This window comes from Scyliorhinus canicula, chromosome 28, assembly GCF_902713615.1.
Source record: "Scyliorhinus canicula chromosome 28, sScyCan1.1, whole genome shotgun sequence".
NCBI lineage: Eukaryota > Metazoa > Chordata > Chondrichthyes > Carcharhiniformes > Scyliorhinidae > Scyliorhinus > Scyliorhinus canicula.
The window spans coordinates 12,646,225-12,790,403 of NC_052173.1; the positions used below are offsets into that span (position 1 = coordinate 12,646,225).

The window sequence follows — 144,179 nt, forward strand, 5'->3', positions numbered from 1 at the left end:
CCTTACAATAATGCCATTGCTAAAGTGATCCAGGATGAATTTGTGAACTCTTGGCATCACATGCTGAAGATGATGAATTTAACAGTTTTTAAAAAATGTTTTGATTGTGGTTCGAACTATCCTTGTAGAATTAATTCATTCAACAAAATGTGACACTGATTTAATTTGAATTACTGTTTTTATTATTTTCTGCGTTTCAAAATGGCAACCACCTACACCAACACTGGAAGTTCACGTTTTAAACTCCGTGCATAAGCTGACCCCTGTTTTTGGAAGGATTTTTTGAAGCTTCAAAGAAAGACTTGTACTCTGTTATTTGCAGTATGCTGAAAAACACGGAGGAGGTTTCATAGAACACACAGTGCAGAAGGAGGCAATTCGGCCCATCGAGTCTGCACCGACCCACACTAAGCCTTCACTTCCACCCTATCCCCATAACCCAATAACCCCTCCTATCCTTTTTGGTCACTAAGGGCAATTTATCATGGCCAATCCACCTAACCTGCACGTCTTTAGACTGTGGGAGGAAACTGGAGCACCCAGAGGAAACCCACGCAGACACGGGGAGAACATGCAGACTCTGCACGGACAGTGACCCAGTGGGGAATCGAACCTGGGACCCTGGCGCTGTGAAGCCACAGTGCTATCCACCTGTGCTACCGTGCTGCCAGTTTCCTATTAGCAAATACAGATCTGAGCTGAATTGATCATGTTTAAGGAGAAGTCTATGGCTTGGAAATTCCTGCCCTTTCAGCTGAGGCATTATGCCAGATTGAAGGAATAAATATGGATAGTAAAATTACATACAAAGATTACTTGATTTGAAAGTGTGTTTTTACACCCTTGTGATGTGGCTTTGGAAACTTAGACTATTTTAAAAATCCAAGAAGTTGCCCAGGCCTAAGCTTTTTCCATTAGTTGCATCCTTCTCACATCGCTTGTGACATTGAATGGAAAGGAGCATAAACATAACCAATGATGCACTCTATGATAATGTCATCACAATGCTTTACTGTGGGGAGCGAACTGTGAGCTGAAGAATCATTGCCTAAAGCAGTTTCTGACTGGAAATGTAAACGGTATGCAGTGATATCCATTATGTTGAAACACATCACGTGCACTTGCCTTTATTGTGTTACAAACACAGCTCTGCTGGTGGTAATTTTGCCAAACACTTTTTTCATAAAGACATTGCTTCTTTAAACTTATACAGGCACTAAAAACCAGATATTTGAAACATAAATAAAGAAGACATACTCTAAAGAGCAAATTGGGGATACTGATAGAATTCTGCCCCATTACGTTTTGATAGGCTGGATAAGGAGCACCTGTATCCGCTGGCATGTAGTTTGGTAACCTGAGGATATCGATTTATGGGATTGGCTGAAGAGCTAGAGGGGCGATGAGGAGAATTGTTTTTCAGGCAGTGAGTTGTTATGATTTGGAAAACACTAACTCAAAGGATGATTGGTGCAGATGCAGTGGTAAAGGGAATGGGATCTATACTTGAAGTGGAAAGAATTTGCAGGGTTGTGGGAAAAGAGCAAAGGAGAGGGACTAATTGGATAGATCTTTCAAAGAGCCAGGACAGGCATGATGGGCCGAATGGCTTCCTTCTAAGGAACAATCAGACACCTTGCTCATTTCTTAATGTAAATTCCACTTGTTTGTCCAACTAGCAAAAATTGGTTGAGTTACCATGTTGCCATTATAAAGTGCATTGACCAGCTCCCCTCCTGTGGTTCGAGTAGATTTGCTGCAGTGAGAATTTACAATACTTTGTTTGCGTTGCGCTACTTGAGATACATTCCTCCTCAAGATGCTCTGCTTACTAATGACCATATCTGTTCACAGGGGACCTGGGTTGTGGCGATCCAAGCAGAACAACAAAATCCCACAAATCAATCATTTGCAGAAACTGTGGACTTTAATCAATGTGTGTGATTAATTTGCTGCTCCACTGTGGAATAATGAAGCTGGAAGTTTAGTAATACATCAGGTGCTGTGCAGGAGGAGCCAAGACCAATGACAAGAACTTTGGGCGCGATCTTCTGAAAAAGGAACAAAGTTCCTGAGCGAGCGCGTTTAGCCACGTGTTTCTTGGCACGTGCAGTGCCGAGAAACACATGGCTATTCAACGTGACTCGCTTTGAATAAGGGGCCTAAATAGGGAATGCGTGGCTGAAGCCGCATATAGCCCCGTTTTGTACAATGGGGAGCTCCGCTCGCCAGAACGCCCCGTTGTAGCAAGAGATCGGGACGCCAGTAAGGCTTACTGCTTTGCTCTAATATGCAGATTTGCCAAATACTTATCCTGCCCATAGTGGGTGGTATTATCCTTTAAACGTCTCGTGAGATTGTGTTGAATCTCACGAGGCATTGTGAGCCGGGTAGATCCCGCCGCGGCGAGCTGCTTTTCCGGCGCAGCGTGGGCCAGAAGATCACCCTTTTGTATCACCTGGCAACCAGTGAAGGTTTTATCTTGTTCATCAGACAAAAAAAGCCAGAATCCTCTGAGGTCCTACATCATATGGTGTGTTCCCAATATAATGCTAAAGTGATCACTGAAAAAAAAACATAACATTTTTAAAATTAAAGTCACAAACATCAAAGAAATTCTAGTTCCCAGACATTGGTGCAGTGAATGACAATGTTGTCCAACCTCTACCTCACTTTCATGGACAATGACATCCTTTTGCAAGACCTTGTAATGTGCTGTCTTGTGTCTTTATTCATTTGACTGATGAAATGAATGTGAGCCAATGTCACAATTTATAGTTACTGGTATTACTTGATGCTAAACATTGTCTTATTCAAGGGCTATTTTTAAATAATGTCTAACACACTGCTCTGCAGAACAATGGGAGATAGTTTCAATGCAACCCTTTTATTTTCCTGTGCTGGGATACCATACCATCTGATAGCGTCCATTTCCCTCCCTAACAGCACTGTGGGAGTACTTACACCACATAGACCACAGCAGTTCAGATGGCAGCTTACCACCACCTCCTCAAGGGCAATTAGGAACGGGCAATAAATACTGGTCTAGCTAGCGACACCCACATTGTGAGAGAATAAAAAACATTGCTTTCTTTTGCTTGGAGAGCAAGAAAGGGAGTGGGATTGACATTGTTGAAACACATTGAGAAGCAAGTCTGCTAGAGGCCTGAGAGATGGTGGGTGATAATTGGCCCTCAAGTCATATGAATACCACTGGATAATGCATAGCAGGTAAAATGTAAATACGCATGTTGTTTGGTTAGTGTAAGTCCACCGTTGACTTGTAAACATATCCATGTTGTGACTGCAGAGAAGCTGCTGTTCGAGAGAGAAAAATCAAAATTTCTTGCATTTATATGTTGCATTATCCCATCTCTCAGAAACAGTTCAAATTATTCACAGAAATGCATACGCAGCAGCCATTTTGTGCGCAGCAGGATTTCACGAGCAGTAATGAAATGCATGACCAGTTAATCTCAGGGTGTTAGTTGAAGAAGGTATATTGGCCGAGAAACTGGGGAACTCCCTGCACTTCCACCATGTCAAGGGAAACTTTAACCCATTGTCAAAATGTTAACCCATAATATAAAGGCAAGCTAAAGACCAGAACTGGGCTGGAGGAACCCATGTGAACAAATTCCCCTATCTAGCACCTGACAGCAAAGTTTTTTACTCCGATATCTATAGAATCCCTTATTTAGTTTACATATTAGAATGAAACCAGTAACAAGGCCTTGTAAACCTGACCTTGAGGACTGCTGGCAGCAATACTGTTCAGGTGAGCTATTCAAACAGTTTGATATGTAAGAAGGACATGGATTAAGTGTCTGATCACATTTCTCACAGATTTTAGCAACACCTTCCAACCCGGTGACGTCTACTAGCTAGAAGGACAAGGACAGCAGACATATAATAATAATAATAATCTTTGGGACACCAACACCTGCAAATTCCCCTCCAAATCATTCACCATCCTGACTTGGAAATATATTGCCGTTCCTTCACTGTCGCTGGGTGAAAATCCTAGAACTCCCTCCCTAACAGCACCATGGGTGCACCTACACTATATGGACTGCAGCAATTCAAGAAAGTGGCTCACCATCACCGTTTTAAGGACATTTAGGGATGGACAACAAATGCTGGTCTTGTCAACAAAACCCATAACCCATGAAAAAACACATCTCTCAGTGTTTAATATACATTGGGCAAAATTCTCCGTTTGAGAGACTATGGGCGCGATTTAACTGCCGCTTTGTGCCTGGCGGGAATCTGGGCACACCAGTTAAATAGCTGGAAAGGCCAAAATCGAGACTTGCGTCAGGCGCAAATCAATTTGTTATCTAACCAGCCGGCTCCCGGTGGTGGGATCCGGACCATGCCTAATATATGGTGTGCATATCATTAACCCCAATTAGCACCAACTTCTATCTCATCAGCGAGATTAAAGTCTAATGTAACGGCCTCCCGGGAATTAACCGGTTCCCCAGCGAGAAATCCCGCGGGCATTGTTTAGTATTCCTTTTTAAAAACATGAAGCTGGCGCAATGGCTGCTGAGCGCAACTGGTGAGGTGAATAGCCATTTCCATTTTCCAGCATTCAGCTCAAGGGCACTGGAGCTGCTGCCCCAGTGCTTGGGGTGGGGGGGGGGGGGGGGGGGGGTTGTTCCATAGAACTGCCCCTGGGCTGGGGGAGGAGTGCTTTCCACCTGTGAGGTCTTCAAGCCATGTCTAAATATTGTGGATACCCATAGCAGTGTCAACTACAGCTTCTTCCTGTCTATCATACCAAACCAAACACTTCCAGGACAGAGCCCAGTTCTTGGTTATATGCTGACGGTCATTTTAACTCTTTTTGATTGTAACCAGCCTCCTGCTTATTACTAATAAGGAATTGGCCTTGTTGGTTGCGAGAGCACTTTACAGCTGCAGGTTGTGTTTGCTGCTGCTCCTGCTGGTGGCTGCAAATGCCTGGAGGTGGCTGTTGCTGTTGCTGTTTCCTTCCTTTTCTGTAGCTGGAAAGGTGTCAGGAATGGGGGAATCGGAGGAACTGGAGACTACCGTCGTCTCCTTGGTGGCTGGCCCCGGGATGGCATCCAGCTCATCCTCCTCCCTGACGGTGCCCATGGGGCCCTGAGGGTCTCCATGGGATGGAGAGGAGCTGGAGTGAGCTCCAGAGGCCTCTGCGTTATCTGGCGCTGACAGTCCTGGCGTCTCCCCATTGTCTGCACCAGGATGCCAATGTCCCCGGCAATGCTCCTAAGTGACCCGGCTCTGCTATGCAGTGCCTCAGCAATGTCCATCTGCATCTGGGACACGTCCCTCAATGTCTGGGACACACTTTGGAGTGCCACGGCAATGTCAATCTGTGTCTGTGTCATGTCCCTCAACAACTGGGATATGCTCTGCAGTGCCTCGGTAAGGTCCACCTGCATCTGGGACAAGTCCCTCAGCAACTGGGACATAATGTCGTGGCCCTCAGCCATGGTAATTACAGACTGAGCTATGCTTTGGACACCAGCACTCAAGACGCTGACCTCGTACTCCATGCTTTTCATTGCGGTCACCACCCGAGCAGTGTTGGCCTCAGTGCCACACATTGCCGGAGCCATCTCCTGCACCCATAGCCTCCAATTGGCTATACACCCGCCAGAGTGACACTGACACCCCCTCCTGAATCTCCCAGCCGTGTTCTAGCATCTGCATTAGGCTCGGCTTGGACCCAGCTGAATCCTGGGGTCTTGCAGACCTCTGACTGCTGACTCCCCTGGATGTTCCGGCCTCCATCTGATGTGCAACAGCAACTGTGTGGTGCTCAGCAGATTGTGCCCCAGAAGCCTGTCCTCTGATGTCGCCCACCGAGGTATGTGTCTCTGCGCTGTGGGAGGTGGAGGTTATGGAGACCACCCTCGGAGCTCTCCTCCGAGGTGGTCTCTTAGGCGGCGGTGGAAACGATGCCGGATGGCCCGGCCTCATCAGATGGAGATTCTGCGAGAGAATGGACATGTGGTCACTGAGAGGGAAGGTTCATTTTGTCTGACCGTAACAACTCACTTGATACAGGTGACCTGGGTGAAGGGACAGTGGATCCTCACCTCTGCAGCACAGGCCAACCTCGCTGTCAGTGACTGCTCTCTCCTCGGTCAATCGTACGATCTCCAGGGTCCGTTCCTCATAGTGGGTGAGGACTCAGATCTCTGGTATTCCTCTGCCCATCCTGGCATTCTCACTCCAGTTATGGGTCAACTTCTCCTGCGGGGACAAAGAGAGGGCATTGTGAGCCGCACACTTGATGGATCGGTGGGGGGGTCTATAGCTGGTGGCATGTGTGGACACTGCAATTGGACATGGTGGGTGCCAGAGGGTGCTTAGGAACAAGCACAAAGGCCGGGGGGGGGGGGGTCAACCAGTGATTTGTGGGAGGGGACATCGCCAAAGCGAGAAGCAGGTCTGCACGCTGCCATGCTTTGTGTGTTGACTGGAGTGAGTGGTCAGGGAGCGTTTAAAACAGCTTCCTCTTGGTAGAGGCGAGGTGCTGAGTGTGGGTCTGGCAAATCAGACAGCAAGACAGCCAGTAAAGGCGAGAAGGTTGTGGGGTCTAATTTCTGGCACTAGGCGCGCTGAATAAGATTTCGCCAACGTGGCCGTCGGTAAACACCCCGCAAATCGTGACCAAAATGACACTTGGAATTTGTTCCGCGAAATCACGCCCGATGTTCTCCCACCAGAGCTGAATTGCACCTGATTTGTGATTCCCAAACCTTCGCCATACACATTTACGCATGGTGAGGATTGCGAACGATTCCCTTGGGAATCTTACTATCGGGCCACCATTTTGAGCATGTGGCCCAGTAGTGAGGTTGACCCGACCCCCCCCTCACCGAGACCCCCCTAAATACAGAGACCCCCTAAATAAAGAGCCCCCCCCCTCCCAGTGACCCCCTAAATAAAGGGACCCTCCCAGGGTCCCTCCAAATAAAGCGAACAGAGGGACCCATAAAGAGACTCTCTAAATAGACCCCCCCACAGACACTCCCTAAATAAAGAGACACCCCCCCACAGACCCCTTAGAAAAGTGAGCCCTGTCAGGAAGCCCCCTCACAGAAGAGAGACCTCTGTCTGGAAATGGAGAGCAGTCCCGACTGGGGCCTGGTGTACAATGTGTAATAAATAACCAGTTTCTTTAAGCCTCTCGTGTGGACTTCTCTGTGGATCCAATACTGACATTGCACCGCTCCCTCATTATTCCGATGGATTGACAGCCTATTTTAGGTACTTAACTGCTGGATTGGAACATGAATCCACAAATTTCTGACTCAAACTATTAGCTAAGCCAAACTGATACTTAAGAGAAGAGAGCATTGTTAATGGAGACTACGGTGTTTGGGAAGAGTTAGCTGATTTGGCAATAAGGGATCTGTAACACATTTTTCTAGTGTCGCAAATGCATATTGAACTACAGAAATCATGTACGCCTCCTGTACAAGTGCTGTACATCTTATATATATGGATATATTTCCCTATGGACACGCTGTGCCGCACCACGCTGTGCCCAAAAAGCAGCGTGGCCAATAGAAGCCTGGAGACCCCGCTCTCGGGATCTAACCAACTTTCAACGCCTCGCGAGATCTAACACGATCTTGCAAGAGGTTTCGATGGAAATCCCGCCCATTGTGGATGGTATAATTTTTTGGCAAATCAGCAAATTTAAGCGCGACAGCTGGTTCCACTTTAATGTGCAGATTCCCGAGGTACACGAGGCGTTGGAATCTATTCCCTTTCCTTCGGAGACCTCAGACAAGTGTGGTTCAGTGCTGGTCTCCACAAATGGGGACCAGACGGAACGGCATTCGTGGGGGTCTCGTAGGGGACTGGATGCCCCAGATGCATGTCCTCTGGGCAGGGTGGTACCCTGGCACTGCTGGTGCCACCCTGGCCCGGGGAGCCTCCTATTGGGGCTTTTGGGGAGGGGGGGGGTGCGCTTTGGGGGCTCCAGAGATCGGGATGCCATTTTCGCTAGACTGAGGAGTTTTGGCGAACGGGGCTCCTCAGTGTACAAAATGGGGTTATGTGCAGCCTTCCCCACTGAGCCCCTCAATCTAACCTGAGTGCCATTTTATAGCATTGTATTTCTCGGCACTGTGAGCATTGGGAAACACTTGGCTAAACGCGCTCCCTATGGGACTTCTATTTTAGGCTATGTACAATAGCCGTGCCCAATTTATTAAAATTGGCATCAACAGCCCTCCCTCCACATGATCATTCTTCGAACAGTAAATGCTAGCAAGATATTTGGCAATGAGGACCACAACGAATGAGTCAATTCTGACCTCATTCCAAGTCCGCATGCATACTCTCCTTCCAGCAAGTTAATTAGTCTTACATATTGTCTGATGTCTTTGGAAGCCAACGCAATGAGATTGACTTCAGGAATTAAAATCAATCATTCGTGCTGACTGGAACAGGGGAGGGTGGAGGTGTTAAAGAGGCCAAAGCAGGAATCACTTTCCTATCATAGGTGAGTGGCAGAACAAAACAAGGGATTCTGTGGGGTAGGGATCCTAAAGCTGTTTCTCTTTAGATTATTTCAGAACAACTTTGGGCAAAAAACAATTTTTTTTTGTTAGAAAGAATTACCTGCTGTGTTGAGACTGTCCAAACTCATTTCATTTAGGATACTTTCAGCCAGCAAAGAGAGTCACCATTCATCGTAGTTTTGAAGTGACTGACACCATCAGCCCACAATGGACTCAATAAAAGCTGACAGTTCATTCATACCAGGCATCGGTTCTGTACATCATCAACTCTTAAAATATGAACAAAGTAGGTAATATGACCAGCCACCATCAAAGAGGAGATGCTGTCTCAGAACAGGATAATCTTTTTCTTAATTTAGAGTACCCAATTCTTGGGCAGCACAGTGGCGCAGTGGTTAGCACTGTGCCTCACGGCACCGAGGTCCCAGGTTCGATCCCGGCTCTGGGTCACTGTCTATGTGGAGTTTGCACATTCTCCCCGTGTTTGCGTGGGTTTCACCCCCACAACCCAAAGATATGCAGGGTGGTGTAAGGCCACGTTAAATTGCCCCTTAATTGGAAAAAATGAACTGGGTACTCTAAATTTATAAAAAAAAGTACCCAATTCTTCTTTCCAATTAAGGGGCAATTTAGCGTGGCCAATTCACCTCCCTGCGCATCTTTGGGTTGTGGGGGATGAGACCCACTCAGACGCGGGGAGAATGTGCAAACTCCACACAGACAGTGACCCGGGGCTGGGATTGAACCTGGGACCTCGGCACCGTGAGGCAGCAGTGCTAACCACTGTGCCACCCAGAACAGGATAATCTGTGGTGGGAGAAACTTGATTCATTTGTAGAGTATTTCAAATGGATAGAGAAACCATATGAATCCTGTGTGTATACAAGATAACGTATAGTGCTTATGCTATTATGTGTGACATGCGCACGGTACAAATCAGTCTACTCAGCATGCATATCAAATTTGCTTCCTTTCAGTTCAATCACATAGGCCCTATTTACATGAAGGTATCATCTTGTGATTAATTTTTATGGTTAATAATTTGTCAAATGATTTTAGCATTTTGAATGGCTACCTGCACAGAATTTCTAAAATTCTAACTTAATTTGACATTGTGCTGAAACTAGGTGGTGCACTTGTTAACAGGATCAGCTAACACAAGTATTGGGTTTTTGTGGTTTGGCATTCTTGTAAAGACCAACAGATGCCATTCAAGGCCTCAAAAAGTGATGTTCCTGTCTGCTATATTTTTCACTTAATTAGTCACTAGTAACCTTTGCACTCCATGGGATGCAAGCCCAAATTAGAGGACATTTCTCCACAATTAATAACTCCCATCAACAAAGAATTTCAACTGCTAAACTCATAAATGTATGCAAATATAAGAAACAGGTGCAAGAACAATTTTGGGAACTAGAATGGTACTAGCCAGCTGAACGTTTTCATTTATAGAGTCCAATTCAGTAACATTGTAGTTCTGCGTAGCTTTCTGGGTAAGCCATACAGCCAAAAAATCTGGAAGTCAGTAAGAAAGACAGATCTGCTCATCTACAATCCTTCTGACAATAGTAATTAATAGTGTCCTTGCTGTCAGTGAATAAATGTACAGAAATTCTAGCGGAAAGAAACACTTCATAGAACAGTTCCTATTCTGCAGTTTGGTATCAGCAGATTCTGCTAAATTCTAACTTCAGCCAGAGATTAGCTTTCTCTCACTGAGTTATGTGTTTTCTCCTACAAATGTCTCAGTTTAAATGCTCGATGTGTTTGCATGAAATTTCTTTGTGCCCTTGGATTTAAAAAGCACACAGTAATTTAGTACAAGCATTTTAATTGTATGAGAGTAGCACTGGTCAAGAACATATACCCTGGCATTTCTTCTTTCTGTCAGAACTTCCCTCTATTTATTGGTTCACTGCCAATGTTGTCAATGATGTAAGCAAGTCATCTTGCTGATTAACAGAAACGGACTTCTGTAATGTGACTTCACAGCACATGGAAGCATGGAAGTGATGGTCTGGTGATGGGGCTCTGCTAGTGTGCGATAAACATAAGACCAGAACTGGTGGCCTACAGGAGGTGAATTCCCCAACCAACCTAAATAATACTGAAAGCCACCATTTTCACGATAACTAATGCCCCCTTTATTTTGCATATTAAAGTGATGTTAGCAACAGGGCGAAGTCAGTAATAAGAACAAACATTTCATAAATTTGATCTTAATGATTGCTGAGAGCGTAGATAGTTATACTTGGGGAAAACAGCATCATTTAAAATTGGCAAGAAAAAAAGCATTGCATTAATATAGCGCCTTATCATAATGAGCTTCTTTGAAGTGCAGTGATTGTTGTTACACAGGCAAATGCAGCAGCCATTTTGCGCAAGCAATAATCCCACAAACAGCAATGAGATGATTGACCTGTTAATCGTTTTTTGTAGTAGTTAGCAGAGGGAGAAAATAGTGCCACAGGATCTTTAACATCCACCTGCACCATTGGAACATGTTGATGGGTCCTTGAGATTTATTACAAAGTTTATGTTGCTGCCCCTATTCTCAGTAGATTATATCACTACTGATGATGTCACGGGTTGATTGGCAACCTGGCTGTTTCATTGCTGATACAAACATGACATCAGCCAGTGGGACATGGCACATAGAAAGCAAGAAGGAAAATTTAAGGAGCAGGATCAGGATTTGGGACTTTTTGTTCTTTAGGTTAAATAATGGAGCCGTTACCTGTCAAAATATATAAAGCACACTGCTGGGTTAAACATTTGATTGAAGTGAATGTCAAATATGCTTCTGGCACAGATACTTGCCTTGAAGTCAGATTGTACCATGTTAGTGATTTGGCGTTCATCGTTATTTAATCCTCTGGATTTTTATATACAGTTTTTTAGCGCCATTCATTGCCTTTGCTTTTCACAGTATTCTACTTACTTCTCTCACATTGCTAAAAGGTCAGATTGTGTCAATGGATCGATTGATACACTAAAATAAAAATAAAATACTTATTGTGAAGCAAGAAATAAAATTGCAAAATAATCTTTCATTTATCTATTGTACATTTAGAAGTTAGGGGGTTGCTAATATTCTGTGCTCCATTTGACCTGATCGATACTAAACACATTCCTCCCCGGTTGGTCTGCAAAAGGACACAAAGGTGCCTTTCATCAGTCTGGGTAGATGATGAAACCGGAAAAGGTGCTATACTTGTTGTTATTGCCGCCATGAACTTTCCCTCCATCAAGCTTCACGTAGACTTCATCTCCGACATCCAGATGCAAGATGACACTGTTGCTAGCGTAGTCATAGTTCTGATCAGCGTCTTGGGCAATGGCACTGGCACGTACCTGAACCAAGATAGAATACAACAGGTATCAGTGGGATTAAACAATCTCTCAGGCTATCCTCTTCACTTCTCATCTCCTCCTGTGCTATTCCCTGACTAAGAGAACGGAAAGATGACCAAGTTCAGGGCTTTGATTTTCCCTGTTCTCTTTGGAGAGGCACATCCATCAGATTCAATTTGTTTTGTCTGAAAATGTTTCAGAAATTATCGCATAGCACACCTTTCCTTGAGCAATACTAGAATTTGCTGAATGGAATTTTATTGAGAACTTGCCAATTACAGTGTGTTGTATCACACAGTTGAGGTCATCACTTGAGAACATAGAACATAGAAATTCCTCCCATGAACCACGTCCAATTTACCCTATTATCAAACTATTCTTCTGAGAGAACGTTCGTCCTAGTTTCTCCTTACTTTCTCACCTAAAGGTAACCAAGCAGGAATCAGGAATACAGGTCTGTGCCTGCTTGTTCTGTTTCGATTTCTAACATTTTTACACGTGAAATGCATCAAAACAGATCTCAAAACCAAATTGGTTCTCACTTGTTAAGGATTTCACTCAGTCTATGAAAGGGTTAAAAAATGGAATCAGTTAAAACACAGCTAAAAATCCTTTGAGAAACTCGCACACAATTTCACGCATACACAGATGCAAGAAATCAGGTAAACAAGCTGATGAAAGGCAGCACGGTAGCATTGTGGATAGCACAATTGCTTCACAGCTCCAGGGTCCCAGGTTCGATTCCCGGCTTGGGTCACTGTCTGTGTGGAGTCTGCACATCCTCCTCGTGTGTACGTGGGTTTCCTCCGGGTGCTCCGGTTTCCTCCCACAGTCCAAAGATGTGCAGGTTGGGTGGATTGGCCATGATAAATTGCCCTTAGTGTCCAAAATTGCCCTTAGTGTTCAAAATTGCCCTTAGTGTTGGGTGGGGTTACTGGGTTATGGGGATAGGGTGGAGGTGTTGACCTCTGGTAGGGTGCTCTCTCCAAGAGCCGGTGCAGACTCGATGGGCCGAGCGGCCTCCTTCTGCACTGTAAATTCTATGATAATCTATGACATTGCACCTGCTTTTTAGAAAAATGTTTTGTTTCTAAAGAATAGCTCATATCAAAGGGGTTTAACAGTAAGACAAACATTGGGTGGAATTTCCCCCAAATTTGTCAGCGTGTCAGGCTCTGACTGAAAACTGCCGTCATTCTCTTCAAAAACGCAGCTGCGGAGCAGCACTGTGACGCAGTGGGTTAGCCCTGTTGCCTCAAGGCGCTGAGGTTCCAGGTTCGATCCTGGCTCTGGGTCACTGTCCGTGTGGAGTTTGCACATTCTCCCCGTGTTTGGGTGGGCTTCGCCCCCACAACCCAAAGATGTGCAGGGTAGGTGGATTGGCCACGCTAAATTGCCCCTTAATTGGAAAAAAATGAATTGGGTACTCTAAATTTAAAAAAAAAGAAACGCAGCTGTGTTTTCAAACTAGATTTGTTGGCACTTGGTGCACAGAACGTCTGGGGTCATGGTTTATGCCGTCACTCTGGCGGGGTCTGATAGAGTCGGCATCTTTAAACGGCACCCCGAACTGCGTTCAAAATAAATTCCCCCAACCCCCACGGACAACTCCCATAAGCTTTGGTGTGAGCCCCCCACCCAGTATGGGGGGGCACTCTTTCTCCACGCCCCCAACCAGGGATTGGCATGTCGTGTGGTCCTGTTCCAGGTGCAAACCCAACCCCTGCCCCACCGACCACCCATAACTCCCACTGACTGCCGAGGCCTCTGGCCGTGTGGCTGAAAACCGTTGCTAACTGGGATTTGGCAATCTTAGTCATAAATAATAATAATAATCTTTATTATTGTCACAAGTAGGCTTACATTAACATTGCAATGAAGTTACTGTGAAAAGCCCCTAGTCGCCACATTCCGGTGCCTGTTCGGGTCACAGAGGGAGAATTCAGAATGTCCAATTCACCCAACAAGCACGTCTTTGGACTGTGGGAGGAAACCGGAGCACCCGGAGGAAACCCACGCAGACACAGAGAGAACATGCAGACTCCGCACAGACAGTGACCCAAGCTGGGAATCGAACCAGGGACCCTGTAGCTGTGAAGCAACATTGCTAACCACTGTGTTACCGTGCCACTTAAGTGAGCACTTCCACACATCCCGAGCGGATCCCTGTGGGTAGGCGTCCCATGGAGCATATTGGAGTTATTGCCTCGCATCCAAATCAGACCGTGATGCCTGGCCATTGCAGGAAGGGAAAACCATGGACGCAGCAGCCAACATCCAAACACCAAAGGGCTGGGCCAAAGCACCGGGGACATTTCAACGACCAGAGGGTGGGTGTGCGCACCGGAGAGGGGACCAGTGCCCGGTCCAGGTAACGTTACCTGTGGGTGTCTGTGGTACAGGGTGTGGGGACCGGTGAGCAGGGGACCCTGCTGCAGCCAGGGGTGTGTTGGCAGGGTGTGTTGCGGGGGGGGGGGGGGGGGGGGGAACAATGGAGGGACTGGATGGCCTGGAGAATCCCAGGGTGGAAGACACCACTGGTCGTCAGTCTCACACCCTCTCCCGATTCCTTACAGATATTACACGATATGGACAATATCTTCGATCTTGCAGAAGCTGCCCTCTTGGCAGCAGCAGCATCGACGGAGACTTGAGGTGGCTGCCCATGTGCAGGGCCCCGCGCCACACCCTGAGGACACGGCCACCCATCATCCCAAGGAGGGACCCAGAGGGGGAGGCCGACGGTCCAAGATGTACAGGCGCCACTGGTATTTTGAACAGATGACAGATAGCGAGCCCCACAGGTGTCATAATGGCCTAGGTCAGCGATTTTTATTAATCAACAACTGCCCCAATCCTTTGATGGTCCCTCCAATCCCTCCCAACAATGCCTCCCCTCTTCTCCACCCCCCCGCCATTGTGGTTGCCACCCTAGTAGTGTTGGCCTCGGCGCCACGCATTGCCGGCGCCATCTCCTGTGCCCGTAGTCTCTGGGACTCCTCCAATCGGCTATGGACCTGCTTGAGGGTCGCTGACATCCCCCTCTGAATCTCACAGCCGCATCCTGGCTTCTGCATCAGCTCCAGGGCAAACCTGGTCCAAGGGCTCAGCATCTGACTGGGACTTAGCTGGGTCCTAGGATCCAGCAGACCTCTAACTGCTGTCTCCCCTGTGGGTTCCTGCCTCCACCTGATATGCATTAGCAGCAGCTGTGTGGTGCTCACCAGAATGTGCCCCAGAAGCCTGTCCACTGCTGTTGTCCACTGAGTTGTCTATCTCTGCGCTGATGGATGGTGGGGATGACAGCTGTGACACTTCGACAATTACACCCTCGGAGCTCTCATCCGAGGTGTTGTTGTGGGAGGCAAAGCGGGGGGGACCACCCCAGATGGAGATCGAGCGGGAGAATGGACAAATGGTCAGTGGGAGGGATAAGTCAGCCTCTATGGCATTAACAACTCACGTGTGAAGGTCATCTGGGTGGGGGCCGGTGGATCCTCAGCTTTGCGCCGTACACTAACCTCTACGTCAGTAACATATCTGTCCTCGGCCACCCCCACTCCAGGGCCCATTCTTCGTAGGGGGTGAGGAGTCAGATGTCCGGCACCCTGCCGCCCGTCTGGGTCCTTTCCCGTCTGTTGTTGGCCAACTTCTCCTGCAGGGACACAGAGGGCGCATCATTGGCTGCATGCGTCGTTCATCGCGGGGGTGGGGTGGGCGCTCAGGGCAGAGAGGAATTCAGCAGGGGAGCGGGTTGGGGAAACAGCCCGTATTGGGGGAGGGGATGGCGTGGGGTGAGGTGGGTGGCACTGCTGACTGTCCAAGACCCTCGGGGAACAGGGCATACCGCCTGGTCTCGACCGCGTCCGGTAATCTGCCCAGGTTGGAATCTCTGAATCGTGGGGCTGGTCTTCTCAGTGGCATAGCTGAATGGAGTTAGCTGTGCCAGATCGGTTTATAACCCTGTATGGGACTCATCCAGCTGGGGATGATTGTTCCCTAGTGCTGATTGAGTTGTGAGTTAACCAGCACAAGTATAACAGGTCAGTTGCTGTAGTAGATGACAGAAAGGAATGAGGACCCTGCGATGTGTAACTGGGTCCTGTGTTAATACTGCTGTTATACTGAATAAACGTCTTTCCTGTGAAATCTTCCGACTCCCCTTTGCCGTTTACTTCAGTGCCGCTCTCCCTTGTTGACGGGGGGGCTGGCGAGTGCAGACCGGGTGAATCAGCTGGTGGGACCATCATTTGCGGCGTGAAGCCCATGGAGCCTCATTAAGTGGACAAATTAGAGGGCAGCACGGTGGCACAGTGGGTTAGCCCTGCTGCCTCACGGTGCCAAGGTCCCAGGTTCGACCCCGGCTCTGGGTCACTATCCGTGTGGAGTTTGCACATTCTCCCCATGTTTGCGTGAGTTTCACACCCACAACCCAAAGATGTGCAGGTTAGGTGGATTGGCCACGCTAAATTGCCCCTTAATTGGAAAAAAATTAATTGGGTACCCTAAATTAAAAATCAAAAGTGGCCAAATTAACATTTCATAGTGGTGACGATCTCGCCAGTCCGAGCGTCGGGAAGCTCGCAGCAGTTCCCGCTCGCTACCACACTTGGAATCCTTTTTGATTAAATCGTGCCCTACATCTGGAACACCAGCCGCAGAATAAAACTGGATGGAATATTAGAGGGATTGGGAATGCAATGAATTCACACACTACAGGTCGTTCTAATTGAGAGAAAGTTTCAGGCAGGTGTTAAGATGCACACAAGGATAATTACTGAACCAAACTGAAAAGAAAAAAATTGATCATACAGATTTAATCTAAGCTTTATTTTTTGGGGGTGTTTTCAAATTAAAGACAACCCCAGTGGGGACATCACAAATCTGTGACACAATGAGCTGCTGCGTGCAATGATGTTACATATCAGACATGTGAGTGTTCCATCCAGGTTCATGATTAAAAATGGATTTCTCTCAATTGATCTGTAATAAAATGCCCATCTTCCACCAAATTCTAAAACCAGTTATTGCTCATTCCAAAATGGCCACAGAGCTTTGAAACTGTCCTAGGGTTTAGTACAAATCCTTTGGAATTTACAGATGATCTAAGAGGGCCTCTTAAAACAGTTTCCAAAATCCTGTGAGATGCCTACAGAATCACAACAGCAAAACTGCAAATCCTCAGGGAACCACAGACGTTTACACACTGGAATGGAACAGATCTGTCCACAATGAACACTAGCGAATTTATATTCTAAGTTCCTCTATATAATTTAAAATAAAACTATTTTGACAAGAATGATCTCAGTGAGAAAGAAATTTTCCTTACACAAAATAAGTAAATAAAAATAAAACCAATGCTTAGTTTTGTAACATTTTCTGTTTTGTGCTCTTCAATCGAAAGCTCATGGCTATGACCCAGATTACATATGCCCAGCTCACTTCAGCTCTTTGAAACAGAAATCCAGACTCCAAACAACTTCTGTTCAGTTTGCCAAATTCTCTATCAATATCTTAATTTCTTCTGTTTTACTAATTTCAGCTGTACAGTGAAACCGATTTAAGCTTTATAGCCTGTTTTCGTCCCTGCTCTCCTAAAGGTGTTAATCTGTGTTGGGGCATTGTTCCATACAACAGGCACCTTGAGGCTTTTTTCCTACCTGGGAGGGCACATCGGTCAACAGCTGACATCCGTACACGTTCCAGCACTGGCACCAATTTCTACACAACAGTTAGACATCCTTTTACCTCACCCTGGCTGAAATCACCTAATGCAGCACAGCAGGAACAGAACCACTGGATCTTTCTGATCAGCTTGGCTCAGTACAATACCGGGTACAGCATGGGGAATTCTGCTTATATGAAATGAAATGAAATTAAAATCGCTTATTGTCACGAGTAGGCTTCAATGAAGCTACTGTGAAAAGCCCCTGTGGTGAATGTAATTCACACTGTAATATATATACCATATTATTGTAAGCGCAGTTGCGTTGCCCGACCACTAGGGGGAGTAGCACTGGGAATGCATAGGAGTTTGTACAGGGCTCCACCCTTGGCTCCTCCCCCTGGACTGCTGTATAAAGATCGATGCCCAGAGCCAGCCGACCAGTTCATCCAGGGTTCATCGTGTTACAGGCTGGCTCTGTTGTAAGTAGATTAAAACCACTGTTCATATCTTAAAGCACGTGTCTCGTGAATTGATGGTCTCATCAATTTAATCTACTTAAGAAACAGTCAGGATCAATCATGGAATCAGCCCTCAAGCCTGAGCGACTGGAACTCGACCCGCAGGATGCAGAGGCAAAAGAAATGTTTTTCTCATTGGCTGCGGTGTTTTAAAGCCTAACTGGCGGAAGCAAGCACAGCCGAAACAACGGAGGAGCAGAAACTGAGCCTACTGCACGCGAGGGTGAGCCACAGAATTTCTACTCAACTAAACTGTACCGGCTCCTATACTGAAGCCCTAGCGCTACTCGACAAAATGTATGTGAGGCCTGTTAATGAGGTCTATGCGCGACACGTGTTTACTACTCGCCGCCAGCGGCCTACGGAATCGCTCGCAGAATTCCTGAGAGAGCTAAAAACTTTATCTAGTGACTGTAATTACCAGGCGGTTACCGCGGCAGAACATAGAGAACTTGCTGTACGCGATGCCTTTGTTGCGGGCCTTAGATCGAATTACGTGCGCCAGCGACTGCTGGAAAAGGGGGCCCTAAATCTTGAAGCGACTGTTGAACTTGCTACAACTATGGAGGTCTCCTTCCGCAGCCTCACCTCATTCCCCGCGGACCCCGTTACCCCGTCATGGGCCCCCGATTAGTGACTCCCCCGGCCTGTGCCACACGGCTGCCCAGCCACAATGCTGCCTCAGCCTGCCACTTTTGTGGCCAGAATCAGCACTCGCGGTAGCACTGCCCGGCCCGCAAAGCGACCTGCAGCAGCTGCGGGCGAAAAGGACACTATGCCAGAGTGTGTCTGGCGAAGAAAGCCCCAGCCTCTAACCCTCCCACGGCTCAAAGTACTCGTTCTGCCCCAGCCTCTAACCCTCCCATGGCTCAAAGCACTCGTTCCCTGAATTCACAGGCCCGCAGGCCCCGAAATGCTGCAGCCTGTATGCCGACTCCGCCCCCATCCGACATGTGCGACTCATGGGGGCAGCCATCTTGGCAATCCTCCTCCATGCGGCCGGCCATGTGCGATTCATGGTGGCGGCCATCTCGGGATCCACCCCTTCAAACTCTGAAACTCACCTCGACGACTACGAACTCAGAGGGCAGTCATCACGGGGCCACTCCAGCACAGCTGATCGAGCCGCCGACTACCCGCAACTCAGCGCAGTCACACTGGGCCAATCGCGCCCGAAGCATCTCCGCAACTCGATGGCGACGGTCCAAATCAACGGGTACAGCACGCCGTGCCTTTTCGACTCCGGGAGCACTGAGAGCTTCGTACACCCAGATCTGGTAAGATGCTGTTCGCTCCCCGTTTTCCCTGCGCGGCAAACTATCTCTCTTTCTTCGGGCTCCCACTATGTCCAGATCCAAGGGCGCACCGTCACGACGCTCACAATCCAAGGCGCTAGCTATGCCAAATTCCAGCTCTACGTCCTGCCCGAACTCTGCGCCCCACTCTTATTAGGCCTTGATTTCCAGTGTAATCTCAAGAGTCTGACACTCAGATTCGGCGGACCCCTACCCCCACTCACTATCTGCAACCTAGCCACGTTGCGAATCTCCCCCCCTCCTCTCTTTGCCAACCTCACCCCGGACTGTAAACCCGTAGCCACTCGCAGCAGGCGGTACAGCCTGCAAGATAGGGTGTTCATCTGATTGGAGGTCCGAAGGCTCCTCAGTGAGGGGATCATAGAGGCCAGCAACAGCCCCTGGAGAGCTCAGGTGGTGGCCGTCAAGACCGGGGAAAAATTCTGCATGGTCGTAGACTATAGAACATAGAACATAGAACAGTACAGCACAGAACAGGCCCTTCGGCCCTCGATGTTGTGCCGAGCAATGATCACCCTACTGAAACCCACGTATCCACCCTATACCCGTAACCCAACAACCCCCCCTTAACCTTACTTTTTTTTAGGACACTACGGGCAATTTAGCATGGCCAATCCACCTAACCCGCACATCTTTGGACTGTGGGAGGAAACCGGAGCACCCGGAGGAAACCCACACACACACGGGGAGGACGTGCAGACTCCGCACAGACAGTGACCCAGCCGGGAATCGAACCTGGGACCCTGGAGCTGTGAAGCATTTATGCTAACCACCATGCTACCGTGCTGCCCCTAGTCAGACCATTAATAGGTTTACGCTCCTCGACGCGTACCCCCTCCCCAGGATTGCAGACATGGTTAACCAGATCGGCCAGTATTGGATTTTTTCCACGGTATACCACCAGCTCCCAATCCGCCCGGAGGACCGCCACTACACAGCATTCGAGGCCGATGGCCGCCTCTTCCATTTCCTCCGGGTTCCCTTCGGCGTCATAAATGGGGTTTCGGTGTTCCAACGAGCAATGTACCGAATGGTGGACCAGTACGGGCTGCGGGCCACGTTCCCATACTTGGATAACGTTACCATCTACGGCTATGACCACCAGGACCACAACGCCAACCTCCACCGTTTTCTCCAAACGGCTCAGAAACTAAATCTAACCTATAACAAGGAGAAATACGTTTTCCGCATGACCAGACTAGCCATCCTCGGCTATGTCGTGGAAAACGGAGTCCTGGGCCCAGACCCGGACCGTATGCGTCCCCTCTTAGAACTCCCTCTCCCTCATTGTCCCAAGGCCCTCAAACGGTGCTTGGGATTCTTTTCCTAGGGCCCAGGAAAGGCCCAGTGGGTCCCTCAATATGCGGACAAAGCCCGCCCACTCTTTAAGGCCACACTATTTCCCCTGTCAGCTGAGTCGCGCCAGGCCTTCAGCTGCATCAAGGAGGACATCACCAAAGCGGCCATGCGGGCGGTGGATGAATCCACCCCCTTTCAGGGAGAGAGCGATGCCTCAGAGGTAGCTCTTGCAGCCACATTAAATCAGGCAGGGAGACCAGTCACATTCTTCTCCCGAACCCTCTCTGCTTCGGAACTCCGACACTCAGCAGTCGAAAAGGAAGCACAAGCCATTGTGGAGGCTATTCGTCACTGGAGGCACTACCTCGCAGGTAGGAGGTTCACCCTCATCACCGACCAAAGATCGGTTGCCTTCATGTTTGACAATTCGCAAAGGGGCAAAATTAAAAATGATAAAATTCTGCGGTGGAGGATCGAACTCTCCACCTATAGCTACGATATCAAGTATCGACCGGGGAAGCTCAATGAGCCCCTAGATGCCCTATCCCACGGGACGTGCGCCAGTGCACAGAGCGACCGCTTAAAAGTCATCCACAACGACCTCTGCCACCCAGGGGTCACCCGGCTCGCCCATTACATCAAAGCCCGAAATCTGCCTTTCTCCACTCAGGAGGTAAAAGCTGTCACCAGAGACAGCCCGATCTGTGCGGAGTGCAAACCGCACTTCTATAGAACAGACAAGGCCCACCTGGTCAAGGCTTCTAGGCCCTTTGAACGCCTCGCGATCGATTTCAAAGGGCCACTCCCCTTAACTAACAAGAACGTTTACTTCCTAAACGTTATAGACGAGTTCTCCCGCTTCCCCTTTGCTATCCCGTGCCCCGATATGACCTCCCACACAGTCATTAGGGCCCTGCATAGTATCTTCACCCTGTTTGGTTTCCCCAGCTACGTACACAGCGACCGGGGTTCGTCCTTCATGAGCGACGAGCTGCGTCAGTACCTGCTCGACAAGGGCATCGCCTCGAGCAGGACTACCAGCTACAACCCCAGGGGGAACGGGCAGGTGGAGAGGGAGAATGCGACGGTCTGGAAGACTGTCCTACTGACCCTCCGGTCCAGCAATCCCCCAGTCTCCCATTGGCAGGATGTCTTCCCAGACGCACTTCACGCTATTAGGCCCCTCTTATGCACCGCGACCAACCAGACCCCTCACGAGCGGCTCTTTAGTTTTTCCAGGGGCACTACCACGGGGGTCTCTCTCCCGGAATGGCTGAAGACACCGGGCCCTGTACTCCTCAGGAAGCACGTCAGGGCACACAAAACTGACCCCCTTGTAGAGAAGGTGCGCCTGCTTCACTGAAACTCCCAGTACGCCTTCATAGAGTTCCCTGACGGCCGTCAGGACACCGTATCCCTCCGGGACCTAGCACCCGCAGGATCCAGCACCCCCACTATCACTGCAGAGGCACCCCTCACTCTACACCCCACCCAGCCGCCCCCTCGCGCTCCTGAGCCCACTAGCTCGCTACATTTGTTTCGCGCACCCACACCGGCTAGCTCCCAGCGCCCCCAGTCCCCAGTCAAGCCAGACGGGTATGGAGCTCGGACGCAATCACCCCCCGGAGTCCGCCATCGTACTCCAACCCACAACATCCATCCAGCCACCACAAGAGGCTGCAACCCCGGTGCTCCGCAGATCGTAGCGGACGACTCGACCACCGGACAGATTCAATTTGTGAACCACCACCCCCGCCGGACTTGATTTTTTTTGTAGGGGGTGAATGTGGTGAATGTAATTCACACTGTAATATATATGATACCATATTATTGTAAGCGCAGTTGCGTTGTCCGACCACTAGGGGGAGTAGCACTGGGAATGCATAGGAGTTTGTACAGGGCTCCACCCTTGGCTCCGCCCACAGCTCCTCCCCCTGGACTGCTGTATAAAGATCGATGCCCAGAGCCAGCCGACCAGTTCATCCAGGGTTCATCGTGTTACAGGCTGGCTTTGTTGTAAGTAGATTAAAACCACTGTTCATATCTTAAAGCACATGTCTCTCGAATTGATGGTTTCATCAGCCCCTAGTCGCCACATGTCCGGGGAGGCTGGTCTGTGCTGCTGGCCTGCTTGGTCTGCTTTAAAAGCCAGCGATTTAGCCAAGTGAGCTAAACCAGTCCCATTACCAAAATTCCTCTCCATCCTTTAGGATAAGGCTAATCATAAAGAATAGAAATGTACCAGAATGGACATCTAAATTGCATATGGGTTTAATAATACATTATATATGCTTTTTGGTAAAATATATATTTTTTAACACAATTGCATGGTCTTCTGCACTAATTAAAAAAAGTTTTCAACAGCACAGTGGTGCTGCTCAGTGCGTGACAGAAACATTCAGCACTGCCAAGGACTGCACTTTCTAATATGACGTGTCCCTGAGTCTACCCTTGATAGGTCCCAAGGTATCAACTGTCAGCACCAATTGTTGTTTCCCTTCTGCTTCTTCACATTCTCAACGCATGATCAATTGTGCAGCTTAAAAGAGGAATTATGCTATTCTTCAGTGCTATATATAAAGAAAACCAGCCTGCATGTTGCCTTGTTTGCTGTTGTTAAGGTGAAAGATGACCAGAAGATGCAGCAATTTTCTTTTTCTGCATCCAAGAGTTCATGCAGAGTAACCTAATGGCACATTAGGCTGCTTCTGACTACACTGCCTCAGTCAATTGTTTCAAACTGAGATATTAAATAATGCTCTCATATTAGGGAATGTTCTACTGGCACCTCTCTTACCATCCTACACCGAATATAAGAAGAAAATCAGTTTACAGGTTTCACCATCATGCCATTTCTTATCATTTTAAAAAATCTATGCTACTCGCACTGGGGACTCAAAACCTTCAATTGTTTCCTCTGAATTGTCCCAGATTCTCTTTATCTTCCCTGTATCCTCGCGTTACAGCTATCAGGACTCATTATTTTCAGATATTCAAAATATGCAACTCCTCATCTTCTTCAATCTTCTCTTCCTCTTTCAATTTTCAGGTTTTTAAAACCTAGCCTGGCATCACATAAATTTCTCAGTCCATCTTGTCTTGCAAACCTTGGTGGTCTTCTGTATTGAAGACCTTTTCCCTTTGTCCACATTTATTCAGTTTATAAATGATGCTACAACAATGGCATGACATGTTTCTCATGGGTTATTTATTAACATCCAACATCGTGTAGATTTAAAAATCATAGCCAGTGTAAAAATTGTATTGAAACTTAAATATGGATTCATGCTATGCTGTAGTTCCAACATCATTGAGATAGCAGAGGTCCTCAAGCACTGTTAATTAGTCTTTTCAGTTACATAAAGCTGGATTTTCTGGCTCACTGTCTTCTATCAATGTCTCACATGCAAACTGTTTCCCCATGCTCATGCACATTGTTTATTCCGGAGAATGCACTATTTACAAAATGTTGTACCCATAGACACAAGATAAGTCAAATACCAGCCCCTCCATCATTGACACAACTTGCTCTGCTCTCACACTTTATTTCCTTGATGGATAAAGACATCCAGGGTAATTTAGCTCAGCTAATAATGTAACCGCAGAGGAATTGACACCAGGACAGATCCACAAGCCATGCTATACCAGGCACGAGTAAGACAGTCAAACCGTTACCCAGTGCCTACCATATATCTCTGAGCCAAGTTATTTTCTATGAAATTATTATGATTTACTGCAGACAAGGTAAAAATGATGTTTGTCACAGCAAAAACATTGATATTGGAGAGCAACACAAATTACTAATAATTGTTTTTATTTTTTAAATTTAGAGTACCCAATTCATTTTTTCCAATTAAGGGGCAATTTAGTGTGGCCAATCCACCTACCCTGCACATCTTTGGGTTGTGGGGGTGAAACCCACGCAAACACAGGGAGAATGTGCAAACTCCACACGGACAGTGACCCAGAGCCGGGATCGAACCTGGGACCTCGCCGCCGTGAGGAATTACTAATAATAATAATAGCTCATTGTTACAGTAGGCTTCAATGAAGTTACTGTGAAAAGCCCCTAGTCACCACATTCCAGCGCCTGTTCGGGGAGGCTGGTACGGGAATTGAACCCGCACTGCTGGCATTGTTCTGCATTACAAGCCAGCTGTTTAGCCCACTGTGCTAAACCAGCCCCTATTATGCTGATAATTTAAAAAAATCTTTTTATTGGCTTTTCTCATATTTATAAACAGTTGCTACTTATATACATAACATTTTTCTTGCCCGCGCTAATATGCTTTATTTTACAGAGAGGTTTGTTTTGTCCATCATTTGACTGACTGTACGTACATTTTGCTGCCCTCTGGAATGGTCTATGATATCCCCCCCCCCGCCAATTGGTTTCAGCACCCTTCCTCTTGTGGTTTTCCCATTTTTCTGGCTTTGAACAGGTTTTGGAACAGGCCGGCGAACTGCCCCCAAGTATCCAGGAAGCCTTCCTCTGACCCTCGGATGACGTACTTAATCTTCTCCAGGTGGAGAAGTTCCGACAGGTCAGCGAGCCAGTCTGCAGCTGTGGGCGGTGCTGCCGATCGCCAGCCGAGCAGGATTCTCCGGCGTGCGATTAGGGAAGCAAAAGCAAGGGTGTTGGCCCCCTTCCCCATGTGTAACTCTGGCTGCTCCGATACCCCGAAGATTGCCACTATTGGGCATGGCTTCACCCTCACCCCACAACCTTGGACATTGCCTCGGAGAAGGCTGTCCAGAACCCAGCAAGCTTGGGGCAAGCCCAAAACATGTGGATGTGGTTGGCCGGGCCCCTCTGCCACCGTTCACATTTATCCTCCCCCTCCGGGAAGAACCTGCTCATTCGGGTTCTGGTCAGGTGCGCTCTGTGCACCACTTTGAGCTGCATTAGGCTTAGCTTTGCGCAAGAGGAGGTGGAGTTCACCCTGCTCAGTGCTTCGCTCCAGAGTCCCCATCCTACCTCTGTCCCCAGTTCGTCCTCCCATTTTTGTCTGGTCCCGTCCAGTGGTGTTCGGGCTCTGTCCAGTAGCTGTCCATATATTTCCCCACATAGCCCCCCCTTCTCACTGCTTGTGCCTATCAGGTCCTCTAGTAGTGTGCTTTCTGGGGCCCCGGGGGACCCTACTGTCTCTTTGTGGAGGAAGTGCTTTATTTGGAGGTGTTTCAATTCCTGTCCTCTTGATAGTTTCCACTTCCTCGTCAGTTCGCCCAGTGTCGCCAGTACGCCCTATGTAGAAGTCCCCGACCGTCAGTGTGCCCCCGCCCCGCCTCCATCATTTGAAGGTGGTATCTAGCATAGCTGGGGGGAATCTGTGATTGCCGCAGATGGGGGCCATGGGGGACATTTTGTTTATCCCGAAATGCTGTCTCAACTGGGTCCACGTTCTCAACGTGGCCGCTACCACTGGACTCGTTGTGTACCTTGTTGAGGAGGATGGGAGTGCTGCTGTGGCCAGGGTCCGGAGGGTTGTTCCTTTACAGGATGCCTCCTCCATTTGTACCCAATCTGTGTCGGGTTCTTGTACACATCCCCTCATTTTTCCTGATGTGGAGATGCCGGCGTTGGACTGGGGTGAGCACAGTAAGAAGTCTTACAACACCAGGTTAAAGTCCAACAGGTTTGTTTCAAACACGAGCTTTCGGAGCACGGCTCCGAAAGCTCGTGTTTGAAACAAACCTGTTGGACTTTAACCTGGTGTTGTAAGACTTCTTACTGTGCTCATTTTTCCTGCCATTGCTGCCTAGTGGTAGTATTGTAGGTTCGGCAGAGCCAGGCCCCCTCTGACTTTCCCTCTTTGCAGTGTCGGTTTGGGAATTCTCGGGTTCTTCCCCCCGCCCCCCCCCCCCCCCCCCCCCCTCTCCCCCCACCCACAAATGCCATGATTAGACTGTCTATGTTTTGGAAAAAAACCTTGAGAATGAAGATCGGGATGGATCTAAACAGGAAGAGGAACCTTGGCAGTACGTTCATCTTGATCGTCTGCACTCTTCCCGCCAGGGAGAGTGGGAGTGAGCCCTACCGTTGAAGGTCTTTTCTTACTTCCTCCACCAGGCTGGTCAGGTTCCACTTGTGGATCTGTGTCCAGTCTCTGGCTATCTGGATCCCCAGGTAACGGAATCTGTTCTGGGTCGTTTTGAACGGGAGCCCCTTCAGCTCTGTCCCTCCCCTGTTTGGGTTCACTGGGTCTCGCTTTTGCCCAGGTTAAGTTTGTAGCCCGAGAAGGTTCCAAACATTTTCAGTATTTGCAGTATTGCCTTCAGTCCCTCCTGTGGCTTCGAGACATAGAGGAGCAGGTCATCTGCATAGAGTGAGACTCTGTTCTCTCTGTCTCCTCTCCGGATTCCCTTCCAGCTTTTCCCGTCCCACGGGGCTATCGCCAGGGGTTCGATGGCTAGCGCGAACAAGAGTGGGGACAGGGGGCAGCCCTGTCTTGTTCCTCTCTGTAGCTGGAAGTATTCAGAGCTGGTGGTGTTAGTTCGGACGCTCGCTTCGGGAGCGTTGTACAGGAGCCTCACCCAGGCAATGAATCCCGCTCCTAGCCCAAACCGTTCCAGTACCTCGAGGAGGTAGCTCCATTCAACTCTGTCGAAGGCCTTTTCTGCGTCCAGGGAGACGATTACCTCTGGTGTTCTCTGCCTGGGGGGGGGGGTCATTGTCATGTTCAGCAACCGCTTGATGTTCGCTGTGAGCTGTTGACCCTTGACAAAGCCCGTTTGGTCCTCTGCGACCACCTCTGGTACACAGCCCTCCAGCCTGAGTCTGTGAACATGTCCCTTAAGTGTGGGGCCAGGGCTGGTGTGAATGTTTTGTAGAAGTCTTCCGGGAACCAGTCGGGCCCCGGTGCCGTCCCCGCCTGCATGAAGCTGATGCTCTCCATAATTTCTCCCAGGTCTATTGGTGCTTCCATTCCCCTCGTCTGTCTTCCCCCACCATTGGTAGTTCCAGTCCGTCTGGAACTGTTTCATCCCCGCGCCCCCGATGGGGGCTCAGAGGCGTACAGTCCGCGGTAGATGGTCTCAAATGCCCGATTGACCTCCTTTGGTTCTGCTACCAGTCTGCCTCTGCTATCCTTACCCTGCGCTATTTCCCTCGTGGCTGCCTGCTTTCTCAGCTGGTGAGCCAATAGGCATCCAGCCTTGTCTCCATGTTCGTAGAAGGTCCCCCGTGTCTGGCGGAGTTGGTACACTGCTTCCCTAATGGATAGCAGGTTAAAGTCCATTTGCAGCTTTTTCCTCTCTGCCAGCAGCCCTACAGTCAGGGCCTTGGAGTATTTTCTGTCGACTTCCAGAATGGAGTCCACTAGCTGTTGCCTGGTCACCCTCTCTTCCCTATCTCTCCTTGCCTTGTAGGCTATGATCTCTCCTCTGATCACGGCCTTCAGTGCCTCCCAGAACGTGGAGGGTCAGACCTCCCAGTTTTGGTTGTTACTAACGGAATCGCCTATGGCCTGCGATATTTTTTGGCAGAAAGCCTTGTCGGCCAGGAGGTCCGTGTCCAGCCTCCATGTGGGGCACTGGGCCCGGCCTGTCTCCAACCTCACATCCATATAACGTGGAGCATGGTCGGAGATAACGATCGCGGAGTAGTCCGTTCCCGTGATCCCTGGAAGCACCGATTTCTCCACTGCAAAGAAGTCGATACGGGTATATACCTTGTGCACCAGCGAAAAGAACGAGAACTCCTTTTCTCCCGGGTGCAGGTACCTCCATGGGTCCACCGCCCCCATGTGTTCCATGAAGGCCCCTAGCTCCCTAGCCATGCCAATCTTTTTCCCTGTTCTGGGGTTTGATCAGTCGGTCAATGGGTCCAGCACGCAGTTAAAGTCCCCCCCCCCCCCCATAATCAGTCGGTGTGTGTCAAGGTCGGGGATTTCCGCCATGGTCTTCTTTATGAATTCTGAGTCGTCCCAGTTGAGAGCGTACACATATACCAGTACGACACCGCTGACCATGACGTACCGTCCCCCAGGGTCCGTAACTGTCTTGGTTTCCGTTAACCTCGTCCTCTTGCTAATTAATATTGCCACCCCCCTAGCCCTCGTCCCGTAGCATGAGTGGTATGTCTGTCCCACCCAGCCCTTCCTTACCAGCAGTCGGTCCTCCTCCCTCAGGTACCTGTCTTTTGTAGGTAGATTATGTCGGCTTTGAGGCTTCTTCGGTGGGCGAACACTCTGGACCTTTTCACTGGGCCGTTGAGTCCCCTTACGTTCCAGGTAACAATCCTGGTGGGGGGGTTTCTGTCCCCCCCGGTCCTGTGGGATCACCCATACTTACCTGTTGGACGCGTCCCTGCGCTCCGGGATTTCCCTTTGCTAGGGGGCCGTCCAAAATGGCCATGTCACCGCTCTCCCCATGGGGTCAGGCTCCAGCATTCCGGGGTTTCCCTTTGCCCAGGGGGCACCCAATGTGGCCACCAGCTGTGTGTACGCCACGTGGGTGCGCCCCTGCACTCCGGGATCTCCCTCCGCCCTGATCCCATCTCGAGTGGCTGTTTGCTGCGCCCTCTTAGTTCCTCGCCCTGCTCCCTGCCCGCCGAGGCCTATGTCCGTACTGCTTCACTCTTTCACCCTTCTCTTTGCTTCTCTTTTGTTCTGCGTTCTCCCCCACTCCTCTCCCCCCACCTAGCCCCTGTCCCTTTGACCCCCCCTGCGTTCTCCCCCCCCCCTTCTGCCCCCCCCCCCTCCTTGTGGCAGACGCTCCCCCTCCCCTTAGAGGGGCATCATGGCCCTCCTTCCTTCCTGCCCTCCCGTGCTGGCCCTCCTCGCTAGTATGGTGGCCCAGTATTCGCCCAGTTCTGGCCCTGTTTAACCTTTCTCCTACTGGCCCGTGTCTCGCCCTCCTGTTTGCTTTCCTCACCCTCATTTCCCTCGCTCCACTCCCCCCATTACATTGAGAGAGGAGACAAGCTCTGAGACAAGACAGCACAGTGCCGCCCAAGGCATAACACACACGTGCACAGTTCATGAGTCCATTGTCCTTGTTTGCGGTCTGTCCTCCGCTCTTTGTTCTGGTTTCCCCTTCCTTTTCCGTCCCCATGTCTTTCATTGCGGTTGTGGCTGCTCCTCCCCCAGTTTGTTCGCTCTAACAAACTCATCAGCCGCTGCTGGGGTGTTAAAATACAGCTCTTTCCGCTCAAATGTTACCCAGAGTTTGGCCGGGAATAACATCCCAAATTTCAGCAGTGCTGATTTTGCCGTTGAATTCAGCCCTTTGTTTTCATAGAATTTCATAGAATTTACAGTGCAGAAGGAGGCCATTCGGCCCATCGAGTCTGCACCGGCTCCTGGAAAGAGCACCCTACCCAAGGTTAACACCTCCACCCTATCCCCATAACCCAGTAACCCCACCCAACACTAAGGGACACTAAGGGCAATCTATCATGGACAATCCACCTAACCTGCACATTTTTGGAGTGTGGGAGGAAACCGGAGCACCCGGAGGAAACCCGCACAGACATGGGGAGGATGTGCAGACTCCGCACAGACAGTGAGCCAGCCGGGAATCGAACCCGGGACCCTGGAGCTGTGAAGCGATTGTGCTATCCACAATGCTACCGTGCTGCCAGGTCCGCCCCAATGTCCTGATCCACCCTTATGGTCTTCCCTTCCCACGTGCTCTATCTCGTTTGCCGGGCCCAATTGAGGATTCTCTCCCGGTCTTGGAACCGGTGCAGCTTCGCAATAATTGCTCTGGGCTGGTCCCCGGCTTTGGGCTTGGGTCGGAGTGACCTGTGCGCCCTGTCTATTTCCGGTGGGTTTGGGAATACCTCCTTTCCCACTAGCTTACCCATCATTTGGGTGATGTAGCCTGTTGGGTCTCTGCCCTCTATCCCCTCTGGCAGACCCACTATTTTAATGTTCTGCCATCTGGATCTATTTTCCTGGTCCTCCACTTTCCCTCTTAGACTCCCCTGGGCCGTTACTGACCTTTTGACCTCTGCGTCTATGGTTATCACCCTGTCGCTCTGGTCCGAGGCAGCCCTCTCCAACTCCACAATCGTTTTTTTCTGCTCCTTCACTTCCATTTCCAGGCCTTCGATGGTCTGCTGCATTTTGTGCATCATCTCCGCCAGCGTCTTCTTCATCATTGTCGGAGCGCCTCCTTTATGCTGGTCGCTGCCTGCCTGTGCGTCCGCTGCTCCTGGGCCTTACCCTCGCTGCTGCTGCTGCTTGCTTCTCACTGTCCCTTCACCTTGGTGTTTTTCTTTCGTCCAGCAATCTGTCTCTCTCTCTTTCTTTCCCCGCTGCTGTTCCTTCCCCTGGGGTTGCTCTCACTTCCCCCCCCTCCTCTGCTCTCGCTGGGTCTGTCTCGGGCTTCGGGTTTCCCCTTTTTTTATGTTGGTGGGTTTGTGGTTGGTTACCCTTCTTCCTTTCTCTCTTTCCTTGTCTCTTTATTTATTTATTTACTTTTATTTTTCCCCTTTTTTTTTCTTCTCTTTTTTTCCCCCTTCTCACTGGCTCAGGAGGGTTCGGGAGAGAAGTTCCTGGTGCGGACCGGAGTCCCTCTTTGTCTTGCCTCTCACCACGTGGTCGCTGCCCCCCCCCCTCTCTTCTGCTGGTTGTCCCCGCTCGCGAGCGCTTGAGTCTCCGGCTTGCGGGCGGCTCGGTCGGTCGGTCGGGCGGGCAGGGGGGCATTATGCTGATAATTAAGAAGATTTGTAACTTACAAACTCTGACCACTGTAGAATGACGGTATGTCTTGTATTACAGAGGTGCGATTCTCTGGCCGCGTTGCGCTCAAGCAAGGGCACAACGTGGCCAGAGAATCCCCGGGATGGAGGGGCAGCTGGTTCGAGCCCCGGCTGCCCCTGCATCGTCTGGTTCTGCCAGCCCTGGCGGTTCCCCAATGTCTGCACCATCGTGTCGATGCCCTCGGCGATTCTCCTCAGTGACTGGACCATGCTCTGCAGTGCATTGGCAATGCCCACCTCCGACTGGGACAAGCCCCGCAGCGTCTCGGCCATTCTATCTGAGAGCGGGACATGTCCGGCAGCACCTCATCAAAGCCAGCCTGGTACTGGGGGATATCCCCCAGCGAGTCGGGCGTTCTGCCGAGACCCTCAGCCATGGCAGTCACCGACTGTACATCACCTTGGACACCTTAACTCATGCTGCTGACATCGTGCACCAGGCTCGCCACTATGATCGCCACCCTAGCAGTGTTGGCCTCAGTGCCACGCATTGCCGGTGACACCTCCTGTGCCTGTAGCCTCTGTGACTCCTCAAATTGGCTATGGACCTGCAGCAGACTGCTGTCTCTCCTGGGCGTTCCTGCTTCCACCTGAAGTACATCTTGTTCTGTACTCCTCACCCCCCTCCATTTTCCTGGAGTCTGTACTTGTTTGCAAACTATTAAAGCTCGATATTCCAACACATAATGAGGAGCGCAGATAAGGTAGATGGTCAACATCTTTTCCCAAAGGTAGAGGAGTCTAGAACTAGAGGGCATAGGTATGATGAATGGTATCAGTAGCTGCTGTAACGGTACCTTACCTTTAATACATTGGCCCTTTAAGACCGGGCTTGGAACCCTGGGGGACTCCGCCTCTGGCTCCGCCCCCAGGAAACGGTATATAAGATGAGGCTCACTCGGCAGCACGTGATGAGCATACTTCTTGGCTGCTGTTCAGTTCTCTGTTGATTAAAGCCTTTGAATTACTAATCTTCTCTCCTGTGTCGTAATTTAGGGTATCTCAATAGGTTTAAGGTGAGAGGGGAGAGATACAAAAGAGACCAGAGGGGAAATTTCTTCACACAGAGGGTGGTGAGCATCTGGAACGAAGTAGAGGCGGGTATGATTTTGTCTTTTAAAAGGCAATTAGACAATTACATGGGTAGGGTGGGTATAGAGGGATATGGGCCAAATGCAGGCAAGTGGGACTAGCTTAGTGACAGAAACTGGGCAGCATGGACAAGCTGGGCCGAAGGGCCTGTTTCCATGCTGTAAACATCTATGACTCTAAATTCCCACTGGCTATCACACTTCAAAATCTTTCTGGAGAATCGCGCCCCGTGGTTTATTTAAAAGTATTTTTATTCCAATTTTCAACATTTTACATTTAGGGGCAGCATGGTAGCACAGTGGTTAGCACTGTTGCTTCACAGCTGCAGGGCCCCAGTTTCGATTCCCGGCTTGGGTCACTTTCTGTGTGGAGTCTGCACGTTCTCCCCGTGTCAGCGTTGGTTTCCTCCGGGTGCTCTGGTTTCCTCCCACAGTCCAAAGATGTGCAGGTTATGTGGATTGGCCGCGATAAATTGCCCTTAGTGTCCAAAAAGTTTAGGTGGGGCTACTGGGTTACGGGATAGGGTGGAGGCGTGGGCCTGAGTAGGGTGCTCTTTCCAAGGGTCGGTGCAGACTCGATGGGCTGAATGGCCTCCTTCTGCACTGTAAATTCTATGATGCTATGATTTTACAAACAAAAACACACTCAACATATTAAACCACCCCACCCAATAAGAACCCCCTCCCCTTCCCTTAACAGACAGTCACCAACTCTCCAAAATGCAAAATAAACAAACCCCAACTCTTGTGGTACCCATCACTCACGCCCCCCTCCCCCCCGGGGCAAATTTCACCTTCTCTAGGGCTAAGAACTCCAATAGGACCCCTGCCACGCTGAGGCGCAGGGTGGAGAAACTGGCCTCCACCCCAACAGGACCTGTCTGCGAGCAATCAGCGAGGCGAAGGCCAAAACATCTGCCCCTGCACGGGTCTGCACCCCGAATATGGTCTCCAGGGGATCGGGCTCCACATCTACATACAAAACCGCCGAGATGGTGCGGAAAACTGACCTCCAAAACCTTTCCAACTTTGGACGGGGCCAGAACATATGCACAGTGGGCCCCGCCCACACCATTCACAGATATCCTTTACCCCCTCAAACAGCCAGCTCATCCTTGACTTTGTCAGGTGCTCCCTGTGCCCCACCTTCAGCTGTATCAGTCTGGGTCTCGCACCCGAGGTCGAGGCATTCACCCTCCGCAGCACCTCGCACCACAAACCCTCCTCCAATGTCGCCCAACATTTAGCCATAATCCTCATGTTTTACCATGTTAAGGGTATAAGACAGCCAACATTTGCAAGTTGTTGGATTTTGTTCTGCAAAAAAAGCAAAGCAAACCTTTTGTTTTGTGTTTTTGCAACATAGCTAGTCGCTGATATCACATGGAAAGAGTACCCCTGGACACGAATGAGAAGTATGCAAAAAGTGAGATCTGAGACTATTCATGAATAAAATTAGGTTATGCCAATAAATATTTACAACTAAACTTTAAAGGCTTTTTCCCACTGGACAACCCAGACACATGAAAGAGTTTCCTGCAAATGGATTAGCTTTTTAAATTAATGAGTAACAAAGCAGGGAGATGGAACCTGTACATGAAGGATGGATTGCACCTAAACTGGAGGGGCACCAATATCCTGGGTGGGAGATTTGCTAAAGCTCTTCGGGAGGGTTTAAACTAGTTTGGCAGGGGGATGGGAACCAGAGCTATGGATCGGAGGATAGGGTAGCTGTTGAACAGGCAGAAATAGTATGCAGCAAGTCTGCGAGGAAGGATAGACAGTTGATAGGGCAAAGTTGCACTCAGTGGAATGGGTTAAAGTGTGTCTGTTTCAATGCAAGGAGTGTCAGGAACAAGGGAGATGAATTTAGAGCATGGATCAGTACTTGGAACTACGATGTTGTGGCCATTACAGAGACATGGATTTCACAGGGGCAGGAATGGTTGTTAGATGTTCCGGGGTTTAGATGTTTTCAGAAGAATAGGGAGGGAGGTAAAAGAGGAGGGGGAGTGGCACTGTTAATTAGGGAGTGCACCACAGCTGCAGAAAAGGAGGTAGTTGAGGAGGGTTTGTCTACTGAGTCAGTATGGGTGGAAGTCAGAAACAAGAAAGGAGCAGTCACTTTATTGGGAGTTTTCTATAGACACCCCAATAGCAGCAGAGAGAAAGAGGAACAGATTGGGCGGCAGATCTTGGAAAAGTGCAGAAGTAACAGAGTTGTTGTCATGGGTGACTTCAACTTCCCTAATATTGACTGGAACCTCCTTACTGCAAATGGTTTGTATGGAGTAGATTTTGTCAGTTGTGTACAGGAAGGATTCCTGACTCAATATGTAGATAGGCCGACTCGGGGGGAGGCCATATTGGACTTGGTGCTCGGCAATGAACCAGGCCAGGTGTCAGATGGCTCAGTGGGAGAGCATTTCGGTGACAGTGGCCACAACCCCTTGACCTTTACCATAGTCATGGAGATGGATAGGAACACACAGTATGTGAAGGTATTTAATTGGGGGAGGGGAAATTATACTGCTATTAGACAGGAGCTGAGGAGTATAAAGTGGGAACAATTGTTCTTGGGGAAATGCACAACAGTAATGTGGGGATTGTTTAAGGAGCACTTGCTGCGAGTGCTGAATTGTTTTGTCTCAGACTGGAGAGGGAAAGAGAGAGAGAGAGACTGGGGAGGGAAAGTGAGAGAGAGAGAGAGTGACTGGGGAGGGAGGGAGATAGAGACTGGGGAGAGAGAGAGAGACTGGGGGAGAGAGAGAGACTGGGGGAATGGTAAGGTGAAGGAGCTTCTAGTCAAGAGGAAGAAGGAAGCATATGTAAGTTTGAGGAAGCAAGGATCTGACTCGGCTCTAGAGGGTTACAAGGTAGCTAGGAAGGAACTCAAAAATGAACTGAGGAGAGCTAGAAGGGGGCATGAAAAAGCCCTGGCGGGAAGGACTAGGGAAAACCCCAAGGCGTTCTACACTTGTGAGAAATAAGAGGATATCAGAGTGAGAGTAGGGCCAATCAGGGATAGTGGAGGGAACTTGTGCCCAGAGTCTGAAGAGATGGGGGAGGCCCTAAATGAACATTTTGCTTCAGTATTCACTAGAGAGAGGGACCTTGTTGCCCATGAGAACAGTGTGAACCAGGTTAATAGACTCAAACAGGTTGATATTAAGAAGGAGGATGTGCTGGAAATTTTGAAAAGCATCAGGATAGATAAGTCCCCTGAGCCTGACGGGATATACCCAAGGTTACTACGGGAAGCGAGGGAGGAGATTGCTGCTCCGTTGGCGATGATCTTTGCATCCTCACTCTCCATTGGAGTAGAACCGGATGATTGGAGGGAGGAGAATGTTGTTTCCCTGTTCAAGAAAGGGCATAGAGGGCAATTGTGGCCTGTAGATTCATACCCCAGCACAGAATGAATTATTTCAGGATAAAAGGAGGGAATGGGGAATTTGGGCATTTGGGGGACACATGATGGTGGGCTGGGGGCGGGGCGGGGGAGGGGGAGAGATATGTAAATAGGCAGCTTTTATAATAAAATAAAGTGTCAGTATGTGGAATCCTATTTTACTCTGCAGTTATATTAGTCGAACAGTTAAAAGGGGAATGCCTAAAGAAAGATGAATCCACTTTGACTATTAAATAGGAAAAATCCAATCTGACTTAAATCAAATAGAACTGTCCAATATTGCCAAATATTGACTGATGCTGCGATAGCACTGGTGAAAAATTGCTCAGAGAACTGGAGGAAGAATCAATAGTGGTTTACAATCCCCGAGGCTCAAATTGTCATTTAATGCCAAGAATTAAAGTGTAGACATGTAGAGCAACATTTGGACGTTGTTTATAATCTCTCGAAATGGTATAAAAAAGAAACAAAACTTTAATGTACAAATTCTTGTTTGTTCTCCTGGTGCAATATTTCACTGTCCAGTCTCAAATGCTGCAATCAACCAAGACATGGGAATGGAAATTGTTAACAATGATCTATTCTTCTGACAATCCAAACGTGAATTCATACAGATTCACGGTTCATAATACACAAATACAAGTGGGAAAAAACAAAAAGAATGCTAGAAATTTGAACAGAAAATACTGCAGATCCTTAGCAGCTCAGCCAGCATGTGAAATATCACGGGCGCGATTCTCCGCAAATGCGGCGAGTCGTAAAGGCTGCCGTGAAACTGGCCGTGTTTCACAGCAGCCTCCGCGCCCCCTCCCGGGACCCGATTCTCCCCCCCGGGCGGGGCTAGCAGCGCGGCCCCGTGAAGCACGGCATCGCGGGCTTAGCGACCGTCGCTAAGCCCGCGCGCCAAGCATCACGGCGGCTGACGCGCACGATGACGTCAGCCGCGCATGCACGGGTTGGACGGCTCCAACCCGCACATGCGCGGATGACGTCATCACGAATATGCGTCAAACTCGCGCATGCGGGGGCCGTCATGCCCCTCAGCCGCGGTGCGGCAGAGGAACAAAGAGTGTGCGGGTATCGGACCCGCTGCCTGCGATCGGTGCCCACCGATCGCAGGCCCATGCCACCCTTGGCACGGCCGTGGTGCGGCCGTCCCAATTGGTGCCATGGTTGTCCGGGACGGCACTTTGCGGCCGTTTTCACGAACGGTGAGAGCAGGTGTGTTTGCGTTCGTGAAAACGGCCGTAAAGGCCTGGGAACTCGGCCCATCGGCCTGGGGAGAATCGCTGTTCGCCGTAAAAAACAGCGAGCAGCGATTCGTGTCGTGGGGCGGCCGTGGGGGGGGGGGGGGGGGGGGAGAATAGCGGGAGGTCAGGAAAAATGTCGGGAAGGCCCTCCTGCTATTCTCCGACCCGTCGTGGGCAGCGGAGAATCGCGCCCGTAATACTTTATGTGGGTTCCTTCATCATAACCACACAGTCAGGTTGAAAACGTTTTTGTAAAGGGTGACAAAGTAAACTCGGAGAATGCCAGCAATGAGTTGGTGTGCTCAAAATGTTAATCCATCCATCCCTCAAATGGTGTCTAGTCTGCTGTGCATTTTCTGCATTTATAGGTAGTGAATGAAAGACAGAAGCACCTGCATTCCTGTAATGCGTTTCATAATCTCAGGGTATCCCAAAGTGTTTTACAGCCAACAAAGTACTTTTGACGTATAGTCAGTAAAATAGGAAATATGACAGCTAATTTGTGCATAGCAAGCCCCCACAATAAGCAATATGATAATAACCAGATAATCTGTTTTGGGGTTGGTTGGGATGCAAGCCTGCATCAAACAACATAGATGTAAAAAGCCGAGCCGAGGCTTCTCTGTGAATTCACAAAGCACGGATTGAATTTGCCGTATGTTTGTCACATGCCTAGATTTTATTGGTTTCATGCTGGGAAAGGCAACATAATTTTGCTTCAACTTGCAGTTGGTCGAAACAACAGCAACGCCATATTAGAAATATGACAGCCTGACAAAGGAGGGACTCATCTAATGTATAATACAACAGCTGCCAGCAGAAGGATGCAGACGCTGCGACAACGGATGAACGGACATCGCGCGACAATCGCCAGGCAAGAATGTTCCCTTCCAGTCGGGGAACACTTCAGCAGTCAAGGGCATTCAGCCTCTGATCTCCGGGTAAGCGTTCTCCAAGGCGGCCTTCAGGACGCGCGACAACGCAGAATCGCCGAGCAGAAACTGATAGCCAAGTTCCGCACACATAAGTGCGGCCTCAACCAGGACCTTGGATTCATGTCGCATTACATTCGCCCCCCACCATCTGGCCTGGGCTTGCAAAATCCTACCAACTGTCCTGGCTTGAGACAATTCACACCTCTTTAACCTGGGATTACCCCTCTCTCCAGTCATACCATCTGGACCTGTAAAGACTTAATTACCTGCAAAGACTCGCATTCAAAGTATCGTCTTGCATCATTGAATTTGTCTATGTATAGGTTTCTGGAACCCACCTCTTCATTCACCTGAGGAAGGAGCAGTGCTCTGAAAGCTAGTGTTTGAAACAAACCTGTTGGACTTTAACCTGGTGTTGTAAGACTTCTTACTGTGCTCACCCCAGTCCAACACCGGCATCTCCACATCACAGCAGGATGAGGAGAAAAAGATTTGCAGCAGATTTATGCTTCCTTTCCCCCCCAACCCTTGAAATCTCTTATGAAGGATAAGTGATAGATTCACTCGAAGCTTAAGAAAACAATTCATAATTGGTCTTTGTGTTGACTGAAAGAAGGATCGAGAATATATCTGTAATTAGTCAGCATTGCATGTGGCTGTGCCTGTGACAGAACACACAACACTATCTTTTCAATTTCTGACATTAACAAATATGCCCAGTTCTTGGTTGGTTACTGATTCACTGGTCAAGGAAGCTGGTCACTGTATTACCTTCCTATCAATCCAGCAACACCAACAGCAAATTGAACAAAACTTTCATGCTAAAATAAAAGCAAAATACTGCAGATGCTGGAAATCTGAAATAAAAACAAAAAATGCTGGAAAAATTCAGCAGGTCGAGCAGCATCTGTGGAGAGTGAAACAGTCTTAACGTTTCGGGTCCATATGACTTCTGCAGAGCTCTGAAGAAGTCATACAGACTTGAAACGTTAAGACTTTTATCTATTCTTCTTGGGTATCATTGTCACATGACAAAGTAGAGCCCTTCTGAGAATTAGATCACATTGCGCATTTGGCTAGTCGATAACCTTATGAACAAGTTGCTAACATGTACTATCGAATGTAGAGTCATTTACAATCATATAGCAAATTTGGCCCAAGGTGCCTGTGCCAGTTCTCCTGAAAGAGCTACAAATCAGTCCCATTGCCAGTTGCTCAGGATCCTGCCAAGGCTGCTTTATTCTCTCCCATTCCTCATTCTAAAGATGTTCCAAAACAAATCAGAGGCGGGATTCTCTAATCCCGCGGCAGAATGTCCACGCCGTCGTAAATGCCGTCGTGTTTTATGACGGCGTGAACGGGCCGACCTGACGACTAATCCTGGCCCCTACAAGGGGCCAGCACAGCACTGGAGCGGTTCACGCCGCTCTAGCTGCCGATCCCGGCGCGAACTGGGCGCCGTGGGATCCGTGCATGCGCAGTGGGTTCTTTCAACGCGCCGGCCCCAATGCAACATGGCGCAGGACTACAGGGCCCGACGCATAGGAAAGAAGGTCCCCAGCCAAAGAGGCTGGCCAGCCGATTGGTGGGCCCCAATCGCGGGCCAGGCCACATCAGAAGCCCCCCCGGGGGTCGGACCCACCCCCTCTCCCCCCACAGGCTTCCCCCTGACCCTCCCACGCAGAGGTCCCGCCGGCTCAAAGAAGGTGTGGACGGTGCCGGCGGGACTCGGATTTTCTGCTCGGCCCATCCCGGGCCGAGAATCGGCGGGCCGGCCGCATAGAGTGGCCCGTGACTGGCGCCGCGCCAACCACGCAGGCGCCAATGACGCTGATTTTCCGCTCTGCGGAGAATCGCGTGCCAGCATCGGGGCGGTGTGGCACAATTCACGCCAGTCACGGGGATTCTCTGGCCCCGGGGTGAGAGAATCCCGCCCCAGATCTATGGCAACAGCTGATGAGAGAAAGTTTCTGAATGTATTGGACTTTGACTGAAGGGGCTGTTTAGCACACTGGGCTAAATCGCTGGCTTTGAAAGCAGGCCAGCAGCACGGTTCGATTCCCGTAACAGCCTCCCCGAACAGGCGCCGGAATGTGGCGACTAGGGGCTTTTCACAGTAACTTCATAGAAGTCTACTCGTGACAATAAGTGATTTTCATTTTCAAGATTCCCCCACTAATTCCACAGAGCCCTGCTGAAGGTAAGTATGATGAGGCTTTTTGGTTTAGGATGAGAGTAATAGAGAAAACCCTTTGGAATGATCATCAAGTGAATTAGATTTTTGGCTGAGTTGGAAGTACACCATTACATTGTACTTAGAAAGTCACCCACATCTTTGTGGCTTTATGTCTTCCCCAACACTACTATTTATCATTGAATCATAGTCAGGCTTCTGGAGAGTAGGTTAATTTTTTTTTTAATAAGCTGCTGAATTGTATTGTGCCTGTTGTGATTGCAGAATCTCCTGGGAGAATGCGAAAAATAAATGCTAATCTTACTAAGTGGCTTTACCCTTTCTCGTCCAACTTTTGAGTTTTGATGGCTTTGCTCTCTGCTAAAAAGGAGCAGGAAGCTTTAAGGGCAAGTTTAGTTACCCTACTTACGCACCCTTGATCCAGCCCCTGAAATAAAACTATCCAATGAAAAAGTATAACTCAAAGGCCACAAAGAGAAGCCACCTTAGATGTTCATTTATTCAGTGAAACCGCGTTCAGATGTTCTTCAGTAATGTTAATTCCAGAGGATTCCACGCCTCCCCCATCCTTTTACTAACTTTGGTGTGTGTATTCTTTTCTCAGATTGTGAATCCTTTTTTCTAAGTCTCTAACAAGCTTTTTGCTATGTTTAGCCTCCTTTAACAGCAGCTGTTTTCAGCAGTGACCTGCTCCCTTGGCTCCCATAAGTCCTGATCACATCTAAAGTGGGGAAACATCTAGGGCCTAATTAGCTCCAAGATCTCCAAACACTGCTGAGAGAAAGAGGAAGATACATGGAATATAGATGGGTTTATTGAATAAATTCCCATGCCCTGAAAAGTGGTTCCTTTGTTTCTGCACATAACTGGATCAGGAAATCTAGTTTATGGCTTCTCAGGATTTAATAACTAAACCACTTGAATCAATTTGGTTTACGTGTCAAGGGTTATTAAATTATTTTAAGATATATATTTTTTAAGAACTAATCACACTTGAATTTTACAAATAATCAGTGACGTCTTTAAGCCACAGCAAAACTGATACTTTTCATTTTGTAAATTCTCTTTGTATTTCCGATGTATTAAAAAGATATTTTAAGATATATATTTTTCATCAAAAATACATCAAGCAAACATAATTTGATTGATAAAAGTATGATTACTAATTATTTATTAAATGTTTGTATTAAATTGTAAAGTAATTTCAAATAAATAAACTTAGCAAATGAAGGCACACTGCATTAGTATTTTGAAACCAAATGCTTGGCGTAGTTAAATGACATAAAGAAGCATTACTGTTGCTCTACAGTTTATGCCCATTTTGCTGCTTTTGCAAGACAATAGATAGTGCCCAAAGAGTCAATTGCACACTCTCTCATCCAATGCAAACAGATTGATACAGATGAGTTACTGGATTTAGCTCTTATGCATTTAGCGGGCATGTTACTGGCAATCACGATCAGTAGCACTTTGTTTAATACCTAAAAAAAAATCAGGACCCTGCTACAGAAGCAGAGGCAGCAGGGGGATTTGGCGTTGCCAAACTTGCTTCATTATTATTGGGCGGCGAATGTGGACAAGGTGCGGCGGTGGTGGGAAGGAGAAGGGGTAGCATGGGTTAGGATGGAGGAGGAATCTTGTAAGGGGTCTAGTTTGAGGGCTATGGTGACGGCAGCATTGCCAATGGCTCCAAGTAGGTATTCAGGGAGCCCAGTGGTGCAGTCCACGGTGAAGATATGGAATCAGCTGAGGTGGCATTTTAGGGTGGAAGGGATGTCGTGTTAACGCCGCTGTGTGAGAATCATGGGTTTGAGCCGGGGGGATGGATAGTGTATACAGGAGGTGGAGGGAAGTGGGGCTGGTCAAGGTGAGGGATTTGTATTTGGAGGAAGGGTTTGCCAGTCTGGAGCTAAAGGAGACGGTAGAGCTGCCGAGGGGTAGTGAGTTCAGGTATCTGCAGGTTCTGGACTTTGCACGAAAGGTCTGGAAGGGGTTCCCTAGATTGCCGGGATACACCCTGCTGGAGCGACTGCTGCTTCCGGATGTGGAAGGGGAGGGAAGATTTGGGGATATATATAAGTGACTGGGGGAGCAGGGAGGCGAGCGGGTGGTGAAAATCAAGGAGAAATGGAAAGCAGAGTTGGGAATGGAGATCTGTGGTGAATGTATTCACCATAACATAAGTTGTCTGAATAGTATTGTGGCCTATGGCCAGGGAATGGTTATATGATCTTTCATATATTGTACTGGAAACCTGGTGGGCTCCGCCTCTGGCTCCTCCCCCCCCGGGCAGAGAAAAATCTGTACAAACTGTATAGTTGATTGTTGGGAAGAATGTTTCCCGGGGTGTTTATTTACTGTAACCTACTTTGATACAAGATTGAATAAAATTCGTTTAAAAAAAAAAACAGTTTCCAGAGCACATTTACGACTGGCCATAATGAAAGGATCCGACTAAATTTAGAAGTTAAAAATAGTGCAGTCATTCTGCACATGTGTTGCAAAATTCAATTTTTAACCTGGTCATTTCGTCATTCCACCAGCTTCCTGATTCTTTCAAACTTTGCTACATTTCATTCATTAGGAATTGTATTTTAAAATATCAATACTACGTGCACATACTTCCTTCAAACAATTATTTAATGCTATTAGAATGAACTGCCTCTGAGTGTATTTCCATAGTGAGAAGATGGTGTTTTTTCTTTGCTCCCACCCAATTTTCCCTGCTTCTGGACTTATTACCCCTCTAATTTTCTCAAGTCTGATGAAAGGTCATCATTGACTTGGATTTCCGAGCAGTGGCAATGGCCGTCAGGTTGCTACTTTGCTCAGAAATTCCCCGAACCTAACACTACTCCACATTTCTTCAGAGACCTTCCGAGCTGCACTACGCGTTTCCATCCAGGAACTCCATCAAAGTGGGTTGATGGGGTGGGGGTGGGCTAGTTGGGTCGGGTGAGGGGAGTAATCGGGTAGTCATGAGGGTGGGGGGAGGTAGTTAGGGGCTCAGTGTGAACGACTGGGGGGGTTAGTTGTGTAGTTACCCAAATGTGAGTCTCGGCTTTAATCTGTCTAACACATTCTAGGTAACTAACTACCCAGGTAAGTACCGCAGATTTCTCTCCCAAGTCTCCGACTCTACCTCAGAGTTAGGATCATTCAGGCATGGTCCTGGGGCGAAATGGAGTTTAAACTTCCCCGGCAATCCCCATCTGGTCCATGCGTCAGGACCTCCGCAGGATCCTGATGCGCATCTTTGGTCAGACATCCAGTCTGTGACAATCCGGAGACAAAAGTCTTGGCCTTTTAACTCTGTTTCTCTCCACACAGATGCTGTGAGTAGTTCCAACATTTCCTGTTTTTACATTAGAACATAGAACATAGAACAGTACAGCACAGAACAGGCCCTTCGGCCCTCAATGTTGTGCCGAGCCATGATCACCCTACTCAAACCCACGTATCCACCCTATACCCGTAACCCAACAACCCTCCCTTAACCTTACTTTTATTAGGACACTACGGGCAATTTAGCATGGCCAATCCACCTAACCCGCACATCTTTGGACTGTGGGAGGAAACCTGAGCACCCGGAGGAAACCCACGCACACAGGGGGAGGACGTGCAGACTCCACACAGACAGTGACCCAGCCGGGAATCGAACCTGGGACCCTGGAGCTGTGAAGCATTTATGCTAACCACCATGCTACCCTGCTGCCCCAAAATTAGGGCGAAGAATTGCTGTGGTCGACTTCCGGTGACGGGGATGTGCTGGCAAGTCGCACATTAGGTGGTTCTCCTCCGACAAACCAGAAAAATAGGCTCTTTTCACCCGAAATAGCCTGCTAACACCCAGGAAAAACATCTCCACGCCTCTACCAACAGCACTACGAGAGGAAAATGCCAAACAGCAGCCATTCCAGAGGCCGTGTGGAAACTAGGAGCAGAAAAAGACCTGGACAAACAAACGACTGAGCCTGCCGACGCACGAGGCGGCGAAGCTTGGGCCTCACCAGAGCGGGAAGGACCAGCCCACCGCGAAGGAGGCCCCCCCACACGAGGGGATGGGTAGAGGGCGTTTCTCTCATTGAGAGAACATCGGGAAGAGACAAAAACCGACATCCAAGCTGCGGTTAAGGGCAGTCGCGGAAGTTCTGGCGACCATGCAGGTGACCCTAGGCAAGGCGGAGGTGACTGGAAGGCCAGGAAAACACCATTAAAGAGCTGGAAAAAACCACAACAGACCAGAGAGACCAGATCATCGCCCTAGAGAAAGAGGCGGCAAGGCTGGTCATGACACGGGAATCTGAAGGGGAAAATCGAAGGCCAAGAGAACTGGTCAAGGCGCCAAAACCTATGGATCGTGGGGATTGAAGGTAGGAATCCCACGGACTACGTGGCCCAAATGCTGGGCAACAAGGTGGGAAGGGATAGCTTCCCCAGCCTACCAGGAATTGACAGAGCACACCGGTTGCTTCGCCCAAAGCCCAGAGCCAGGGAACAGGCAAAATGCACCAGTACCAAGACCTGAATGAATCCTGCGCTGGGCGAGACAAACTATGAACTGTAACTGGGAAGGTCACTGGATTCGGATTGAACCAGGACATTGGGGCTGACCTGGCCAAGCGCTGGGCAGAATTCAATAGGGAGAAGGCCGCGCTGTACAAAATCAGTGTAAAGTTTGGGATACTGTACCCAGCCAAGATCTGGGTCACATTCCAAGGCAGGGAGCACTCTTTCACGGCCCCTGCATATGCCGACAAGTTTGTCTCGGAGAACGGACTAGAGAAACGGCAGCAGGGACAGTGATGATGAGCTCATAGGGAGAGACTTTTACTTTCGCCTTTCTGAATTGCCAACTGAACCCCGCGCGGGATTGTACTGCCTCGTTCTGGAGATGAGGGAGGAAAGAGAGGAAGGAAGGAGTAAGGGCAGCAGAGTGCAGGAGAAGGTGAGGAGAACAACAGGTAAGAAGCTCAGGGAACGGGTGACGGTGGATACACAACCAGCCCCGGAAGGGGGCCACCACGCTAGTGGGGTAGCTAGTACCGGGAAGCGTGCAAGCGAGAGAGGCCTCGGTGCATCTCCCGCAAGGGGGCAAAGTGCCTGGCTGGGGGCCGCGGGGCAGTGGAGGTCGGTGGGGGGGAGGGGCGGCAGAGGCAACCACTTTGGAGGATTGCTGAACACAGGGAAACCCCGGAGTGCAGGGGCTCACCCACATGGCGCACCCACAGTTGGCGGCCATGTTGGGTGGTCCCTGGACAAATGGAAACCCCGAAGCGCAGGAACCCAACCTCATGGGGAGAACGGTGACCGCGGCATCTTTACAGCCCCCGAACAAAGGGAAATCCCGGAGGGCAGGGGCGAATCCACCGGGTTAGTATGGTTGATACTCCCCCCCATCAGGATGGTCACCTGGAACGTCAGGGGACTTAACGGCCCAGTGTAAAGATTAGAGACTTCGCCCACCTGAAAAGTTTGAAATCTGACTTTGTCTTTCTCCAAGGGATGCACCCGAGAGTGAAAGACCGATTGCGGGTAAGGAAGGGCTGGCTGGGACATGCTTCCTGCTACGGAACAAGGGCCGGGGGGTAGCCATACTGCTGAATAAGAGGACGATATTTACAGCGACAAAGACGGTAATGAACCAAGGGGGACGGTACGTCATGGTCAACAATGTCCTGTACGGGGCACCGGTAGTACGGGTGAATGTGTATGCTCCCAACTGGAACAACACAGAGTTTATTGAAAATCCCCGACATAGACACACACCGACTAATCATAGGGGAGGACTTTAACTGTGTACAGGACCCATGGACAGACAGGTTGAATCCCAAAACAGGAAAGACCTCCACATGGCGAAAGAACTCGGCACATTCACGGAGCAGATGGGGCAGTGGACCCATGGCGGTTCCCCATCCAGGGTAGAAGGAGTTCTCCTTCTTTTCCCAAGTACACAATATATATTCACGGATTGACTTCTTCGTAGTGGTGAAATTGGTGCTTCCAGGGTCAGTACGAGCAGAATATTCCGCGATCGGAATCTCTCACCGTGCTCCACATTAAATGGATGTGAGATTGGAGGCGACCGTGCCCAACCCAATGGAGTTTGGACATGGCCCTCCTGGCCGATAAGGCCTTCTGCGAGAAAATATCACAGGCCATAGACAAGTATGTTACTAATAACCAGAATGGGGAGGTCTCACCCTCAACGTTCTGGGAGGCGCTAAAGGCTGTGTGAAATGATTGCTTATAAAGCACGGAGAGATAGGGAGGAGAGGGTGGCTAGGCAACAGCTAGTTGACTTCATACTGGAGGTAGACCAGCGATACTCTGAGGCCCCGACAGGTAGAACTCCTGGTAGAGAGGAAAAAGCTACAAATGGACTTTTTGACCTGCTCTCCTCGAGGAAAGCAGTGCACCAACTCTGCCAGGCAAGGGGTACCCTGTACAAACAAGGAGACAAAGCCAGCCGCCTGCTGGCTCACCAACTGAGAAAGCAGGCAGCCACGAGGGAATAGCCCAGATTAGAGACAACAGAGGCAAACTAGTAGCGGAGTCGGAAAAGGTCAACGAAGCAGTCGAGACTTTCTACTGGGGGTTGTACACCTCCGATTCCCCCAGCAGGGGACTGGAAGGTGAAGTAGTTCCTCGATGGATTGGACATGCCAGTCATGGGGAAGGATAGGAGACGGGGCCTGGAAGTATCACTAGAACTGGGAGAAGTCATGGAGAGTGGGGAAGGCGCCGGTACCTGACCGTTTCCTAGCTGACTTCTCCAAAAGATTTGCGACGGCAGTGGCCCCTCACCTGCAGGAGATATTCAGAGATTCACTGCCGAGGGGCATCCTGCCGCCTATGCTAGCACAAGCCTCAATCTCACTGTACCCAAGAAAGACAAAGACCCAACAGAATGAGGGTCCTACAGACCCGTCTCGCCGCCAAACGCAGACGTAAAAATACTGGTCAAGATCCTAGTCAGGAGGCTGGAGAACTGCGTACCAGAGGTGGTAGCAGAAGACTAAATGGGCTTTGTCAAGGGTAGACAACTAATATCAAACACCAGGGGCGCGATTCTCCGCCCCCCACGCCGGGTGGGAGAATAGCGGGAGGACCTTCCGACATTTTTAATGCCCTCCCGCTATTCTCCCCCCCTCACGCCCGACCCACGCCACGATTCTCCGAGGCCGATGGGCCGAGCGGCCGGGCCTTCACGCCCGTTTCAACACGGCAGCAAACACACCTGCTCGCTGCCGTCGTGAAACGCGGCCGTGCCAAGGGGGGCATAGGCCCGCGATCGGTGTCCGCCGATCACGCAAGATCAAGCAGCCACGTCTTGCGGGGCGGCTGAGGGAAAAGACGGCAACTGCGCATGTGTGGGTTGGCGTTGTCCAACCTGCGCATGCGCGGCTGACGTCATCGGCCGCGTCAGCCGGCGTGACGCTTGACGTGCGGCCTTGACGACCATCAAGGCTGCGCCGCCATGACGCACGGGGCCGCGCTCCTAGCCCTGCCCCAGAAGTGGGCGTGAAGGCTGCCGTGGGTCACGGCCTGTCCCAGGGGCGCAATTCTCCCAAAGGGAGACAAAGTGCCGACGCCGGAGTGAAAAGCGGAGTGTTTCACTCCGGCATCGGAGGCCACTCCTTGCCCCCTATTCTCCCACCCCCAGGGGGCTAGGAGCGGCGCGGCGTCAATTACGCGCGCCGGGCCTTGACGCCCGCGTCAAAGCGGCGCCGCGTAAATGACGCGGCCAGCGGCGCTTAAATGACGTCACCCGCGCATGCGCGGTTGCCGTCCTCCGCACGGGCGCCCCGCAAAACATGTCGGAGTGATCTTGTGGGGCGGCGGAGGAAAAGAGTGCGTCTTTTAGAGACACTGGCCCGACGATCGGTGGGCACCGATCACGGGCCAGACCCCTCCTGAGCACCCCCTTGGAGCTCGATCCTCCCTCTCCCCCAACAGGCCCCACACTCAGCGGTCGCGCGCTGTTCACGCTGGCAGCGACCAGGTGTGGTTGGTGCCGGCGTGAACCGGCCGGATTAGCTCGGTCGATCCGGGCCAGAGAATCGTCGCTCGACCGTTAGAAACGGCAAGTGCCGATTCTCCGAGCGGCCTGTCGTAAAACGCGACACGCCGTTTTGGGGGGGGTTGGAGAATCGCGTGCGGGTGCCAGGGCGGTGTGGCGTGAATTGCACGGCACTCCCTCGATTCTCCCACCCGGCGTGGGGGTCGGAGAATCGCGCCCCAGGTGCCTGCTTAATGTGATCATGACGCCATCCAGGGAGACAGCAGCTGAGAGCCGAATGGAAGTACCTCAGAGGTACTGCAGCGGTTCGGGCTTGGGACAGGGTTCACCGCCTGAGTGAAACTCCTGTATAATACCCTCATGGTGAGCGTACAGGCAAACACCATCAGCTCCATGTACTTCCAGCTGCACGGAGGCACAAGGCAGGGATGCCCGTCGACCCCGCTGCTGTTTGCCCCAGCGATCGAGCCATTAACAATCGCGCTTAGGGTGGCAGGGAACTGGAAGGGGAGGCGAAGAGCACAGAATCTCGCTCTATGCAGATGACCTGCTCCTCTATACCTCGGACCTGCGGAGCAGTATGGAAGGGATTATGGCGCTCTTGAAAGAGTTTGGAACCTTCCCGGGCTACAAAACTAACCTGAGGAAAAGTGGGATTTTCCCGATGAACCCGCAAGGGGGAGGGGCAGAGCTGGAGGGAATGCTATTTAAACAGGCCACACAAATTCTGCTACCTGGGAATCCAAATCGCTCTTGACTGGACAGGGATCCACAAGTGGAACCTGACCAGTCTGGTGGAGGAAGTTAAAAAGAACCTGCAGAGATGGAACACTCTCCCACCCGACCTGGCAGGGTGGAGCCATGCCCTAGAGTGGCAGGCTTCGGGGTCTCAAAACAGCCAGATCTATTCATGGGGGAAGGGCTGACGCCTAATCGCCCGCCGGAGAATCCTGCTCGGCTGGCGATCGGCAGCACCACCCAAAGCTGCAGACTGGCTGTCCGACCTCTCGGAATTTCTCCAAATGGAGAAAATTGAATTTGCCATCCAAGGCTCAGAAGAAGACTTTCACGAAATGTGGGAGCCATTCATTCGGTTGTTCCAAGACCTGTTTGTAGCCAACAGCCAATAAAGCCAAAGAACATGAGAGGGTAGTGACGATACAGCAAGGGGGGGGGGGGGGGGGGGGGGAGAAGAGGAGAACAAAGAGACATGGAACCTAGCCATGCCCAACAAATAGCAAGAGATACGGCATCTCACCAACGCAACTAGAGCAGGGTACAAGAAGAGACGAGGGAAGAAGGCACGCTAAACGGCCGGGGGTGGGAGGGGTGTCAGGAAGAAAAGGAGGAGGGGGAACAGGGGACCCAGCCAGAATCAAAAGCCTGCTGGAAAACGAAAAACGAAAAACCGTAATCATTATAAATAACGTTAAGACAACTGATGTAAATAGCAAAAACAGACCGGTGTGTAAGTATTTCTCTTTATCCTTTTTTCTTTTGTCTTAAAAGCGTGTGTCCATGCTTATCCTTGCTATGTATACTACAAAAACCTCACTAAAACATTTTATACAAAAAAAAATATTTTAAAATTGGTATGTTGTAACATGCAGCGGGATTCTCTGCTTCTCCTGCTGTTCACTGGGATTCTATCTTCCGATTGGGATTTCCCATTGAAACCACCCCATGCCGCTGGGAAACCCGTGGGCAGGGGTGCGCTGCGGCGGGTAAAGTGAATTTCAGCAATGGGAGAATTCTGGCCATGGCACATGCATTCAAAAAGAATACATCCACAATGCCCCATATGTAGAACCAGAACAATGCGGTCCTTTCCGTAACATCTATTTTGTATCTTTTAACAGAGCCAGCATATAAGCATAGCTAAAGTTAACATGTGCTTAATTCACTTAAGAAACTACTTCTATTGAAAGGTTAAGCTCCCTTATCTTGGACTTGGATTAACACATTTCACACAATCTGCAATGTAATGAGAAGAACATTTCCTGCTTGCATTTGTACCTAGGTTAGAGACAGAAGGAGATCTCGAGTTGGTTCCCAGTACACTATATTACCTGGGCACAATTAATATTTGGAAATCCGATGGGATGGCGCACACACTTGTATGGGAACCCATCTGATCTTCCTCCCTATTAAATTATTGATTTTCTTTGGGGAAGTGGATGGCTGCATGGCGGCCAGAGCAAATGCATCCAAACAGGGCTGGAGTGTCAGCAGCACAGGATTCTGACAGCAAACAATCAGCTGGGAAAATATGGTTACTTAAGAATTTGTAAGTATGTGACTAGGTAATGGTATGATCTGCAGAAATTCAATTATAGGTATTTACCATCAAATGGGAAGAATCAAGAGATGGGTCTGTATTTCACAGATGAGCTGTATGTTACTAAAATGTTGTCATTGCAGACAAATGGGATTTCAATTTTGCTGTTTACATGTAAACAGATAAGTAGGCCTGAGTGCCATCATTAATTTACTTTAATCTAAACTGGTGATTATTCAATGCTATAAAAGCATCTTATTTTAATGATGTTCGAACAATCATGACTTAGAGCACAACTCAAGGGAAAGATTCCCAGATGAGCAGTATATGGTTATCAGGCTTACACAGCTACGTTTAGATCTCACTGGCAATTTTAGACAAGCTAAGAACCCGACTTGCAATTCCCATGGACAAAATTAACTGCTTAACTAATTGGAGGCACTCTGTGTTAATGAAGTTTGTCTTCAGTATAAATCAGAGTCAGCGAAGGCTATTCATTTTCATTTTACTTTGTAAGGTTTAAACCGATGTTTTGTTCCTTTAAATGGCCCTTAGCCTTTAAGATGGATTATGTGACACAGGTAATGTACGATCACATTAACCCCACGAGTGCTGAAAAGCGTTTACATCTTTTCTTCCTGCAAGATCGATAAATTGATCATGCTTACATTCCTACTGCTGATTTTATAAATTAGAATTTGACAAAAAGGAGAGCATACCTTAATTTTTAGAATCCACTGAATAAAAATTGAGATGGCTGCTCATCTGGGAATCTTTCCCTTGAGTTGTGCTCGAAGTCATGATTGTAAGAACATCATTAAAATAAGATGCTTTAATAGCATTGAATAATCACAAGTTTAGATCAAATGCTAATATTGTACAACATAGTGATTACATTTCCCTGTTAAAAGTGACCTGTGAACAATTCTGCCACCCGCTTCATTCTTGTTTCTCAGAGCCTTCAAGTGCTATACAATAAAGAAAAAAGTACCCAGATAGCAACAGTAAGTACACAATGTAATTCATTTAAATATGAATTTATGAATACAAATTATTTTGTTATTTATTGTCCCAGAGAGCAAATTATGTCAAAAGACTATGGGCGCGATTCTCCGGCCTCGTTGCGCTCTCGCTCGAGCGAAATGAGGCGGGTGAATAGCGGGAGAGGCAGGAATCAAGAACCAGACGCCAAACCGTTTATAATAATAATAATCTTTATTGTCACAAGTAGGCTTACATTAACACTGCAGTGAAGTTACTGTGAAAAGCCCCTAGTCGCCACATTCCGGCGCCTGTTCGGGTACACAGAGGGAGAATTCAGAATGTCCAATTCACCTAACGGCACGTCTTTCGGGACTTGTGGGAGGAAACCGGAGCAGCTGGAGGAAACCCACGTAGCCCCGACAATATTCCAGTAATAGTGCTGAAGACTTGTGTTCCAGAACTTGCGGCACCCCTACCCAAGCTGTTCCAGTACAGCTACAACACTGGCATCTACCCAGCAATGTGGAAAATTGCCCAGGTATGTCCTGTACACAAAAAACAGGACAAATCCAACCCAGCCAATTACCACCCTAGCAGCAAAGTGATTGCAGGAGTCATCAACAGTGCTATCAAGTGGCACTTAACCTGCTCACGGAGCTCAGTTTGGGTTCTGCCAGAGTCACTCAGCTCCTGACCTCCTTACGGCCTGGTTCAAACATGGACAAAAGAGCTGGATGCCAGAGTTGAGGTGAAAATGACTGCCCTGGCATCAAGGCAGCATTTGACCGAGTGTGGTATCAAGGAGTCCGAGCTAAACTGGAGTCAACGGGAATCGGGGAAAACTTTCCGCTGATACAAAGGAAGGTGGTTGTGGTGGTTGGAGGTCAATCATCTCAGCTCCAGGACATCACTGCAGGAGTTCCTCAGGGTAGTGTCCTAGGCCTAACTATCTTCAGCTGCTTCATCAAGGATCTCCCTTCCATCATAAGGTCAGATGTGGGAATGTTCACTGATGATTGTGCAATGTTCAGCACCATTTGTGACTCCTCAGATAATGAAGCAGTCCATGTCTAAATTCAGCAAGACCTGGACAATATCCAGGCTTGGGCTGACAAATGGCAAGTTACATTTGTGCCACACAAGTTGCCAGGCAATGACCATTTCCTACAAGAGAGGATCTACCCATCGCCCCTTGACATTCAATGGCATTACCATTGCTGAATCCCCCACAGTCAACATCCTGGGGGGTTACCATTGATCAGAAACTGAACTGGACTAGCCATATTAATACTGTGGCTACCAGAGCAGGTCAAATGTGAGGAATCCTACGGTGAATAACTCACCTTCTGACCCCCAAAGCCTGTCCACCATCAAAGGCACAAGTCAGGAGTGTGATGGAATACTCTCCACTTGCCTGGATGAGTGCGGCTCCAACAACACTCAAGAAGCTCAACACCATCCAGGACAAAGGAACCCGCTTGATTGCTCCCATTTCCACAAACATTCACTCCCTCCACCACCGACTCACAGCGGCAGCCGTGTGTTCCATCTACAGGATGCACTGCAGTAACTCACCAAGGTTCCTTAGACAGCACCTTCCGAACCCACAACCACAATGATCTAGAAGAGCAGCAGATACCTGGAAACCCCACCATCTGGAGGTTCCCCTCCAAGCCATACACCACCCTGACTTGGAAATATATCGGCCGTTCCTTCACTGTTGCAAAATCCTGGAACTCCCTCTCTAACAGCACTGTATGTGTATCTACAACTCAGGGACTACAGCGGTTCAAGAATGCAGCTCACCACCACCTTCTGAAGGGCAACGAGGGGTGGGTAATAAATGCCAGCCTAACCCATGATGCCCAAATCGACTATGGACCTGCTGGAGTGCCGCTGACATCTCCCTCTGGATGTCCCAGTTGCTCCCTAACGTCTGGCTAGGACCCAGCTGGATCCTGGGATCCAACAGACCTCTCCTGTCTCTCAGCCACGTGTTTCTCGGCCAGGCGCCACTTAGATCTTCCGGGAAACCCGTGGGTGGCGGTGTGCTGTCAGCAGGAAAAATGAATCACAACAACTGGAGAATTACAGCCATTAATCCAGTCTAGACATTCAGATGATCACATTCCATTGGGCTTTTATTGAGGTTTATAAATCCCATAACGGGATTATTATTTAAACGATAAAATATTAAAGCATGCCGCTGTTCAGAGAGACTTGGGTGTGCTAGTGCATGAGTCACAGAAGGTTGGTTTACAAGTGCAACAGGTGATTAAGAAGGCAAATGGAATTTTGTCCTTCATTGCTAGAGGGATGGAGTTTAAGACTAGGGAGGTTATGTTGCAATTGTATAAGGTGTTAGTGAGGCCACACCTGGAGTATTGTGTTCAGTTTTGGTCTCCTTACTTGAGAAAGGACGTACTGGTGCTGGAGGGTGTGCAGAGGAGATTCACTAGGTTAATCCCAGAGCTGAAGGGGTTGGATTATGAGGAGAGGTTGAGTAGACTGGGACTGTACTCGTTGGAATTTAGAAGGATGAGGGGGGATCTTATAGAAACATTTAAAATTATGAAGGGAATAGATAGGATAGATGCGGGCAGGTTGTTTCCACTGGCGGGTGACAGCAGAACTAGGGGGCATAGCCTCAAAATAAGGGGAAGTAGATTTAGGACTGAGTTTAGGAGGAACTTCTTCACCCAAAGGGTTGTGAATCTATGGAATTCCTTGCCCAGTGAAGCAGTTGAGGCTCCTTCATTACATGTTTTTAAGGTAAAGATAGATAGTTTTTTGAAGAATAAAGGGATTAAGGGTTATGGTGTTCGGGCCGGAAAGTGGAACTGAGTCCACAAAAGATCAGCCATGATCTAATTGAATGGCGGAGCAGGCTCGAGGGGCCAGATGGCCTACTCCTGCTCCTAGTTCTTATGTTCTTATGTTCTTATAACACATTATTTCAGAGGCGATTCACCAGGATGTTGCCTGGGATGGAACATTTCAGTTATGAAGAGAGGTTGGATAGGCTTGGGTTGTTTTCGCTGGAGCAGAGAAGACTGAGGGGTGACCTGATCGAGGTGGACAAGATTGAGGGATATTGACAGGGTGGTTAGGGAACAGCTGTTCCCCTTAGTTGAAGGGTCGGTTATGGGGGGGGGGGGGCACAAGTTCAAGGTGAGGGGCAAGAGGTTCAGGGGGGATTTGAGAAAAAACTATTTTACCCAGAGGGTGGTGACGGTCTGGAATGCACTGCCTGGGAGGGTGGTAGAGGTGGGTTGCCTCGCACCCTTTAAGAAGTACCTGGATGAGCACATGGCACATCATCACATTCAAGGCTTTTGGCCAAGTGCTGGCAAATGGGATTAGGTAGGCAGGTCAGGTGTTTTTCATGTCAGTGCAGATTCGATGGGCCAAAGGGACTCTGCTGTGCTGTATTATTCTGTGATTCTGTGATTCATTCACATAGAGATTTCCATTGCTTGAGAAGTTACCCGTAAAGGGTTAAAAGTGAATGGCACTGGCATTGCGAACCATGCAGAATAATGACACCCACATTATTCAGCAGGCAGTCAACTAAATTCCACACGGTTGTGTGGACCTGCTGTGCTTCTGAACTGGATCTCAGTGTGATTTTACAGTAAAATTGGCTGAACCCTGACGACCGTATTCACTTTCCCTTTTCCGAGCACAATAAGAAATAAAACTAGTTGCTCTGATTAGAACGATTTGGTACACCATTTCATTTTTAACACATTTACAATCGTGATGCATGTAACAAGCAGTGGGATTCTTTCCCCAGAATGGCACTAAGTACTAATATGAATGTTTTCAAGCTTCATTGTGAGCATTCTTTGCAAGAGTGTGAGATCATCCTCAAAAGAAGGAAACTAACTTCATTAAAATATCAGTATAAGTGGAGAGACTCGTGAGCTGGAGATAGAAGCAGCTGATTCTTCCCATCTGTTGCGCCCAATTAGTCCGACTCCATTTCAATACTTGCTCGGTAAGTGACATGTGTTGATATTCAATCTTATATCATTTACTCAAAGGTTAAAAAAACGTAAACTTTAATGATGTCTGTTTGTATGAAAGCCAGCATCCCCAGTACTAAATCAATAAACAGCAAGGATCCCAGCTTCCACTGTCTGTCAGTTAACGTGACAGGATCTCATTATCATTGATTTATTTGTCAATTTCAGATCAATTTTCAAGAAATGAGCTGCCCAGTTATCACTGTGTTCTGACTTGGGTTAAATGGGGGAAAAGGATGGACTATGTATTGAAATTTTAAAGGTTTCATGTTCTATCATCACCTGACAACTCTTGGCTATTTCTAAGATGTTTTGATTGGAACAAAAAAAATCACCACGATATTTTATTTTCTAATGCTATTTCCTCGTGTGAAAGCACCAGCTCATGCTGAATATGATTCCATGGACAACAGCAATCCTCTTGTAACGTAGTTACTCATCATGTGCAAGATTTAAAAGTAACTCCTGGCAGGTTATTCGACTACAGAGAGGCATCACAACCAAATCCAACTTTAGCCTTCGTCAACATCCATTTACTGGCAGAAGCCATCATACAGCAAGCAGGAGGAACTCTAGCTGGTACAGATTATCCGTAATCCTGAGATGCTGAGGCCCCATCTGAGATCAGCTAATTAAGCTCAGTGCAGGGATTTCCCAAAGCTGCAGAAACGTGCATCGTATCTTAAGTCGCTGGAGGGGGCCTGGCACTGGTTTGTGATGCTATCACAGCACTAATTTTGTGAAATTAATTCAATATCCAAAGCAGTAGATGTGTAACACAATTTCATTGAAATGTACTAATTCTTCAAAACCACAGATAAGAGTAGAAAAATAGGGAAACAGCATTAACAAATTCTGCACTGCAACACTTTGAAAACAAGTATTTAAGGATGAATGGCAGTCACATTGTGAGGACAGGTACCCTTCTCTCCATCCCCTTGCAAATGCTGCAACTGAATTATAAGTATTATAAATAAAGGAAACATCTAACCACAATATGGTTTTTATATGTTAAAGGGAAAGAGTATTCTAATAAATTGTCAAATACACCCAAATGAAGGTGCCGTGGCAAAATCTCCCTCCTTTCCATCAGTTTCCAGTTTTCAGTTATTGCAATACTATGAACTACAACTGATACTAAAAATCTAAAAATGGATTTACAACAAATAAGAATATTTAGGTTGTGAAGGTACATCAATTTGTTGAAGTACAGACTTCCGGTGGCGGCCATGGAGTGAGCGGGTGCACGTTTGGTATCTCTTGCTTAAGGTGGATGTTTTTTTGGTCCTTTCCCCATCTGAGGGGTGGAAATTTGGATGGAAAGAATAGGAGTGTCAGGAGAAAGTGTAACTCCTCTGGTGTGGCTGGTGAATGGGTCCACGAACTAGGAATGGGTCGAGAAGAAGGGAGCTGGTGAAGCAGGAGAATCTTCGTGCGCCACAGGTCAAGATGGCGGAGGGTAAAGGGCCTGTTCTGCCTACCTTCTGTTCTGGTCAATGGAGCAGCTGGTGGACTTCTTAATTGAGACGTTCAGCCAGCAGAGAAGGGAAGCCCTGGAGGACCTGGCCAAGATGCTAGAGCCGCTCAAAGCAGGGATTGACCAAGTGGAGCAGAGGCTGGACCAGTCCCAGGGCCAGGCGATCCAGAAAATGGAGGAGACGGTGGGCGAGCACGAGGAGCAGCCCGCCTCATTGGTGATAGAGATGGGGGTGATGTGGGAGACCCAAATGAGGCTGAAGGAGAAGGTGGAGGATCTAGAGAACTGTTCCAGAAGGCAAAACTTGTGTATCATGGGGATACCCAAAGGCATTGAAGGAGCGGAGGCCGGCACGTATGTGGCCAAGATGCTGGAGAAGCTGATGGGGGAGGGGGCTTTTGACCGGCCCCTGGAGGTCGACCGAGCGCACAGGGCGCTGATGAGGAGGCCACATGCAGGCAAACATCCAAGGGCAATGGTGGTGCAGCTGCTCCGCTTCTTGGACAAAGGGAAGATTTTTTGGTGGGCGAGGCAGATGAGGAAGTGCACCTAGGAGGGGAACAAACTGCAGGTGTACCAAGATCTGGGCGCAGAGCTGGCAAAGAGGAGGGTCAGGTTTGACCGGATCAAGAAGGGGGTGAGGTTTGGAGTACTGTACCCAGCCTGTCTCTGGGTGACTTTCCAGAATCGAGAATACTATTTTGGTATGCCAGTGGAGGTGATGGCGTTTTTGAGAGACAATGGACTGGCAGGAGAAGGAGGACATTGAACTTTGGAGGAGATGTGAGGAGGTGTTTCTCTTTGGTGGTTGTTGGAGAGCTTTTTCTCTTTTGAAATGATTTGTTGGGCTTGGTGACGGGGTACTTAGGGAGCATCAAGGATGAGTGCATCTTTTCTGTTTCTGTTTCCTGGGGGAGTGTGGACAGGGGAGTGGGGGGGGGGGGGGAGGAGGTTTGCAGGCCTTGGCGGGGGCTGGGGCTGTTTTGTTTAGGGGAGTGGGGTGAGGGAGAACTTGCTGATAAGGGTGCGGTTGGTGTGGCGCAGTGGAAAGGGAGTGATGACGGTGGACATCCGAGGGTGGGCCTGGAGGGTCACGTGATGTGGGCCAGGGGCTGGTCCAAAAAGGGATATGGCTGATCGGCAGGGGAGTGGGGTGGAAGGCCCCCTCCAACCAGGCTGGTCACATGGAACGTGCGGGGGCTTAATGAGCTGGTCAAACAGCCACTTCTGTTTGCGCACCTGCGGAGTGGCTTTTCTACAGGAGACACATTTAAAAATTGGGGACCAGACAATGCTGGGGAAAGGATGGGTAAGGACAAGTGTTCTACACGGATTTGGACATGACAATGGGGGGAGTGGCGGTGTTGGTGAACAATCGGGTGGCGTTCGAGGTGGGGAACATAGTGGCAGATTCGGGGGCGGGGGGGGGGAGAGGTTTATGATGGTTAATGGGAAGCTGGAGGGGATGCCGATGGTTCTCGTAAATGTTTATGCCCCAAATTGGTACGATGTGGGGTTTATGAGGCGGGTGCTGGGGAACGTTCCTGACCTGGACTTGCGCCAGTTGATCATTGAGGGGGGATTTCAACCTTGAACCAAGTCTGGACCAGCCGGGGGAAGGTGTCAGCGGTGGTGAAGGAGCTGAAGGGGTTTATGAAGGGTATGGGGGTTGGACCCGTGGAGGTTTGGGAGGTCGAGGGCAAAGGAATTTTCGCATTTTTCCCATGTGCACAGGGTGTACTCGTAGATTTACGTTTTTATGGTGGACAAGGCGTTGGCTGGCGGCTGTGGTCGACTCGGAGTATTCAGCGCTGGTGGTCTCAGACCTCACGCCATACTGGGTGGATTTGCGAGTGGACCCGAGGGGGGTGGCAGCACCCGCAGTGGAGGCTGGATGTGGGACTGTTGGCGGATGAGGAGATGTGTGAGCGGGTGAGGGCTGCTATTCAGGGGTATGTGCAGCTGAATGACACGGGCAGGTCACGGCCGCCACGCTGTGGGAGGCCCTCAAGGCGGTGGGTCGGAGGAGTTTATTTTGACTCGGCACACAGGGAAAAGTCGGAACGGGCAGCGATGGCAAGGCTGGTGGAAGACATTCTGAGGGTGGAGAGGAGGTATTCGGAGGCCCCGGAGGCAGGTTTGTTGAGGGAGAGGCAGAGGCTCCAGATGGAGTTTGGATTGGTGCCCACGGGGAAGGAGGTGGGGCAGTTGCGGAGGGACAGAGGAGCAATTTACGAGTATGGGGAGAAGGTGAGCAGGATGTTAGCCCACCATCTTAGGAAACGGGAGGTGGCGAGTGAAATCGGTAGAGTGAAGGATGGGAGGGGAAGGGTGGTGCTGGGGGTGAATGGGGTGTTTGAGGAATTTTATCGGAGGTTATATAAATTGGAGCCCCCGGCCGGGGCCGGTGGGGGGGGGGGGGGGGGGGGGGGAATGTGATGGTTCTTGGATGAGTTGGAGTCTCCCAGGGCGGACGAGGAGTTGGTGCAAAGTATGGGGGCCCTCATTGTGTTGAGGAAGGTGATGGAGAGCATGGGGACAATGCAGGCAAGGAAGGTCCCAACTCTGGATGGGTTCCCGGTGGAGTTTTATAAAACGATTGGGAGGGTGGGGAACCTGGTGCCGTTGCTCAAGAAGGCATATAATGAGGCTAGGGAGAGGGGGGAACTCCCCACTGTAGTATCGCAGGCTTCCATCGCCCTGATACTGAAAAAGGATAACGATCCGGAGCAGTGTGGATTGTACCGTCCGATATCAATGCTGAACGTGGACACTAAGTTGTTGGCGGAGGCGTTGGCTTCACGAATCGAGGACTGTGTCCCAGGTTGATAGGTGAAGACCAAATGGGTTTTGTGAGAGGGAGAGTTAATGGCAAATGTGATGAGGTTGCTTAACGTGATTATGATGCCCCCGGAGAGGCAGGAAGTGGAAGTGACAGTGGCGACGGACGCGGAGAAGGCTTTCGACCGGGTGGAGTGAGAGTGTTTGTGGGAGACATTGGGGTGGTTTTGGAGTTTGGTCAGGGGTTTGTGGACTGGGTCCGGCTGCTGTATAGGGCTCAGGTCACAAGTGTGCAGACGAACCAGGTAAGCTCGGGATATTTCGGGCTGCATCGTGGGATAAGGCAGGGGTTCCCGCTTTCCCCGTTGCTTTTTGCCTCGGCTGTGGCGCTTAGAGCGTCGCGAGATTGTGCGGGGGGGGGGGGGGGGGGGGGGGGGGGCGGGGAGTCGGGCACAGGCTCTCACTGTCCACGGATGACCTGTTGTTATATATTTTGGACCCATTGGGGGACATTGGCAGTATTCTGGGGATTTTGGTTCTCCAGTTTGAACATGGGAAAGAGCGAGGTGTTCCCGATTGAGACCAGAGGGCAGGAGAGGAGGTTGGGGGAACTGCGTTCAAGGTGGTGGGGGCGAGTTTCAGGTACTTGGGCATCCAGGTGAAGCGGGGCTGGGCACCGCTGCACAAGTTGAATTTGACTCGGTTGGTGGAGCAGATGAAGGGGGACTTTACGAGGTGGGATGTGCTCCCGCTGTCGTTGGCGGGGCCGGAGCAGACAGTGAAAATGACGCTGCTGCCAAGGAGGGAGGTGCCTTCCTTTCCTGGGTTGCTGCCCCTGCTAGATAAGGTGTTATCAAGGGAGGGGTGAGGGGAGGGAAAGGTGTCCGAGGTCTATAAGGAACTGATGGACTGGGAGGGAACCCCAATGGGAGATGTTAAACCGAAGTGGGAAGAGGAGCTGGGGGGAGGAGGGTGGAGGCCGGGACGTGGGAGGAGGGCCTGCGGAGGATGAATGCGTCCTCGTCGTGTGCAAGGTTTAGCCGTACCCAATTTAAAGTAGTCCACAGGGGTGCACATGACTGTGGCGAGGATGAGTAAGTTCTTCGAGGGAGTAGAAGACAGGTGTGGGCGGTGCGCGGGGAGGCCCGTGGACCATGCCCATATGTTTTGGGCATGCCCGAGACTGAAGGGGTTCTGGCAGGGGTTTGCAGCCGAGGTATTGGGGGTGAAGGTGGCCCAGAGACCAGAGGTAGCGATATTTGGGGTGTTGGAAGACCTGGGAGTCCAGGGGGTAAGAGAGGCCGTTGTCTTGGCCTTTGCCTCCCTGGCAGCCAGGGTTTTGTTTGGGTGGAGGGACTCGGAGCCGCCAAAAGCGGGGGTGTGGGTGAGCGGCTGGCGGAATTCCTGAGGTTAGAAAAGATCAAGTTCATCTTGAGGGGGTCGGTCAATGGGTTCACCCGGAGGTGGAAGCCATTCAGTGACTTCTTTAAGGAGGATTATTGAGGTGTCGGCACAGAGGAAAGGGGGGGAGGGGATAAGGGGATTAAAATGGGGAAGGCAGGACGGTAAGAGAGGTAGAACAGGGGGAGAGTGGGTGTTTGTTATTTATCACATTGTACAATTTTACTTCTGCTCTTATTTGTTGTGTTTATTGTTTGTTTATATCAATGCCTGAATCAAATATTTTGAAAAAGAATTTGTTGAAGTACAGAGATAAATACAAAAATACAATCATGCACAAATGTCAATTGGTGTTACAACACACCCAAATTAACAATGTACCGATAAATAAAACAAATTCCGAGTGAATTTTGAGCCAATCCAGGCCAAGGATGTTAGTGGCAGGGAATAAAGCATTTTTCAACTCTTTAGACCCAGACTCAGCATGAAACTTGCTCGAGGTCAGGATTGGCATGGGTTAGATGCAGTTCAGAGCGCCCTCCATGCTGCCCTGATTGCCATAACCCCGAAGCGCAATAGAGTGCCCCTCACTGAATCAAGGCGGCATTTTCATTTCCCACACCAGCCATTCTAATAGCCTCCCTGAGTGAGATTGTCCAATTAGTGCTAATTAGGGCTGAATGATGGGCAGTTTTCTGCTACAGACTAGGAACCAATCTGAACATGTCCAGGTTCCTTTCACTTATCTTTTAACAAGGTAAGACTTTCACCTTACCAGTCTGGATTAAGACGATATCCCAGAAGCAAAAGGAGAGTATTTTTACCCACGACATCACCCAGTTTACACTTTTTGAACTCTTGACACTTACAGTATAAGGTTCTTTTTCATTTATTTTTACCCTCTATTTCACCTTTTCCTGCTGATTATCTTTCTGTAGGAGCTAATAATACAGAGATGGCATTAAATGCAGTTTTTCTGCTCTATCAAAATTCTAAATATTGGGCGAGATCTACCGGCCGTGTTACACCCGAAAGGCAGCACGGCGCGGCCGGTAGATGCTGGGTGAGCCCTCTTGCGGGATCGATCCGACTCGCCACGCCATCGCAAGATCTAACGGTGGGATCACTTTTTAGCAAATCTGCACATGAAAATGAGTCAGTTAGTCTCACTAATATGCGATCCCATGATCTACCCAAGGCGTGGGATCTAACTGCCTCGACTTGGAGTACCCGGGCGAGCGCCGTTCAGTGCTGGTCTCCGCAAACGGGCACCAGACAGAACGGCACTCATGGGGGTCTCCGAGGGGAGCGGAGGCCCCCACGTGTTTGCCCTCTGGCCAGGGTGGCACTCTGGCACTGCTGGTGCCACCCAAGTACCTTGGCATTGCCAGCCTGGCACTGGCACTCTGGAAAGGTGCCCAGGTGGCAGTGGCAAGGGCCCTGCCAGGCTGGCATTTTTCCAGTGATGTGGAACGGGGTGGGGGGGGAAACGAGTACCCCCCCCCTCATAGGTGGGTCAGAGAGATCAGGACGCCATTTAAAAATTGCGAGTTGAGCCCCTCAATGCAGAAAATGGGACTAAGTGTGACCTCGGCTGCGCATTCTCCGCTGAGGCCCCCAATCTACCCACATGGCCGTTCGATAGTGTGGTGTTTCTCTGCGCTCCAACTGCCGGGAAACACCCGGCTGATTGCACTACGGGACTCTGTTCCCATTCAGGTAGATCACACCCATTATATATCAAAGATTACTATAAAGCAGACAATCAATTAGAAAGGACTGTGTCCTACAGAGGGTGTTTTATATGTCATTAGTGAGTCAGCTAGACATGAAATCAGTGCCTGTTATTTCGGAATGTTGCACAAGGATATTTTATGTGGTTTACCAAGTATATGTGGTGCTTTAAGTAAAAGATGCTTTGTTGAAAGATGGGCGGGATTCTCCCTTCTGGGGACTAAGTCCCCACGCCCGCTGGAAAACGGGCGGTAATCACTCCGGACTTTTTCCTAGAAAGTCCAGGGTGATTCTCCATTTTCAAGGGGGCGAGCAGAGCCCCGGCATGCGTCCCGCAGCTCCGGCTGCCGGCGGGGCCCTGCAGTTACGCCCGCGGGGCCGTGCATGTGTACGGCGGCCGGCTGCGGGTCTGCGCATGCGCGCGGCGGCCGTCTTCGCGCCGGCCCCTGTGCAACATGGTGGCGCCCTGTAGGGGCCCGGCGCGGAGGAACATAGGCCGTCCCCGGAATGTGCGCGCCTGCCGATCAGTAGCGACCGATCGCGGGCCTGGCCATCGTGGAGGTCCCCCCGGAGTCGGATCCCCCCCTTCCCCCCCACCATGACGGCCTCCGCTTCCAGAAGGCCGAGGTCCCGCCGGGAGGGATCACATGAGAACCACGATGGCGGGACTCGGCGGGCACTCGGCCCGTCGAGCACAGAGAATCGCCACGGTGGCCACTTTCAATGGGCCCCCACCGGCGCCGTGCCGATAGCGCACACGCGACGATTCTCCGGTCGCCGGAGAATCGCATGCCGGCATGGGAGCCGATTTTGGGTAATTCCCTGCCACCGCGCCAAGAGCGATTTCGTCGCAGAGGGTCGGAGAATCCCGCCCATGGGATTCAATTTTCCTGTCGGCAGCGCACCCCCGCCAGCGCGTTTCACGGCAGTATGGGGTGGATATAAAGGGAAATCCCATTGACAATCGGTGGGGAGATAGAATCCCGAGGCCAGCGAACGGCACACGGCTGGGAGACACATGGCTGATGACCTGGAGAATCCCGCCCCAAGTGTTCTGCCAGGGTTGAATTGCGTTCGGTTCATGTTCCCATTGGGGGCACTATTCAAAAAGCAAGTCAGGACATGCAAATGGGCCAGCACACTGCTGGCATGAATTCAGAGCAATTCCCGGTCCAACGGGCATTCTAATGGCTGGGGCCAGAATTAGCTCGAAAGAGCCTGACAGCCAGAACTGTTTTTAAGCGCTTCCCACACATTCACTGAAGCCATGAAGATGGCTCACAGAAGACCTGCCCTCCCAAGGTTAGGACTCTGAGATGGACTCACAGCTCCATGCCAGTGAGGAGCAGAGGGTCACCCTCTTCTCCAGGGTGGGCCGCAAACTCGACGCTGCCATCATGACCAGTGCCTGGGAGATAGTGGCAGAGGCAGCCAGCGTTACCAGTCTCACCAGGAGGAGACAGCTCGTGATCCTGACAGATGGAGGTCACTGGTGAGGCCCAGGAAGGGCCCCAAAGGCCACATTGCACAATTCCTTGGGTTGGGATGAGCTCTGCTGATCCCCTGATCCTCTGCAATGGGTCAGTACTTCTGAGGTGTGCCAACACCAGATGGATCTCTGATTAAGCTTGGCCACGCCCATCCCCTTGATGATACAGCTGGGATATGAGGTATTCCAGAGGGGTGGCTGGGCTGGGCTCCCACATCACCAGGGGCTCGGCTCCCAGAGCATTCAAAGGACATAGGCAGCACCTAGCAGTGTGAGCAGCCAGGAGCTGTAAGTAGCACCAGAAGGGTGTGTTAGAATCACATACTGCAGCAATAACAGTCTGAGCCAGGCCACCCCAATCCCAAGGGTCACCCTGAGTCAACAGACCTGGCACCAAGTCGCTCCCGCTACTGCCCTCAGCCCGGCCAGCCACCCCCCCAACAAGCCCACCAATTATTGAGGGTTTTTCAGAGTTAGTTTAGCCTCCCGCTCCTCCTCCGCAGCCATGGCGCCTAGGTCTCACTTGTACTTGCACTAATTTGCGCCTGCGTAACTTCTCCCCGAGAGAGGAGGAGCATCGCAGAAGGGTGGAGCATGAAGTGTACAAACTGCGAATGACATCGAAATCCTTGAAAATGGTGGTTTTGTATCGGTCCGTGGGGCACTAGTGAAGTATTGGAGCATGGCGTCACAAAGCAGAGAATTTAGCCTGTGATTTCATTGAAATGTATTAGTTCTTTGAAACCACAGATTCGAGTAGAAAGTAATGTTACAGTATCAACAGATTCTGCCTCCAACACTGGCATTTTACTATGCACTTAATCAATACCAGTAGAATTGTACAATACCACAATCTATAACTTCGTGCCCTGGTACATCCCTCATCTCTCCATCATCATTAATCCATGAAACCAAACCAGAATGTAGAATGTAAACTGTGTGTCAGGAGCAGCATCAGGCATGAATGAGGTGTAAATCTATTAAACAGGGCTGGTTGCACACTAAACATCAAACGCACCAGGCTATTGTCACAGCTGAGTGGTCCCAAAACCAACTGATCAGAGGAAAGTTCTGTAACCCTATTACATCCAGTTGAGAATGGTAGTGGAGAACCAGGCAACTAACAACTAGGGGCTTTTCACAGTAACTTTATTGAAGCCTACTTGTGACAATAAACAATATATTATTATTAACAAGAGGAGGATACTCCATGAATATCCCTTCCTCAACCCTTGCAGCGCCTAGCACACAAATACAAAAAAATGAGGGTGAAAGATTTGCAAGTGTCTGAAGCCAAACGTTTTGAGAGAATGATGCCACTTTGTCTACGTTCAGGGTCTTCAGCATCAAATATATCAGTATCCAGCCAGACTGGTTCACTCCAAGTGACATCGAGAAACGGATGAGTTCACTGGACATAGTAAGGATTATGGGCACTGAAAATATGTCAGCTCTAATGATCAAGCCCTGAACACTTAGTGAAATAATGGGCAGAATTTTAAAACTGTAGGAAAAGACAACCGTGGGTCAGAAGTCCAGATGTTACTGGGTCAGGCTTTGCCATGGCTTTTTAACTAAGGCACGGAATTAGCATCCCACTGTGGAATTTCCTGACCCAATTGGGCCAGATGGGCACAAGGATGACCTGCACCCGACAGGTATTTAAATGGTGTCTGACAGGAGTCAGAATATATCCAACATCCATTAGAGAAGAGTCAGAAACGAGAGAAGAGGTTTTCCCCCGGTTCTCTGAAGCATGCCTGGAGGTCATGCCACAGGCTGTTCCCAGCAGACAGAAGGGACCAGTCTCTGAAACCAAGCAGGCGTGGTTCAAAGTGGCTAAGGAGGTGAGGAGGAGTGTGGTACCTTGCACAGTGCCGAAAGAGGCTCTGTAACTTCAACAGGGCAGGAATGGCGTGTGCCATTTCACATTCAAGTGGCAACCATAACGCTCTGGCTTCCCAAGCTTTCTCTGCTCTCTTGCACAGCATTCCTCAGACCAACACAATTTGCAGCTCCACCTATTCCTCTCTCCCAAAGCACCGTCTCACGTCGCCATCTGAACAACCACCGATAACACTCACCCTCATGAAGAGGTGAGCACGATTAATGAAATGAAATTAAATGAAAATTGCTTATTGTCACGAGTAGGCTTCAATGAAGTTACTGTGAAAAGCCCCTAGTCGCCACATTCCGGCGCCTGTTTGGGGAGGCTGCTACGGGAATCGAACCGTGCTGCTGGCCTGCTTGGTCTGCTTTAAAAGCCAGTGATTTAGCCCAGTGAGCTAAACATGTTGGGTTTTCAACATGCTGCAATTTTGTTTTGTTGTTTTAACGCCCTTCATGCATCGACACCCATCCCTGTTGCACATTTAAATTCCCCAATATCTCTCTATTGTCCAAGTTACAAGGCTTGGCACAGTCTGTCGGTTATTCTTCCAAGCAACCAAAAAGCATTACAGGTACTTAAATTGCGCAAGGCACTCGCCTGATGGTGCTTCTAAGTTTTCCCCTCTCACGTATCCTAAATGGCTTTGAATTCAGTTTAAAAAAATTCTGTTGAGAACATTTTTTCAATATAACACCATAAAACCATACAACACAACAAATACAATTCCAGATGCAACGACACCCCCCCTTCCCCCCCCGCACCAAAAAAGAAAAACAACCCGGACAAAAACCGAAACAAAACCAGAACCCCCCCCCCCCCTAAACATCTGATGGTGGCCAGCTCCCTGAAATTGGAAATGAAAGGCTGTCATCTCGAGCAGAACCCTTCTGCCAACATCCTCTTGATATACTTGACCTCTGTCGAAACTCTATAAGGTCACTTCACCAAGATGAAGCACAGGGCGAAACTGGAGTCCTCCACCCAAACAGAACTGGCCTTCGGGCTATTAGTGAGGCAAAGGCCAGAGCATCCGCTGTCGTCCCTATCCAGAGAATCCGAGACTCAAAGATAGTCCCCAATGGGCCAGGCTCCAACTTGATCCCCAAAATCCCTGACATGGTGCTGCAGAAGGAGACCCAAAGGTTCACAAGTTTAGTACAAGACCAGCACATATTGTTGTCTGTAAAACCTCAGATACTTTGATCAGTTTATTACTCAAACGTTTGACCCAGGAGCCTTTCTTTGCGAGATGAACAAATTACAAATATAAGTGTGTGATTCAACCAAATTTATTATTAAACACAGTAAACAGTCATTCCCCTTAAATTATCCCAAACGATACAAAGATTCCTAATACTACCCGTGCCGATGATTTCAGTCGAGCTGCAAGTCCAGTTCTCGGAGTCACGATTGTCTCAGGACCTTCGTCTGCAAGATGGGTCTGATACACTGCTTCCTTCCATCTCTGATCGGTCGTCCAAATCTTCTTTGCTACTTCTGTGCTGACTCTTCGCTGGGGAGGGTCCTGAGTGGTCGATCTTCATACCTCTCTTCGTGCCTTTCCAGAAAGTTGTATGGCCCTCAGCCAATGAGGTCTCGGGGCTGGGGTCACAACACCCAATGAAGTTGCCGATTGCAACTCTGCAGGACCCCAGGAACCCACCCCCAGGGGTCCATCTCTAGGTGTATTGTTGGCATGTAACCTTACTCCATGTATTGTAACTTGGTGCCAGAAAGTGTAGCTTTATCTGGGCAACCCAAAGCAATCAATCTAAATGAATGGGACTGATTATCTCCTGATGTGTTATTGACAGGGCAGGCCCAGTCACGTCCTGGCAATTTTCCTGTGTTCAGTGTATTTGAACTTGGCCAAGTTCGAATTCCCAGCAGGCCTGCCTGGAACTAGCTGTGGTTTAATTTAAAATGTCGAATTATTAATTTAGAATGTCCAATTTTATATCGGGCCTAAATTCAGGACACTGTCCATTTTACCACAGTATGCGTATGATTTGCCGAACTCAGTGAACATGTTTGCACTATCCTCTACTTCTGGGAAAAACCCACTCATCCGTGCCCTGGTCAGATGTGCCCTATGCACCACCTTGAACTGAATCAGGCTGAGCCTAGCACATCAGGAGGTGCAGTTGACCCTGTGTAGGGCCTCACTCCACATCCCCCTCAAAACCTGACCCAGCTTGCACTCCCACTTCCCTTTAACCTCATCCAATGGAGCTTACTCCATCCACACAAGCATGCACAGGGTGGTTAGGGAGCAGCTGTTCCCCTTAGTTGAAGGATCGGTTATGGGGGGGCACAAGTTCAAGGTGAGGGGCGGGAGGTTTGGGGGGGATTTGAGGAAAAACTATTTTACCCAGAGGGTGGTGAGGGTCTGGAACGCACTGCCTGGGAGGGTGGTAGAGGCGGGTTGCCTCACATCCTTTACAAAGTACCTGGATGAGCACTTGGCCCATCATAACATTCAACCCACATGAGTCAAGTGCTGGCAAATGGGAGAGGTAGATAGGTCAGGTGTTTTTCATGCGTCAGTGCAGATTCGATGGGCTGAAGGGCCCCTTCTGCGCTGTATTATTCTGTGACTATAAATATCCAATATCTTCCCCTGCCCTTGCTCAACCGCCAAAAGAACCATATCCATCAAAGAGGGCGAGAGTGCCAGAGGGAAGGAAGGACTCTCCTTACGCAAAACGTTACGCACCTGATAATTCTTAAACAAATTAGTTCTTGAAAGCTGGAATTTACCAAATGATTCCTCAAAATCGGCGCACTTCCCTTCTACAAACATGTCCCTGAACCGCTCAAATCCCTCCTCCCCCCATGCCCAAACGGCGAGTCATAAACTCCTGGAGCAAAGCAATGGTTTCCACAGATTGAGGCTAACAACAACACGAGGGGCTGGTTTAGCACACTGGGCTAAATCGCTGGCTTTGAAAGCAGACCAAGGCAGGCCAGCAGCACGGTTCAATTCCCTTACCAGCCTCCCCGAACAGGCACCGGAATGTGGCGACTAGGGGCTTTTCACAGTAACTTCATTTGAAGCCTACTGGTGACAATAAGTGATTTCATTTAATTTCATTCACATGACACCCACCTTGCACTGTCTCCATATTCTCAGAGTAGTCACAACCTCCGGACCTGAAGTCCACTTTGCAGGGGGAAGAACATAGAACATAGAACATAGAACACGACAGCGCAGTACGGGCCCTTCGGCCCTCGATGTTGCACCGACCTGTGAAACCATCTGAAGCCTATCTGACCTACACTATTCCATTTTCATCCATATGTCTATCCAGTGACCACTTAAATGCCCTTAAAGTTGGCGAGTCTACTACTGTTGCAGGCAGGGCGTTCCACACCCCTACTACTCTCTGAGTAAAGAAACTGCCTCTGATATCTGTCCTATATCTATCACCCCTCAATTTAAAGCTATGTCCCCTCGTGTTGGTCATCACCATCCGAGGAAAAAGACTCTCACTGTCCACCCTATCTAACCCTCTGACTATCTTATATGTCTCTATTAAGTCACCTCTCAGCCTTCTCCTCTCTAATGAAAACAACCTCAATTCCCTGAGCCTTTCCTCGTAAGACCTTCCCTCCATACCAGGCAACATCCTAGTAAATCTCCTCTGAACCCTTTCCGAAGCTTCCACATCCTTCCTATAATGTGGTGACCAGAACTGCACGCAGTACTCCAGGTGCAGCCGCACCAGAGTTATGTACAGCTGCAGCATGACATAGAACAGTACAGCACAGAACAGGCCCTTCGGCCCTCAATGTTGTGCCGAGCCATGATCACCCTACTCAAACCCACGTATCCACCCTATACCTGTAACCCAACAACCCCCCCCTTAACCTTACTTTTATTAGGACACTACAGGCAATTTAGCATGGCCAATCCACCTAACCCGCACATCTTTGGACTGTGGGAGGAAACCGGAGCACCCGGAGGAAACCCACGCACACAGGGGGAGGACGTGCAGACTCCACACAGACAGTGACCCAGCCGGGAATTGAACCTGGGACCCTGGAGCTGTGAAGCATTTATGCTAACCACCATGCTACCCTGCTGCCCCTGTGGTTCCGAAACTCAATCCCCCTGCTTATAAAGGCTAGCACACCATATGCCTTCTTAACAGCCCTATTAACCTGGGTGGCAACTTTCAGGGATTTATGTACCTGGATGCCGAGATCTCTCTGTTCATCTACACTACCAAGAATTTTGCCATTAGCCCAGTACTCTGCATTCCTATTACTCCTTCCAAAGTGAACCACCTCACACTTTTCCGCATTAAACTCCATCTGCCACCTCTCAGCCCAGCTCTGCAGCTTATCTATGTCCCTCTGTATCCTACAACATCCTTCAGCACTATCCACAACTCCACCGACCTTCGTGTCATCTGAAAATTTACTAACCCATCCTTCTACACCCTCTTCCAGGTCATTTATAAAAATGACAAACAGCAGTGGCCCCAAAACAGATCCTTGCGGTACACCACTAGTAACTGAACTCCAGGATGAACATTTGCCATCAACCACCACCCTCTGTCTTCTTTCAGCTAGCCAATTACTGATCCAAACCGCTAAATCACCTTCAATTCCATACTTCCTTATTTTCTGCAATAGCCTACCGTGGGGAACCTTATCAAACGCCTTACTGAAATCCATATACACCACATCAACAGCTTTACCCTGATCCACCTGTTTGGTCACCTTCTCAAAAAACTCAATAAGGTTTGTGAGGCATGACCTACCCTTCACAAAACCGTGTTGACTATCGCTAATCAACTTGTTCTTTTCAAGATGATTATAAACCCTATCTCTTATAACCTTTTCCAACATTTTACCCACAACCGAAGTAAGGCTCACAGGTCTATAATTACCAGGGTTGTCTCTACTCCCCTTCTTGAACAAGGGGACAACATTTGCTATCCTCCAGTCTTCCGGCACTATTCCTGTCGACAAAGACGACATAAAGATCAAGGACAAAGGCTCTGCAATCTCCTCCCTGGCTTCCCAGAGAATCCTAGGATAAATCCCATCTGGCCCAGGGGACTTATCTATTTTGACATTTTCCAAAATTGCTAACACCTCCTCCTTTTGAACCTCAATTCCATCTAGCCTGGTCGACTGAACCTGAGTGTTCTCTTCGACAACATTGTCTTTCTCCAGTGTAAACACTGACAAAAAGAGGAGTCCTAACCAAGACCCTCAAACTGTTACCTATACAGGTACTCCTCTCCATCCGCCTCCATATGGACTCCGAACCCATGAACTACCCCCCCCCCCCCCCCCCCCCCCCCCTCCTCCCGGACCTTCTCAATATTCTCCGCCCAATAATAAAATAACAGATTCAGCAATGCTCAAACCCCCTGCCCCCACACCCCGCTTCCCATTCCCTCTGCAGAAACACCCTATGCATCCATGGCGTTTCGGTTGTGAGGCCTAAATTGTGGCCAAGCTGGGCGCCCACCAGAATGCTCTGGTGCCTTGACAGCGGCGTCAATGCATTCTACTCCGCACATACGGTAAACACTGTCCACATATCATTGCCAGGTCCGACCCGGTATTCTCTGGGGCCCCCCTGGTGCTCCGCCTCTGCCGGGAGCAATTACCAACTCCATTTCACTTGCGGTTTCATAAATCGGGAAACAGGTGCAATGGCCGATGAGGGAGAGAGAGGAGGTAGGACATGCAGAGGCGCGACCATGGGCTGCCAGACCTGCTTCTGGCTGGGGGAGGGGGGAGACATCTGCCAGACCCTGGTGGGGTTGGGGGGGGGGGGAGTGGCGAGCAGGGGATGGGCCGTGGGGTCAGGATGCCCTTCCGCACCACCCCCTCGCATCCCAGTCCCCACCCTCCACCCCACCAACACCATCCATCTACCCCACCATCCCTGCATACCACCCCTGTCCCTCCACCCCACCACCCCTGAATTCCACCCTCCACTCCACCAACTCGCCAACCCCACCCCCCTGAACCGGCTGCCACTCGCCGGTAGGGCAACACCCACTGTAGACCCTACAGGACGGGGGCCGCAGAGCGTACCTCTGGCTTGGGTAGCGCCAGTCAATGGTACCCCTGGCAGCAGGCACGGGCGCCAGGGCCAGAGGCACCGGAGCCAAGAGTGCAGAGGGCAGGGTGCCGGGGGGACATTCGGGGTTCCCGCCCTGTGACCAGGGTCCCCTTGGGCAGCGTCTTCTGGGACGGCCGGGACTGGATGGGCCCGTCTGCTGCTCGGGTATCCCAGGTTGCGTGGTGCTGCCCTGATCTGCTCGCTGCCCATCAGATGTGCCAGGGACAGGAGGGGGGATTGGAGTCCGAGGTGCAGTGGTGTTCCGGCACCTCCCTGTGGGAGTCACCGGCACGGGCCCCATCACCACCTCCTCCCTCGGGGTGCCCGATGATCCCCGGGCTACTCCATGGGACGGAGTAACCCGTGAGGCTCCCCTGCCACCTGGCGCTGCAGTCCTGGAGGCCCACTCCCATCGCGACCAGAGTCTCGATGCTCACGGCCTTGGAGCACAGGGAGTGAACCACCTCCGTATGGGACTGTTTGTCAAAACCTTCGCCAACAACTTTGTATCTCCATTCAATAACAAAATAGGGTGATACAACCCACACTTCTTCAAAATCAAAGAAATTGACGCATGCGCCAATGTGGCCGGCAATATCCACCAGGACATAGAACATAGCAAAATACAGCACAGAACAGGCCCTTCGGCCCACAATGTTGTGTCGAACTTTTGTCCTAGATTAAGAACAAATTAATCTACACCCCATCATTCTACCGTAATCCATGTACCTATCCAATAGCCGCTTGAAGGTCCCTAATGTTTCCGACTCAACTACTTCCACAGGCAGTGCATTCCATGCCCCCACTACTCTCTGGGTAAAGAACCTATCTCTGACATCCCCCCTATATCTTCCACCATTCACCTTAAATTTATGTCCCCTTGTAATGGTTTGTTCCACCCAGGGAAAAAGTCTCTGACTGTCTCTATTCCCCTGATCATCGCCGGAATTTGGCGACTAGGGGCTTTTCACAGTAGCCTACTTTTCACAGTAGTCTACTTGTGACAATAAGCGATTTTCATTTCATTTAATTTCATTTCAAATCTCCCCTCATCCTTCTCCGTTCTAATGAGAAAAGCCCTAGCACCCTGAACCTTTCATCATAAGACCTACTCTCCATTCCAGGCAACATCCTGGTAAATCTCCTTTGCACCTTTTCCAAAGCTTCCACATCTTTCCTAAAATGAGGCGACCAGAACTGCACACAGTACTCCAAATGTGGCCGTACCAAGGTTGTGTACAGCTGCATCATCATCTCACGGCTCTTAAATTCAATCCCTCTGCTAATGAACGCGAGCACACCATAAGGCCTTCTTCACAGCTCTATCCACTTGAGTGGCAACTTTCAAAGATCTACAAACATAGACCCCAAGATCTCTCTGCTCCTCTACATTGCCAAGAACCCTACCATTAACCCTGTATTCCGCATTCATATTTGTCCTTCCAAAATGGGCAACCTCACATGGAATCGTTAAAGAACTCAAACAACAATGCCACCAGCTGACCCGCAAATTATTTATAAAATTCGATTTGGAATCCATCCGGGCCCAGCGCCTTACCCGTCTGCACCACACCCGTCTGCACCACACCCGTCTGCACCACACCCGTCTGCACCAAACCCGTCTGCACCACACCCGTCTGCACCACACCCGTCTGCACCAAACCCGTCTGCACCACACCCGTCTGCACCACACCCGTCTGCACCAAACCCGTCTGCACCACACCCGTCTGCACCAAACCCGTCTGCACCACACCCGTCTGCACCACACCCGTCTGCACCACACCCGTCTGCACCACACCCGTCTGCACCACACCCGTCTGCACCACACCCGTCTGCACCAAACCCGTCTGCACCACACCCATCTGCACCACACCCGTCTGCACCACACCCGTCTGCACCAAACCCGTCTGCACCACACCCGTCTGCACCACACCCGTCTGCACCACACCCGTCTGCACCAAACCCGTCTGCACCACACCCGTCTGCACCAAACCCGTCTGCACCACGCCCCACATCCGTCTGCACCACACCCGTCTGCACCACATCCGTCTGCACCACACCCGTCTGCACCACACCCGTCTGCACCACACCCGTCTGCACCACACCCGTCTGCACCACGCCCGTCTGCACCACACCCGTCTGCACCACACCCGTCTGCACCATGCCCGTCTGCACCACGCCCGTCTGCACCACGCCCGTCTGCACCACGCCCGTCTGCACCACGCCCATCTGCACCACACCCGTCTGCACCACGCCCGTCTGCACCACACCCGTCTGCACCACACCCGTCTGCACCACACCCGTCTGCACCACACCCGTCTGCACCACACCCGTCTGCACCACGCCCATGTATTTCATGACCTCCTCCGGGCTCAACGAGGATTCCAACTCATCCTTTCTCTCTCGTTGTACAACTGGGATAGACAAGCTATCCAAAAACTCCATCATAGACAGCCTGTCCTCCAGGAGCTCCGACTTATAAAGGCTACGATAAAAAGCCTCGATAGCCTCTTTGACCTTACCTGGGACGGAGACCAACTTGCCACTCGAGACCTTCACCTCCACAGGTGACGGGCCTTCTCCCCGTGCTCATAAGCCTCCCTCGAGCGTCACAGCTGACGCATCACCCTGTCTGTCAACAGCAGCCCAAATTCCAACTCCAGTTTCTTCCTGCTTGCCAACAACTCCAGCGTTGGGATGGCACCCACCAACCTCTGTCTCTCCATCCTTTCACTCTTCTCTTTATGTACCCTCCATTAGACTACCTCCCCCTTAATGACCGCCACAACTTAGAACATAGAACATACAGTGCAGAAGGAGGCCATTCGACCCATCGAGTCTGCACCGACCCACTTAAGCCCTCACTTCCACCCTAGCCCCTGTAACCCAATAACCCCTCCTAACCTTTTAGGACACTAAGGGCAATTTAGCATGGCCAATCCACCTACCTGTACGTCTTTGGACTGTGGGAGGAAACGGGAGCACCCGGAGGAAACCCACGCAGACACGGGGTGAACGTGCAGACTCCACACAGACGGTGACCCAGCGGGGAATCGAACCTGGGACCCTGGCACTGTGAAACCACAGTGCTATCCACTTGTGGTACCGTGCTGCCCAACATGGAAGGTGAGATAGTCTTGCTCCTATTAAACTCAATGTACTCTCCAATGGCGGAGGAAAGCATCTCTCAGAATCCCTTATCCGGCAACAACATCGTCTCCAACCTGCATGGGGGGGGGGGGGGGGGGGGGGGCTGGGCGGGGTCCAACCCTACAGACCCGAACATTGAATACACAAAATGTGGAGCATGACCCAAAATAACTACTGCCCAATATCCCTCCCCCACCACTCCCGGAAGCAGAGACCTACCCACCATAAAAAAGTCAATCCAAGATGAGGCCTGATGCACTTGAGAGAAAAAAGAAAATGCTTTTCATTTGGATGTAAAAAATCTCCACGGGTCTGCCCCCCCCAGCTCCCCACCCCATAAAGGCCAAAAGTGCCTTTGCTCCCACCCCAGAAGACTCAAAGGCTTGGGCCTCAATCTATCCAGCTGAGGGTCAGTTAAAATCCCCTCCCAGGATTAGCTGGTAGAACAGATGCCAGCAACTTATTGAGAAAAGCTGCATCATCCCAGTTTGGTGCATAAATATTAACGGAGACCACTGGGGTACCTGGCAAAGACCCACTGACCATTACATACCTCCTGTTCGGATCTAACACAATCCTCACCGCCAAAAAAGATACTATCTTATTAATGAAAATTGCAACCGCCCCCGGGCCCTACTGTTAAATGCTGAATGAAATACTGGTCCCACCTCGCCGTTCCATAACCTTGTCTGATCTTTCATCCCTAAATGGGTCTCCTGCAGCAGAACCACATCAGCCTCCTAAGGTGCTACGGTGCGCAAACACCCTAGATCTTTTTACCGGGCTGTTCAACACCCTTGCATTCCAAATGACCAGCTGAATAGGGGGTCTTCTACCAACCCCGCCCACCCCAGAGTCAGCCATTCCCACCCTGTGGGACAGTCCAGCAAAGAGCCGACACCAGGCCCACCCAAGATGGCCACCAAATTCCTCCTCAAAACAGAACAAAGAAAAGTTTATAGTCACTGTCAGAAAAGCAACCCTCCCCCCTGCCCGCCTCCTGCCTACCACACCCACATTACCCAGCAAGCAACAAGGGAAACAAAGACTTCCCCCTTCTTCCTCCCAAACCCCAACCAAAACTAAAATCCGAAACTCATGCTTAGACCCCTCCCCCACAGCATGAGCTGCAGATACCCTGATCCCCCCCCCCGCTCGCGTTAACCAACTATATAGCTAACTAACTATATAGCTAACTAACTATGTAGCCAGCAAATTGGCCTCCACACAGAGTAATAAACATAAAAAAAACATAATGCCAACCAGCCCCCCTCGTCCAAATTCAAATTTAATAGTTCCAGGAAAAAAGAAACAAGAACCACACCTATCCCACAAAACCCTTGGTTTAGCACACTGGGCTAAATAGCTGGCTTTGAAAGCAGGCCAAGGCAGGCCAGCAGCATGGGTTCAATTCCCGTACCAGCCTCCCCGAACAGGCGCCGGAATGTGGCGACTAGGGGCTTTTCACAGTAACTTCATTGAAGCCTACTTGTGACAATAAGCAATTATCATTTTTTATCAAGTACAAAACTCCATAACGCCCAATAAACACCCCACCAAATCCCAAAAATCACACTTGCATTCCCAGACAGACACCTCCCAACCAATATAATTCACAGTTATCTCAATCAAAGTCCATACTTCTGCACAATCACCTCAGCCTCCTCCGGAGTCTTAAAGTAATAATCTTTCGATTCATAAGTCACTTGGAGGCGCGCAGGGTAAACAATGCGAAACCAAACATTGTTCCGATACACTACGGCCTTGACCTTGTTGAATGCTGTAAGCCTCTTGGCGGGCTCCGCTCCAACATCTTGATAGATCCTCATAACATGGCCTTCCCATTTGGAGTCTCACCACAGAACTCTTTCCCTTTCTTGATAACTGTGAAAGCACGTGATGATTGTTGTGTTCTGCTGTTTCGGATAACACAGGCTGTTACTTGATGCAGTCTTAACTAAAGGATGCTCCAGACTCTAAAATGAGTTCAACGTGTTTATTGAACTATTAACACAGTTCTAAAATGAGTTCGACTCTCTGCTAATCTAACTGTAGTAACTCAGTCTAACTGTACCAGCTTGCTCTAAGCCACGTGCTGGGGTGTGATGCTGCTGATCAACCCTGTCTAACTCTCTAGATGTCTGTCTGTGGAAAGAGGCAAGGTGTGAGTGCCTCATCCCTTTTATAGTGTTTATGGCGTGCCCCCGTGTGGTGATGCCACCTCTGAGTGTCCTGACTGCCCATTGGTTGTGTCATATTCTGAGTGTTCATTGGTTGCATGTTTGCATATCATGAGAATGATCACACACGATGGCTCACCAGCACGGGGCTTCTGCCTCAACAACCTGTGGGCCCGATCCAGCTTGGGAGGGGATGCCATTTCACCCTCCCCCATCTTCCCAAATAACTGCGTCATAAACTTTGTTGGATTGGGACCCTCCAAGCTCTCTGGCAACCCAACAACCCTCAAACCCTTTGACAAGGAGTCATCCAGACTCAAAACATTAGCTCCCTTCTCTCTCCACCGATGCTGCCAGAGTTGCTGAGATTATCCAGTATTTTCTGCTTTTGTTTCAGATTCCAGCATCGCAGTAATTTGCTTTTAACCCTCAATTTTTGTCTTCCGGAGTGACTTTCCAAATCATCCACCTTGGCTCTTAATGCCCTGTTGTCACCGGCCACCCAAGTCCTCTCCACTTCCAGAGAGGTGATCTGGTCACTTTGCCTTGAAAAGAGCCAACTCCTATAGCTCCGCGCCCTGCGTACCACTTCATCCAAGACTGTTCGAATGGTGGACATCAATTGCTCTCTCATGGTCCTCAGATACCTCCCGCCGTAGTTTCTTAAGTTCCCCCACCAGGATGTTTGTAAGCATCTCAACGGTTAGTGGAGTGGCCACCGACGCTGCAAGAGCCTCCGCCATTTTCTTAACAGACAAAGCTCGCGATGCCTCCGAGTCCGACAATGATTCCTTATTTTTTCTGCTGCCCATCAAACTAACCAAATTCCACCCCAAATCTCCTCCGAAAACCAGGTGAAAAGGGCTGAAATCAAAGTTCTCTGGCGGGAGCCATCTTGTGTATGATTGCTCTCTACATGTCGTCACCTGAAGTTCAACGTCACTGAATTCATACTATTCAGCCTATGTAATTCCTAGAGGTTAGGAATTCTGCAGCGAGTGACTCACGTCCTGACTCGGAGCCTGTCCACCATCTACAAGTCAGGAGTGTGATGGAATACTCTCCACTTGCCTGGATGAGCGCAGCTCCAACAACACTCAAGAAGCTCGACACCATCCAGGACAAAGCAGCCCCGCTTGATTGGCATCCCATCCACAAACATTCACTCCCTCCAGCACTGACATCTACAAGATACACTGCAGCAACTCACCAAGGCTCCATAGAGAGCACCTTCCAAACCCGTGACCAATACCATCTAGAAGGACAACAGCAACAGACACATGGGAACACCGGCACCAGGAAGTTCCTCTCCAAGCCATTCGCCACCTTCGCTGTTGCTGGGTCAAAATCCTGGAACACACTCCCTAACAGCACTGTAGGTGTACCTACATCTCAGCGACTGCAGCGGCATTATCCCAACCTCACAACTTCTACTATTTAGAAGGACAGGGCAGCAGGTGCATGGGAACACCAGCACCTACAACTACACCAGGTCACAAACCTGATTGGAAATATGTTGTCATTCCTTCATCGTTGCTGGGCTGAAATCCTGGAACTCCCTTCCTAACAGCATTGCGGATGTACCTACACCACATGGACTGACTAATGTCCAATAACAATCCTGGAACTCCCTCCCTAACAGCACTGCGGGTGTACCTACACCACATGGCCTGACTAATGTCCAATAACAATCCTGGAATTTATTAAGGGTAGGCAGTTGCTGGCCAACGTAAGAAGTTTGTTAAATGTGATCATGATGCCCCCAGAAGGTAGGGACGTGGAGGTAGTGGTCGCAATGGACGTAGAGAAGGCATTTTATCGGTGGAAAGGGAATATCTGTGAAAGGCACTGGGGCGGTTTGGATTTGGCCAATGCTTCATTGACTGGGTCAGGCTGCTGTATCAGGATCCTGTGGCGAGTGTACGGATGAATAGGACGACATCGGACTATTTTAGGCAACATCGGGGGACGAGACAGGGATGCTCCCTCTCCCCACTGCTGTTCACGTTGGCCATAGAGGCAATTGCGCTGAGAGCCTCAAGGGGCTGGTCTGGGGGGGAGGGGGGGGGGGGGGGAGGGGGGTGGTGGAGCACAGAGTCTCGCTTTACGCAGATGACCTGCTCCTATATGTTTCGGACTCACTAAAAGGGATGGAAGAAATTCTGAGGATTCTCGGGGAATTTGGCCGGTTTTCAGGTTATAAACTGAATATGGGGAAAAATGAGATGTTTGCATTCCAGACAAGGGGGCAGGAGAGGCGATGGGGGGAGTGCCGTTTAGGGTGATAGGGGGTAGCTTTCGATACCTAGGCATTCAGGTGGCGCGGGAATGGGAATGGCTACACAAGTTAAATTTGGTCCGATTATTAGGCCAAATGAAGGACGATTTCCGAAGGTGGAATGCGTCCCGTTGTCACTAGCTGGGAGGGTGCAGACAGTGAAAATGACGGTCCTCCCGAGATTCCTGTTTGTGTTTCAGTGTCACCCCTTCTTTATTCCGCGGCCCTTCTTTAAGCGAGTCAATAAGGTGATCATTGGCTTTGTATGGGCGGGTAAGACCCCGCGAGTAAAAAAGGGGATGCTGGAGCGGAGCCGACTGAGGGTGAGTTGGCACTACCGAACTTTAGTAATTATTATTGGGTGGCGAATATAGCACTGATTAGGAAGTGGGTGGTGGGGGGAGGGTCGGTGTGGCAGCGAGTGGAGGCGGCATCATGCAAGGGCACTAGTTTGGGGGCATTGGTAACGGCGCCTCTGCCATTCCCGCCGGCTCGGTACTCCACCTGTTATGGGCCAGGGTTTAGAGAACCCCAAAGTGTATCATGGAGTTCACCTGACCCACAACCTTTACTAGATTGTGGTATGGGGAGCACACGGCCCACTCTACAGGTGTGGTACAGCAGAAATGGAGAAGTATTTTTTGAAGCAAAACAATGTTTATTCTATGAACTCAAGATAACCTTTTTAAAACATACAGTGAACAACTTAGCAACCATTAATTCAAATACAACCCCCAAAGAATACAACACTAAGTAATCCTTACTAAATTCCCAAACAACATCCAGAAGACAAAAGACCCTTTTAACACAGAGATCAGGGTTAAATTCTCTAATGAGAGCAGTTATCCCTTTGAAATCACCCAAATGAACATTCTTTAGTTTGTAGAGAGATCCATGCACATCTGCTTTCACTGCAGCTCTTCTCTCTGAAAAGAAAACTAAAAACTAATTCTGTAGCAGCCTGCTCAAAAACGAAAGTAAAGCAGACAGACAGCCCAGCTCCACCCACTCTCTGACATCACTGCAGTAATAAACACCCATTTTTTAAAGGTACACCCGCTACAGTTATTCTATAAAAAGCACCCATTTCTTAAAGGTACTCTCACATGACACACCAGCCCCGTGGTGGTGGCGGCCCTGAGAGTCTGGGGGCAATGGAGGAGACATGTGGGAGCAGAGGGAGCATCGGTCTGGTCTCCAATCTGTAATAATCACCGGTTGCCCCGGGAAAGCTGGATGGAGGGTTCCGGAGATGGCAGAGAGCAGGGATTGAGAGGATGGGAGATAAGTTTATAAAGGGGAGCTTTTCTAGCCTGAGGGAGCTGGAGGAGAAATTTGGATTGACGAGAGGGAATGAGTTTAGGTACCTGCAGGCGCGTAACTTCCTACACAGGCAGGTCTTAACCTTCCCGCTCCTACCACCAAGGGGTATACAGGACAGGGTAGTTTCCAGAATGTGGGTGAGAGAAAGGAGGGTTTCTGACATTTACAAGGAGCATATGGGATCAGAGGAGACACCTCTGAGTACAGAGGAATTACAGAGGAGACCAAGAAGTTGAAACGCAAATGGGAAGAGGAGTGAGGAGGAGAGATAGAGGATGGTCTCTGGGCGGATGTGTTGAGTAGAGTCAATGCGTCCACATCATGTGCCAGGCTCAGCCTGATACAGTTCAAGGCCATTCACTGGGCCCACATGACAGTGGCCCAGATGAGCAGATTCCTTGGGATAGAAGATAGGTGCGCAAGGTGTGCGGGAGGGCCAGCGAACCATGTCCATATGCTCTGGACATGCCCGAAGCTTAGGGGATTCTGGCAGGGGCTTGCGGATGTCATGTCCAAAGTGTTGAAAACAAGGGTGGCACCGAGTCCAGAGGTGCCGATTTTCGGAGTGTTGGAAGACCCAGGAATCCAGGAGGAGAAAGAGGCAGACGTTCTGGCCTTTGCTTCCCTGGTAGCCCGGAGACGGATACTATTAGCTTGGAGAGACTCAAAGCCCCCGAAGTTGGAGACCTGGCTATCGGACATGGCTAGTTTTCTCTGTTTGGAGAAAATCAAGTTCGCCTTGAGAGGGTCACTGTTAGGGTTTGTCCGGAGGTGGCAACCGTTCGTTGACTTCTTTGGGGAAAATTAACCCTCAGCAGAAGGGGGGGGGGGGGGGGGGGGGGGGGATTGGGGTTTAGCTTAGTTTAGAGTAGGGGGTTAGTAAAGGTGAGACCTGTAAGGGAGGAAGACGGCTTTTGCACTGTGTTTATAGTTTCATGTACATTGTTTATTCTGTTGTCATAAAAGCATAAATACCTCAATAAAATGTTTATAAAAAAATAACTATTATCTCTGTGTAATCTGAACAAGTCACCATTTGAAAAATTGGTTCAACCCACATTTCTTCACTGAATCTGAATTTGTTTGGGAATGGCAAATGGAATTCAAATTCATAAATTTTTAAAAAATATCTCAAATCAATTCAACAGGGATTGGATTTCAATTAGTTTAATTAGGATCTGAAAACCACTTTGGAATTCCTCCTTTTTAACTGGAACAAAACACAGCAGATATCCATAAATTCACTTGCTGCATCAACATTAACACTCATCTTTATGTAACTTGTATTAAAACCATAAGACACACACTGGTTTACTACTGTTAAACTGATTTAAGTCGCTGTTTAAATACCGCAAGTAATTTCCAAGGAAATGTTCAATATTTATCCCATAAACTTTATGTATAAGTCAGAGTAAATTGCCCAATTATCCTGTCTTATTTCCATTTAAATGGCTACATAAAGTTTTAATTTACGATGATATACTTTGCTAAGTAGCAATTTACACTTGGGGAACTGCATTCACATTTTTTGCTAGTAACAGCTGGTCTGATGCCAGTCTTTGGCAAAGCACGTTGAGAAGCTGACGGGCACTTGGCACTCAGACATGCAAGGCTGGCAATCAATACCAATCAACAAGAAAACCTGTACTTCTCCTTTTTAATCTCCCTCTTCTTGGAAAGTGCAAGGCCATTTTGGATTACAGTTCCACATGCACCCTCCTTTCTCCTGTATCTTTCTCAAGCGGAGTTTTTTCTTCTGTGACCATAGTCAATGAACATCAACAGGCTTTTTAGTCATAGTGAGAATTATAGTTAAGCTCCAATCTGTCCTTATCCAAGATGGAAGATCCATCTCCAGCTTTCCAATATATCCCCATTATCTCCCCGCTGTGTGGCAAAACATTCCTGGGTTGTAAACCTGGCAGCTGTGCCAGAATGGGTCCATCAGTATCCGGGTGCACGTATCCTGCCAATCAACAAATATTCTAATATCAAGACGCTACTGCTCAGGTTGACAACCATCCTGATGGAAGTTACTACGCCCCCATTCACTCAGCAGATCGGCCACCGTTGATACATATGAAAAATGAAATGAAAATGAAAATTGCTTATTGTCACGAGTAGGCTTCAATGAAGTTACTGTGAAAATCCCCTAGTCGCCACATTCCGGCGCCTGTTTGGGGAGGCCGGTACGGGAATTGAACCGTGCTGCTGGCCTGCCTTGGTCTGCTTTCAAAGCCAGCGATTTAGCCCAGTGTGCTAAACAAGAGCTTGAGGAGCAGGAACTCCTGGTTTATTGCATCAGAGCTGCTCGATCTGCCTCATAGCCCTGTAAAGGATGGATGGAACTTCACTGCAACTAGGTCTTTTCCCATTTCCAGAGGGGACGGGGGAGTGGTTCTGCCAGTCTGCTGGACTTACAAGGCCATGGGAAATGTGAACATTTGGACACGGAGTGTCCTGGTAGCTTTGAAAGTGTGCATCAATTTTATGCATTTTTAAAAATCATATCAATATTTATCACATTAATAAATATGGAATTGTGGATAATATGGGTAAAAGGCAGGGGAATGGCACTAAATCATGATGCTTGTCTGGCGAACCGGTGCAAACATAATGGGCCAAATGGCCTTCTTTTGTGCCGTAACAATTCTGGGATTTAATAGCATCATGCTTTTGAGTGCCACTGTGGTGTGTACACTATTGGGTGGTGGGGTATGGGCTTAGATCCACAATTATCCACGCGCATTGAGTTCCTGATCTTAGATAGGCTGTCAAGAAGAGATGCCAGGTTGAGCCGGGAGGTATTCTTTAAAGGAAGACAGAACATTGGCGAGTGTTATAACCTAACAGGAGGCCCAGGGATCTGCAGCCTCAGAGTCAGTGTGGCCTCACCCGAGTACGATTTACCCAGATGAGGGGGTGAGGCGGGCTACCCCCCCCCCCCCAACCTTTTAAAGAACAAAGAACAAAGAAAAGGGCAGCACGGTAGCATTGTGGATAGCACAATTGCTTCACAGCTCCAGGGTCCCAGGTTCGATTCCAGCTTGGGTCACTGTCTGTGCGGAGTCTGCACATCCTCCCCGTGTGTGCGTGGGTTTCCTCCGGGTGCTCCGGTTTCCTCCCACAGTCCAAAGATGTGCAGGTTAGGTGGATTGGCCATGATAAATTGCCCTTAGCGTCCAAAATTGCCCTTAGTGTTGGGTGGGTGGGTTATAGGGATAGGGTGGAGTTGTTGACCTTGGGTAGGGTGCTCTTTCCATGAGCCGGTGCAGACTCGATGGGCCGAATGGCCTCCTTCTGCACTGTAAATTCTATGAAAAGTACAGCACAGGAACAGGCCCTTCGGCCCTCCAAGCCCGTGCCGACCATGCTGCCCGTCTAAACTAAAATCTTCTACACTTTCTGGGTCCGTATCCCTCTATTCCCATCCTATTCCTGTATTTGTCCAGATGCCCCTTAAATGTCACTATCGTCCCTGCTTCCACCACCTCCTCCGGCAGCGAGTTCCAGACACCCACTACCCTCTGTGTAAAAAACTTGCCTCGTACATCTACTCTAAACCTTGCCCCTCGCACCGTAAACCTATGCCCCCTAGTAATTGACCCCTCTACCCTGGGGAAAAGCCTCTGAGTATCCACTCTGTCTGTGCTCCTCATAATTTTGTAGACCTCTATCAGGTCGCCCCTCAACCTCCGTCGTTCCAGTAAGGACTTTCTAGGACTGCTGGGACATAAATACCCCAGCTTGGGTGTGTGCCGGGCGCAGGAGACCCTTCGGGGAGTAGAAGGTGTAAATAGTAACGAGAATAAATCAAAATGTTTCTACAGTCATCGCTTCTGAGTGGTCACTTGTCTGAGACTTTACAGCGAGTAAACTATCAGTAGCTGTCCGTGCATGCTTGTTAGTGAGAGAGGCAAGTGGATGCAGACACATGCGTGCACAAACAAACACACAAACAAACATGCTACATTTATTGGGCTGAAGCAGAGATCAGCGGTCATTGGTGCATAGATCAACATCAATGCTCCTTCATTGGAGTTGCAGGGTACATAGGAACCTTTTCAAGTGTCAATGCACAAATGTACCTTTTCTAAAGCAATAGCATTGGTGGATGTATGCTGTGAAACCCCTGGATTCCAGAGTTACAATGCAGAAGTAAAAAGGACAAAGGTAGACTGCAGTATGAGTCAGCAGATATATGACTCAGTCAGGAGATTGCACGGCTAACATCAGGTGATAGGAGAGGATAGATTCAGGGAGGACTGAGCCAGCAGATGAAGAAAGACAGAGCAATGAGTTAATGGGGATAAGCTGGAAACATGGCAAAGGACAGAGTGGGGCAAAGAACAACTATGTGCATAATTGAAACTGACCATATTAGTCATAAATGAGGAATATTGAGGTCATAATTTGATTATACCAATAATTTTCTTAATTGGGCATTGCCGTCCTCAGCTCTTTTACTGACGATGAGACATACACCAACCACTTTTTCCAAGGTCAAGTGGATTAAAATATTTATTTTTCCAATCATGGGAGAAAGGGGAATAGTAACTTCTATATGTATAAATTCACACTCAAGCCATTTGTCATACTATATCCAACTTTTTTTTGTTCTCAAAGGAGTCATGTTTTGTATATTTTGTACTATCTTCTTAGTATTTTTTTAAAGGATATAGTATTAGCATTTTTATTTTTAAGAACAGGAAATTAGAATGCTCACCCATAACTTAGAGATTTGGGTTCAATGCAAACAACAAAGAACCAATGAAATCTAACTTTGATCGGGATTTAATGGTCTAGTAGATCAGAACATCGTCCTTGATTCTTTTTGCACCAAAATTGTCTCTGATGGGACACGAGGTCATTGACCAAGGCAAAAGTTCAAATCAACCCTAGATTATAAGGTTCTCTCTGTATAGAAGGAAAACACTGGTGGAACTATAGGTTCAGATCACTACCAATTAACTACCAACATATCACCCTTTTACAGTTGTTACTTGGTTTTAAATACAGCCAGCAGGGGGGAATGAGAGCTTTCTTAAATGGTGGGGGCTACCAGAATACTGTGTTTTATGATTTTTACATTGGGCTGGTAAACTGTTGTTCCACCTCAGAGATCTGGTTTTGAATCCAGCCAATTAATCTCTTAACTAAAAGGAGTTTGGTTCGTGCCTTAGACTTCCGAATTGTACACCAAAATAGAACTCAGTGGACGCAATTCTCACAGCGTATATTTAAATTTAGACATGTTCACTTAAATTTGGTTATACTCCATATTAGTGGGGAGGCACGGTGTCGTAGTGGTTAGCACTGCTGCCTCACGGCACAGAGGACCTGGGTTCGATCCCGGCCCAGGGTCACTGTCCGTGTGGAGTTTTCACATTCTCTCCATGTCTGCGTGGGTCTCACCCCCACAACCCAAGGATGTGCAGGGTAGGTGGATTGGCCACGCTAAATTGCCCCTTAATTGGGAAGAAAAAGCATTGGGCACTTTAAGTTTTAAAAAAAACTCCATACGACTGTATTGAATCCAGGACAGTTCTAGTACTTTGCCATTTGCACCAGAATTGATACTTCAGGCCAAACTTGGCTCGATTTTTGCTTTTCCATCCCTTCCTCCCTCTGAAGAGTAGCACACTCCACAATTTTTGGCCCTTTCACCATGAAGGCACAGCTGATGCTGCGAACTCACCACATGGTGAATAACAAGCAGGAGCCCAAGATTTACCTTTCTGTGGCCCCCACATGGTTGAGCAGCGCTGTGCATCTGCTGGGCATCAGTAGGCAGGTTTTTAATCCCAAAAATGTATTTTTATTCCAAGGAATATTTACTAAAATAACAAGCTTTGAACAAAACAAATGTTTTATTGTCCCTGGCCTGCAAGTCAATTGATCACACCTGTCCTGGCTGACTACAAGAAAGCCTAACTATACAACAGAACTTATAGATCAGGAGCTAATTGAGAAGTCAGCATGCTTATGCGCAGAATGGTCACTCTTCAGTGCACAAGCAAATTTCTCCCCTCAATCAGCTCTTGTCCACAAATGTGAAGTTAGCCTCTCTTGTAGTCACCTAGGACAAACACATCAATCAATTCATGAAAGACAATTGCATTTTATTATATAGAGAATATGTCACAGACAGCAGTGAGGTATAATAAATACCTGCACAAGTAAGGCTGATGGGATAGCTTGCAAGTAACAAAGTCATCAATGAGTTATTGTTGATGTATTGCGATCATATTCATCATACCCCTCCCCCTGCTAGTTGTGGTCTATCTAGTTGTTTTAATCATTCTACATGTTTGAAATACAATTTCTAAAGATGCTTTTCATTTTAAGATAATTGTGGACATGTGACAAACATCTCAGAGGACACATGTTGCGCTATCATTTAAAATCTTACATTTGATATTTTTTCAGTGTCTATGTCAAATGGGGAATGTTAAGGAGGAGGAAAGCTCAGTTCCTGGGGGAACTGGAATTATTTACTTGGAAACCCTCTACAGTGTGACAACTTTACTCTGCCGCAAATTTTCACAGTGCAGTTAATTTATTAAAGTAGAATCATACAAACCAGAAGGAAAATATTCATCCAACTTCACCTGTGTCAGCTCTTTCAGCGATATATCCAATCAGTCCAACTCCCGGAAGTAACAGTTTAATTTTATAAATGTCTAACTCAACTAAAAGCCGGAAATGCAACAAATTTCAACATTTGCACTTATTTGCAAACTTCAGAGAAAGTACCAATAAAGATGGTCATCATATCCATTCATGAAATTAACGTAAAGGGCAAGTATGACATACTACATAATCCTAGATGTTAAAAAGGGAGACCTCAATACTTACTGGTGTCTCTCAAATTATCACTTTGTCGATTGCCGATACCCAGCAATTGTGAAGCGTAAAATATGTGACTTCATGAATGGAGGAAATCAAATGTTCCTCAATTAATATATATTCCATATAGAGCCCATCCAGGTTGTTCTTCTGCAGATCATACTCAATCTACTGTACCTTGGACTGAGGAAACATTCTACAAAGTTTCTCCCTCGTTATAAAAGTAATTTGATTCAAGTTCCAAAATAACCATTTTAAATTATATTACATTAGACATTTCATACCAGTTGCCTTCCTTTATGTAACATTTAATTGGACCCATCAGCTCAGGAATCGCCACATTTCACATAAAATGTAATCAACCCCATTTGTACCTATTGTCAATCCCATTCCTAAATGCATACTCATTCAGCTCTTCTCAAACGGTATAAACCAGCGCCGTCGTAACTGACTAAAAACAAATTATTGCGGATGCTAGAATCTGAAACAAAAGGGAAAATGCTGGAAAATCTCAGCAGGTCTGGCAGCATCTGTAGGGAGAGAAAAAAGCTGTCGCTACTGAGTTGGCAATTCTTCAGTAGCTTTAGGGCTGTGCAGGTCGATCTTATTTGAAGGATTTATTTTTTCCGCCAGCTGCTGAATAGTGTCAGATCTCATATCTTACTTTTAGCTTTTGCTGTTCCTATATTTAATTGGGTAACTAGTAGGAGGTACTGATACCTTGAATATTTTAAGTGGGCACTGCAGTTATTTTTGAAGTTTATTTATCGTTCTTGTCAAAATCTTGTGCGGGATTCTCCGTTTTGCCGGCAGCCTGGGGGTTTCCCGACGGCGTGGGGCTGCCGGAAACCCCATTGACCGGCCGGCGTAACGGATCATCCCGCTCGCAGGGTGAGGCAGAAATGTGGCACGGCGGGGCGGAGCATACAGCCCCTTATTTTTGAAATGGGGAATATTGTTAGATGTATTGGTCCAGTACCCTCTTTCCACAATATAAATGTTTCAGCAATTAAGAATCAAGTAACAGCTTAAGCTGCATTCCCTTCTGGAGACATCGCTGGCTAGGCCAGCATTTGTTGCCCATACATAATTGTCCTTGAGAAAGGTAACATTGTTCAATACCCAGTACATACAGGTTTTCAGCTAATACAAGTGTTTGGTGTCAAAAATAGCAATCACAAGTTTGGGTCCACAGGCGTTTAAGCACATCATCTTTCACCTGTGTGGTGGGTTCAACGCCAGCCATGAGAGATGTATTGAAATGCTCCTCTTCATGACGCGCCTGTACGAAATGAGGTTTGATAGTCACGACCCCCTGTTCCTTGCAGACATGGTTGCACAGTGCAAATGGAGTACTAATTGCCGTCAAATTGACAATCTTACTGCAGAGGTCATAAAGGCGGCTGTGGTGGGAAGTGGAAACATTACACTGGTGTACTAGAGGCTGCTCATCTCAGATTGGGGTTAATGCACATAGTTGAGCAAGTGTACAGGAAGAGTACTCTTCCAGCCAGTCTATATCTAACCTGAGAATCCTTGATGCTGGCTGTCTGAAGTGGAAAAGTGTTCCATTATCAATCATCGATAATCTAATGAACAGCAAGAATTACCACAAAAGGATGGGGGAAAAGAAAAGCAGGTCCTCACATTGCCTTGATTTATATTTTAAATTTAAAGTGATGTCAGTTTTATAGGGGGAACACAAAACCAATCAGTTGGAACAAAGCAAAGCAGGACCACAGAGCAGATGAGGGCAGCGAAACTATCATACATTGTGAATTCATGATTCACGAAAACAAGGAAGAAAGGGGATGCATAAGAAAGCAAAGTTCAATTGTTGACTGTAAAAACATAATGGAAGTCCAGCACAGATTGAAGGCCACAAAAAGGAACAAGCAAGGAGTGCAAACTGCTTTACAGAGACACTTCAGTTTATTTTTAAGAAACAATATTTCTATTAAAATAATGCAAAACACAGTGATCACAGTAAAATGGGGAAAGCACAGTTAAGACCATAAGACGTCGGAGCAGAAGTAGGCCATCGGCCCATCGAGTCTGCTCCGCCATTCAATGGGATCATGACTAATCTGATGGGATAATCCTCAAATCCACTTCCCCACCTTATCCCCATAACCCTCGATTCCCTGACTGATTAACAATCTGTCTATCTCAGCCTTGAACATACTTTTAAAAAATAAATTTAGAGTGTCCAATTCATTTTTTCCAATTAAGGGGCAATTTACCGTGGCCAATCCACCTACCCTGCACATCTTTGGGTTGTGGGGGTGAAACCCACGCAGACACGGGGAGAATGTGCAAACTCCACACGGACAGTGACCCAGAGCCGGGATCGAACCTGGGACCTCGGCGCCGTGAGGCAGCAATGCTAACCACTGTGCCACCGTGCTGCCCTCACCTTGAACGTACTTAATGACCCAGTCTCTGGGTAAAGAATTCCACAGATTCACTACCCTCTGGGAGAAGAAATTCCTCCTCATCTCTGCCTGAAATGGGTGACCCCTTACTCTGAGGTGATGCCCTCTGGTCCTTGACTCTCCCACAAGGGGAAACAACCTCTCAGCATCGACCCGGTCAGGTCCCCTGAGAATCCGATATGTCTCAATAAGGTCGCCTCTCATTCTACTAAACTCCACTGAGCACAGGTCCAACCTACTCAACCTCTCCTCATAAGAAAATCCCTCTGTCATAATATACACCAATATATCATGGTGCAGACACACACACAGCAAGACCAATCAACACACACGACACCGCAGCCAATCACCAGTTAGAGCACTCTCACTATAAAGACAGAGGGCATCAGTTTTCCCGCTCATTCGGGATGCAGCCTCTCTCTCAGAAGGCAGAGCTCACAGCTTACAGCACAGATCTTCACCATGTGCTGAATGCATAGATTAGTTAGGATAGGCATAGGTCTTTAGTTTAATTTGACATAGTGTCGATCCACAGTGAAAGTATGTTCAACAGTTTCTAGCTTAATAAAATAGTGTTGCACTATTTCAAGTGTTGGTAGCCTGTATGTGTTACTGCTAAGGTAAACGCAGTCTCCATGGATCCAGAGTACCCAACACATCATGGTACCAGTAGTTGATGTGAGAACTTCTTAGACCTACCTGCAAGCGATCTGCCTTCCACCAGCAATCAGCTATCCTGCAACATGGACAGCGTCCGCCCGCCACCGCCGCTCCGCATCAACTGTAACCGAGGGGCCAACTTCAAACAACGATTCCAGCTCTACCTTGAAGCCACAGACCTGGAAGCTGCTTCAGACTCCAGGAAGATTGCTCTCTTCCTCTCCACGGCCAGGGACCACGCCAGCCACATCTTCAATTCTCTCACCTTTGCTGATGGTGAAGACAAATCAAAATTCAAGACGGTCCTCCTCAAATTTGACAGTCACTGCGACATCGAGGTGAATGAAAGTTTCGAGCGCTATGTCTTCCAACAGCGTTTGCAGGGTACGGATGAACCTTTCCAGTCCTTTCTCACCCACCTCCGCATCCTTGCGCAGTCCTGTAACTACGGGCCCACCTCCGACTCCATGATATGCGACCAGATCGTTTTCGGTGTTCAGTCGGACCCCCTACGCCAGCAGCTCCTCAAGGTAAAGCAGCTCACCCTAGCGATTGCCATTGAGACCTGCGTGCTGCATGAACACGCCACTAATCGGTATTCCCACATCCAAGCGGCTGAAACGGCGCGGCAAGGTCCCCACGAGGCAGAACGGGTCCAAGCAATCAAGCAACTCCAGGGCCTCAGCCTGGATGAGGGCGACCATTTCACGCACTTTTCGCGGACTCACGCGCTCGTGCGCACCGAACGAGGGCACGGCGATGTTGACGAACGTACTGCGCAGGCGCGCACCATGTACGGCCGCACCACGCATGCGCAGTGGCGCAGCGACCATACTGGCGCTACAATGTGCGGCAACTGTGGCTCCGCCCATTTAAAGCGGCAATGTCCTGCCAAATCCTGACAATGCCTGCAACGTGGCAAACTTGGCCACTATGCTGCTTTATGCAGGTCTGCTCAGTCTGCCAACTCTCGTCGCTCCAGCCAGCCTCGCAGAGATGTCCGGGCCATTCAACCCACGGTCATCGAACCCGATTCAGACCTGCTGCCCAATATTGACACCGAGGACCCGAAGGCGCCTTTTCGAGTCGGTATCATTACAAAAAACAGGGTGTCCCCGAAGCAAAGAATCCAGCCTCTACCGGTATACAGCATCGATCCGGATGATGAGTGGTGTGCCACCCTTACGGTCAACCGGTCCCAAATCCGATTCCGTCTGGACACTGGTGCCTCCGCCAATCTCATTGCGCTGACCTCCAAAGCCTTCGTGTCAAACCAGCCATCCTGCCATCAACCTGCCAGCTCATACCAACTTGAAGTGACGCACAGGTCACGCAAAGCCATCCTTCCCTTTGAAATCGTGGGATCCTTGAAAGCCTCCCTGCTTGGCGCTCAGGCATGCAAGCTGTTGAACCTCGTTCAGAGAGTTCACTCTCTCTCTCTCCTGCTGATGCGGCTGCCTTTCAGGGCACTGATTTCAGGGCGCAGCTCGACGCCATTATCAATCAGTACCACGCGTCTTCGAGGGCATGGGTACGCTCCCGTATACCTACAAGATTTTATTAAAACTGAATGCCACGCCTGTGGTGCACGCACCTCGCAGGGTCCCAGCATCCCTTAAGGACCGCCTCAAGCAGCAGCTGCAGGACCTCCAGGACCAAGGAGTGATTTCCAGAGTCACGGAACCAACCGACTGGGTCAGTTCCATGGTATGTGTAAAAAAGCCTTCCGGTGAACTGAGAATTTGCATTGATCCCAAGGATCTCAACTGCAATGTTATGAGGGAGCACTGTCCCATTCCCAAGCGCGAAGAGCTCACATGTGAGATGGCTCGCGCCAAGCTCTTTACCAAACTCAACGCCTCAAAGGGATTCTGGCAAATCCAGCTTGATGAATCCAGCAGGAAACTCTGCACGTTCAATACCCCCTTTGGAAAATATTGCTACATCAGGATGCCGTTTGGGATCATCTCGCCGTCCGAGGTGTTTCATAGGATCATGGAACAAATAATGGAAGGGATTGAAGGTGTTCGCATCTATGTCGATGACATAATCATCTGGTCCACCACCCCGCAGGAGGATGTCAATCGCCTCAAGCGCGTATTCAGACGTATACATGAGCATGGCCTCCGCCTCAACAGGGCCAAATGCTCTTCTGGTCAGACAGAAATTAAGTTCCTCGGGGACCACATCTCCCAGTTGGGTGTGCAGCCGGATGCGGACAAGGTAGCTGCCATCACAGCTATGAAGATACCGGAGGACAAGAAGGCGGTCCTCCGCTTTCTGGGCATGGCCAACGTTTTAGGGAAATTCATCCTTAACCTCGCCTCTCATACCATGGCTCTCAGGAACCTGGTCAGGAAGACGACAGACTTCCAATGGCTTCCTGCCCACGAGCGCGAATGGAGGGAACTCAAGGCAAAACTGACCACGGTCCTGGTCTTAGCTTTCTTTGATCCAGGAAAGGAGACCAAAAATTTGACCGATGCCAGTCAATCCGGCATTGGAGAGGTGCTCCTTCAACGTGATGAGGTCTCACCATGGGCTCCCGTTGCATATGCGTCGCGTGCGATGGCCCCCATGGAGCAGCGCTATGCGCAGATGGAAAAGGAGTGCCTGGGCCTTCTGACTGGTGTCGTTAAATTCCACGATTATGTCTACGGACTTCCTCAGTTCACCGTCGAGACCGACCATCGCCCGCTGGTCAATATAATACAGAAAGAATTGAACGACATAACGCCTCGCCTCCAGCATATTCTTCTCAAGCTCCGGTGATACGACTTCCAGCTGGTATACACCCCAGGCAAGGACCTTATCGTTGCTGATGCTCTCTCCAGGTCAGTCAACACTCCATGTGACCCAGCGGGATTTGTCTGCCAGGTTGACGCCCATGTGACATTCGCGGCCTCCAATCTACCTGCCTCGGATGAATGCCTCATCCAAATTCGTCGCGAGACGGTTGCCGACCCCTTGCTCCAGCGTGTCATGCGCCACCTAACGGATGAGTGGCTCAAGGGCCAATGCCCTCAATTCTATAATGTCAGGGATGATCTGGCGGTAGTAGACGGGGTTCTTCTAAAACTGGACCGCATTGTCATCTCGCATAGCATGCGCCAGCTTGTCCTGGAACAACTACACGAGGGCCACCTTGGCGTGGAAAAGTGCCGCCGCCGGGCCCGAGAGGCTGTGTACTGGCCCGGCATTAATGAGGACAGAACCAACACAGTGCTCAACTGCCCCACTTGTCAGCGATTCCAGCCGGCCCAACCACTTGAAACCCTGCCGCCCCATGAGTTGGTCACGTCACCATGGACCAAGGTGGGCATCAACCTGTTCCACACGCTGGGAAGAGACTATGCCCTGATCGTGGACTACTTTTCGAATTACCCGGAGGTGATACGGTTGCACGACCTCACCTCACCTGCAGTCATTCGTGCATGTAAAGAAACCTTTGCTCGACACGACATCCCGCTCACGGTTATGCCAGACAATGCCCCTGCTTCGCCAGCTAAGAATGGTCCAACTTTGCCAGGCGGTGCAATTTTGCCCATGTAACATCCAGTCCCCTGTACCCCCAATCCAACGGCAAAGCAGAGAAGGGAGTACATATCGTCAAAAGGCTCCTAGGCAAGGCTGCCGATGCTGGGTCTGATTTCTACCTTGCCTTGCTGGCCTATCACTCCACCCCACTGTCCACTGGCCTGTCGCCAGTCCAACTACTCATGAATCGCACCCTGAGGACGATGGTGTCGTCCATCCATGTCCCAGACCTCGACCGCGTTCCGGTCCTTCGCTGGATGCAGCTGTCGCGTGCACAGCACAAGGCGGCTCATGACTCCCGTGCAGCTGATCTCCCTGCTCTGGCTCCCAATGACAACGTCCCCGTCCATCTTCCGGATGGTGGCTGGTCTGTAACCGCTGTTGTCCTTCGGCAGGTGGCCCCCCGCTCGTTCCTGGTTTGTCTACCGGATGGCTCTATTCTGCGCCGCAATCGACGCGCCCTTCATCTCGTTCCACGCTCGCCACGTGATCCTCCAGTGTCGCCTCGCCGTCATGACCATGCTACGGACTATGCAGAGCTCCCTGTCACTCTGCCTCCCCCTGACTCTGACGCAGTCCAGCCCGCTCCTAAACCGGCAGCTCTCGACCCACCCTTGAGGCGGTCAACCAGAATTCGTCGCCCAACTCAGAGACTAAATTTATGAACTTTTCGAATTGATGGATTCTCTGAATTGTTTTGTTGCTTTATTTGATCGTTTCCCTGGTTTGTATATAATGTTGATCTAGTTACTCTTGTTGCATACTGCTTCTCTGCACCAGGCACCTTCCCTTGTAAATAGGTTAGTTCTCATGTACATAGTCCTGTAAATATGTCTTCGCACCCCGCACGTAGGAACATTATCACCACACATTATTTATTGCCACAAACATACATTTTTTTAATAAAAGGGGGATGTCATAACATACACCAGTATATCATGATGCAGACACACACACAGCAAGACCAATCAACACACACAACACCGCAGCCAATCACCAGTTAGAGCACACTCACTATAAAGACAGAGGGCATCAGTTTTCCCGCTCATTCGGGATGCAGCCTCTCAGAAGGACAGAGCTCACAGCTTACAGCACAGATCCTCACCATGTGCCGAGTGCATAGACTGGTTAGGATAGGCATAGGTCTTTAGTTTAATCGAACATAGTGTCGACCCACATTGAAAGTATGTTTAACAGTTTCTAGCTTAATAAAATAGTGTTGTACTATTTAAAGTGTTGGTAGCCTGTTTGTGTTACTGCTGAGGTAAACGCAGTCTCCATGGATCCAGAGTAACCAACACATCACCCTCCATACCTGGGATCAACGTAGTGAACCTTCTCTGGACTGCCTCCAATGCCTGTATATCTTTCCTTAGTTAAGGGGACCAAACTGTTCATAGTATTCCAGGTGTAGCCTATCTAGTGCCTTAACACAGAACACAGAACATACAGTGCAGAAGGAGGCCATTCGGCCCATCGAGTCTGCACCGACCCACTTAAGCCCTCACTTCCACCCTATCTCCGTAACCCAGTAACCCCTCCTAACCTTTCTGGTCACTAAGGGCAATTTATCATGGCCAATCCATCTAACCTGCATATCTTTGGACTGTGGGAGGAAACTGGAGCACCCGGAGGAAACCCACGCAGACACGGGGAGAACGTGCAGACTCCGCACAGACAGTGAACCAAGCCGGGAATCGAACCTGGGACCCTGGAGCTGTGAAGCCACAGTGCTGTCCACTTGTGCTACCGTGCTGCCCGTATAGTTTCTGCAAGACTTCCCAATGTTTATACTCCATTCCCTTTGAAATAAAAGTCAGCATTCCATTTGCCTTCCCAATAATCTGCTGAACTTGCGTGCTAGTTTATTGTGATTTATTGATGAAGACCCCCAAATCCCTATGTGCTGTAGCTTTCTGCAGTCTTTCTCTATTTAAATAATATTCAGCTCCTTTATTCTTCCTACCAAAGTGCATAATTTCACATTTTCCCAAATTATATTTCATCTGCCAAGTTTTTATCCAGTCACTTAACCTGCCTATATCCCTCTGTGGGGTCTTTGTGACATCCTCACCACTTTCCTCCCCACCTGTGTCATCCGTAAACTTGGCAATAGTACAATTCACTGCCCCTGTCCAAATCATTAATATATATTGTAAACAATTGTGGCCCCAGCTCGGATCCCTGTGTCACTCCACTAGTTACAGGTTGCCATCCTGAAAATGCCCCTCTTATCCCAACTCTCTGTCTTCTATCATATAGCCATTCGTCTATCCATGCTAATATAAAAGCAAATTACTGCGGATGCTGAAATCTGAAACCAAAGAGAAAATGCTGGAAAATCTCAGCAGTCCAGATGCCCCTTTGTCAAAGATCATCTGGAGTCAAAACATTAGCTTTTATCTCTCCCTACAGATGCTGCCAGACCTGCTGAGATTTTCCAGCATTTTCTCTTTGGCCTCTATCCATGCTAATATACTACCCCCAATACCCATGAACTCTTCTTATTAAGTAGCTTTTTTGTGCAGAACCTTATCAAACTCAAACTCTCTTTGGAAATCCAAGTATATTACATCTACTGGTTCCCCTTTATCTACCCTGCTCGTTACCACCTCAAAGAATTCTAATAAATTTGTCAGGCATGATTTCTCCTTCATGAAGTCAGGCAGATTCTGGTTGATTATATTTCGCATTTCTAATTATTTGATATTACATCCTTTATAATGGACTCTAACATTTTCCCAATGACAGAAGTTAAGCTAACTGGTTGATAGTTACCTGTTTTTGAATAAGGGAGTTACATTGGCAGTTTTCCAATCCTCTGGGAATTTTCCAGAATTTAAGGATTCTTGGAAGATTACTACCAGTGTATCCACTATCTCTGGAGTTACTTCCTTTAATATCCCAGGATATTATCCTCTTCCGAGAATCCTTCTTCCTCACTGGGATATATCTTTGTTGGGAGTCATGAACTATTTTCATAAATCTCTGCCAATGCTGATCGGCCATCTTTCCTGTTAAACTCCTTTCCCAGTCCACTCCAGCCAACTCTGCCCTAATTTCTTTATAACTACCCTTGATGTGCCACTGGGAGCGACGTGGTGGTGGCGGCGATGCTGGTCTGGTCTTCGGTGACTCTGGGAGCATGCTGCAATCCTCTTCATCCTCGGACGTGGGCAGGGGGAGGACGGATGGTAGTAGGGGGGTTGCTGCTGGGTGCGCCGGGTGAGGGGAGGGTGGCACCGGGGGGGGGGGGGGGGGGGGGGGAACCTGCTGGTGCCAGGTCTCTGAGGGAGTCAATATCTAGGCGGCCGTCGGGGTATGCCACGTAGGCATACTGGGGGTTCGCGGGGAGCAACTACACCCTATCCACCAACGGGTCCGCCTTGTGGAGTCGGATGTGCCTATGGAGAAGGACGGGTACTGGAGCTGCGAGCCAAGTCGGGAGTGACACCCCAGATGTGGACTTCTTGGGGAAGACAAAGAGACATTCATGGGGTGTGTTGTTAGTGGTGGTGCACAGTAGTGATCAAATGGAGTGCAGTGCATCAGGGAGGACCTCCTGCCAGCGGGAGGCCAGGAGGTTCCTGGACCGTAGGGCCAGTTGGACGGCCCTCCATACCGTCCCGTTCTCCCTCTCTACCTGTCCGTTTCCCCGGGGGTTATAGCTTGTCGTCCTGCTGGAGGCGATACCCCTGCTGAGCAGGAACTGACGCAGCTCATCACTCATGAATGAGGATCCCCTGTCACTGTGGATGTAGGCGGGGAAACTGAACAGAGCGAAGATTGTGTTGAGGGCTTTGATGACGGTGGCAGACGTCATGTCGGGACATGGGATGGCGAAGGGGAACCTGGAGTACTCATCGACGACACTGAGAAAATACGTGTTACGGTCAGTGGAGGGGAGGGGCCCTTTGAAGTCCACGCTGAGGCGCGCAAAGAGGCGGGAGGCCTTCACCAGGCGCGCACGGTCCGGCTGGTAGAAGTACGGTTTGCACTCCGCAGAGACCAGGCAGTCCCTGGTGATTGACCATACTTCCTCGACGGAGTAGGGCAGATTGCGGGCCTTTATAAAATGATACAACCATGTGACTCCCGGGTGACAAAGGCTGTCGTGTCGGGCCCGGAGTCGGTCTACTTGTGCGCTGGCACATGTACCTCGGGATAGGGCGTCTGGGGGCTCGTTGAGCTTACCAGGGCGATACAAAATCTCGTAATTGTAGGTGGAGAGCTTGATCCTCCACCTCAAGATCTTATCATTCTTGATCTTGCCCCGCTGTGAGTTATTGAACATGAAGGCTACCAACCGTTGGTCAGTGAGGAGAGTGAATCTCCTGCCGGCCAGGTAATGCCTCCAATGCCGCACAGCTTCAACGATCGCTTGGGCCTCCTTTTCGACGGATGAGGGCCGAATTTCTGAAGCATGAAGGGTGCGGGAAAAGAATGCCACGGGTCTGCCTGCCTGATTGAGGGTGGCGGCTAGGGTGACATCTGATGCGTCGCTCTCCACTTGAAAGGGCAGTGTCTCCTCTACTGCGTGCATCCCAGCCTTGGCGATATCGGCTCTGATACGGGCGAAGGCCTGTTGAGCCTCAGCCGTCAGGGGAAAATGGGTGGACTGCATGAGTGGGCGGGCCTTGTCCGCATAGTTTGGGACCCACTGGGCGTAGTATGAAAAGAACCCCAGGCAGCGTTTGAGGGCCTGGGGGCAGTGGGGGAGGGGAAGCTCCATGAGGGGGCGCATGCGGTCGGGATCGGGCCCCAGTTCTGTCCTGGGCGCTGTACCGTCTGCTTCTGGACCACATAGCCAAGGATGGCTAAGCGGTTCGTGCTGAACACGCACTTCTCCTTGTTGTAGGTGAGGTTTAGGAGAATGGCGGTGTGAAGAAATTTGGCACGGTTGGCATTGTGGTCCTGCTGCTCATGGCCGCAGATGGTGACGTTGTCTAGGTACGGGAAGGTGGCCCACAAACCGTACCAGTCGACCATTCGGTCCATCTCCCTTTGGAAGACCGAGTACCATTGGTGACGCTGAAGGGAACCCTGAGGAAGTGACAGAGGCGACCGTCTGTCTCGAAGGCAGTGTATGGACGGTCCGCTTTATGGATGGGGAGCTGGAGGTAGGCGGATTTGAGGTCTACCATTGAGAAGACCCGGTACTGTGCAATCTGATTGACCATAACAGATATGCTTGGGAGGGGGTATGCGTCAAGCTGCGTGTACCGATTGATGGTCTGACTGTAGTCCACGACCATTCTGTGTTTCTCCCCAGTTTTAACTACTACCACTTGGGCTCTCCAGGGGCTGTTGCTGGCCTCGATGATGCCTTCCTGAAGCAGCCGCTGGACCTCGGACCTGATGAAGGTTCTGTCCTGGGCGCTGTACCGTCTGCTCCTGGTGGCGACGGGTTTGCAATCCGAGGTTAGATTTGCGAAGAGGGAAGGTGGATCGACCTTTAGGGTTGTGAGGCCGCACACAGTGAGGGGTGGTAGGGGCCCGCCGAATTTCAGGGTTAGGCTCTGGAGGTTACACTGGAAGTCCAGACCGAGTAGTAGGGCAGCGCAGAGGTTAGGGAGGACGTAGAGGCGGAAGCCGCTGAATTGTACGCAGGGTGTACCGCGAGTGAGCAGCGCCTTACCGTATATGGGTGGATGAAGCTTTCGGTGCTCCCGGAGTCCAGCAGGCAAGAGGTCACGTGTCCGTCGATCTTAATGCTGGTTGATGCGGTGGCCAGGTTGTGCGGACGAGACTGGTCGATAGTCACTGAGACGAGTCATGGTTGGTCGTCGCTGGTGTCGGATGATGGGGTGCCCAGAGAGCACAGGTCCTGGAACGCTGGTGGTGCCCATAGCTGTGGGGAAGACAAGATGGCGGTGCCTGAAGGTCTTGGGGAGGACAAAATGACGGCGCCCATGTGCCGCACGTGGCGGGGGTTGAAAAAGATGACGGCGTCCATGGGCCGCATGTGTTGCGCGGAGGGATAGATGGTGGCGCCCACTGCCCGCGCTTGGTCTGAGGGGGAGAAGATGGTGGCGCCCACTTGCCGCGTGTGGTCTGAGGGGGAGAAGATGGTGGCGCCCACTTGCCGCGTGTGGTCTGAGGGGGAGAAGATGGTGGTGCCCACTTGCCGCGTGTGGTCTGAGGGGGAGAAGATGGCAACGGCCACTGGCCACACGTGGTCCGGGGAGGTGAAATTGGCGGCGCCCATTGTCTGTAAACGAGGAGGTAGGGGCGATAGTGGCGACTGCGTGGGCCTAACACACCGCGGTGAAGTGCCCCTTCTCACCACAAGCCTTACAAAGGGCAGCGCGGGCCGGGCAGCGTTGGCAGGAGTGTTTCTGCTGGCCACAAAAGTAACATCGGGGACCCCCGGGGTTCTCTGGCTGGCGCGTGGCGCAGGCGTATTGGCTGGGTGAGGCCCCCGCTAGGGCGGCCATCTGTGGGGCCACGATGCGTAGGAGTGGTTGGTCGCGCTGCTAGGGGTGTAGGCCTGAATGTTGCGCGAGGCGACCGTCATAGAGAGCGCTAGTTTCTTCATCTCTGCGAGATCGAGTGTGGCCCCTTCTAATAGTCGCTGGCGTATGAGGTCTGACCCAATCCCCATCACAAAAGTGTCCCGCAACGGAGGTTAGAATGTTCAGTGGCCGTAACGGCCTGACAGTCACAGTCCCGGACGAGTGGGATTAGGGCCCACCAGAAGTCTTCTATGGACTCACCAGGGAGTTGAGAGCGGGTGGCGAGTACGTGCCTGGCGAAGAGCGTGTTCGTCTTCTGAGCATAATTCTCTTTGAGAAGGGTCATGGCTTCAGCATTGTTTGGCGCATCCTGGATCAGCGGAAAGACGTTGGAGCTCAATCTCGAGTACAGTATCTGTATTTTCTGAGCCTCCGGAACAGGGCTTGGCGCCGAGTTGATGTACTCCTTGAAACAAGCTAGCCAGTGCTGAAAGTACTTTTTGGCGTCGCTTGAATGCGGATCCAGCTGCAGGCAATCCGGTTTGATACGGAGGTCCATCTTCTGAAAATCTTAGAGCAATAAATTGATGCACGATCAATTGCACAAAGACGAGAGTTGAATACAACTGAGGCTTTATTGCTCTAAGATGTGTGACCTCCCACAGCAGCTGGCGAAATGGCTGCTGCACGGAGTACACACATATTTATACTCCGCCTACTGGGCAGAGCCAGGAGGCATGGTCTACCGCCGTACCTGTAGTACAAGTCCTACCATACATCACCTAATATAGGTGCAACAGTGGTTTACCATAATGTAATTACATTTAATTCAGAGTTATTTCTTATGTCGAAAACAATGGGAATAAGATTCAGAACTTTTGATTCTCATACAATTACTTCGAGTTTTTTTTTTGGAAAATATTTTATTGAAGCATTTGTAATTTTCACAGATTAACACATTCACATTTCTTAAACAACCCCATGGGCCGACACACGCAAAACACCTAATAAACAAAAAGCAGTAAACAACGTCCCCTACTACCCCTGGCCTATCCCCTAATTACCCGAATACCTTGCCTCCTGTTTTCCTCTCCCCTCTTCTTCCCCCCCCCCCCCCCCCCCCCCTACTGCTGAAGTTCAATTTTCCTTGAAGAAATTGATGAACGGCTGCCATCTCCGGGCGAACCTCTGAATTGATCCTCTCAAAGTGAACTTGATTTTCTCTAGACTGAGGAACTCTACCATATCGCTGACCCACACTCCTGATTCCGGGGGCTCCGAGTCCCTCCATCTCAGCATAATCCGTCTCCGGGCCACCAGGGAGGAGAAGGCCAGGACATCTGCCTCCCCCCCCCCCCCCCCCCCCCCCCCCCCGGCCCCCAGATCTTCCGATACCCCAAATATTGCCAATTCTGGACTCGGAGTTACCCTACCTTCCAGGACTTCCGACATAACGTCTGCAAATCCCTGCCAGAATCCCCTCCATTTTGGACATGCCCAAAACATATGAACATGGTTAGCCGGGCTACCCCCACACCGCCCACATCTATCCTCCACCTCCTCAAAGAACCTGTTCATCCGGGCTGCCGTTATGTGGGCCCTGTGGACCTCCTTGAACTGGATCAAGCTAAATCTGGCACACAATGAGGATGAATTGACTCTCTTCAAGGCTTTTTCCCACAGTTCAATTTCCAACTCTCCTCCCAGCGCCTCGTCCCACTTCCGCTTCACCTCTCTGATTGCCCCCCCCCCACCCCTCACTCCATCAACTCCTTGTCTATCTCCGAAATCCTCCCCTCTCCAACCCCTATTTTTTGACATCACGTTATCCTGTAGTCCCCTCGGGGGAGGCGAGGGAAGCTTGGAACTTGCCTCCGTACACAGTCCCGCACCTGAAGGTACTGAAACCCGTTCCCACCCGGCAGCTCAAACTCCTCCTCCAATGCCTCCAAGGTCGGGAAGCCCTCCTGGATGAATAGGTCCCCAAACCTTTCAATCCCTGCCCGCCGCCATCTCTTAAAGCCCCCTCCAGCTCCCCCCGGGGCAAACCGGTGGCTGTCACAGATCGGTGATCACACAGATCGGTGACCACACTCCAGTCCCATGTGCTGCCTCCATTGCCCCCACACCCTCAGGGCTGCCACCACCCCAGGGCTTGTAGAGTACCGAGCCGGCGAGAACAGAAGAGGCGCCGTTAGTAAAGCCTCCAAACTCGTACCTTTGCAGGATGGCGCTTCTACTCGCTCGCAAACCGCCCCCTTCGCAACTACCCACCTCTTGACCATCGATATGTTGGCCGCCCAGTAATAGTTAATAAAACTCAGGTGGGCCAAGCCCCCCTCTCCATGACCCTGTTCCAGAAGTGCCTTCTTTACCCTCGGGGTTTTGCTCGCCCACACAAAACCCGATATCGCCGCATTCATTTTCCTGAAAAAAGCCTTTGGGACAAAAATCGGGAGACATTGAAAAAAGAAAAGCGGTCTCGGAAGGATCGTCATCTTCACCGTCTGAACCCTCGTCGCCAGTGTCAGCGGGAACGTGTCCCATCTGTGGAAGTCCCTTCTCATTTGATCGACCACTTTGCCCAGATTTAACTTGTGAAGCTGCCCCCAATCCTTGGCCACATGAATCCCCAGATTCCTAAAACTCTTCCCAACCACTTTAAAAGGTAGCTCCTTCAGCCTCCTTTCCTGCCCCTGTGCCTGGATCACGAACATCTCGCTCTTTTCCATATTTAACTTGTAGCCTGAAAATCACCCGAATTCTCCTAGTACCTCCATGATTTTGGCCATCCCCCCACCGAGTCTGTGACATAGAGCAGCAAATCGTCCGCATAGAGAGAGACCCTGTGCTCCACCCCCTCTCACTATACCCCTCCAGGTATTCACTGCTCTCAGGGCCATTGCTAAGGGCTCTATGGCCATGGCAAAGAGTAATGGGGAGAGAGGGCATCTCTGCCTTGTCCCCCTACAGAAACCGAAGTATTCTGACCGAACTCGGTTGGTTCTTACATTTGCCACCGGCGCCTGATATAACAGCTGGACCCACTCCACAAATCCCTGCCCAAACCCAAACCTACCTAAAATATCCCATAGATACTTCCACTCCACCCGGCTGAAAGCCTTCTCCGCGTCCATGGCAACTACCACCTCAGCCTCGCGCCCCTCCGCTGGCATCATAATTACATTAAGAAGCCGGCTAATATTGGACGTCAGGTGCCGGCCCTTCACAAATCCTGTCTGATCCTCCCCGATTACCTCCGGGACACAATCCTCTATTCGAGTGGCCAGGATCTTTGCCAATAATTTAGCATCTACATTCAAAAGGGAAATTGGCCTGTACGATCCACAGCTCTCTGGGTCCTTATCTCGCTTCAGAATGAGAGAAATTGATACCTGTGATAGCGTTGGGGGGAGTACTCCCAGCTCCTGGGACTCATTAAAAGCCTTAACCAGAAGCGGCCCCAGTAACCCAGAAAACTTTTTATAAATTCTACTGGGAATCCGTCAGGTCCCGGGGCCTTACCCGATTGCATCGCCCCCAATCCATCTATCACCTCCCCGAGCCCATAGAATCATAAAATTTACAGTGCAGAAGGAGCCCGTTCAGCCCATCGAGTCTGCACCGGCTCTTGGAAAGAGCACCCTACCCAAGTCCACACCTCCACCCTATCCCCATAACCCAGTAACCCCACCGAACCTAAGGGCAATTTATCACGGCCAATCCACCTAACCCGCACATCTTTGGACTGTGGGAGGAAACCGGAGCACCTGGAGGAAACCCACGCAGACACGGGGAGAACGTGCAAACTCTGCACAGACAGTGACCCAAGCCGGGAATAGAACCTGGGACCCTGGCGCTGTGAAGCAACAGTGCTACCCACTGTGCTACCATGCTGATTGTTATTCAATTGAGTGACACTAAACTGCTTGAAGTATGTAATATTTTTGTTGCATTTAGGATACTTTTGAGTTGGATACAGAACTGGCGTGGACACAGAAGACAGAGGTTGGCAGTAGAAGGGTGTTTTTATGAATGGAAGGCTGCAACTAGCGGCGTTCCACAGGGATCTGTTCTGGGGCCTTTGTTGTTTGTGGTGTATACAAATGATTGGGAAGAAAATGTAGCTGGTCTGATTAGTAAGTTTGCAGATGACACAAAAATTGGTGGAGTTACGGAAAGTGAAGAGGATTGTCAGAGGATACAACAAGATATAAACTGGTTGGAGTGTTGGGTGGAGAAATGGCAGATGGAGTTTAATCCGGACAAGTGTGAGGTAATGTGTGAGGGAAGGTCCAATGTATGTAGGAATTACACAATAAATGGTAGAACTCTTGTGAGTACTGACAGGCAGAGAGATCTGGGCGTGTATGTCCACCCATCACTGAAAGTGGCAACGCATGTGGATAAGGCGGTCAAGAAGGCATACGGCATGCTGGCCTTCATCGGTCGGGGCATTGAATATAAAAATTGGCAAGTCATATTGCAGCTGTACTGGACCTTAGTTCGGCCTTGTTTGGAATATTATGTACTATTCTGGTCGCCACATTACCAGAAGGATGTGGAGGCTTTAGAGAGGGTACAGAAGCGGTTTACGAGGATGTTGCCTGGTATGGAGGGCATTAGCTATGAGGAGATATTAAATAGACTCGGCCTGTTCTCATTGGAACGACGAAGGTTGAGAGGTGACCTGATAGAGGTCTACAAGATTATGAATGGCATGGACACAGGGAATAGTCAGATGCTCTTTCCTAAGGTAGGAGAGTCAAGTTCAAGGGGACATGGGTTTAAAGTGCGGGGGGAAAAGTTTAGAACAGATGTGCGTGGCAAGTTTTTTTTACACAGAGAGTGGTAAATATATGGAACGCGCTGTCTGGGGAGGTGGTGGAAGCAGGTACGATAGCGCCATTTAAGGGGCATCTAGACAAATATATGAATAGGGTGGGAATGGAAGGTTACCTACTCCGTAAGTGTAGATGGTTTTAGTTTAGGCAGGTACCACTGTCGGTGCAGGCTTGGAGGGCCGAAGGGCCTGTTCCTGTGCTGTATTGTTCTTTGTTCTTAAGTGAAATCCCCAAAGGGCTTATTTCAAGATAATCAAGTCACTTGGAGTTATTAAAGGAATATCATCTTCATCACAAAATGTTTCACTATACTTTTCTCATTTTCTGCCAAACACCTGATTTGATGACCTAAGCCATGTTACAATGCCAGTAGATGTTTTTGTGCAATATCACTGACAAAAATAAAATTCTGTTCCTTTCCCTCCTGGGTGAATAAGATATTATCCAAAGTGCACTGACTGTGAACTGAAGGTCAGTAAAGGTGCCTCAGCTGCTCACAAGGCTCTGTCTCCACGATAGTGTCAGGGGCACCACCCTTCACCTCCACTGCTCCCAGTCAAGTTAGTTAGTTGAATGCCAACACTCTAGCTCAGTAGCAATGGCTGCTCATAATGTTACATATTCTGCATATTTTCTCGTGCCAATCAAGAGTAAATAATAACTATTTATGAAACAGAAAGCATCTATTTATTATTTAGCAAACATCCAATTTTTCCACATGCTTTTACGCTGTGACTAGCTTTTGACAGTACATGGGGGAAAAGTATGTATAAAGTTTTTAAAAAGGTTTTGTTAAAAGACTGATATAGAACATACAGTGCAGAAGGAGGCCATTCGGCCCATTGAGTCTGCACCGACATACTTAAGCCCTCACTTCCACCCTATCCCCGTAACCCAATAACCCCTCCTGACCTTTTTGGTCACTAAGAGCAATTTAGCGTGGCCAATCCACCTAACCTGCACGTCTTTGGACTGTGGGAGTAAACTGTCGGAGGAAACCCACGCAGACACTTTCTTTGCAGCCCTAGAGAAATCCCACTGTGCGGGATGACAGCTTTCGATGTGGGTCTGAGTCTCATCACTTTACTTGAGAGTCTGATGGGAATCCAAAGCTTTGTGAAGTGTATTACCACAGAAGGTACAGAACATATGAGGTTTAAACCCATTAATTTGCAGATACCTCAAGTTACAGATACTAAATGATCGCGGCATATTTACTTAGGAATTCAATATAACCAACAGTATTCCAGATCCTTAAAATCCATGCAGGCCAAAGCAGCAAATAACATATGTAAGAGCAATAGTGCAGAGTTGCGTGGGTTTTGCGGACCAGACTGCCAGACCTCAGGAGTTGAATGTGACCCACAGGTTTGAACATTCCTGGGTCTTGACAGTTTACTGCAACTCACCAGTTATAGTCTAAAACGAATGAAACCTAAACAAAAAGCACAAAATCTTCAATCCATAAAGTTGACTGCCAATTGTGGTGCAGCTGACCAAGGTGGCAGCATGGGGTTACCTTGGCAGTTTATGACAGTTGCCAGCCTACAAACTCAATACAACCCCACAGTACATGCATGTCATCAGATCGACATTGGGGGAGCAAGACTTTCAAGATGGTTGAAATGTTTATACAATAGGATATTGTGGCTAATAAAACATTAAACTAAAAGTCCAGACATTTCTTCATGGTTCTTCATTGGAGCTGAGTAGCAACGGACAGCAAACAGCATTGAGTTTTTCCAGACATGAAGCCCAACCAGGAATGTATGCGACTTTGATAGGAATTGACCATGGGTTTATGCAAGGTTTCTCAAGTGCAAAAAAAACCTAAAATGCAGTTGGATTATAGGGGACAACTGCAAAAAAGCTAAACACTTCTCTCCCTTTACACAGACTTGATGCACACTTAACACTTTTAACACAGAATTACATTCAACACACTTTTGTTTGTCATTTCACAATAATTATTTAGAATATACATACATAAAATATATGCATAATATATGCACACACATTAAAAAGTATACATGATCCTGGGATTTTTAAAAGCAAATACGTTCAGATAAATGTGTATAAATCACTGGTTAGACTTCAGTTGGAATAGTATGTTCAATTTCAGGCACCTCACTTTAGGAAGGATATCAAGGTCTTGGAGAGGGTGCAGAGGAGATGTCGAGTTGTAGAGCTTCACAGCATAGAAGGAGGCCCTTCAGCCCATTGTGTCTGTGCCAGCCATCAAGCACCTATCTATTCTAATCCCATTTCCCAACACTTTGTCTGGGGCCTTGTGTGCTGTGGTGTTTCAAGTGCTTATCTAAATGCTTCTTCTATGTTGTGAGGGTCTCTGCCTCCATCACCCTTTCAGGCAGTGAGTTCCAGATTCCCACCACCCTCTGGGTGAAAGTGTTTTTTCTCACATCCCCTCTAAATCTCCTGCCCCTTACCTTAAATCTATGCCCCTGGTTATTGACCCCCTCCGCCAAGGGTAAAAGGTTCTTCCTATCCACCGTATCTATGTCCTTCATAGTTGTGTACACTTCAATCAGGTCCCCCTCAGCCTTCTCTGCTCTAATAAAATTAGGGGCAGCACGGTAGCATGGTGGTTACCATAAATGCTTCACAGCTCCAGGGTTCCAGGTTCGATTCCCGGCTGGGTCACTGTCTGTGTGGAGTCTGCACGTCCTCCCCGTGTGTGCGTGGGTTTCCTCCGGGTGCTCCGGTTTCCTCCCACAGTCCAAAGATGTGCGGGTTAGGTGGATTGGCCATGCTAAATTGCCCGTAGTGTCCTAAAAAGTAAGGTTAAGAGGGGGGGGAGGTTGTTGGGTTACGGGTATAGGGTGGATACGTGGGTTTGAGTAGGGTGATCATTGCTCGGCACAACATTGAGGGCCGAAGGGCCTGTTCTGTGCTGTACTGTTCTATGTTCTATGTTCTAACCCCAGCCTAACCAGTCTCTCTTCATTGCTGAAACGCTCCAGCCCAGGCAACATCCTGGTGAATCTCCTCTGCACCCTCTCTAGTGCTGTCACATCTTTCCTACAGTGTGGTGACCAAAACTGCACACTGTACTGTTGTTATGGCCTAACCAACATTCTGCACAGCTCCACCATAACCTCCCTGCTCTTACATTCTGTGCCTCAACTAATAAAGGCAAGTATCCCATATGCCTTCTGAACCACCTTATCTACCTGTCCTGCTGCCCTCAGGGATCTATGGACATGCACCGCAAGGTTCCTCTGGTCCTCTGTACTTCCCAGGGTCCTACCATTCATTGTGTATTCCCTAGCCTTGTCAGTCCTCCCAAAATCCATCACCTCACACTTTCCAGGGTTACATTCCATTTGCCACTGCCCTGCCCATCTAACCAGCCCATCGATATCATCCTGTAATCTAAGACTTACCTACTTGCTATTTACCACATTGCTAAAACTATACCAAGAGTGAGGAAATTCAGTTATATGGGGAGACTAGAGAAACTGGGTTGTTCTCCTCAGCAAAGGAGGTTAAGGGAAGATTTAATGGGTGTGATAGGGCAGGAAGGCGGGTAACCAAGGGACACAGACTTAAAACAGGTAATTGACAAAAAAAGCCAGAGGAAATTGAAGGATAAAATTTAAGGATATTTTGTTTTGACTCCTTGAGGTATATTATTACCTCAAAGTGGCGGAAGCAGGAGCAATTGTAACTTTCGAAAGGGATCTGGATGTATACTAAATGAGAAAATTCCAGGGCTACATGGGGAAAGAGCAGAAGAGCAGTTGGGAGACAGAAGCTCTTTCCCAGATCTGCAACGGCAGGATGTGTCTCCTAGCCTCCTGCTACTGTATGCTGCTAATGATACAACACTTATGCACACCATCATTTGGCCAGCACGGGCCTTACGTCTGTGGAGAATTGGTACCCTTGTTTTTTGTCTGATGCTTGTAGGCTTCTTTTGTTATTGAACATCGCTCCGGATCATGGAAGGAGAGGCAATAAGCGGGGGCGAGAGGAGGGTGAAAAATACACAGACAGAATGTTGGAAATCCAGCAACTCCCCCGCCACCAGCAACAACTCCCCCTGAAAATCAGTACACTTTGCTCTTCAGTAAACGAATCTCCCCTGAATATTGAGTATGTCCGATCTCAAAGCTAGCCGTTCAATATTTCTGTTTTGCAGAGCTACGGAACTTTTTCCTTGCAAAATGTTTGTCTACAAAATTATGATGAGGGGCATAGACAGAGTGGATAGTCAGAGGCTTTTCCCCAGGGTAGAGGGGTCAATTACTAGGGGGCACAGGTTTAAGGTGCGAGTCACAAGATTTTGAGGAGATGTACGAGGCAGTTTTTTTTACACAGAGGGAAGGGGGTGCCTGGAACTCGCTGCCGGAGGAGGTGGTGGAAGCAGGGACGATAGTGACATTTAAGGGACATCTTTACAAATACATGAATAGGATGGGAATAGAGGGATACGGACCCCAGAAGTGTAGAAGATTTTAGTTCAGATGGGCAGCAGTTCAGACCAAGGCCAGCAGCACGATTCAATTCCCGTACCAGCCTTCCTGAACAGGCGCCGGAATGTGGCGACTAGGGGCTTTTCACAGTAACTTCATTTGAAGCCTACTTGTGACAATAAACAACTTTCATTTTTTCAGCATGGTCGGCACAAGCTTGGAGGGCCGAAGGGCCTGCCCCTGTGCTGTACTTTTCTTTGTTCTTTGCACCACAGAGGAAACTTTGCAAACTTTTCTTGCTGGGTACAGGACTTACCTGGCCGTTCTTGCACAGGTCTGCCCACATACTGGTGCCGTCCCCTCCTCTCATCAGCACATGGTAAGTAAAGAAGTAGATTCCGGGCACGGTGCAGGTGAATTTGCCGGTGGACGCCTCGTAGTGGTTGCCAACGTTGGTCACGACATCGTCAAACTTGAGCACCTCGTAGCCCTCGTGAGGTTTCTTGAGCCCGGCGTAGAAGGCGATCTTGGGGCTGTGGAGGGCGGTGCTGAACGTCCCTGTCCCGGAGCCCGGTGGCCCGGGGGCACCCGGTTTGCCCAGGTCCCCCCATTCGCCAGGGGGGCCCCGGGGACCGGGGGGGCCAGGCTCCCCGGGGGGTCCCCGGGGTCCAGGTTTGCCCCGCCGCCCCGGGTCACCCTTGCCCCCGTGCAGGAAGGGCGGAGGGGACATCAGGGCGAGGTCCTGAATGGCCTCGGCCGCCGTGGAGCTGGGCTGGGGGCTGTAGGGGTCACAGACCATCCTGCAGCTGCCCAGCATCTGGTAGTGGGCAGACGCCTTGGAGCTCTGCACCAGCAGAGGGATGGCGATCAGCAGCACCAACACCATGGCCACCCCAACGGCCGCTCCCACCACTCGCTTCCTGCGGCTGATCCTGGACGCAGCCAGCGTCAAAAAGTCGTCTTCACTTTTGGAAGTAATGGTGAACGATTTCCCCGAGACCGCGGCGACAGAGAAACACAAAAGGTCTGTGTGGAGAGACACTTTGTGCAAGAGACTGAGGAACGGGGCTGGACAAAGTTGGCTCCTCTCTCCTGCTGCCCTGTCAGTGACTGAAGCAAGTGTGCTCCGAGAGGCTGCTGCAGCAGCTCTGACCAGGGAAAAAGGGGCGATTTGGTGGACAATCTGAGCGACCCCTGCCTTTCAGATGGTGGGAAATCACATCTTCCTGACGCCAGCAGCCCTGGGCTGCGATTGCTTCACACAGACAGCTCTGCGGGCTTTTTTTTCTCAAAACAAGGAAATACAAAAGTCACCGGGTATTTAAAACAACCGAACATTAAAGTTGGCGACACACTTCAACGTGATGTGGACCATTTGCAGTTGCCGTTTACACTAACGGAGCAATAACTCATTTCACGTACTTGTAACTTTTAAAAGACTATTCATTGTGGCTGGCTGGAGGATTGCACTCATTCAAACACAGATCACAGCATGTCTACCTCTGCTAGCTGCACAACTCACCCAGTACACTTTCATCACACACGCACTTGGTTGAAACCATGGCAGGAGATAAACTAGACAAATAATTGGTTGTTATGTCCCTCTGCTATCAGCTTTCCTACACAATGCACAGCTTTCCATTTCAACACCATCTGGCCAAGTGCTGCGTCCAAACCAAGTTATTCGATTCGCAGAAAGTGGCTGCCTGATTTACAGAAAGCACAAAACCTGAAGGATTCTTTGGAGACAGGAGTTTCCAAGAAGCATTACAAAGCTTAGCAACAAAGCGATCTTTGTTCTCCCATTGTTTCTCTCATTTTTGTGTCTGTTTTTTTTTATGAAACTCCCTGTTTCCCCCTTTTTAAAAACAACGCCGTCTCCATTCAGACTGGCAGGAAGCACTGTCAATTTACATATATCATTCCGTTTCCAGCGCCAATTGCAACTAACATAGCAACAACGTGAATGAAGCAACTTGCAATTTCGAGCCCGGGAATTGCACTTCGTCCCCATATAACTTCTGCCTGTTTTGACTGCCGAACTTACCGCAATATTCACCAAATTTAATCGTAACTGTCCGCCAGCATTGGCTCTGTTTTCTTCTGAATTCGCACATGAACGAACGAGGCTTTCAGAGTAATGTTTAGTGCACAATTACTTCACCCAACTTGTTTATGAGTCAGTGGATAAATACTACAGGGGCGTATGCTTTATAAAACAAACAATTAAAGCTCGCTTCTTCCACGCTGGGATCTAACGGACACACCTCTGGAATGGTCAATAAAATGTAATTTTATTGTGTTTTAATATATGCCGGGTTTCTGCAACCAAAACTGTTCTCCCTCAGCCCAGGCTGCCTTGTCTCGCATTGGAGACGATGCAACTTGTTTATCAATTCTCCTCTTAATTTGATAAACATGTAAAGGAGACCTACAGATCGCAATCAATACAATGGCTAACCATAATTAATCACCGCTATCCAAACGGCAATAGTGGGTGCTGCCAGTTCCTGTCTCCCCGCACAAAGTTTTATTTTAAACAACCAAATTAACTAGAATTCAATTTCAATAGACCGCCAGTTGGACAGAATGCTTCACATTCTACTTTCCTATTTCCTCATTCCATCCTATTGAGTGGCTTAAATGCATCATTTTTGAAATTGCTGCAAATCAAAATATATATTCTAGCGATGCCAGCGACCTTAGGTGGGAGGTTATATTTGGATGATTAAGTGCAGCAGCCTTTAGGTGATAAAAAGGCGTTTGTTTAACTGTCTGGGGAGATCGGCAGGGCCAAGTAATTGGTTACATTTCATGATTGTTTTAAGAAAACAGGATCAGACTTGCGAATGAACTGGGATCAAGACTGGCATAGTGTGGGAAGAACTTGGCTACAGTAGTGTCGTAGGGATATTCTGGGCTGTCTGCGAGTTTTCCTGGGCACAGATGCGGGTAGTCACCCAACTAATTAAAAATCGATTGTAGCTTTCTCAGCAATAAATGGAGGAAGGCAGGTTTTAATGTGGCCGGAGAATAGTCCACATTAAAAAAATCTGTTAAATCATATTATTTGCAACCTTCATATAAACACCGAATAGCAACACATAGAATTCAATCAAAGGGAAATTGGTGGGTAGAATACACCCACATTGATTAATAAAGGAAAAATAGATCCACACCCTCTGAATGTATGATTCTGGCCGATTGGCACAAAGTAGGCCCAGAGTAGGGTCAGTGACATGCAGTATTATCGAGGATAGCCGTGGGGTTTGAATATGTTCACGACTGCACCCAGAATGTGACTTTCGCCTGTCCGAACTAAATTGCTTCTGCGCCGCAAAATCTTGGAATCAAAAAAATATAGTGGCAAATATTACTGATTGGTCGCTCGGCTGGAGTTGAGGAACTCATTATTTTGTTCCGGTCAGTCCGTTTTCTCGGATTTTTCCTCTGCTGGATTTCCTGCCACAATCAGAAATCCCAAATTGTATGGCTTAAATCATTCAGCTGTCTGCTATCAGTTCAGGAGACTTTCACGTGAAGCACCGATTCTAGGGGTAGTTCTCCAGCAGTGCTTTTTTAAAATGTCATGAGTGAGGTAGCAGAACTGTTATCCTTTAATTTTAATATATCTATTTCTTATGTCCTGTGTTGGTGGGTCAGACTATAATCAGGCTTCTTCCAGACCTGCACTCAGTCGCTCAGGCAGATTTATTTGCAGCGCACCACAATCTGCATGAATGTCTGAGAGATTTATTTTAGAAGAGGCTGTTTTATATCTTAAACTACAACCACAACACAACACAAGGTCGCAAACATTCTAATGTTGTCGCGACTCTATCCATTCACTGGACACCAGCTCCTCACCTTATGAACCAAATGCCACCCTGACTAACACTCCAGCGATCAGGGGTGCTGTCCTTAGAAGATATATTCAGCCTGTCTCTCGTTTTCCAGCTGCTGAGACAGATATTAAAGATCCCATGGTAATAACCAATTTCCAAGTATGTGGAGAATACTTGCTCTATGTAAAGCAGTTTGGAATCTTTCTGAGAGACAATAATAGAATACCATGCAATGATATATTTCACCTGCCCAGTGACACCGTTCCACATCTATTAGCTTGATATAAAATATCAAGACTACTTAATACAGGCATAGATATTGTGCCTGTTTGCTTTGAATTGTGGAGTCAAGGTTTTCTCCTGTAGAGGGCTGTACTGTGGCAGGTATGTTGGGATTAGGATGAGGGTGTTGTATTTTGGACCAGCCCGTATGAAGTTATACTGTCTGTGTACTCTGCTCTTTAATTGGCTAAACATAGTTTTAGGCATTTGTGTATTCCAGAATCACAGAATTGTTATAACTCAGAAAGAGGCCATTCAATCCATCGTGTTTGCACCAGCTCTGCGTAGGATCATTTTACAGAGTGCCATTCTCCCGCCTTCTTCACATAGCCCTGAACATTCCTCCTTTTCTAATGAAATGAAAGATGAAAATCGCTTATTGTCACGAGTAGGCTTCAATGAAGTTACTGTGAAAAGCCCCTAGTCACCACATTTCGGCGCCTGTCCGGGGAGGCTGGTACGGGAATCGAACCATGCTGCTGGCCTGCTTGGTCTGCTTTAAAAGCCAGTGATTTAGCCCAGTGAGCTAAACCAGCCCCTAATAATAATCCAATTCCTGCTTGAGTGCCTTAATTGAATCTGCCTTCAACACTCTTAGGCTATGCATTCCAGACCCTGACTACCTGTTGCATGAACAACTTTCTCCTCATGTCACCATTGCGTCTTTTGCCAATTACCTTAAATCTGTGCCCCTTTGTTCTTGATTCTTCCACCAAATGGGAACAGTTTCTCCCTGTCTACTCTGTCTAGACCCCTCGTGATTTTGAATACCTCTATCAAATCTCCTCTTAACCTTCTCTTCTCAAAGGAGAACAGTCCAACTTCTCTAATCTATGTAACTAAAAATGGACCACATAATTACAGAATTATTACATCACAGAAGGAGGCCATTTGGCCCATCGTGTCTGTACTGGGTCTCCAAATGAGCATCGTGACCTAGTGCCGTTCCTCTGCCTTTCCCTGCCTCCCTGCACATTGTCTCGATTCAAATCATCATCTAATGCCCTCTTGAATGCCTTGTTTGAACTTGCCTCCTTCGCACTTCCAGAAAGCACATTTCAGACCCCAATCCCTTAAAGTGAGAGTTTTGTTTTCTCTAAACAGTTCTAATCGTCAGCCTCTAATTGGTGGCAATATTTCTGACATTAGAAAAAGAGGTGAACAACTAGTGTCAGTCTTTCCTTTGATGAGTAACTCAAGAACTGCCTGACACCCTTCTCTTTTTATAACTGTCACAGTTATACTGTAGCTGATGTACCCGTGGATGCTGCCCCACCACTGTTACAAGTGGTGCTATGTAGTTCCATAGAATCCCTCGAATCTCTACAGTGCAGAAGGAGACCTTTCAGCCTGAATAGGTGCCGGAATGTGGCGACTAGGGGCTTTTCACAGTAACCACTTGAAGCCTACTTGTGACAATAAGCGATTTTCATTTAATTTAATTTCACTGACCCTCTGAGAGAGCACCCTACCTCGGCCTATTCCCGTAAACCTGCACATTGATTACGACCAATCCACCCAACCTGCACATCTTTGGACTGTGGGAGGAAACTGGAGCACCCGGAGGAAACCCACACACACACACATGGGGAGAACGTGCAAACTCCACACAACAATCAGCTGAGGCCAGAATTGAACCTGGATCCCTGGCGCTGTGAGGCAAGAAGAATTAGAAAACAAACTGATGCAGCAGGGGCAGAGTATGCTTTTCATGGACACAAAATATGCAGTACAACTGCAATGTTAAACTATATATAACTAATCAATGCAATGCTATTGAATCCTGAACTTATCCCATGAGGATGAGGGACTGAATAACTCTCACAAGTGGTACAGACATGACTGTGAAGTGCAGTTCCTGCACAAGTGTGACTGAAGATGTGGTACTGTATGAGAAGAACATTTAATCACAGAATTATCCTGCACAGAAGAGGTTATTCAGACCATCATGCTTTCTCTTTGAAAGATATATCAATATTGCAGTTTCCCCATAGCCCTGCAAATTAGTTTTAACCTTTTCAAGTATATATCCAACTGTTTTTTTTTAACATTGCTATAGATCTGCATCCACCAGACTTTCAGGTACTGCACTCCAGATCATCTTAACTTGTTGCATTAAAAACAAATCATTTGCCCCAGTTACTTTGCCAATTACCTTAAATCAGTCCTCTGGTTACTGACACTATTACCACTGGAGAGAGATCTTTCTTATTTACTCTATCAGTGCAGTGGGTAGTGTCCTGCTCTGAGTCAGAAGCTCCAGGTTTGAATCCCAATCCAAGACTTGATGGCCAAAGAAGGTGCATTCAAAACACAGCCAGACAGCATGATTATCAACCTGAAAATCCTTCCAATATGCCTGTAGCAGGCAGTAAGAGCGAGAGAGATTCCTGGTCAGCCATGCTTGATGTGGAGTGGTGCTGCTCAAGCTATAGCCTCTGGCTTTAAGCTAGTGGCCTATTCCAGGAAAAACAAGCTATGGAAAAGTAAGCATGGGCTTGGTTTGCCTTAGGTGTCTCGAGATGTGGAAAACTTTCCAAGTCTATTGAATATTCCCTTAGCCTTCTCTGTGCTGAGGGCAACACTCACTGCTTCCCTCGTCTCTCCATTTAACTGAAGTACCTTATTTCTGGTATAATGTCGTAACTTTCCTCTACACCCTGTCCAAGGCCTTAATATCCTTTCTAAAAGGTAGTGAACAGAATTGGGCAAAGTACTCCAACTGAAGTCCACCCAATGACTTATAAAGCTTTAGCATAACCCTTTCTTTATAATCTGCCGTTAATGCCCTAAGTGCTTTTTTTAGCAGCCTTATTGACTTTTTCTGCCACCTTCAATGATTTGTGGATGAAAAACATTGTTGCAGACATCCCGGCGCCAGAAAGACACAAACAATCTAAGACACGCCCAGGTCAAGATCGATAACAATGATCAAGAAGCGGCCCAATTAATTGGGACCAAGTTTAAGGCCCACCTAAAAGTGCGCGAAGCCCCTCCAAGTATAAGAAGGAACCCCCCACGAGAGATTCGCTCTCTTGGACCTGACTCTCAAAACGGAGAGACCCGTCCACCAGCATCACCAGAAGCAGTAAGTTCAAGGTCAACGCTCGCTACCAGACGGACGACCTTAGCTGTTCTCCTGTACCTCTTCGAACCCAACAACCTCAGATCTGAACAACGGCCATTGTTCCTCTGACTGAGTGGGCACCCAAAGTTAAGTATAGGCGTTAGCGTTAGAGGTAATTTTGTTTGTAGTACTTTGTGCATGAGTAGATATTACTGTGTGTAAATAAATAGTATTGACTTTGAACTAACTAACTGGTGTATTGGTTCTTTGATCAGTATTCGGGTTTGAACCTTGTGGAGGTATCGAGAGATACCTGGCGACTCTAAGTGTAAACATAATTAGGATTAAGGAAGGTGACCATATTGACTGCTATATTTATAGCAAGTAAACAGAGCAACACCCTTTAAAACTTTACCATCGAGTTTACATTGCCTCTCATCCTTCCTTCCAAAATGCATCACTTCACACCTTTCTGCACTGCATTTTGTCTGCCATGAATCTGCCCATTTCACCAGACTCTTTGTGTCTTTCTGAAATTTGCGACTACCCTCCTTACTATTTTCTATATTTTGGAGTTTTGTCTCATCTGAAAAGTATGAAATTATACTCTTTTGACATGCACTGGTATTCCAATGTCCTAATCTGGTTGTAGATTCAAATCAAAAAAACAAATCTGAAGCTAAATTCATATTATTTATTTTTTTGTGAGGTCTATAGATTTTTCTTTGCTTACTACCGAGCTAAAGAACTAGCCAATTGAGTTTTATAGGATTGGGTATATGATACTGCGATTGTGGGAGATTGTAAAGGCTAGTGGGCGCATTACTGCTGTTAGCTGACATTGTATTGTAGCATTTCAGAACTGAAGGGAGCATTCGTGCAGATGTCATTCAGGGAACAAACAGCTTGCCAATGCCTCAATGGCAAATAAAACACATACCCTTTATGTGAATGTTTCTATCAAGTAAATACTTTTTAATACAGTGACCCTGAATGCCATTGATACCGCCTGTCTCCCTGTACTGAAGTAATTGGTCTATATTAACAGCAGTTCCCCAGTTGGAAACAATTGGCACAAAACTGTCCAATTGAACACCATAGGACTGGGTATATTAGTGACAATTAATTTGGAAAAGCCGGAATAAACAGGTATATTGGTTATATTGTACATACAAAAGATGTGAACCTGGTCCCTCCTAATCCAGTAAGAGCTCAACCTAACAACTGTACCTAAAAACACAGTCCCAAGTCTAACCTGTCCTTATAAAGCAACAATTATTCAATTACAACGAAAGAGAAAATGCTGGAAAATCTCAGCAGGTCTGGCAGCATCTGTAGGGAGAGAAAAGAGCTAACGTTTCGAGTCCAATGACTCTTTGTCAAAGCACTATTCAATTACAATGTAAATCAAATAAATGTGTACTTGACCACCTATTCTTCTTTAACCAAAGATCCCCATTAACAAAATAGCCACATAGTGGCACACACTATGCAGTGTAAATTACAAACATTAAAGACTGCAATGTACATTTAGCATTTGAAAAGTTCGTAAGAGATCAAGGAGCATTGAAAAATAATAGATGACTATTTCTGGGATTAACAGCAAAATCCAAGTGAATGAAAGTCAGGTGCCTTTCATTGGCTACATTTTTTTAAACGTTTTGAATGACCAGCTTTCAAATCCATTTGTGCAACTGAAACCAAAGGATGTTTGGACTGATTTTCATTTGGGATGTTTTCTGGAATTTATGGAATTTCAAACGCTCTTTTCCCCAAGATAATTGTCAAAGTACCCCGTTTAACAAGGTTGACCTGGATTATGTGATTCCAAAGTAGAACTGCTCACCTATTCAAAGATATCACTTTTCTCGGAATGAAAATCTATAAATAAAGGAAATTCCAGGTTAAGGCACAACATCCCAAAGCATTCTAAGGCAAATATCCTAATTTATTTGTGGGAAGAAATGTGTGAGAAGACAATGGCCAATAATATTTTAAAAATTCACACCATGATGGCGACCTCCTGACCAGGGATACAATCTCTTGTCATGCTTTGGAGACAAGAGTCGGGATTCTCCCCTACCCGGCGGGGCGGGGGGTCCTGGCGTAGCGGAGTGGCGCCAACCACTCTGGCATCGGGCCTCCCCAAAGGTGCGGAATTCTCCGCACCTTTAGGGGCTAGGCCCGCGCCGGAGTGGTTTCCGCCACGCCGACTGGCGCCAAAACCGGCGCCGACGGCCTTTGGCGCCCGGTGTCGGGGCTGGCGGAAAGGCCTTCACCGGTTCGCACATGAGCCGGTGCATCAGCGGCATCTGACGTCACCAGCGGCGCATGCGCGGTGGGGGGGGTCTCTTCCGCCTCCGCCATGGTGGAGGCCGTGGCGGCGGCGGAAGAAAAAGAGTGCCCCCACGGCACCGGCCCGCCCACCAATCGGTGGGCCCCGATCGTGGGCCAGGCCACCGTGGGGGCACCCCCCGGGGTCCGATCGCCCCGCGCCCCCCCCAGGACTCCGGGGGCCTGCTCGCGCCGCCAATCCCGCCGGCACCAGAGGTGCTCCTATTCCCGCCGGCGGGACAGGACTGTCAGCGGCGGGACTTTGGGCCCATCGCGGGCCGGAGAATCGCCGCGGGAGGGCACGCCGATCGGCGCGGCGTGATTCTCGCCCCCGCCGAATCCTGGGTGGCGGAGAATTCCGGCCACGGCAGGGGCGGGATTTATGCCGGCCCCGGGCGATTCCGCGACCCTGCGGGGGGGGGGTCGGAGAATTCCAACCCTAAGGTCCAGAAACTTGATGTTTCATTACATCACCTCAGTTCCCAGCATTCCCTGCCACTCCAAACTGGTCCATGCAAGATTACCTGTGAGACAGATTATGCAAATAAATCAAATTCCTCATCACATACTTCACTAACCAAACAACACTATGTAATTAACAGTGAGACGTGTTAAACAAGAGACGTTCACTTCACTATGCTCTCAAAAGCAGCTCTCCCAGGTCATCATCAGGCTTTTCCTACATGCAATGGACTTTTCCTTGATGGTTTTCACAGAGGTGAGAATTCATCATGAACAATGCAAAAAGGATTAAGCTATCTTGATCGAAGGCAATGGTGCAACATCTATATTTTGTTATTTTGAGCTGCATATCTTTCTTTGTTTTTAATTCAGAGGATGTTTGATCCTCTTTCCCTTTACTTACTGGTCCTCCCTTATTTTTTGCTCATTCAGGGGATGTGAGTATCGTGGTTAGGCCAGCATTTGTTGCCCATTCCTAATTGAATTGAGAAGGTGGTGGTGAGATGTCTTCCTGAACCACTGCAGTCCATGTGGTCTAGGGAGGGAGTTCCAGGATTTTGAGCCAACGATAGTGAAGGAATGGCGATACAGTTCCAAGTCAGGGAACTTACTGGTGGCGGTGTTCCCATGTGTTTTCTGCCCTTATCCCACAAAATTACAGAGGTAGAGCTTGCAGAAGGATGCTTGGCGAGTTACTGCAATGTATCTAATAGGCGATGCACACAGCAGCCAATGTGCATGTGTGGTGGAGGGAGTGAATGGATGGGGTGTCAATCAAGCGGGGCTGCTTTGTCCTGGATGCTGTTGAACTTCCTGAGGGTGGTTGGAGCTGAACTTATCCAGAGAAGTGGAGAGTATTCCATCACACTCTGAACTTGGGCCTTGTTGATGGTCGACAGACTTTCAGGAGTCAGTGGTACAGAATTCCCACCCTCTGACCTGCCCTTGTAGCCCCAGTATTTATAAGGCTGGTCCAGTTCAGTTTCTGATCAATGGTAATCTACAGGATGTTGATGGCGGGGTTTCAGTGATGCTAAACACATGCTCACATTGTCTGAACAAACAATAAAAAAGAAGAAAAAAAGAGGTAAGTAAAGGGAAAGATGATCAAACATTCGTTGATCAAATTAATTTAATTGAATCAAACAACATGTTCCTTCGACTGTTCGTAATAGGCAAAGTACCGACCACACTCAACTAGTCCACGCTTGCAAAACCTAGAACAAAACATCCACTGTGAGATGTGATTTGACGATTGGGCAGCACTTGCTGGACAATCCTGAGTGTGTTAATAGCGATACGAACAACCAATTTAACATACTCAGTTGATTATGTGGTTCATTTATCATAGAATCATAGAATTTACAATGCAGAAGGAGGCCATTTGGCCCATTGAGTCTGCACCGCCCCTTGGAAAGAGCACCCCACTCAAAGCCCACACCTCCACCCCATCCCCGCAACCCCATCCAATCCTTTTGGACACTAAGGGCAATCTTAGCAGGGCCAATCCACCTAACCTGCACATCTTTGGACTGTGGGAGGAAACCGGAGCACCCGGAGAAAACCCACGCAGACACGGGGAGAACGTGCAGACTCTGCACAGACAGTGACCCAAGCCAGGAATCGAACCTGGGACTCTGGCGCTGTGAAACAACAGTGCTAACCACTGTGCTACCATGCTGCCCTTATGCTTGATAGAAGCGACATATGTTCATATGCAGGGGGCCATTCTCCAGGAGCAAATGGAATACATTCAAGCCTTGAGCGTTTTTTGAATTATCTGGCAGTTTAAAGAGCCTATGGCTTTGTTGCTTTCCCCATGGCAATGCTTCGACCAATCAGCACCCTTTTCTCCTGCAGTATAAAGTGTTGTTGCTGTCTGAAATTTGATATTATTGCGTTTGTCTTGACAAGTGCAAAATAAAAAGCTTCAGCAACATGCCTCTCTTTTCAGCAATATATATGATGTAATGATTTTACCTCTAAGTATGTCATATCATGTAACAACGCATGACAAGTTATGTTACATATAATGCACCATTGAGTGACTACCTTAAAAGTGGCTGCTTGCCACAATTACTGAAACAGAGCTGTTTGGTCCCTTCAATCGAGGAACTCTGCAGCCTGTTTAACAGATTATATGGAGGTTTAATCCTCCATCAGCATGATACGGTTCCTTGAATGACATGCAGTCCTGGGAATGCCACAGGAGAACCTTGAAATTCAAAGTGGAGTTCAATTGCCCCACTGGGAAAAAAAGGGGCATTTCAGGATTTGCTGTAACAAAAACCCCAGAAGCCTTGGGATGCTCATTTTATTGAGTATCTTACACAAATAAGGAATGCCAACCAACATGGCTTCACTCATCTTTCTCAAACCTTTCAACAAGATTGCTAGGAATAAAAATGGATACAAACAGTTGTTTGAGCAAGTGAGTTAATTGGCCACTGCCATTGTACCCATCCTTCTTCATAAAACGAATGGGTACTCCCATTCAGCCATCTTGTAAAACACCCAACAGCCTTGGTGCAGGGTTTGATGGAACATCCTCATGTGCGATTTTGTGATTGCAGTGCCACTCAATATTAAGGATGACCCTATGCCTGTTTCTAGCCCCCAAATCTTCACCTGCAGTTTGATCTTAAAGAAATTAGAGTTGTTGCCAAGAGAAATTACATAACGTTACACAGGATGCACAGGACGGATAAAAGTTATTTCGTCCAATTTGTCTAGGCCGGTATTTATACACCACACAAGGCTCCTCGCACCTGTCTTCATCAAACCGCATCAAAATATCCTGTTTCTCCCTCACGTACTTATCTAGTTTCTCCTTAAATGCATCTATGTTACTTGCATCAACTACTCTTTGGTGTAGTGAGTTTCACATTCTAACCACTTTCCAGATAAATAATTTTTTACCTAATTTTTTATTGGATTTATTAGTGTCTTATATTTATGGCCATATTTTTGGTTTTACTTACAAGTGGATTCACATTCTTTATATCTACTCTATCAACCACCTTCATAATTTTAAAGACCTCTATTAGGTCATCCCTCGGCCTCCTCTTTTGTAGCAGTTTTTCCTGTTTGGTATAACGTCAGTTCTGGCATCATTCTAATAATTCTTTTGTGCAACTTCTCCAGTGTTTGTTTTAGAATATGGAGTCCAGAACTGTTGACAGTACTCAGCTTGTTGCCTAAAGTAGTGTAGACAATTTAGTGTTAACTTAATATTAATTTCTGATGTTTTTTATTACACTATTATCCACTTTTCCTTCATACTGTTTACCAATATTCCCTTTTGATATGAAAATAAGTGTCTACTTGGCACAGGGATATTAGACTCTGAGATGCCCGTACTCACTCAATTGAGATCTGGCATATGGGATGGAGGGAGAGACTGTCTAGTTTACTGTCTGTTCATGACTGTGGTGCACTGACCACTGATTGATGTATTTTGACAGATGAAGCAAAAGAGTTGTTGGTGACATAAAAACATCAAGCCCACGGTCGAAATAACTGTCACATGTTTACACACTTTGCTTTTATCAACATATTTAATTCAAAGGTTGTTAACCTAAGAAAGCTCTGGGATTTGCCTTTCAGTTAAAGTAAAGATAATTCTTCAGGCGACGACCATTGATAATTCCTCATCTTCTTCATCTGTGCAGCTGCACAGCGTGAACAATTTCTGTCTATTGGAGAGCATTTTTATACTGGTCTGATAGTAATAAGTCCAATTTCAAGGAGTACCATGTATCACTGGTGTTTAATCCTGGAGTAGCAGTTGAACAGTATAACAGAGCAGTTATACTCCTGTTCTGCTACTTAATTAGGATTTTAATTGGATGTTAATAACTTGAGCAGTAACTGATTAGGATGGTTATTAATGCCAGTGCGAAATTGCAGTGATGGGAAATCCCTCACCAGCTGATTTACTATCTAAAATCCATTCTCCTGCTGTTAAAAGCTCGCACTAATCGGAAAACTTGGGGCTGCACTCCAGTGAGAACCACTGCACAGTGCTTTGAATGAAGCAAGTTATCGTTGAATGGAAAGGAGGAAAATGGGAGTTGTTTCGACTTTAAATAACAGTGAGTAATTATTGCCTAACATTTCTCATCGTGAGAAATTTGATTTCATTTTATATTTGCCAATTTCCTTTCCACTAAATGTAAGCTTTGGTCACTTGTTAGATGCAACCTTATCTAGGAAACCACTGGATTTAAACCAGTAAATACAATATTCAAAGTTATTTATACTCAACTCAAATAGTTCACCTAACTTAATTTCAGAAGAAAAAAATAACATTTTGATGGAGCCACGATGGGATGCTTGATGTTTTGACCTTGAAGGGGACTTCTATGTGCAAGTGCATTTTCATGCCTATGGTGTTATCAATAGGACACCTCTCTGTATAAAAAGTTTGATATCCAGTTAACTGTAACTCTTGTTTGCACCCGAGTTTCTAAGTGTACCCTAACTTTATACCCTGGCCATTCTAATAATCATTCAGAAGCTGTAAATTACAATATTACCAAAGACTGGGAATAATTGAACATAAAATTAGTCAAGATATAAAACAACCAAACAGAAATTACAGAGCTACAATGTCATCACAAGTGTACATGTAAAGCCACAATATGATTGGTCACTACAAGTGAAAAAGAGGAAGTAGATACATCAAAATAGGATGTATTTCCTGACTACATGCTGCTAGGAAAAAAGAGGAATAGAAAATGTGATGCCAAATGCCTAAAAGACATATAATACGACCATTTTCATTGGGTGAGATTCTCCGCACTCCCGACGGTGCGGAGAATAGCGTGGCTCGTAAAATTTTACGGCCACGCTGTTCCGACGCCCTCCCGCTATTCTCCCCCCCCCACGCCCGACTCCCGATACGAATCGCTGCCGCCGTTTTTTTACGGCCGGCAGCGATTCTCAGCTGATGGATGGGCCGAGTTCCCAGCCCTTTACGGCTGTTTTTACGAATGGCAAACACACCTGGTCTGGCCGTTCGTAAAAACGGCCGTAAACTCTCGATTTTTAAAACCATGGCACCGATTGGCACGGCCGTACCACCGATCGGTGCCCACCGATCGCGGGCAGTGGGCCTGATGCCCGCGCACTCTTTGTCCTTCCGCCGCCCCGCAGTATCCATTCGCGGGGCGGCTGAGGGGCATCCCGGCCCGCGCATGTTTCGCGCAAATGCGCGATGACGTCATCCACGTATGCGCGGGTTGGAGTCTTCCAATCCGCGCATGCGCGGCTGACGTCATATGACGCGTCAGCCGGCGCTAACTCTGGCAAGCGGGCTTAACGAAATTCGTTAAGCCCGTGATGCCGGAGCTTACGGCGTCGGGCTGCTAGCCCCGACCGGGGACCAGAATCGGTTCCCGGTCGGGAAGGGGGGGGCTGGCGTCAAACCCGCCCGGATTTGACGCCAGCCTTACGATTTCTCCCCATATGGGAGAATCTCGCCCATTATTCTTTGACTCACATTTGCTACCTTTCTAGCACTCAGTGTGCTCCCATTACTACATCATGCCTCTTCCCCAAAACAACCCATGGACAACATCGCCAAGTACGTTTACAGCAGTACTGCAATTCCATAGATCTTTCATATTCATAAACCTTTCAAGCTTCATTCTCACTGTTTATGGATCATCAGACCAGGCCAAGTTGCCACCAGCCTGATTTTGATCAGGTCATTGGTTGGGGGTGGAGGTGGGGGCTGGGGGGGGGGGGGGGGGGGGGGCTGCTGCTGATTCTCCTCTATTGTGAACACGTTTAAAAAGGTTTTAAAAATGGCACTGGTCATGCTTGGATAATAATGTGCTCACAGCACTCAAATTTGCTGGGTCTGCCCAGTTGCATTGCCTCTTGCAGGTGAAGAGGGCACACTGGTGGAGAGTGAAAAATTGGATGCAACTGAAATGAACATTTCGAGGGACATTTACAGGAGTCTGTCACTTTGGAGGTAAAAGTTCTGAAAGCTTTTACAAAGGCTCACTAGAAGAAAAAAAAAACAGTAAACCAGCGAAATAAGAATACTGGTCCAAACTGCTTTGTTCCTTCTGGCTCAATGGACTTCTGAGCCCACTGGCAGTCTTTGCCAAGTCTGAAGTGGCAGTGGGTTTAGAAGTGACAGACAAAAATGAAGACAAAGGATACCTCAAGTGAGGCCACCCTTCTCCAGTGCGTCACAGGGTGGACCAACCCAAGATGTATGCTAGCAGCGGGTGTTACTTTGCATCTGATATTTTTCCTGACCCAGATCCTATGAAGATAATTCTCTAAAACAATTGCAAGGTAGTTATGACAATGCTCATGGTCATGGGCACCTTGGCGAGGGTGGATAACCTATGGATGCGAGGAATGAGGATAGGGACAAATAAGATGATCACTTGGCTCAAATTCTCACAAGTGTCAGGAGTAAAAATACAAAAGAAAAAGAACAATGGGGCCAAAATGACCTCAAAACTGCTCAATACTCTTGCTTCTCGGATTGTGAACTTACTGTGGTGAATGTGATTCACACTATATATGGTTGCCAATATCACTCCATGTATATATGTTCGTTATCTACCCGTTGTAAGATCAATGCTGTATATAGTTGCCAATATAACTCTGTGTATATATGTTCACTATCCACTATTGTAAGTGCAGTTGCACTATCTGACCACCAGGGGGAGTCGCTCTGGGAGTACGTGAGAATTTGTACTGTGCTCCATCCTTGGCTCCGCCCAGGACTTCTCCCCCTGGGACTGATGTATAAAGATCAGTGCCTTAGAGCCAGCCTGCCAGTTCATCTGAAGTTCAACGACGAATAGGCTGGCTCTGTTGTAAGTGTATTAAAGCCTCTGTTCAGATCCAACTACACGTGTTCGCTGAATTGATGGTTCCATCACTTACCTTCTTTGTATTCCTCAGTACCCAGCAGCTCTACTGTTAATTTGCCTGGGAATGCTGAAGAAATTCCACCACTCACCAATTTGGCTGTTAGAAAAGTGTCTCGTGTGCAAAACGTGGGTCTCGTTAAGGGTCCTGTGAACAGATGCACGTTGTAGTAATCCAGGAGACATGAAGATAAAGGTTTAACTATATTATTTTAACTCAAAAGTAAAGCTTCACCTGCCGCTTCACCTCCACATTAACTCTTACCAACTTTTACAGATGCACTATAGAAAGCATCCTATCTGGCTGCATCACAGCCTGGTATGGCAACTGCTCGGCCCAGGACCGCAAGGAACTTCAGAGAGTCGTGAACACCGCCCAGTCCATCACACGAACCTGCCTCCCATCCATTGATTCCATCTACACCTCCCGCTGCCGGGGGAAAGCGGGCAGCATTATCAAAGATCCCTCCCACCCGGCTTACTCACTCTTCCAACTTCTTCCATCGGGCGGGAGATACAGAAGTCTGAGAACACGCACGAACAGACTCAAAAGCAGCTTCTTCCCCGCTGTTATCAGACTCCCAAATGACCCTCTTATGGACTGACCTCATTAACCCTACACCCCTGTATGCTTCATCCGATGCCGGTGCTTATGTAGTACATTGTATGCCTTGTGTGGCCCTATTATGTATTTTCTTTTATTCCCTTTTCTTCCCATGTACTGAATGATCTGTTGAGCTGCTCACAGAAAAATACTTTTCACTGTACCTCGGTACATGTGACAATAAACAAACCCAAGCATACAACACAATGTGTTCCAGCCAGGACTAACAAGACTAAACGGTCCGGTCTGGGATGGTATCGATAACGATTCCCAGCTGGACGTTCCTCTGTCCGTTGCCATGGGAATGCGTACTCCATGAGCTCCATGAGGAGATCGATGAGTGATCCCTTGTGGTCCTCGTAAGGGTTATCACATCCCTCCCCTGCAAGTCCAGATCCTCCCCTCACTCCTGAGACCATGTGGCTTCATTCGCCGCTTTGCATACGTCCTTGAGTCCATTGTCGGTGGAGTCAGATCTGGGGGCGGAAAGCGGATTGGGCAACGCCGCTTCTTCGCTGAGCATCGAAGGGCCACTGATGGGGGGGGGTTCTATCCCCAACGTTGACTTCCGGCTGCGGGTCCGTCACCTCAGTTTCCATGTCAGAGCCAAGTCGTCGTCTGAATGTACTTTATCTCATTGGACCTCACGAACGCCTGGAATTCTCTGCTGGTGATTAAGGTCCCGTTGTCAGACACGAGGAGCTCTGGGTGTCCCATGAATGCAAAATGAATGCCAGACTTTTTCTACAGTAGCCCTGGAAGTCGTGGAGGACATCCAATGTATGTCCATCCATTTAGAATGGGGGGCAACCAAGATTAAAAACATTCATCCCATAAATGGCCCTAAATCCAAGGCCTTCCTGACCATTCCCTGGATGAGTGCAACTCCAACAACATTCAAGATTAGGGGCGCACGGTGGCACAGTGGTTAGCACTGCTGTCTCATGGCGCCGACGACCTGGGTTCGATCCCGGCCCTGGGTCTCTGTCCGCGTGGAGTTTGCACATTCTCCTCACGTCTGCAAAAAGAAAGATGTGCAGGGTTGGTGGATTGGCCATGCTAAATTGCCCCTTAAGTGGAAAAAGTTAACAATTGGGTACTCCAAATTTTAAAAAAAATGATGCTTGACAGCATCCAGGACAAAGTTTGCCAGGTGTTCTTTGTTGGTGGCTTCTGTGATTAACACAACATCCATGGTGCACTGCCGCCCTAGGCAGCTCTTGAATGATCTTTTCCATTACGTGCTGGAAAATGGCGCACAATGAAGAGACTCCAAAACGCAGGCGGGTGTATTCATACAATCCCTTATGGGTGTTGATGGTGATGAACCTCTTGGATGCTGTATTGAGCTCTAGCTGGAGGTAAGCATGGCTCATGTCCAGCTTGGTAAACGTGTGGTCTTCAGCCAACTTGTGTAGAGATCTTCGGTATGCGGCATGGGGTACGGTCCAGGCGGGAGGCTCAGTTGACAGTCAATTATAGTCTCCGCAAAGGCAGACCAACTTTTTCGGGCTTTAGTACCAGAACCACTGGCGCCGCCCATTCCACAAACTGTGCCAGGCATATTATGCCAATGTCCTCCAAAGGCCCAAGTTCAGCTTCTATCTTGGACAGCACATCATAAGGGACCCGGTTATGCCCTGAAATATTTAGGTAGGGCCTCCGGGGCTGCGTACATTTTTGCCCTTGCTCCTTTGATCTTGCCCAGGCCCTTCCAAAATACCTCGGGATATTTCCGATTAATTCATATAGGCCACCAGTTTGCATCCTGAAGATTTGCTGCCAGTTCAATTGGAGTTTTTGCAGCCAGTGTCTGTCCTGAAAACTGGCTCCTGGCCTTGCCTGTCTATTGGGGGAAGTCGGATTATCTGTTGCCCATGGGCAACGGGGGTCACGGTGGTTCCCGGGGTTACAATGATTCTTAAGATTCACAAAGGCTCGGCTCCCATGTGTATGTGGCCAGCCTGGTCCTGGTGTCCCGCAGGCACAGGGGCATGATGCGGGCTCGGAGGCACCTGGAAATCTGTTCCCCCCATAATAGAGACAATGGCTCCTTGTCAACTTTCATTTCCAAGGGGTGACCGTTGACCCGGAGTTTAATTTTGATCGGGACAACTTTGGGGGTAGCGATACAGTTCAACTGCATTAGTTTGTCCTAATGAACCTAGGTGGGTTGGCAGGGCCCAGGCCTGAGGTGGCTTTGGCTTCTGGCCTGGGTGGTATGTGTACTGACGATTCTGGCAGCCTTGCCTTGGCGTATCCTTTGGCCTCAGGTACAGCACTCCCGTGACTGTTCCCCGGGGAAGCTTCTCTAACAGACCTGGAGTTTTGTGGCTGTCAGTCCATGACCTTGTGTGCCGTGTCTGGATAGTGAGTAGATGGTGGGCGGGGCACGGAAGTGCTGTCTACAGGGAGCCTGGTTTTCGGCATGGCGGACGTCCGACCCTGAGCACGCTGCAGTTTAGTGAACCTACCTGGGCCTCTTTTTCAGCATTTTCAAGGGACGGGGCCAATTCTATGGCTCTTTTAAGATCAAGAGCGGGTTGTGCAAGCAGTTTTCTCTGACTCATGTGGTTGCTTATCCTGTATACCAGCTGGTCCTGTAGCATTTCCGTCAGGGATGGCCCATACTCACAGTGCTCAGCCAGTTTCCTGAGCCTGGTCAGGAACTCTGTTACAGGTTCTCGAGGGAGTTTCAGGCTGTATCAAACCTGTAGCGCTGGGGAATAACTGATGTTCTCGGATCGTAGTGGTTCGACACTAATCTACCAGCTCAGAATAAGTCTTTGAGTCCAGGGCCGCCAGGTAAGTCAGGCTCTCAAATGATGCTGAATGTCTGGGCTCTACAGGCGGTCAAAAGAATTACCCTGGGCGGGATTCTCCGACCCCCCGCCGGGTCTCCGGCACCGGTTTTCGGGCGGGGGCGGGGATCACGCCACGTCGGTCGGGGGCCCTTGGCAGCGCCCCCCCCCCCCCCCCCCGGCAATTCTCCGGGCCCCGATAGGCTGAGCAGCCGTCGGTTCCAGGCCGGTCCCGCCAGCGTGGATTGGACATAGTCCCACGCAGCAGCACCTGGCTGGTAGGCTGGCTGGTGCGGTCCTTGGGGGGGGGGGTGGCGTGGGGGGATCTGGCCCCGGGGGTGGGGGGGGGGGGCCACGGTGGCCTGGCCCGCGATCGGGGCCCACCAATCTGCGGGTGGGCCTGTGCCGTGGGGGCACTTCTTCCTTCTGCGCCAGCCCCTGTAGGGCTCCGCCATGGCTGGCGCGGAGAAGACACCTCCCTGCGCATGTGCTAGAATACGCCAGCCAGTCTGCGCATGCGCGGAACCACGCCGGCAGTTCTGCGCATGGGCTAACTCGCGCCGGCCCTTCGGCGCCAGCTGGCGTGGCGCCAACCCCTCCAGCGCTGGCCTTGCCCCCGGAAGTGCAGAGGATTCCACAACTTCCGGTCGGCCCGACGTCAGAGTGGTTCGTGCCTATTTTTACGCCAGTGTCGGGCCATCCCGGGGATTCGGGAGAATCTGTCAGTCATCACCTTCTATGCCATTTGCAGAAAAGAAATAGCGCATTCTTTCGGTGCGCTGGGGCCAATCCTCCACGCACACATCGTTCGGCTCAAGTTTCCCGAATAATGGCATTTCCATGTTCCCTTCGTCCACCTCTTACTGGGGGTAAGCAGGGATGTCCAGAATTCTGTTCTTGCTCCTTGCCACCAGTGTAGTAATCCAGAAAACACAAAGATAAAGGTTTAACTAGATTTATTTTGACTCCAAGGTAAAGCTGCACTTGTGGTATATAACACTACAGTCCCAGCCCGGGACCAACAGGAAGTCCAGTCCGGGTCTGGTCCGGGACCAACAGGAAGTCCAGTCCGGGTCTGGTCCGGGACCAACAGGAAGTCCAGTCCGGGTCTGGTCCGGGACCAACAGGAAGTCCAGTCCGGGTCTGGTCCGGGACCAACAGGAAGTCCAGTCCGGGTCTGGTCCGGTATTTAAAGGGCTCGATAACGAGTCCCATCTGGACAGGCCTCCACCCATTACCATGGGAACTCGAACACCATGAGCCCCACGGGCGATCAATGAATGATCACTAGTGGTTCTCGTCAGGGTTATTACACACACATCAAGTTCCCCCACCCCCAAACTGTACTTGTTCAACAATTTTGAGTCAATATACCACACTTGGGTAAAGAGAAGGAGAGAAATAAACCATAAGATAGATCGAAACAAAGGGATACCACTGTAAATGCATCCAGCAGATGCATAGTGAGTGCTGAGAGAAAGCTAACTGAATGGAGAGGTATGAACGTACCATACGAAGAGACACTCGTTCAGCAAATTCAGCTGTACTAATTAACCAAAACACGGTGCTGTAAAATTCCAGGTAGTTTGACCAGGTACTGGAATGATACAAACATTGGTGTGAATTGTTTTCTCCTCTGGAACTAATGCAAGTTCTACCAACACATTTTGCATTAACATGGCTGGGTTGGAGTGCGATGTACTTGATGGGCTGAATGCCTTTTCTTGCCCTTGACCTTTTCTTGTTCTTATTAAAAGAGCAGGCTTCCCTTACAGCACTCTTGGTCCACATTGAATATTCGGAACTAGCCTGTGCCTTTGAGGGAAAAGCTAAATGATATTTGAATTGCATAAAAACAGACACACACCAACTACTACTGGGCGGCCAATATAGCTATGATTAGGAAGTGGGCGATGGGGGGGCGGGGGGGCGGCGTGGGAGCAGCTGGAGGCGGCGTCATGTAAAGGTACTAGTCTGGGAGCTTTGATAACGGCTCCTTTGCCGTTCTCGCCGACCCGTTACTCCACAAGTCCGGTGGTGGTGGTGACACTGCGGATCTGGGCTCAGTGGAGGAGGTACAGGAAGGTGGAGGGAGCGTCGGTCTGGACCCCGATATGCAACAACCATGGGTTTGTCCCGGGTAGGATGGACGGTGGGTTCCAGAGCTGGCAGAGGGCAGGCATCAGAAGGATGGGAGATCTGTTCAGAGACGGAAGCTTTCCCAGTTTGAAGGCGCTAGAGGACAAATTTAATCTGCCGCCAGAAAACGCCTTTAAATATCTGCAAGTACGAGCCTTCCTGAAAAAACAGGTAGTGGCCTTTCCGACGCGTTCCGACGAGTTCAGGGGGCGAAAGAGTGCTTCATTGGGATGGTGTGGGAAGATTGGATCGCGTGGGGTAATGCCTATTTAATTGTTATTGTATATTCTCTTTTTGCACTATTTAGAACATAGAACAGTACAGCACATAACAGGCCCTTCGGCCCTCAATGTTGTGCCGAGCCATGATCACCCTACTAAAACCCACGTATCCACCCTATACCCGTAACCCAACAACCCCCCCTTAACCTTACTTTTATTAGGACACTACGGGCAATTTATCATGGCCAATCCACCTAACCCGCACATCTTTGGACTGTGGGAGGAAACCGGAGCACCCGGAGGAAACCCACGCACACAGGGGGAGGACGTGCAGACTCCACACAGACAGTGACCCAGCCGGGAATCGAACCTGGGACCCTGGAGCTGTGAAGCATTTATGCTAACCACCATGCTACCGTGCTGCCCCCGAATATTAACTATGTTAATATTCACTCTAGTTTGTTTTGTTATTATTGTTTCTACTGTTTTATTATGAAAAATTCTGCAAAACATTAATAAAAATACTTTAAAAAAACAGACACACACAGACGCACATTTCTCTCTTTATTTCATTTTTTCGTTAAGTTACTGGTTAAACTAGAAACTGTCATCTTTAGCAAGATTCAAAGTAGCCGTCCGCAGACAAACAGTCTATGGAAAGTGGCAAATGTCTGTGTTCAAAACACAATTCAGCTAAAGTCACTTTGGTGGCATGAACAGCTTGTTTGTACTGTTAATATGTGTGGGCAGCACGGTAGCATAGTGGTTAGCACTGTGACTTCACACGCCAGGTTCGATTCCTCGCTGGGTGACTGTGTGGAGTCTGCACGTTCTCCCCGTGTCTGCGTGGGTTTCCTCCAGGAGCTCCGGTTACCTCCCACAGTCCAAAGAAATGCAGGTCAGGTGGATTGGCCATGATAAATTGCTCTTAGTGACCAAAAAGGTTAAGAGGGGTTATTGGGTTATGGGGATAGTGTGGAAGTGAGGTTGGTGCAGACTTGATGGGCCAAATGGCCTCCTTCTGCATTGTATGTTGTCTGTATGAATTGACAGAATTGTAATTTCTAAATATTAACAGGGTGAAGATCAGTTTTGGGGGATGGGGTGAGGACTGCAGATTTCAAGCCATTACCCTCTATCCCAGCGTTCTTCAAAGTCGGGGGCGTGACATAGAACATTACAGCGCAGTACCGGCCCTTCGGCCCTCGATGTTGCGCCGACCTGTGAAACCATCTGAAGCCTATCTGACCTACACTATTCCATTTTCATCCATATGTCTATCCAGTGACCACTTAAATGCCCTTAAATTTGGCGAGTCTACTACTGTTGCTGGCAGGGCGTTCCACACCCCTACTACTCTCTGAGTAAAGAAACTGCCTCTGACATCTGTCCTATATCTACCACCCCTCAATTTAAAGCTATGTCCCCTCGTGTTGGTCATCACCATCCGAGGAAAAAGACTCTCACTGTCCACCCTATCTAACCCTCTGACTATCTTATATGTCTCTATTAAGTCACCTCTCAGCCTTCTCCTCTCTAACGAAAACAACCTCAAGTCCCTGAGCCTTTCCTCGTAAGACCTTCCCTCCATACCAGGCAACATCCGAGTAAATCTCCTCTGAACCCTTTCCAAAGCTTCCACATCCTTCCTATAATGTGGTGACCAGAACTGCACGCAGTACTCCAGGTGCGGCCGCACCAGAGTTTTGTACAGCTGCAGCATGACCTCGTGGCTCCGAAACTCAAGCCCCCTACTGATAAAGGCCAGCACACCATATGCCTTCTTAACAGCCCTATTAACCTGGGTGGCAACTTTCAGGGATTTATGTACCTGGATGCCGAGATCTCTCTGTTCATCTACACTACCAAGAACCTTGCCATTAGCCCAGTACTCTGCATTCCTGTTACTCCTTCCAAAGTGAACCACCTCACACTTTTCCGCATTAAACTCCATCTGCCACCTCTTAGCCCAGCTCTGCAGCTTATCTATGTCCGTCTGTAACCTATAACATCCTTCAGCACTATCCACAACTCCACCGACCTTCGTGTCATCTGCAAATTTACTAACCCATCCTTCTACACCCTCTTCCAGGTCATTTATAAAAATGACAAACAGAAGTGGCCCCAAAACAGATCCTTGCGGTACACCACTAGTAACTGAACTCCAGGATGAACATTTGCCATCAACCACCACCCTCTGTCTTCTTTCAGCTAGCCAATTACTGATCCAAACCGCTAAATCACCTTCAATCCCATACTTCCGTATTTTCTGCAATAGCCTACTGTGGGGAACCTTACCAAACGCCTTACTGAAATCCATATACACCACATCAACCGCTTTACCCTCATCCACCTGTTTGGTCACCTTCTCAAAAAACTCAATAAGGTTTGTGAGGCATGACCTACCCTTCACAAAACCGTGTTGAGTATCGCTAATCAACTTGTTCTTTTCAAGATGATTATAAACCCTATCTCTTATAACCTTTTCCAACATTTTACCCACAACCAAAGTAAGGCTCACAGGTCTATAATTACCAGGGTTGTCTCTACTCCCCTTCTTGAACAAGGGGACAACATTTGCTATCCTCCAGTCTTCCGGCACTATTCCTGTCGACAAAGACGACATAAAGATCAAGGACAAAGGCTCTGCAATCTCCTCCCTGGCTTCCCAGAGAATCCTAGGAAAAATCCCATCTGGCCCAGGGGACTTATCTATTTTAACACTTTCCAAAATTGCTAACACCTCCTCCTTGTGAACCTCAATCCCATCTAGCCTGGTCGACTGTACCTGAGTATTCTCCTCAACAACATTGTCTTTCTCCAGTGTAAACACTGATGAAAAATATCCATTTAACGCTTCCCCTATCTCCTCTGATTCCACACACAACTTTCCACTGCTATCCTTGATTGGCCCTAATCTTACTCTAGTCATTCTTTTGTTCCTGATATACCTATAGAAAGCCTTAGGGTTTTCCTTGATCCTATCCGCCAATGACTTTTCGTGTCCTCTCGTCGCTCTTCTTATCTCTCCCTTTGGGTCCTTCCTGGCTAACTTGTAACTCTCAAGTGCCCTAACTGAGCCTTCATGTCTCATCCTAACATAAGCCTTCTTCTTCCTCTTGACAAGTGCTTCAACTTCCTTAGTAAACCACAGTTCCCTTGCTCGACAACTTCCTCCCTGCCTGACAGGTACATACTTATCAAGGACATGCAGTAGCTGTTCCTTGAAAAAGCTCCACATTTCGATTGTACCCATCCCCTGCAGTTTCCTTCCCCATCCTATACATCCTAAATCTTGCCAAATAGCATCATAATTGCCTTTCCCCCAGCTATAATTCTTGCCTTGCGGTATATACCTATCCCTGCCCATTGCTAAAGTAAACATAACCGAATTGTGCTCACTATCACCAAAGTGCTCACCTACATCTAAGTCTAACACCTGGCCGGGTTCATTACCCAGTACCAAATCCAATGTGGCCTCGCCCCTTGTTGGCCTGTCTACATACTGTGTCAGAAAACCCTCCTGCACACACTGTACAAAAACTGACCCATCTATAGTACTCGAACTATAGTATTTCCAGTCAATATTTGGAAAGTTAAAGTCCCCCATAACAACTACCCTGTTACTCTCGCTCCTGTCCAGAATCATCTTTGCTATCCTTTCCTCTACATCTCTGGAACTATTCGGAGGTCTATAGACAACTCCCAACAGGGTGACCGCTCCTCTCCTGTTCCTAACCTCTCCTGTTCCTGACCCGCGGGTGGGTCGCGGGCGAGTTTTGGGAGGGTCATGGAGTCGTTGTCCGTGGCGCTTCCAATCGCGCAAATCCCCGCGCAGCAGCCGGCTTTTCATAACGGCAGCTGCAAGCGGCCGTGAACATGTTAAAAAAAAATTCCCCGCATTGCGCATGCGTGCACGATGATCGCCACGCATGCGCATTCCGCGAACATGTAAAAAAATTCGGCCGCATTGCACATGCGCGCCCGATGATCGCCGCCGATAATCGGGCACACATGCGCAGTGCGGCTGCTATTTTTTTAAACGGTTGCAGCTTTTTGTTTTACAAGTTCTGTGGTGGTTTTAATTCATTCATTTTATTCATTTAATTTTTTTTTCATTTATTTTATTCATTTTATTTTTTTTATAAGTTCGGGGGGGTTTTATTCATTTTTTTTTACTAGTTCGGGGAGGGGGAGGGGGGTTTATTTGATAACATTTTACAGGAAAAAAATGCCGAACTTTGGACAGGTGGAGACTCCAGACTTTCCAACACCGGAATGCTTCACCTTCATCCAACAGGTTCCATTGGAGGAGCGTGTACGAGGGCCAAAGGGACCCAAAACCATTTCCTCCATTTTTGTCAGCAGCAAACAAGGTAAGAGAAAATGGTGGGTCACGAAGGTCGGCTGGCGTGGGTCGTGAAGGTCGGCCGGGTTGGATCCCGAAGGTTGGCCGGTTGGTAAAAATGGGTCCCCAGAAACAAAGTTTGAAGAACACTGCTCTATCCTATCAAGATGTAAAGTTTGTTTACATATTGATTGTGTTGGTTATTTCAAATATAAAGTTTACTAAATGAAATAACCCTCATAGCATAAAACTAGAACACTGCTTGCTGGATTTTGGTTCAAACATAAATGCAACAAGCTCTGGCTCTGAACTAGAACTCAGGCTGTGCATCAATAGAGCAGATCTGCCAGTTCTGTCTCAAAGATTTAGATTGAGAGAGCAGATCTGCCAGTTCTATCTGAAGGATTTGTCGCTTATTGGAGCCACAGGAAACACCTTTTTAGAAGTGTATATTAGACGTTTGTGAATCGATTTTAGTTCTATTCATAAAGATACTTACAATTGAGGAAGATCATTCAGCCCATCTTAATATATCCATCCAGAACAATCCTACATTGCTGTATCTAATTGCTTCTTAAATGATTCCACAATTTTCCATGCACCACTCTGCACAGGAGTCCATTCTAAGGGTTGATCTACTGCTGCATTATGGTATCATTCCGAAAATTACCTCTTACTAGTTTAAATTTTTTTTTTTATTTTTTTTAATAAATTTAGAGTACCCAATTATTTTTCCAATTAAGGGGCAATTTAGCGTGGCCAATCCACCTATCCTGCACATCTTTTGGGTTGTGGGGGTGAAACCCACGCAGACACGGGGAGAATGTGCAAACTCCTCACGGACAGTGACCCAGAGCCGGGATTCGAACCCGGGTCCTCAGCGCCGTAGGCAGCAATGCTAACCACTGTGCCACCGTGCAGCCCCCTTACTAGTTTAAATGAGTCCTTTTGTCCAACTCGCAATATTTAAAGTAACATTCCTGATTGTCTTTGGATGTCTACTTCCCAGGGTTAAAATCTGAAGTTTTCCCAGTCTTTTCCCATCATTCAGACCCCCAACACCAGTGATAAGCCATGTGTGCTGTGCTGTCTCCAGTGCTTCATTGATTTCCTTGTGTCTTCATGATCAGAACTAGTCACAGTGCTCAACATGTGACCTGATCCGAGCATTGTACAATTTGATCGTAAATTCCTTTGACTTGTACTCGTCTGTTCTGGTGACATCGCTCACCATTCTATTGGCTTTGTTGAATGCTGGATCTGCATTGGCTGAACATATTATTGAGTTTCCTCAGACTCCTCCGTTTCTTTCAACTCCATCACAAAGTACGTATGATTCCATTTTCCCTTCCAGAAGTGTACACTTGCCTCCATTAAATTCCACCTGCCATAAATTCATAATAAATTTGGAGAGAGAAGGGAGTATTATATATATGCATACTGGAGTGACAATATTACTGCAGCCTCAAAAAAGGTAAAGGATTGATTTGATTTGATAGTGCTGACACTTTGGTATATGATATGCAGGATGCCATTAAAGTGCAGGTGTATCTTTTTTCAACAGCATCAAATACAATTGCAAAGAGCAAACATTTGGACGGTGTATCATTATTCTGTAAGAAAAGCTCATTTGTCAAATGAGAAATGTTTCCATTAAAAAAATGTTGGCTGAAGACAAGAGAACTGTGAATCCCCTGTACTTGGGATTTATTGTGCAAAGGACTGCAAGGTTCCATCTAATTGTAAGCCTTTTGTTTTTCAGTTGTACAGCATTCACTGCAGACTCCCAGTGGCAAATTGCTACATTCAACCTGCCATTAATCTGCCATCCATCTCCTTTTCTATCTATTTTACTATCTGTCTGTTCATCTGTTGCAAAATGTTTTACTATTTATCTGTCTGCCTCGTTTGCTATTTATCCAACTATTTCTCTCTCTAACTATATACAGATCTGTTTTACTGTCTTTCAATTGAGATTTAGCTATCTATCTATCCAGCTAGCTATTTAATTTAGTTATCTGTCTATCTCTCAGGTTTACTATTTTTCACATGAATCTACCAACAGGTATCTGTGTCTGCCTCCATTCTCTATTGCCCATCTGGTATCAGATTTTGAGTTTTCTCTCTCAAATTATTTCCGATATTTTCATGTGTGCACTATTTTAACAAATCCATTGATGGTAAGCATGTTTGCAAGACAGAAATATCAGAACATGTGCGTATCTTTTTGTGTCTTTACAAACGGCTTTGATTCTGTAAATTTTTCTCATATACATGCACTTTAGAATCTTGTTTATTCCCTTTGTATTTAGCACTTTTCTCAACCCGAAATCGAAACTCTTCCAGCTTCAGCAAGTACAGGAGCAGAAAGTTGTTTGGACAATTATCTCAATCTGAATTCTAGAGCTGACACTGAGTAATGGCTAGTGCCAGGGGAGGTGATATTCACCTCGTAAATATAAATTTTATTCACAGCTTGTTCACAATTTATCTTCAGCTGGGGCCCGCTCGTTCCATTCAGATTCATGTGTGCATGTGTTATGTCTGTTCTAGTCTCCTGGGTGCAGGGATGATGGATGGATGAGAGGTTTAGGAGAGAAAGGAAGAAGAAGAAAAGGTGGTCTCCCTACGACCCCAAGGTCACTGTTAAAGAGACAGCAGCACCCTTTACTTGTCCTTGTTCACAGCGAAAGAGGATCACACCTCCACAATAAGCCCCTTTTTCTGAAAACATTCAAGCTTCAAATTTGCAGTGGGCAGAAATTAATGGGTGAAAGCAAGTCACAGGTTCTGGATGACAATAGTCCTCTGCTCTTTTAGTGGGGGCACTTACACATCTAAAATAGATGTGTACATATGCCTGTGTCGGAATGGTAGGCAAAAGGTTGCTTGCCCAATATGCCATGCAAATAGTAATTTCCAGGCTTCAATAATCTGGGGCGGAATTCATCCAGCCCTGGGCTGGGCCAGAGAATCTCCGCGACGGGGCCACGCCAGCCCAATGGCGGCATGCAATTCTCCACAGAGCGGAAAATCGGCGCCATTGGCGCCGGCGTGGTTGGCGCAGCGCTGGTCGTGGGCCGCTCTACGCACCCACGCCCCCCCTGATTCTTTGGGCCGAGCGGTCGTAAGAAAAAAACCCGAGTCCGTCGGCGCGAACCACTCCAGTGCTGTGCTGGCCCCTTGTAGGGGCCAGAATTAGTCCTGGCAGCAGCCCGTTCACGCCGTTGTAAGACACAACGGCGTTTTCGACGGCGTGGACACACTGCCGCGGGATTAGAGAATCCCGCCCCTGGTTCTCAAAGCCTCTGTTGCATGGACGTGGTTAGTTCAGGGTGATCCTTGATCTGGAAAAGGCTTTGACGGACCAGAGCAATAGAATCATCGCCCTGGAGGCAAAAGCGCACAGGTCGCTCAGACCAAAACCTAAGGCCGGGGAGCAGCCGAGGGCGGTTATCACAAAGCTCCACCGATATCAGGACCCTGAGAGGTTCCTGCGGTGGGCATGCCAGTCAAAAGCAAGCACCTGGGTAGGACACAAAATCAGAATCTACCAGGACATTGACGCAGAGCTGGCAAAACGCAGGGCCGCGTTTAACCAGGCGAAATCGGCCCTGTAGAAGAATGGGGTACGTTTAGTATGCTGTTCCCAGCTAGTTTCTGGGTCACGCCCCAAAAAAATTGAATGCTACTTCAACTCCCTGGAGGAAGCAAATTAATTTGTCAGAGCTAACATCCTGGGCAAGGGACAGGCACGGCAATGGTGAGAGTTGTGCAGGAAAAGACTGAAAGAGCAAAAGACTCATTGGACAGTGAGCATGTTTGTGCGGCACTGCACTGCCTCGTTCCGATCACAAAAGGAAGACTGGGTCACAGAAAGAAGCGAGGACTGAGGAAGGCAGCTGAGGATTTAAACAGGGAAAACGGGCAGTCAGCGGGCAAAAGGAAGGGTCTAGACCAGCCCCGGGAGGGGGGCCACCACACTAGCAGAAATAGCTAGCACGGGAAGACAGAAAGCGAGGGGGACTGCGGCGCATGGTTGTGGGGGCACAAAGGGTGACGCAGGGAAGGGGGAGGACTGGGGGGGGGGGGCGGGGGGGGGCAGGGGCAGAGGTGGGTGGTGGGGAAAAGGAACACAAAAGGAACCGAGCGGGAAAAATGAGTTGGGTTTTGCACAGGCTTCGGCAGCTAAAGAAACAAGATGGCGCCGCAAGCAGCCACTTTGGAGGGTCCCTAAACAAAGGGAGACCCCGTAGTGCAGGGGCGCACCCATGGTGGCGTACACACGGTTGGTGGCCATGTTGCGTGTGCCCTGAGCAAAGGGAAACCCCAGAGCCAAATATAACAGCCAAACCCAATCCACAAATCCCTGCCTGAACCCAATCCTGCCTCAAATGTCTCATAGGTACGTCCACTCCACCCGGTCGAAAGCCTTCGCCGCGTCCATGGCTACTGCCACCTCAAGATCGCGCCCCTCCGCTGGCATCAGAATAATGTTAAGAAGCCGTCTAATACTGGACGTCAGGTGCCTGCCCTTCACAAATCCCGTCTGATCCTCCCCGATTATCTCCCGGACACAATCCTCTATACGGATGGCCAAGACCTTTGCCAGCAATTTAGCATCCACATTCAAAAGGGCAATTGGCTGGGTGGGACAGACGTACCATTCATGCTACAGGACGTGGGCAAGGAGAGTAGCCATATTGATTAGTAAAGGGGGAAAAACCCGGCAAAGGGGGAAAAACATGGGCGGTCTAGCCCTGCCAAATCTACAGTACTACCACTGGGTGGCAACAGCCGAGTGGGTGAGAGGATGGATACGAGAGCTAACCACGGAATGGGTGAGGCTGGATTAGTCCTCCTGTAAAGGGATGACCCTCCGAGCCCTCGCCATGACAGTGCTCCCAAACCCCCATCAAAGTACACTTCCAGCCCAGTGGCGGTAGCCACACTGAAGATGTGGAACCAAATGAAGCAGAATTTTGGTCTAACCGAGATGTCCTCCATGGCCCCCATCTGCGGTGACCACAAATTCCTGCCAGCCATGCTTGACTCCACCTTTAAAAAATGGAGACAGGACGGAGGGATACTAGCAGTTAGGGACCTCTACATAGGGGGCTTACTCGCGGCCTTGGACGAGCTGATGGAGGGCCTGGATCTGCCGACGGGACAGGAGTTCAGGCACCTCCATATTAAACATTTTCTCCGCAAGGAGATGGCAAAGTACCCCAGGGCCCCGAGAGACACTCCACTAGAGGAACTAATCAAACACGGACAGTAAGGAGGGAGGAACTGTGGGAAAATATACGGACGGTTGCTGGACAGGGCAAGACTACCACGGGACGAAGCTAGATGGAAATGGGAGGACGAATTGGGGACGGAAGTGGGTTGGGGATTCTGGAGCGAAGCACTGAGCAGGGCCAACTCCCCCTCCTCCTGCGCTAGGCTAGGCCTCATGTAGTTTAAAGGGGTGAACAGAGCCCACTTGACTAGAACCCGAATGAGCAGGTTGTTCCTGGAGGTGGAGGACAAATGTAAACAGTGCCAGGTAGGCCTGGCCAACCACACCCACATGTTCTGGGCCAGCCCCAGACTTGTCGGGTTCTGGACAGCCTTCTTCGAGGCGATGTCCAGGGTTATGGGGGATGAGGCTGGAGCCCTGCCCGAGAGTGCCAGTCTTCGGGGTATCGGACCAGCCAGATCTTCAAATGGGGAAAAGGGCCGATGCCCTGGCTTTCGCTTCCCTAATCGCACGCCGGGGAATCCTGCCCGGCTGGCGATCGGCAGCACCACCCACAGCTGCAGACTGACTGGCAGACCTGCTGGAATTTCTCCACCTGAAGAAGATAAAGTACGCCATCCGAGGGTCAGACGAGGGCTTCCACAAAGCGTGGGGGCCATTCCTCAGCCTGTTCCAGGACCTGATCGAGGCCAAAAGTGACTAGGAAGAGTCTTGGGGGGGGGGGGGGGGGGGGGGGATTGGCTTCAATTTAAATCTGAATTGTTTTTTAGAGCAGGTAATGAGATGGAATAAGGGTTTGCCCTGTCCACTCTGGACATTGGCTTTGTGACTTTAAGGATGGGATATAATAAAAATTAAAACACAATGGGGTTGATCTTAACCTATTGACGTTAACAGGGTGGTAATAGCCTCAGAATAGGATTGTCCTATGAACACCAATGATTCTCAAAACTGAGGAGCTGATTTACCTGCCTGTCAGGCAGATGGCCCTATTTAATATGCAAATTGAGTTTGTTGTGCAGGCTCCACCTGGTACATGTAGATAAATAGAAGATAGGAGCATAGAACATAGAACATAGAACAGTACAGCAGGAGGAGGCCTTTTGGCCCTTCGAGCTGCTCCGCCATTCATCACGATCAAGGCTGATCATCCAAATCAATAGCCTAATCCTGCTTTCTCCCCATAGCCTTTGATCCCATTCTCCCCAAGCGCTATATCCAGCCGCCTCTTGTATATATTCAATGTTTCAGCATCAACTACTTCCTGTGGTAATGAATTCCACAGGCTCACCACTCTCTGTGTGAAGAAATGTCTCCTTATATTTGTCC

At 48.8% G+C, this 144,179-nt stretch overlaps 1 protein-coding gene across 1 annotated transcript; it reads right to left on the minus strand.

Annotated features, from left to right (window-relative positions):
* Positions 1–10,352: 10,352 nt before the first annotated feature.
* On the minus strand, positions 10,353–111,796 carry LOC119958249 (complement C1q-like protein 2). Its single transcript, XM_038786662.1, has 2 exons — positions 110,920–111,796; positions 10,353–11,888 (listed from the first exon to the last, which is right to left on the minus strand). The coding sequence occupies exons 1-2, from the start codon at positions 111,487–111,489 to the stop codon at positions 11,709–11,711; spliced, it is 750 nt and encodes a 249-aa protein (XP_038642590.1). The 5' UTR covers positions 111,490–111,796; the 3' UTR covers positions 10,353–11,708.
* Positions 111,797–144,179: the final 32,383 nt, after the last annotated feature.

Coding starts and splice junctions, on each gene's coding strand:
- LOC119958249 (XM_038786662.1), bottom strand. CDS start 111,489: ATGGTGTTGGTGCTGCTGATCGCCATCCCTCTGCTGGTGCAGAGCTCC. Junction 11,889..110,919: donor ACCTGTGCAAGAACGGCCAG/GTAAGTCCTGTA, acceptor ATCTTGGTTCAG/GTACGTGCCAGTGCCATTGC.